Raw genomic sequence first — 121,896 nt, 5'->3', positions numbered from 1 at the left:
GGGAGCCAAGGCAGAGGGGCAGACAATGTGCCGGGGAAAGCACCCAAGGGGAGGGGGGCAGGCAAGGGGCCATTTAAGCAGATGTGTATGTCGGGACACAGCTCAGTTTTCCTGGGCAGGGACCGTGTGGGCAGCTCCGTCCTAGGAAGGCTGAGAAACAAGCACGCCTGGTTCCAAGGTCACTGGAAATTCCTCATCGACTTACTGAGCCTGACTGCGTGCCAGGCACTGTTTTCAAAGCCTTACGATGTCCTAACTCGTTTAATTTTCACAACTACATGATGCAGTGGTTACGAGGCATTCATAATAAGAAGAATTATTGTTATTATTCTACAGATGAGGACACTGAGGCAGAGAGGCCCAACAATTTGCCCTAGGTCACAGCTAGTGAGGACAACCCTGAGAGGACCCAGGCGCCAGCACCTGAGGTGGTGGCTGGGCGGCCACCTTGGCGTTGCACTGCCCTCAGCGTGGTTGGCCACCGACGGGGGCTGGGAAGACGCTGCCTGCAGGCCCGTCCTCCTGGGAGTTCATAGCTGTGAAGTAATCAGATTGTTTTTTATACAAAAATAGAACCATAGGTTCTCAAGTTTGAAAGGAGCTCAAAGGTTGCGGAGTGTAACAACCCAGCCGGGCTCTGGAACTTCACATCCAAATAAATGTTGCCCTTTTCCCCTTTGGAACGCTGAACAGCGATGCCGTTGTGACTCCAAACATTCTTGGCTCTCCAGTTGTGAAGCTGCTTCCAGAGACGGGTTTTGAGAACGACAAGAACCGGTCTCCAGAGAGTCACATTTTTTTCTTTCCTACCCACGATGTTATTGCCTCGCTTTACCGCACTAATTGTTTGCCAGACTTAACTCTAAATGCCTTTTAACTATTTCTGAGAGTCAGATCTGCTGCAAATCACTCACAGCTTTGCCAGCACCGAGTTATTCAGAAGAATACACCAGAGGCTCTTAAAAGCTATTTCATGAGAAAAGCGGAAAAAAAAAATAAAATAAAAAAATAAAAAAATAAAAACAGACACTACCTACTGAGCAGTGGCAGCTTTCTGAGAGGCAGCATGGGAGGGGGCCGTCTCCTGTTGTGACTTTTGGAGGGGAGGACTCATTTATTCGGATGTCTGCATGTTTGTTAGAAAACCGATGCCACGGCCTATGGTTGCCTTTGGCCCACTGGGCTGTACGCTCTGCAGGGCAGATGTCCATTTTGCCCACCATTGTATTCCCAGCACCTAGTACAAAGCCTGACTCACAGTAGGAGCTCAGTAAACGCTTGCTGAACGAATGAATGAAGTAAGACACCAAGTAACAATAGAAGCTATAACCAGTAAAGAAAGACTGGAAGTGGGCCCTGACCGGTGTGACTCATTGGTTGAATGTCGTCTTGCAAAGTGAAAGGTCACTGGTTCAATTCCCGGTCAGGGCACATACCCGGGTTGGGGGGTCGGTCCCCTGTCTCCCTCTCGTATCAGTGTTTCTCTCCCTCTCCTTCTCCTTCCCCTCTCTTTAAAAATAAATAAAATCTTTTTTTTAAAGACTGTAGGTGGTATATGCCCATGAGGCATCCTCAGAACTTAGAGATAAGTTCCCCAGCCTTCCCCAAGAAATAAAAATGAGCAATTCAGCCAGGTGCAAAGGTTTATAAATGTGCTGCTGCTAAAAACTTGGGGACACTCTCAAGACCATTCAAGGATGGACAATCAGATCAAGAATTAAAAGGGCTTCTAAGTGAATTCATGGTTTTGTAATTTGTCCAAAGACAGTGTCCTATCTGGGCGCGGGTGTGGGGCAATCATCCTGCAATTCGGAAAAAAGGAAGTTGAAGAGCAAACACTAGTCGGTGTGATCTCCGGTGGGCGATCCCAGGGAGAAGTGCCTTGAGGAGCACACCAGCCAGCAAAGGCCATCCCTGCCGAGGGGGACAGATCCCTGAGGGGCCAGTCCCCAGGGCCACCAGTGCTTAAAGTTTCCTGATGCTTGGCCTCTGTTTCCACCCACTAAGGAATTTTTAGACAATATTTTTTGCTTTTGCTTTTGTTTTTTAAGATTTTCTGAGAATGTGCATTTGGAGAGGGGCTTGGTCAGTTTCTAGGGAAATTAACTTGAACTAACCAATTCTCCCAGCCCGGTCAACTCCAGATGCACTGACATCATGCTTCTGGGTCTGTGTGGTCTGCCCTTGGACCACGCTGATTCCGAACCACTGCCACCTTCTCCTCCCTTTGACGTCATTCCGCTTTAACAAAGGCAGTCACATGAGAGATGACAGAAGTAGCTAATATTGAGTACTTACTACATGACGTATTGTCCTAAGCATTTGGGGGAGGGGCACTTAAATTGTGGTCAAACACATATAACATAAAACTTACCATTTTAACCATTAAAACAATGTTTTTTTTCTTTCTTTTTAAAAAAGATTTTATTTATTTATTTTTAGAGAGGGAAGGGAGAGAGAAAGAGAGAAAGAAACATCAATGTGCGGTTGCTGGGGGCCGTGGCCTGCAACCCAGGCATGTGCCCTGACTGGGAATCAAACCTGCGATGCTTTGGTTAGCAGCCCGCGCTCAATCCACTGAGCTACACCAGCCGGGGCTTAAAACAATGTTTTATGAGTTTATTTGAGGCTATCTGATAAATGCTGGGAAGCAGGATCTCAAATGCTCCTTGAACCATTTTTAGGTGTACATTTATAATGACATACAACCATCACCACCACTATTCATTTCCAGAAGTTTTTCATTATCCCAAATAGAAACTCAGTATCCATTGATCAGTTACTCCATTTCCTCTTCTCCCAGCCCCATGGTAACCTCTGTTCTACTTCCTGTCTCTATGAATTTGCTTATTCTAGGTACCTCATGTAAGAAGAGTCATACAATAGTTGTCCTTTTATGTCTGGCTTCTTTCTTTTCCTTTTTAAAAAGATTTTATTTATTTGCTCAAGCTGGTATGGCTCAGTGGATTGAGTGCCAGTCTGTGAATCAAAGGGTCGCTGGTTCGTTTCCTAGTCAGGGCATGTGCCTGGGTTGCAGGCCAGGTTCCTGGTAGGGGGTGCGTGAGAGGTAACCACACATTGATGGTTCTCTCTCTCTCTCTCTCTTCTTCCCTTCCCCTCTCTAAAATAAATAAATAAAATCTTTTTAAAAACCTGGTGAATTAAAAAAAAATATTTTATTTACTTTTAGAGAGAGGGTAAGGGAGGGAGAAAGAGGGGGAGAAACATCAATGTGTGAGAGATACAGTGATCAGTTGCCTCTCACATGCTCCTTAACTGGGGACCTGGCCCCGCAACCCAGGCACGTGCCCTGACTGGGAATCAAACCGGCAACACTGGTTTGCAGGCCGGTGCTCAATCCACTGAGCCATACCAGCCAGGGCTGGCTTCTTTTGCTTAGTAATAAGTTTTCAAGGTTCATACACATTAGAGCATGTTATAGTATGCATGTTCATCATCAGAATGCCATTCTTTTTTTAAGGCTGAGCAGTATTTCATTGTAGGAATGATACCCGGACAAGCTCTCGGTTTTCATTATAAAAAGATTTCTTCCATTTTTGTCCCCTAACCCAGACTTTTGGCCCAGCTCTTTGCCTACATTTACACAGCCTCCTATGTGTTTCCATTTGCATGTCCTGTTGTCACCTCGATTCAATACGACCAAAAGTCATTTCTCGTCGTCCATCAGTGTTATCACAGCTATCCCAGCCACTCATGCTGGAAACCTCCGAGTCGTCTTTAATGTTTCATGTCTCCTCCCTTGCCACCACCAGTGGGTCTTCAAACCCTGTCGCCTCTCTCCTCCTGCATCTCTCGTAGGAAATTACAAGGTATAATTTCCTCCCCCCTTGTGCCACCCTCCCCGGACCAGACCTCCCGGCATTTTATTTAAATTGCTGTGCCGGGCACTGTGGCGACTGCTGGGGACACAGTCCTGGGGGAGACCCACGAAGCGGAGGGCAGACGCAGCAGCTGAGAAGTTCTGAGAGGTCACAGGTGCTCGACACGTGATTTCACGTTTCCCTGTGCTCAGCTGCACGCGTCCTCTTATCTGTTCCTCGTGCCCTTATGGACGTGCCCTGATAAAACTCAGTCTGGAGATTTTCAGAGTGGGGGGAGCCATCAAAACCAGTTTCTCCTCGGAAAACTCACCCTGTCTACAGTGTCAGTATAGCCGAGAGCTCCCAGTTCCTTTGTTTCAGGAGAAAGCACTGAACTTGAACTTGTGGATATGGAAATGTAAAGGAACAGCTTTTGAAATGGAGATGTTGGATACGTCTTGGCTCCAAGAAGCTGCAGTGGCCTTAGGGTGCCAAAGGAAAAGGGCAGAGGGAGAATCTCAGTGGGGAGGAGGGCTGACCGAAAGGTGTCCTCTCCTCGGCAGATCCACGGTCAAGGTTCAGACCGCCACGCTTTGAGGGTAAGGGTCAGAAGCTAACCAAATGGTTCACACATGACTTTGGGAGACTTGGACCATGCCCTTCAACTTTGGGATGCACTAACAATGTGTAGTACTGACTTGGGAGGTGGTTGTCATCCCCATGTAGACAGAGAGCCTCAGCTTCTCAGGGTACCCCAAAGCACGGCGGCCTTGGCTCGCTCAAGTGGCTTAGGGGTGTGTGAAGACGGCCAGTGGGAGCTGAAGCCAGAGACAAAGAAGCTGCTGTAAAGGGCCCCGTGACAACCCTGGCTGGGCTGGGTGGTTCAGTTGGTTTGAGTGTCATCCCCTACACAGACCAAACCTTGCAGGTTCGATCCCTAGTCAGGGCACATACCTAGGTTGCGGGTTTGATCCCCAGTGGGGCACATATGGAAGGCAGCCCATCAATGTTTCTCTCTCCCTTCCTCTCTCTCTAAAATCGATTAATGTATCCTTAGGTGAGGATTAAAAAAAAAAAAATCCCCAGGATTGGTTTGTGAACTCTCCAAAAGATCTGGAGAGCCTGGACAGCCGGCCCTACTTTCCCTCTTGGGCAGTTGAGGGGCAAAAATCAGAATTCTCAAAGGCGTGTCTTACTTGCCTCGAATGGGCCAAAAGCCTGGCCGTGGTGACCGACCCGTTCCACAGTCCGTGGCGGTCCTGGCACCGCAGCAGTCTGCAGGCCTCTGCTGTTCGTTTCCCTCTCGGCGGGCAGCAGCTCAGAGACGGGGCACAGCCTGAGCCCACACGTCCTGCTTCTCAGTGGGCAGGCTGCGTATGGACCAGAGGCCCACGGGCAGCCCAGAAGGGGGAACCATCAGCCACCAAGGGGAAGAACGCCCTCTGCCCGGGTCACCACCTCACTCCCCTCGGTCTTCCAAACCACAGCCCTGGAGCGTGTCAGCCCGGTTTCTCAGGGTTTCCCCCTTGGCTTTCCACCCCCGTCTCTCACTTCTGTTCTTTCTGCTCTTGACGAAAATGCCACTGTCTCCTCCACCCCACCGCCACCCCATGGCAACCCCTCTGATCCCAACACTTAGTGTCTGTGTAACTGACTTGTCACTCCCCGTGTGCTGTGAGTGTGTGTGTGCCTGTGAGGGACTTTTGAGCTTCCTCCGGAGGCCGCCTGGCATCCCCAGTAAGTTGAGAGGCGTTACGTTACTGCTGTGACTGGACAGACACAGAGTGAAACCCAAACGGACTTGCCCAAGGTCACCAGGGTGACAGCCAGGGCCGGGGCATTTGGGGCAGCCAGGCTCGCTACCCCAGCTCAGGCGCCCCGATGCCTCCTGAGTGCTGAGTGCTGGGCACGTGGAGGTTGCATGTCCTGAGCTTTCTGGCCAAGTCCCGTTTCTAAATGGTTGTATCATTTTTTTCAGGACTCAGTCCTACTCGTTGGACCATGTGTCCCAATTTTCCCCTCAGAGTATGTGGTGATGCAGCAGAGTCTTCTGGAGTCACAGGGTCCAGGGTCTGTCCTGGGGGCTCCCGTCACGGGCCTTCTTTAGAGGGAGAAGGCGAGCGCTGGGACCACCCTGGCTCACCTTGAGGCTGGTGATTGCTCCTTGTCCACCGGGACCCCTGGTGCCCTTCAGAAGGCTGTAATGAAGGTCAGGGCGGGGAGTCACCCTAGGTTGGCAGGTTAACCAGAGAGTCAGTCATCAGAACACTGAGGTCATATACTTGTCAACAAGGCCAGAACTGGGTCTTCCTCCACCCTCCTGCCTCTCCCCTCCCTCAGGGCACAGGCTCTGTCAGCCTCACTTCCTGCCAAACTAGAAAGCAGGAGAGGCCGGCCCTGGGTGGCTACAGGAATGCTGAGGCTTTAATGGGGCACAGATTGCGTGGTAGGGGTGCCACCCCAAGCCTCCCATTACTTGGGGAGCTGCAGGGGCAGAGGGAGACGAGCAGCAGCACAGGCATGGGGAGGCAGGGCCTAACACCACCCCCTCAGGTTCCCTGGCCCCCAGGAGGTGCCCCTTGGCCAGTACTTGGTGTTATGGGGCTCTTTAGCTCTCTTCTTGAAGGAGAGAGCCACGTTCCTAAATGTACTGGGTCACTGCTTGAAAACAGTGCTTCCCGTGTCTCCCGTCCCACCCACAGGCGTCCCTGTTTGTCCTTCTTGGGTTTCCTTTTACCAGTGGGCCACTCGCATGTCTACGGTGGAGATCACCTCCACACGGCCGCCCCTTCCTCCGGGGCCCTCGGAGGGGCCGCATCCTCTCGTTCCCATCGAGCAGTGAGTCAGAGAGGGAGTGGGGGACTTTCTCATTTTTTATTCCCGTCAAAAAAGTATCTTTGATTCTATTGTAATTTTAAAACTCCTTTTTTTTTTTTTTTAATACAACATCAACTTTCTTCCTCATTTTACTTTGGAAAAACCCTGGGTTAGCCTAGTGGGTGTTGAGCCCAGGTTGCTGGTGACTTGCAAGGCTGGTTTGGGGAGAGCTCTGCGCAGAGAGGGGCGCGGGCACCAGCCCGGCAGTGGGTGTGCTGGGTGACACGGAGGCAGGGACCCAGCTGCGGCCCTGCCCCTCCTCTGTCTCTCGGTTTCATGTCTGATCCTTGGAAGTGCTTTTCCCAAGGCTCAGAGGCCTCAGCTCCAGCGTGCTCACCCAGAGAGGGCCCGGCAGCTTTGGCCTGTTTTGAGCCCCAGCCCGGCTTCGCTCATCCTGGAGCTCTGCCTCCGGAACCAAGCTGCCTCGACTTGCCTTGCGAGAGGACAACAAGCAGGAAGCGCTGGCGCTCACAGGTTCAGGCTGCAGAAGGTTCCAGACTCCCGGCAGCCTGCTGGTCCAGCTCCAGGCCCAGGTGGCTGCGGGCTACGAGATGGATGACTCAGGTAGGCTGTGCTGGACAAACAAGCTGGTAGTCTCATGCCAGCGGGGTGACGACTGTAATTAGCTCCTCCGTCATCGCTGCTCCGCCACCTTCTGAGGGTGGGCTTGCCAGGCCCAGAGCCAGGGCCCCAGGAGACGGGCAGGAATGTGGTTATCTTGGCCTGTGTTTTGTTGCCTAAGATGCTTCTACAGCTGGCCTTGGAGCCGAGCCCGTGGCACCTGCACTGTCGGACGGTGTCATGGAGGCTGTTGGGCTGAGGGAGCCCGACTCAGAGCAAGGACAATGGGATCGGAAAACCCCAGTGTGCCTCTCCGAAGGCCAGCACCTCCTGCGTCAGCGCCCTTTTGCCTCAGGAGACCAAGGGGACTGGGCAAATGGGAGAGACTCGGCCAGACAGACGACTGGGCTGAAACCAATAGGGTAGCTGAGTGGCCAGGTGTGCAGCTAAGGATTATCATACCTGCCTTGTTTAAATGATACTAAAACAACAACAATAAACCACCCCTGCTATTTACTGAGCACTTACTATGTGCCAGACGCTGTTCTAAGCACTTCGCATGTCTCGTTTACTTCTGGAAGCATCCCCGTGTCCAGCACTATCCCTCGCTTCACAGGGGAGAAACCGAGGCATGGGGTGACTGGCCAGAGCGCACAGCTGGTGACTGCGAGTCCCGGGCCTGAATGCGGCTACCAGAATGCTCACACATTAAGGCCTTTCTTCTGTGGTCATCGAGGCAGCATCGCGAGAAGGCTGAGCACCAACAGAACCTCAGGATTCCCTGTGGGCCCGGCCACAACAGCGCCTGCGGGATCCTGGCTGTCACTCCTGACTCTGGCCTTCAGTGGGAGCGGGAAGGGGTTGTTATGCCAAGTAGTCTTTGCAACAGGCAGTTTCTAGTTCAATGTCTCAGCCCAGCACGCAAAGAGCAGGGAAGAAAGGTCCCCCTCTCCTCCTCCTCTGGGCAGCCCTGCTGGAAGCGTTTACGCCTGAGTGTCGAGGGCAGCTTCATGGGCACTTGAGCAGGACAGCGAGAGACTCACGGCCTCGTGCCACTGACTAATAGAGCAAAGCTGCTTCCCCACTCCACGCCTCAGTTTCCCCACTCGATTCGGTGGAGAACCACCTCTTTGTGCTCAGTGCCAATTAGTCAGGGTTAATTAGCATTAGTCACAGACTTTGGAATCTGCACAAGGAAAGGGTCATCTGCTGGGCCTGGGCTGCACTGCGGCCATGATGACACACCACTCTGGCGTGCACCCTAGGAACGTCTTCAAAGCTTCATCAGCAGCGTGCGTGGGCTGCTGCTGCGACAGCAGGAGGAAGACACCTCAGGAGGGCTGCCGCGTGTGCGCCGGTGTGGCTGCCAACGGCTTCCTCCTCTGGGTTTCCTCCTGCAGCTGAATTTCCATTTAATCTGCTTCTTGACCTTGCTACCCTTGCCTCTCATCCTGAACATGGGGTTCTAACCCTGACCTTGTCTCTGTCTCAACAAACATCCATTCTCTCCATTCCTTTCCCTACCATTTATTTCTTTTTTTTAAAAGATTTTATTTTTATTTATTTTTAGAGAGGGAGGGGAGGGAGATAGAGAGAGAAACATCAATGTGCAGTTGCTGGGGGTCATGGCCTGCAACCCAGGCATGTGCCCTGACTGGGAATCGAACCTGCGACACTTTGGTTTACAGCCCGTGCTCAATCCACTGAGCTACGCCAGCCAGGGCCTTACCGTTTATTTCTTAATTTTTTTTTTTAATTTATTGCCCCGGGTTGCAGGTCAGGTCCCCAGTAGGGGTGCACAAGGGGCAACCACATGTTGATGTTTCTCTCCTTCCCCTCCCCTCTGCCAATAAATAAATAAATAAATAAATAGGAAAAAAAAAGAATCCTGATATTTAAAAAATGTTATTTTTTTATTTTAGAGAGAGGGAAAGAGAGGAACGTCTATTTGTTGTTCCACTTATTTATGCATTCATTCATTGGTTGATTCTTGTAAGTGCCCTGGCTGGTGATTGAACCCACAGCCTTGGGCTGTATCGGGATGACGCTCTAACCAGCTGAGCTACCCAGCCAAAGCCAACTGTTTTGGTAAGGGCTTTTGGTCTTGTCTCTGGGCCTACAGTGGACACAAAGCAGCTTTGGCCTTCAAGGAATGTAAGTTTCATTAGGAGGGAAGATCTGTAACAAAATGACAAAGTAAGAAGGATGCTGAAAATGAGAATGATTCATTTGGAAAAGCAGGGGTTGCTCTGCCCACCATCCAGGTCTGCTAGTGATTAGCAGTGGAAAGTGGGGAGGGGAGGTTTGTCTGGTGTCGCAATCCTGGCTGCAATCCCCGAGCGGCAGGAAGTCAGCCATGGAGCACGGGGACCCTCTAGTGGCTCTGGACGGTATAGCTGTGTGGCGGTGGGGCCCCAGGGCCCCGTGGCTTCAGCTCTCTGGAACCTAGCATGATGGTTAAGGTGGGGATATTTTCTGGTCACTTAATGTCTAACAAGTTGCCTTCTACTTGACATCTAATTTCTTTGGATCTACAGAAGAAAGGTCTTGTTTCTGGTTTCACAGCCACTTTCTTCCCATATTAGAGAAGCAGCGACCGAAGCCCATGGAAGACCAAGACCACAACGAGGCTGGAGGGCCTCCGCATGGGCGGCAGAAGGAAGGGGGGTGATGACTGAAGCTGTAGACACCTAATGGGAAGGATGGAGGGGACAAGATTCGAGACTGCTCTTGTTCTGTACATACACAATGTTGGTGTCAGAAGTCGTCATTTCTTTCTAATGTGGGGAAAAAAGAGAGATGACATAAAATGTATTATCTTAACCATTTCTGAGAGCACAGTAAGTCATGCTAACTCCACGCACACTGCTGTGCACAGCTCTCCGACTTTTTCATCTTGCAAAGCCGAGATCCGCACCCCCTCAGCGACGACTCCCTAGACCCCCCCCTCCCCCAGCACCTGGTGAGCACATTCTACTTTCTCGGAGTCCGACTTCTCTCAGTACAAGTGGGGCCATGTAGTAGTTATCTTTTTGCAACTGGCTTGCTCCACTTGACACAATGTCCTAGAGGTTCACCCACGCTGTAGCATACGACAGGATTTCCTTCTTTTTTTTTTAAGGCTGAGTAACATTCCATCATCTGTGCACACATTTCCTTTGTCCACTCATCTGCCCATGGGCGCTGAGGTTGCTTCCACCCCTTGACTGTTATGAATAACACAGCTGTGAACATGGATGTGCAGCCATTTCTTTTCAGCAGCTACAAAGAGGCTCAGCTCAGAAAAGGACGGGCTAGACCCCACACCGAGTGACGGTGGACTGAGGGTAAACGGTCGGAAGGGGGGAGGGGGTGGAGCTCCCTCTGTCCTCACTATATGATTTAGAACCGGACGTCTTCCCGCCCAGTCTATGAACTGGAAAAGCTCACAGTTTATCCAGCATGAGCTGCTAAGCTACAAAGAATGCTTTTTGTATATCTGTTTGCATATAAAATATTTACAAAAAGTAGGCAATATATTATTTGGCAACTGTCAAGATGAAACTTTATTATTATTCTGTCTTAATGTTGTCGCTTGTTGCTATTGCTTGGATTGTTTCTCACCTGCCTTAGGTGAAAGGCATACAAAAGGGTCGGAGAAACAATGAAGTACGAGATTTTTATATACTGGGGATCGGGGGAACGTGAAGTTGCCAGAAAGCTTTGCCAGGCCACAGATAACTGGGTATAGAATTTTAGAGAGTAATAGAACTTTTTAAAATTTATTGCACAAACAGTAGTATGACCAAAAAAACCTGAAGAAAATTATGCTTCCATTTTAATACAATGACTTTCCGCTTTCTTCTAGTCCTGGTTCCCTGAGTCCCGGTGGAGACGTGTGCCTGCACATTGTTTTTTGTGCACACGTGTCCTAAACAACTGTCCCCACTGCGACAGAACCATTGCAACAATCGTGTTAATAGTTTGAATCACATTCCACTGATTTACACTTTATGTCGTTAATCATTCTCCAACTGTCAGGTGTTTGGGTTATTTTCAGCTTACAAGTAGCCGTGTTCTGAACAACTTCATGCACATAACTTTTCCTCTTCCGAACTGTAGTTTTGGTCAGGAGGCTGCAAGCAGTGTGAGGAGCACTGACGGCCTGAGTTGGAATCCCGGGGCTCTAACTGCCCTGCGGTGTGACCTTCAATGTGACATTTAACTTAGGCTCTGGTTTCCTTGTTTGTCAACAGACGTGGTAACTGTCCCTACCTCACAGGCTTGTCACGAGGCTAGAGCGAGGTAACACGTGTTCAGAACAGGCAGGGCACACGTGCAGTGGTGGCAGCTGTTTGCAGTAGTGGTGAAATCGACTTCTGCTGTCCTCCTGCTCAAGGCCCCTCCTCTCCTCTCTCACGCCCCACTAAGTGGCGGACTCCCGCTGCGGTCCTTGCTTGACTGTCGCTGTAAAGCGGCTTGAAACCCACCTGGCCACCAGGAGCTCTCACGTGGGTTCCCTACTTCCCCTTTGGTGCTGGTTCCGGCTGGCAAGACTGGCTAGGAATTGGACAAGGAGCTACAAAATGATTTTCTTGCCTCCGTGACCTTGGTGTCCTCGTGAGGGCGGTGAGGGCCTTGTTGGTGAACCTGGAATTCCTTCCGGGTCTCACATTTTATGTTCCTACTTCCACCCTCTTCGGGGCTGTGACCGACCCGTGGTGGGAAGCAGTCTGTTTGTTCTGTACTTCCCTACTGGGAAAGAGTGGTAGGTAGCTGATGCAAGTGAGGACAGAAAGCTGAAAAGTGAGTTATTAAAATGGCCTGTCTCTCTGGGTCATTTCTGGACAAACTACCAGTCCTCCCCGGAGACCTTCGTACAGACTTTGCTCCTTTCCCCCTTTCTTCCTGACTGGCTTCAGCTGCATGACATTGGATGGGCCGAAAAGGCCCTGTGGAAAGAAACCCATCACCACCGCAGCCACTAAAAGAGAGTGGGGATACAGATGGAATGAATGGCCTTCAGTTAAAGGGCTCAGAGGCAGCCTTCACTTCTGAGAACATGGGTCAGCTGACCCAGATAACAGCTACATAAAGCCAACGAAAACCCAGAATAGAAATAAAACTAAAAATAGCAAGGCAAACTGAGGAGGAGGAAGTGTTTGTAACTTTTGCTGTCGGTCAAGCTGTACATGCAGCTGTTTGTGTTGCCAAAATGGAAGGCAGTGGAAGGATTTAAAAGCTGGCTTTGAGGGCAGCCACAACTGGTCTCTGAGTTTGATGACTAAATGAGGAAAGGCCCCCAAGAGAATGTTCCAGCTGCCAAGTTTATTCAAGTTGGCTACAACTTTTAAAGAGCCAGGTAAAAGACTCGTATCTGGATTAGAGCAGCCCATGAGCAGATGCAAGATCTATTTCCTGCTGCTGTGAGAAGCAGGATTCGACTTTGGGCCTGCAGAGGAAGATCACGGGATCACCGTGCTGGAAGAAATCCCAGCTCTGTTACAATGCACAGGGCAGAAGGCTGGGAAACATGGAGTAGGTGTGGCTCTGCCACGTCTAGCTGTATCACAGGGCTCGTTATTAAATGTCTGAGCTTTAGTCTTTCCCTCTGTGAAAACAGAATCTACTTTGGTGAGAAATGTAACCTTTGTTAAAACAAACACTGACTCCTGGAGGCTTTAGAATCCTGGAGAAAAACAGTAAGAGGAGAGTCTGAAGCCTGGTAGACTGGCCAGACTACGGAGTCAGGCCAGCCTCGAAGAGCAGGGGTCTCCAAGACACGGCCACTTGAAGACTTCCAGCCAAGATGGAGGTACAGGTAGACACACTGTGCCTCCTCGCACAACCAAAAGAAGGACAACAATTTAGAAACAAAAAACCAGAACTGACAGAATCGAACTGTATGGAAGTCTGATAATGAAGGAGTTAAAGACGACACATTCATCCAGACCAGTAGGAGGGGCAGAGACACACAGCCGGGTGGAGAGGACTTGCAGCAAGGCAGCGGCTGGAGGACCAAGATGCGCAGGGAGGCAGCTAGCGGACTGGGGGTCCCACATTCACATGCAGATAAACTGGGAGGAACAACTGGGGAGCGGGACAGACCGCACAACCCAGGGCCCCAGCACGGGGAAATAAAGCCTCAAAACACCGATTGAAAACACCTGTGGGGGTTGAGGCAGCAGGAGAAACTCCCAGCCTCACCGGAGAGTTTGTTGGAGAGACCCACAGGGTCCTAGAACATACACAGGCCCACCCACCTGGGAATCAGCAGCAGAAGGGCCCAGTTTACTTGGGGGAAGCAGGTGAAGTAACTGAAATCTGGCAGAGAGCAGAGCTATCGCCATTGTTCCCTCTCGGACCCCTTCCCCACATACAGCACCACAACCTAGCGACTGGCTTGCCCCACCCTGGTGAACACATAAGTCTCTGCCCCTCACTATGTAACAGGCGCATCAATACAAAAAAATAAAAATAAAAATAAAAATAAGGCCCAAATGAGAGAACACATGAAAGCTCCAGAAAAAATACAACTAAGTGACAAGGAGATAGCCAACCTATCAGATGCACAGTTCAAAACACTGGTAATCAGGATGCTCACAGAACTGGTTGAATTTGGCTGCAAATTAGATTAAAAAAATGAAGGTTACGCTAAGTGAAGTAAAGGAAATTGTACAGGGAACCAATAGTGATGGGAAGGAAACTGGGACTCAAATCAATGGTGTGAACCAGAGGGAAGAAACAAATATCCAACCAGAAAAAATGAAGAAACAAGAATTCCAAAAAACGAGGAGAGGCTTAGGAACCTCCAGGACATCTTTAAACATTCCAACATCCGAGTTATAGGGGTACCAGAAGGGGAAGAGGAAGAGCAACAAGTGGAAAACTTATCTGAACAAATGATAAAGGAGAACTTTTCCAAGCTAGCAAAGGAAATAGACTTCCAGGAAGTCCAGGAAGCTCAGAGAGCCCCAAAGAAGTTGGACCCAAGAAGGAACACACCAAGGCACATCATAATTACATTAGCCAAGGTAAAAATGAAGGAGAGAACCCTAGAAGCAGCAAGAGATAAGGGGATAGTCACCTACAAAGGAGTTCCCATCAGACTGTCAGCTGATTTCTCAAAAGAAACCCTGCAGGCAAGAAGGGGCTGGAAAGAAGTATTCCAAGTCATGAAAGGCAAGGACCTACATCCAAGATTGCTCTATCCAGCAAAGCTTTCAGTCTGAATGGAAGGGCAGATAAAGTGCTTCCCAGATAAGGTCAAGTTAAAGGAGTTCATCATCACCAAGCCCTTATTATATGAAATGTTAAAGGGACTTATCTAAGAAAAAGAAGATAAAAAAATATGAACAGTAAAATGACAGCAAACTCACAATTATTAACAACCACACCTAAGACAAAAACAAGAACTAAGCAAACAACTAGAACAGGAACAGAAACACAGAAATGGAGATCACATGGAAGGTTATCAACAGGGGAGTGGGAGGGGGAGAGAGGGGGAAAAAGTACAGAGACTAAGTAGTATAGATGGTAGGGAGAAAATAGACAGGGGGAGGGGAAGAATAGTATAGGAAATGTAGAAGCCAAAGAACTTGTATGTACGACCCTACATACAAGTGGACATGAACTAAAGGGGAGGAATGATGGTGGGAGGGGGAAGTACAGGGCAGAGGGGAATAAAGGGGAGAAAAAAATGGGACAACTGTAATGTCATAATCAATAAAATATATTAAAAAAAAAAAGATACGACCACCTGACGCTGGGACCAAGGCTGCAAAAGGCAGCTCTGACGTGGGAGGTAAAGGGGGAGGTGCTGCAAGTTCTATCTGCCAGCAGGAGATGCAAGCACATGGTACAGCACCCCCATAAGCTGTTTGCTACCTAGTGTGGCTATTGCAGGTGGGAAAATTCCTCAGGGTGCTGATATGTAACGCTCCCTTTGTAGATACTAAAGCAGCAAATATGAAATTTTAGGAAATTACCTTTTTAATCTTCCAAAAGAAAACTATTTTGGTCCCCCCGCAAATAATCAAATCAGGAAAAGTGGGTTCCTCAAAAAGCCGAAGAAGGAAGAATAGCCCGGGGCTGAAGTCATGCCAGTGTGGAAGACAACAGATGCTCAGGGAACAAAGCCACGAGCTCAGCCTCATCTGTATTAGTAAGGGTTCTCCGGAGAAATAGAACCAATCGGATGTGCAGAGGCTTTTAACGGGAACTGGCCAACATCACCTGCTGTCTGCAAGCCGGAGGCCAGGGAGAGCTCGTGGTGCGGGTCCAGTGCGAGCCCGAAGGCCGAGAACAGGGAGCTCTGATGTCCACGGGCAGAAGGCGGATGTGCCAGCTCCAATGGAGGGCGAATTCCCCCTCCTCTGTCCTGTTGTCCGGTTCAGGCCCCCATGGATTGGAGGATGCCCAAGGGCACCGGCGAGGGCAGTCTTCTCCACTCAGTCCACCAACTCCAACGCTAACCTCTTCCTGAAACACCCGCACAGACACATCCGGAAACAGTGTCTTCCCAGCTGCCTGGGCATCCCTCAGCCCAGTTAGGTTGACACACAGCAGGAACCATCACCCCGTCTGAGGACACCCATCACTAATCGAAAGTGCCCTCAGCCCAGACGAGCAGCGCATTCACTAGGAACTCAGGCGGGCAGCCCCGAGCCTTCAGGCACATGGTTAAACAGGCTGGTGTGGAGATCCTGTGAGGTGGCTGACGGGCTCACTTCACGTGTCTCTACAGATGCTGAGCATGTGAAACAATCCTCCTCTCCTGATCTCTGGCACATTCGTTCCTAGACAGATAATGAACTCAAAACGTTAAAAACGTAGCTACTGTCTTCCCTCTCCACCGGAGTTCTCTGTACTGACTGGCTAGGCCTCAAACCTCATGGTCATCCTTGATTCCACCCCCCTTCCTCACATCGCTAACATTTCTATCAATAGTCTATTTTCCCTGCCATCACACCTCTCAGGGCCTTCCTGTCCCTCTAGTGCATACTCTACAGACACCAGAAGTACCTTTCTAAGCACAAATATTTCCCTGCTCAAAAATTTAACAGCTTCTCTTTGCCCACAGAATCAAAGGGCAAACTCCCCTTCATATAACACACAAGATTCCCTTCTGGCCTGATTTCTATTCTCTTCTCCTCTCGAATGCAAAGGTCCAGCCACAAGAGAATTCCTGCCTTTCAGGAGCACATGAAATTCTGCTCACTTAATCAGTGTTCCTTCAGCCTCTCATGTCCTCCTTTTATTGTGTCTACCATGCGCCAGGCAGGTTTAAGTGCTGAGATTATCAGACAGACAAGGTCCCTGTCCTCATGGAGCCCTCATCTCCCACTCAGCTCCAAGGCCCAGCTCCAGTCCACACCTTCCTTGGAATTCTCTCCAGGTCCATCCTTGGGCCTGAGGATGAGGATGAATCTCTCATATACCGCTCCTAGAAGATTTAACCCTCGTTGTCTTGTGCGACATTTGTTGATAAAGGTGTCTCCCAGCTGGGACTACAAACTTCTTGAGGGAGGAGCCCAGGTGGTCTTTTATTTCTGCACTGTGTGAGCGCAATGCCCCATACATCGGGGAGACAATGTCTTTTGAATTATATCACGTCTATCCTTATCTGCTTCGTTATAGTTAAAAAAAAAGAAAGAAAACCACAAAAACGAAAAACTTACAAAGCTTTGCCAATTTTAAAGGAACATGAATACTATTTTTTTAGAGGGAGGTATAGATTAAAAGTTATTGTGGAAAAACTTTAAAAAATAAACACCCCCATTATTGTAACCTGAAAGTTAGGCTTGTAGTCCTTTTGAATACCTGTGTTAATAATTCTACACTGCTCCTTAAGAAATTGTGACCCGGAGGCCATGAGCTTCTAGAGGGCAGAGTTCAAATTCAGGCACCAGATGGCTTCCCACCCTGGAACAAAGGTCTCATCTCTGCAACAGCGGAGAGCTATCCTTAGCCAGGCCAGCTCCTGCTGCCAAAGGCAAAGGAGCATCTCTAAACGATAACCTGGAAGCGGCCTCTCTGGGCCTCACCCACTGAGAGAGGAGAGAGAGCAACACTATTTACCCTTTGAAAAATCCAAATTAGAAATGACAGACTTAAAATCTGATAGGTATGGAAAAAAAATCTCTTTAGACTAGAGAGATTTATGCAAAACATGATCTTGAAGATCTTGGACAGTGACCTTGAAGAACAAGATCTTGGACTTGATCTTGGACAAAGATCAAATGCAACGAACATTTTGGGAGCAATTAGGAATTTTGAGGATGGACTGGGTATTAGATGATATTAAGGGATTATCAATTTTTGTTGGGTCTAGTATGTGGAAAAATGTATCTTTTAGTGATACAAAGTTTAGCATGAATGGAATATTATGATACCTATTATTTTCTTTAAAACACTTCAGTACAAATGGAGTGAGTTATGAAATAAACCAACCAGTTGCTAGAGAAAAGGTGACATTTCAGGGAGTAACTACTTTCCATCTCCCCAGTCCCTTTACCAGCTGGCAGTCTTCCTGAGGTGGGGCGGGTCAACCTTCGCCATGGCGCCTGACGCTGCCCGCCAGCAGGGAAAGCTGTGGGAGCCCCACTCAGGGCAGCTGTGCATCAGAAGGCACATGGAGAGGGGAGAGGGGTCTCTTCTGAAGGGCCTTCCTGCCCTTGTGACAGTCTCCTATTCTGCTCTGATCGAAGTGAAGGGAGAAAACCATCGGCTTACTGCTCAACAACACATGGGGGGCGGGGGTCTTCCTGGTGACAGGGTGAACGCCATTTTGGTTCTGGCTTAGAAATCCCTTCTTTGACTAGAATCACAAATAAATTTTAGGCTTTGCAGCCAATCTGAAAACTAAAATTTTGACTTTTTTTTTACCGCTTCACTGAAATTTTCTCAGTCTCTGCTTCTTTTACATCAGCCCAGAAGGCAAGGAGGAAAACAGTTTTCCAGCAATGAGAATTTTAACAAAAATTTTATTAATACATTCTGGCATGTTCTTGGGATGGAAGAGTCCTTAAAGAACTACCCTACACTAAAGACACTAAAAGTGCTCAAGCCCTAGCTGGTGTGGCTCAGTTGATTGAAGTGTCATCCTGTAACTGAAAGGTTGCAGGTTCAATTCCCAGTCAGGACACATACCCAGGCTGCACATTCGATCCCAGTCCAGGTGCATGGGGGGCGGCAACCAACTGGTGTTTCTGTCTTTCCCATTCTCTCTCTCTAAAAGTAATAGCAAAATGTTCTTGGGTAAGGAGTAAAAAAAAATTCTTAAAAGTGCTCAAGTCCTGGGTCCTCCGTCTATTCTCACAATTCACGCTCCTCTCACAGAGCCGGGCTGGCTGTGCCTCCCCGGGCCCTTGGGTGGAAACAGGTCCCCGCAGTCAGATGCCGACGGTGATGGTGACACTCACTGCCACTGAAAGGGCAGGAGCTCCCACGCACTAAACCAGAACGGAGGAAAACAGCATCAGCTGATCAAACGGAATTCAGACTTTATTTGTCAGAGTCACTCGTTCCACTTCCCTCCAGGAAGGGCTGGGGGAGCTTCAGGATGAGCACGAGGATTCCCACTGCCGGAATATCCGGAACACTTTCCTTGATTTCTCAGAGAGACTCTATAGACAGAAAAGCTCATCATTAGAGATTAAATTCTTTCATAGAGATGAAGGATACATAGTAGCTTTAAGGCTCAGTCTGTAAATTTCTCCCACAGTGATGTAGGTATGACTAGGATTAAGTAAAACAAGTCAACTCCACACAGTGCATGCATAATATACTCCTAAAGCCAGACTAGAAATCAAGAAGCCTGTGTTCTCCTGCTAAGCCTCTTGCCAACACACTCTCAGCCTCTAAAATATGGCTCATGTCCTTCCTCCAAGTATTTGCCCTAATCTTTGCATTTGAGGATGACACTTCTGACCCACCACAGCACAGCACACATTTTGTACTAGCTTCTCATCCGTGATGCTTAATTGGCCCTATTTCATTATTTCTCGTGAAGTAGGGTTCACATTTATGTGATGCCCAGCTGGGGTTAATAGTATAATCCAAGGCCATGGAATAAAACAAAATTAAATGACCCTTAAGAGCTCAAACTATGACCTTGGTCTTCTCAGCTTCATGTTTTAGCCAGCAGAGCTAATAATAGGAAGACTCTCACTGCCATTTGATCATGCCTATGAAGTAACCTGATATTCTGAGAAACCGTGTTACAGGGAGACTAAACAATTCACTGAAACATGAAAAAGTCCTCAGTGATTTGGAACACTTGGTTTGCTGCCTTTGAGAGTCAGAAAGAGCATGCAGGGCCTCAGTGAGAGCACACACAGTCTCTCGCAAGGTAATCTGCAAAGTGACCTCCGGTTTCTGATGTGACATTCTCATTGCTTTTTTATCCTCCGAGGATGAGTGTCTCAATAAAATACAGTCCCAGGAGGGAGAAGTCTGAGCTCTTACCAGAGACCAAGGGGAATTTAGTTAATAAAGTGACAAAGCTGAAACACACTTGTTTCTCAAACAAAGTTGAGAAACTGTAAACTTTTTTCTAACATGTCTTGCTGCAGCCTCGTTAAGCTCTGTACTTCCCAGGCCGAGCAGCAGCCACGGGAGGGTTCAGGAGAAGCTGCCAGAAAGGATTTCAACAGTCCTGGGACCCAAGGCCAAATGTGAGGCCAATTTTTCCACTAAAAAAAAAAAAAAAAAAAAGGTCCTGTGGGATTTCTTGATGGTATGACATTGAGAGAAAAAAGTTAATAAAAACTGTCAGTACACTATTTCATGAGGCTATAGGCAGAGAGAATTTATGTGCAGAGACAGAATTAATCTCTCCAATCTGAGAGGTAAGTCAAACATTTGTCTTCGGATAGCTTTATGTATTTTCAAATTTTTAAATTGGAAAAATGCAGATTTTTTTTCCTGCAAAAAACTTGGAAAACCCTCATTTGTATATTTACTGAGGGCACAAATGTACATTCTTGGGCTTTCAGCATCACTTGAGTTCCTTCCAATGGAGTCCTGTGACCCTGTAAACATCTGCTGTTGAGAACGATTTCACTTTGTCTTTGGAGGGAACAGAGGTCAGAAATTATAATATTTATCCCAGGCGGGCTACAAAGCAACTTAGGGAATGAGCTAACAAAGGAAAGAGAACCCGATTTTTACGGTTCCTTAATGCCCACCTCCTATGCCTTCCAGCCTTTAGGCAGAGCAAACATGACTTGTTTTCTCAGCTGTCATGATGGACTGACACTTCCCCACATCTGTGACCAGTGGCAGTCATGACTGCGGCGCCAAGTCCAGGGCCGTGGCACAGAGCAAAGCGACCCGCCGCCGTGAGGAGGGAAACCGCAGCCCCGTGTCGGAGCACAGTGCCCCAGACGGCTAAATTAACTGGCCAGGCTCCGAAGGCAAGTGACAGCAACTGATGGAAAAAGCAGCTGTTCTGCAACCTGAGGCCGGAGCAGCTGCCTATTCATTGAATTCTATTTTTCTCCTCCTTCTCTCCTTGAGACATTTTAGTTGACAAAGAATTTCTCAGAACCTGACAGAATGCCATATGCTAAACTGCAGAAAGATTGAACCAGTTCCACACCTGTTCTCTGGGACAAAGCAGACTGAGTCTAACTTGATTTGTGGCAGCTGAGGGCAGGCAGCCGCTAATTATAGGACTGGGCTCCGCCCCTCACCCCCAAAGGGAAGGTGCCCCACACCGTCAGGACAAACAGTTCATCTCACCACGGAGTCCGTTTCAGCTGGCTGGCTAGACTGCTTGTGGGCCAGGAGGACGTTCAGCACTGCCTTCCAGCCGGGTTCTGCCGGGCTGCTGGCATCTGCCTCCGTTTCACCATTCTCCCTGGTCTCCTTGCCAAGCGTGATGTTCACCCAAGGGCACCAGTCTCTATGCTGAGAAGTGGGGTCAAAGAAGCTTCGGGGAGACGTGTCCTGAGGGAGGAGAAGAGAAACAGTGTTAACCAAGGGCAGATCTATGTAAATTCAGAGGCACTCCTGTTAGTGGGCAGGTCTGTCCCCGTCTCTCTGCTGTCCTATGCCTGACACACTTACTGCCTCTTCAGAATCCATCCCAAAGAAACAAAGGCAAATCCGTACAATTTTGTCCTCTTTGGGCCACCCCACTGTCCCATCTTTAAACTTAGTCACAGTGTCTACTCATAGCCGCAGGGCCAGGGCGGGCTCACGCCTGCCTCTCTGTGATGCGTGCTGAGGGTGGGCGTGCTCCTGGGGCTCCCCGACCCCCGCACGCACAGGGGCACTCACCGAGCTGCTGGAAGAGCAGAGGCGAGCTCGTTTGGCTCTCCGGACAGGACTGGATGGCACTTCCAGGCCAGAGCTGTCTCCTGTTCCCATGCTCCGGGTCACCGGGCGGGTCCTGGTGGTGGGGCTGGCAGCCTCGGGCTCAGTGCGGTCAACAGGACTGGAAGAGTCCCAGCTCCGAGTTCGGGAGAAGATGGGGCCTGGGCTGCGCTCGGCCTGAGGGACGGGAGATGATAACGGAAGTCTACCAATGCTATGCGTGACTGCGGTCAGGAGAGATATTTCTAGAAGCATGTAAAAGTTACTATTTTATAGTTTAAACCGTAAGAATTTAGTTTCTGAACTGTGTGCATAACCAAATTCTTCAAAGAACATTAGATTGCTACACAAAATAATGAATTTAGCAGTTCCAATGCAACCGCTAAATAAAACCAATGAGGTCAGAAGTGACTCCTAACTTAATTCCCAACTGTTCCACTAACACCACCTCTGGCAAGATTTCTGTTTTTAAAAAGTCCAACACTCAGTTGGTTGGAGCATCGACCCATATACTGTACACAGTACACCAAAAGGTTGTGGGTTTGATTCCCGGTCAGGGCACATACCCAGGCTGCGGGCTCAACTCCTGTTTGGGGTGCGTATGGAAGGCAACTGACTAACGTTTCTCTCTCACATCAGTGTTTCTCTGCCCGCCCTCACCTACCTCTCTCTCTAAAATCTCTCTAAAATCAGCAAACATATCCTCAGGTGAAGAATAAAATAGATAAGTAAATAAAACCAAAAGCCCACTCCAAGCAAGCCAATTAAGTCTATACCTGCTCCGAGCCTGGGGAGAACGTGGTGTCCTGGCTCCGAGTCATCATCCTCCGAGGAGACTCGGGCACTAGGAGCAGGCGCTCCGGGCGCCCCTCAGGGCCTGGGACGGGGGAACTGGTCAGGACAAAGGACGAGTCCAGGTCGTTTGCAGACGACTCGATCTGCTGGAAGCCCCAGAGCCCCACCTTCCTCATACAGTGCGAACACGTGATTAGGGAGAGCTGCGTGGGTTCCAAGGAAGAGCTAGGTGGGAACAGAGAACAAAGTGAGTTTTCACAAAGGATCACATTTCCAAGGGCTAAGTGTAACAATTTGTGAGTATGCTTTTTCTCCCTTAAATTTTGCAGCTTTGTGAGTATGCCTTTTCCCCCTAAATTTTGCAGACTTGTGAGTATGCTTTGTCTCGTCCAACCAACCTCTGGAACAGCCCAGGGATGGGGAGCCACGTCCCCACAGGGTTCTGGTCCCCTGCTCTCAGGACCCCAACTTCATCTTTCTCATTTGTTTCCCTAGAAATATCTAGGGGTCTTGGTGTGCTCTTCTGTGGCAAGACTATTTAAAAGTTACGTTTTATAAATTTCCCTGCCCTTCTTAAAGTGTTTTCCTTTTAAATGAAAATTACTCCTCATCTATTGAAGAAAGCATAGTAAAGCACATCGAGTTCAGCTCCGACAGTCTTCTGCCTCCGAGGGAATCTACACCACACGGAGCGGCCGGGACAGAAGCACCAACACGGGGCCTAGGAGACCCAGCTGGTGCTTCCCTGGTAGTTTTCAATCCATTTAACTCATTTTTCTTCCTTTCTGGGAGTATAAAGGAGGCACACTGTTTATAGGAACACAAATTCTCAGCTGAGACATGACAATGAAAGAAACAAATTTCAGGTATGTTCAGAACTTTCTGAGTTCTAATTCTGGTTTTGTTACTGATCTTACTGTCCCCTCATGTCCCATCCCTTCAATTTCTCTCTACCTCTGTTTTTCTTTTATGATTACCATTATTTAATTAATTGATTTTTAGAGAGAGAGAAGAAAGGGTGGGGAGGGAGAGAGGGGGAGGAAGAGAAAGAGAGAGAGAGAGGAACACCAGTTTGTTGTTTCACTTTTTATGCATTCACTGGTTGGTTCTTGTATGTGCCCTGACTAGGGATCGAACCTATAACCTTGGCATATGGGGACAACGCTTTAACCAACTGAGCTCCCTGGCCAGAACGGTCTCTGTTTTTCTTACAGGAAACACCATGTGATCTCCAAATACTACTGGTGACTGACATGTAAATGGGTGTACAATGTTGTCCCAGCTCAGGTGCCCAGCCAAACCTGACTGACCTGCATGCCCAGCCGCACACAGAGAGAATACAGGCAGTGACATGGACTTGGATGTCAGAGCCTAATTTGGTGGCAGTTTTTCTCTCGTCAGTTCGGTGATCAAGTTCATCTTCAAGCAGGTTCAGGAGAAGACTAATCTTGTCTTCTGTAAAGCACTACAAGGGAACCAAGGTAAAAAGCTTCAAGTTCCCACCACCATGAAAAGAAAATCCCATTTAATGATACAATCAGGGGTGTCCAACCTTTCGGCGTCTCTGCGCCACACACTGGAAGAGGCGGAGTCATCTTGGGCCACATGTTAAATACACGGTGACACATGATCACAAAGTAATCACAGAAAGTTTTAAGTAAATTTACGATTGTGTGTTGGGCCGCAGATACCCCCGGACTGCAGACGATACAAGGCAAAAATCACGGCCCAAATGACAAACACGTGGGGGCAGTTCTCATCATCAGAGAAGAAGTCCTACTAGGACAGGGCCATGGCCTCACTCAGCAGCTTTCCAGATGGCCCTAGGTCTGCTGATCAGGAAAGGTGGCGGCTGTCCTGGAAGGACCAAGTTTTTTCTTAGAACCAACCCGTTTTCAGCTTACCCACTGCAGGCTTTCTCTGCAGCCTACAAACCTCAAACCCGAATAATGAGAAAAGGTTACTGTTTGTATCTTGGCCTGACACTGCATTTACTTTTTGACAGAACAACAGAGCTTGCACAGTCTTTAACACCTCCTGTGGTGCTTCCTCTGGGAAATGGTGCTCAGGAAATCACATGCTGTGACATTTCAGTATCTTCTGTTAGACAGTTTAAGTAACAAAGCAAGATTAAATTGAATTCCTGCCACCTGAAGAACCACATCTCAAAATTTAAATGGAACGCGCCTACTTAAACCCCCACTAGTCACATTTCTGATGGAAACTGAAAATGCTCAGTCGAGTGACCAGCAAATGGTTCTCTTCACAGCAACCTGCACCCTCCCGTCATTAAAAGAAATGCGTCAGTCATGTACAAATGCTGGTGACATCTGGAGGCCACTGCAGGCTAGCCAGGAAAACTCACCATGGTCTTCAAGTCCTCTGGCCTCAGGCAAGGAAGCTGCAGGTCCAGGTGACACAGGCTCTGAAAGCGATCCAGGAACTCAGTAAGGACGACGGCGGGCTCGTTCAAGGGCAACATCCTGAATCGATCTGTGGGGAAGTCAGCTGAAGGGTTATGTGGGTACAAACTGTAGCCAAGCAAGTGTAAAACAATGGGGATATGTAAAATTGGTAAGATATTTGATGGTATTAACAATTACTGATTTTTTTGGGTGGGGCTGTGACGATACTTTTGTGACTGTCTTTAAAAAGCAGAGTCTCAGAAAAAGTTTCTCAGAAGCAGTCAGGTCTAAGCCGAGTGTGAAACACCAATAACAGTGTTAAAGCAAAGGTCCAAGAATGGCACGTGTGAGGGATTTTAAGTAGTTTCACAGGGTTGGAACACGGTATGCCTGTGGGGAGAGTAGCAGGAAATAGTTAGTACAGAGTGGCCAGACCATGGCTTGATTATGTATGTGATGAGAAATCACTGATTTTTTTTTAAAGGAGAAAGTGACAGCATAGATATCATGCATTAGTCTGGAGAGGAGATTATAAGGGGTCTCCGGATGCAAAGAAATAAACTTAGCAGACGTTAAAGTGATTTAAAGTAATAATTTCTGGCCCTGGCCAGGTAGCTCAGTTGGTTGAAGGATTGTCCTGATACACCAAGGTTATAGGTTCCTCAGTCAGGACACATACAAGAATCAACCAGTAAATGCACAAGTAAGTGGAACAACAAACTGATGTTTCTGACCCTGGCCGGTGGCTCAGCTGGTGGGAGCATTCTCCCATACACCAAAAGGTTGCAGGTTTAATTCTCTGTTGGGTGTGTTTAGGTGGCAACTGATCGATGTTTCTCTCCCCCCCGCCCCACTAAAATCAATAAACATGTCCTCAAGTGAAGATAAAAAAAAAAAAAACACAACTAACTAAAATCAGTGGGAAAGATATGGACTTTAGAAAAGCAAGTGAGATTTAGAAATAAAAGGAAACGTGTTCTAACGACCAGGGGCTCCAGTCTGACAAACACGGCAAACACGCGAGAAGAAACCCGGTCCCGACACCTTTCTGATTCTCCCCCTCTAATGCTGGGTGTGGTCTGATCGCTACACCTAGGGCAGTACCGACGAAAACTCACAAAGGCGAAAGAGAAGAAATTAAACCCATCATGCAAATGTTTTAACATAAATTTAATTATATGCTTTCTAATTAATGTATATGAATATCTGTCTATTTCAGTGTTTAAAATGTTCAAAACAATCAGTCGTAGGAAATTAGTAATTGTGATTTTACAATTTTAAAGGAATTTAATTTCGTTTGTAATTATTGATAAAAGTTGGAAGAATATACCTTCAAAATTCTATTTATTAGATGTGCTTAATAAATTTAAGCATTACAGTATAATACGTGTGGGTATTCCTTTCTTCACACAAAAGTCTCTGGAATGCTAAAGAACCAAACCTAGGGATGGTATAACTGGAGGGTCGTATGTGAGATCTACTTAGGGTGGAGCACAGATAGGAGCAGGTGGAGGTGGTAGGGAGAGGCACTGAAGGCAGCTTCCAGGAGTCCAGGTAGGACAACTGGAGAGGGGATGTCAGTATCGTCTACTGAGATGGAGAAAATATAAGAGATGCCAAGTACCAAGTGTCAGATGAAGAATTCAGTTTTTCGTTGAGTTCTAGGTACCTACAAAACATTAAGTAGAAATATTTAAGCCCTGGCTGGCATAGCTCAGTGGATTGAGTGCGGGCTGCGAACCAAAGTGTCACAGGTTTGATTCCCAGTCAGGGCACATGCCTGGCTTGCAGGCCATGGACCCCAGCAACCACACATTGGTGTTTCTCTCTCTCTCTCTCTCTCTCTCTCTTTCTCTCTCCCTTCCCTCTCTAAAAATAAATTAAAAATCTTAAAAAAAGAGAGAAAAATATTTAGAAGGTATAGGTCTAAATATAGGTCCCGCTCAAAAGAGGGGTCTGGGTAGGAGTCAGAGGTCTTTAAGTGGGTGGTGGCTGAAGTCAAGAACAGGGTCAGGAGAGTGAGAGAAGGGAAGCACCAATGGAGCTCGGAGCTTGAGGCAGACACCCCCAAACCCGGCCTGAGCGCACTGGCCCCAGGTGAATTACATCCTCACAGGACTGAGTCTCATGTGCTACCCGAAGAAACAGCTAGGCCAACAGTGGAAACCCTTGTTATACGGTCATCTTTACTTTTTTTTTTTTTTGGCAGCGAGGAACTTGAAACTTTAATCATTGAAGACCCTTTCCCCAAATCACATTAATTGGGAAACTTAAGTACAATTTACCCAGTAACATTCTCTTTTCATGTACCCTATTTCATAATATTAAAATAATTCATGTTGTATCGATTTCCAGGGGGTTAAGATCCTTAGGTATTTAATTAATACTAGTAACCATCTGTGCTCCTAACCCTACCGTAGACAAAATGAATGTTTAGAGACCAAAGCTGGCCGGGAGAAGCTGGCACTACCCACTTGGTGGGCTTCCGTGACCCCCTTCTTTACCCTTCCTTACATTATGAAGCAGTCAGAACAGCTGGAGGGACTTCCCGCGTGTAGCGTATCACTGATCTACTAACTTCAGACTTAACTTAAAACCAAAAATTTGGATCTTGGACTTAACTTAAAACCAAAAATTTGGATCTTGGAATTTCATTTTTTTTAATTTAAATTTCATTTTTTAATTACAGTTTATATTCAATATTATTTTGTATTAGTTTTAGGTGTATAACATGGTGATTAGACAATCATATAGTACTTTACAAAGTGTTGTCACCTTCACTTTAAAAATGTTACTTGTGCCCTGGCTGGTATGGCTCAGTGGACTGAGTGCCGGCCTGTGAACCAAAGGGTCACTGGTTCGATCTCCAGTCAGGGCACATGTTTGGGTAGCAGGCTGGGTTCCCGGTGGGGGCATGTGAGAAGCAACCACACACTGATGCTTCTCTCCCTCTCTTCCTCCCTCCCTTCCTCTCTCTCTAAAAATAAGTAAAATATTTTTAATAAATAAAGAGAAAGACCATTAAAAAAAAAGATTATTCACTTGTTCTACAGTGTTTTGCACACACAGCAGGGGTCCCTGCTTTGACAGAGTGCATCCTGCCACGGCCCTGCCACAGGGAGAACAACAGGGTGCCTGCCCCCAGCTGCGGACCCAGACCTCTGCGGGACAGTCTTCCACTGCGATGATACCCTGACTGCAAAGCTGTCATTGGAGTGTGCATTTTTACTGTCACAAACTGTAGATCTGCAATCACTCTTATTTGGGGTTCTGAGGGTCTTCTTTAGCAGCAGCCCTGTATGTTATTAGTGCTGTCTGTGCACCAAGGGAAGCCAAGGTAGAACACGGGGCTGCTTGCTGTCTTAGGGAAAGCAGAGGGTTTGAAAGTGGATACAACCCTAGCTACGGGTCCTCGCTAGGTGGTTTTAAGACTTCTGATTCTCAGTGTCCTCACCTAAAAAACCTGAGTTGATGATGTGTACATCCCAGCGCCCCTGCGAGGATTAAATAGGATAATACATGCGTGGCGAAGCTTTTGGCATGTCAAATGCACTTAATTAAGTTAAGCAGCAGTGTAATAAATAAATGAATATAAGGTACTTCTTCTTGAAAAGCATGAATATAAAGACAGACCAACAACTTCAAAGACTAGATTTTCACAAAATAAACTGACAATATCACAAGTGCAATGACCAAGGAGAGGAAGTTAGTGGGAAATCGTGGAAACGAGTACCTGGAGAGGGGCTGTCTGGCCAGAAACAGAACTTCTCGTGGGCTGTGCACAAGGCTCTCTTCAGCTCCGCACATCGGTCCTTGTCTGAAACCCACACGGGTAACAACACTTAAAAAAACACTGGGCAGATTCAAAATCCAATGGCCAAATGCCTTAAGAGTACAGACTCGACTAAATATAGAAATAACTAAGAAAATTTAAAAATATATGAAAATATTAGCAACTGCATCATCTTAATATCTTCTACAAAATAAGTTCTAAATCAAGATTCTAAGATTGATAACAAAGAAGGTACCATGTATCTTACAAGGCAGGGCATTCCAAAGTATGAGCCTGCACAAAAGTCCTATATCTCTTTGCCTAAGCATAAAATTTAGAACCACAGAGTAAACATACTACTGTTAGTTTCCCAGAATAAAGTCAAGTTCACTCTAAAGTAGTTTAGTTTTTTAATAAAGTTAATGACTGAAGTTTGTAATTAGAGTGAAGACAAGCACAAATTCACCTTGTTATATTTGAGGGGGGACCCAAAAAACTTGGAATTATCTTTTGGAGGGCGGGCCCCTTCTACCACAGGCTTCCCTTGCTAGATGAGTGTTCTAGGAACCCTTTTGTATCAGCAGACCAGTTGTCGTTGTTGTGAGAGGTTGTGTTCGGCCTCACTGAATTTTCTTGTGAAGACTCTTTCAATGAGTTTGCCCATTTCATGATGGGTGATTTAGGAGCACACCTGTCCACACCTGCAGAGTGTCCAGCAGTTTTTGACCCAAAACAGCAAGACCCCAGTGCCCCACCCTCTCTATTCATCTGATCTTGCCCCAGGTGACTTTCTGTTTCTCTGGATGAAAAAAGTCCTCAAAGGGAAACGTTTTTGCCAATGTGGAAGAGGTGAAACAAAAAATGGCAGAAGCACCAAAAGGCATCAAAATTGACTAGTTCAAAAACTGTTTTGAGCACTGGAAAAAACATCTCAACAGGGATTTTGCACCAAATGGAGAGTATTTCAGAGGTGACCGAAGTTTAAACGTGTAAGAATAAATACATAAGAATAAATACACAATTTTCTTATAAATAAGTTCCGGGGTTTTTTTGGGTCCCCCCTTGTATAGTAATACACATTCTTTGATCAAATAAGTGACTGGTCTTTTCAGAAAAACTAGCAGAGTGTATTTTGAGTATGGAGAAAAATGCAAGCTGCACTTTATACTCACATCTGTCGAAATCGAACGCTGGCTGCAAACTGGCACAGAGAAAAGCTTGACAGCTGGAGCACTTGAGCATGTCGCACTCCACGGTGACCCAGCCGTACTTCGCACAGACAAGTGGAGACAGCTCGGGGGGCTTGCCTGCCCATTTCAAAGAGTGCCCACGTTAAGAAAAAGAACACTGCAAGTGTATTGAAACGACTAAGTCAGAAATTGAAGTTTTCACTCATTCTTTATGTAAATAGAAACATATTAAAATGAGGGGAAAAGCAGTAGGAAAGAGCGTTAAAACGATTTTTAAAGAACAGGTACATAACTTCACATAATGATGAAGGTCGTTTGAGTAATAAGTAGGGCGAAAAAGTTATTAACCTTTTCTCTAGGAAGCCCTGTGTATTTTATATCTTTAAAATGTCTATTTTATTACTGGTGTGAGGTAGCACACAGAAGCCATTCACAGGCACCTAATGTGACACACTGGGGATGCAGAAACACTGGCGGAAGCACTGGGACATGCCTGAGCAAGAGAGAGCGTGGTGAAAGTCAAACAAGTGGAAATATTTTCCGCCACCTACCTATGCGCCCCTGTTGTGCCACATCCATTTTCACCTCCCAAGGAGCAGTTAGTCAAATTAATTGTGCTCTTCCTTATTTCCCCTGCCCCAAATCCGACGGTCATTACCGGTGTATGTATGTAGTCTGTGTAGTTTCAACAGGCTGGGAGCATCGACAGCACCTCCAAGTACGTGCTTGGGAAAATGTTCTCAAACATTCATTGATATTTAATATTCAGCACTTGGCTTTTTATATTTTACCTAAAGAATTCTGATTTTACACAATATAGGGAGGGAAAGGATAAAACATGGAAGAAGATGTAGGAAAGTTCTACATTTTTATAAGAAATGTGAGAATTTGTAAATATGCCAGTATCAGCAAAAGGAGGATTTGAGGCCAGAAAACAGAATTGAGATGTAAATGTTAAAAGAGCTGGGATTATCTAGAATAAAATAGAATCATTTAACTAGCTTAAGTTAGATAAATAACTATCATTTATATATTTATAATTGTATATACTTATAGTGATCAATTTGTATCCAATGACAACAAATAGAATAAAAAGAAAATGATTCTAAATACTATATTAAAATCACAAATTAGTCCAACAGACAACTAGAGCATCTAAATATATAATGACAGTAACGGATTATAACCCATTGACTAAAAAAAGGAAATTGTGAGACCATGCTGTTACTAATAAAGAAATTATAGAAAGTCTGATGGGGATATTAGCATAATCTCGAAGCATCTCCCCACAAAACACTTTAATTACAAAGGAGGAAAGAGTGACTTCACCATGGAAATGACTGACAGACACTCCCTCTTATCAAGTACCAAAGTGATGATCATTGCCGGTAAAGGGAAAAATCAAAATCCTGTGCCACTCAACAGGATGCAATGAGAACACACCACTTCTGAAACGCCCCTGCATTACCCGAATCTAATCACAAGGAAGTACCAGGCACATGTGAACTGAAGTATACCCTGCAAAATAAGTGGCCTCACCCCCCTCGCCTCTTTGCCTGCTCCAACAAGATCAGATGTTTTGTGGTCAAAAGGTCCCTGGCAAGTTGATGCAGGAAGACCTGGCCACCGATGATGTCATTCTCCTAGACATATGGGACCAGGTCCTTGTCTGGGTTGGAAGGGATTCTCAAGAAGAGGCAAAGACAGAAGCCTTGACCTTTGCTAAACAATATACATAAAGACAAACCCAGCTAATTGCAATATGCGGACCCCTGTCACTGTGGCCCAGCGAGGCTTCGAGCCTCCCTCTTTCGTGGGCTCGTCCTCGGGTGGGATGACAACTACTGGTCTGTGGAACCTTTGGACAGGGCCATTGCTGAGCTGGCTGCCTGAGGAAGGTAGGTCTCATCCGGGTTACTTGTCAGTGCCTTTTAGAACTGTCCATCCCTCAAAGAGACCTTGTAGCAGGGCCACTCAGGTACGTGTGTGTGTTTTTTACAGTAGCCAAAATCAGCCCTGCGAAAATTCAGGGTCCTGTCGAAATTGTCTCAGGTATCTGTGCTTTTGGGAATTAAAGTCAAGAAAAGCTTTTTTGAAGTGTGAAAAATAAATAACTGGCCTGTAATCTTAAAAAATATCAACATCATGAACTTCGAGGAAAAACTGGGATTCTCAACTGGATCCTTATGCTATAAAGAACATTACTGGACTTCCGGCAAGATGGAAGCATAGGTGGACGCACCGAACCTCACGCACAACCAAGATTAGAGCAACAACAATTTAGAGGCAGAATAACACCCAGAACTGATAGAGAATTTATCTGAATGGAAGTCGGACGGCCAAGAAGTTGAAGTAGACCCATTCTTCCAGACCGGTAGGAGGGGCGGAGACAAGCAGCCGGGCGCAGGTTGCGGCGCAGAGAGCAGTGGGTACATAAGGCAACCGGGAGCGCGTAAGGCATCTGGGGCGTGCAGGATCGCAGCGGATCAACCCTGAGTACGTGAGCTGCAGCTGGCGGACCCAGTGAGGTGGCAATTGTGGAGCAGGGCAGAGCGCGCAGCCCAGGATCCCAGGGAAGGAACTATGGTCTCAGGAGAGCGGAGGTACCGCCATTGTTCCCTCCCGCCCCTGCCCCCTCATACAACATCACAGTCTAGCGACTGGGGTGCCCAGCTCTGGTGAACACCTAAGGCTCCGCCCCTCACCGTAACAGGAGCGACCAGACCAAAAAAAAAAAAAAAAAAGAGAGAGAGAGAGAGAGAGATGTCTCAAACAGCAAAACAGATCAATGCTCCAGGGCTCATCCTTTTGAGCAACCAAGAGATAGCCAATCTATCAGATGCACAGTTTAAAACACTGGTGATCAGGAATCTCACAGAATTGGTTGATTTTGGGCGCTAATTAGATTAAAAAAATGCAGGTTACTATAAAAGAGATGAAGATGCACAGAGAACCAATAATGTTGGGAAGGAAACTGGGACTCAAAACAATATAGTGGACCAGAAGGAAGAAAAAAAGAACCAAACAGGAAAGAATGAAGAAATAAGAATTCAAAAAAACAAGGAGAGGCTTTGGAACCTCCAGGACATCTTTAAATGTTCCAACATCCGAATTATAGGGGTACCAGAAGGAGAAGAGGAAAAGCAACAGATTGAACACGTATTTGAACAAATAATAAAGATGGAGAACATCCCCATTCTGGCAAAGGAAATAGACTTCCAGGAAGTCCAGAAAGCTCAGAGAGCCCCAAAGAAGTTGGACCCAAGAAGAAACACACCAAGGCACATCATAATTACATTATCCAAGATTAAAATGAAGGAGAGAATCCTAGAAGCAGCAAGAGATAACGGGATAGTCACCTACAAAGGAGTTCCCATCAGACTCTCAGCTGATTTCTCAAAAGAGACCTTACAGGCAGGAAGGGGCTGGAAAGAAATATTCCAAGTCATGAAAGACAAGGACCTATATCCCAGAATACTTTATCCAGCAAAGCTTTCATTTAGAATGGGAGGGCAGATAAAGTGCTTCTCAGATAAGGTCAAGTTAAAGGAGTTCATCATCACCAAGCCCTTATTTTATGAAATGTTAAAGGGACTTATCTAAGAAAAGAAGATAAAAACATGTACAGTAAAAGGACAGCAAACTCACAATTATTAACAACCACACTTAAAATGAAAAGAAACTAAGTGAACAACTAGAACAGGAACAGAACCACAGAAATGGAGATCACATGGAGGGTTAGCAACAGGGGAGTGGGACGAGGAGAGAGGGGGAAAAGGTACAGAGAATAAGTAGCATAGATTGTAGGTTGAAAATAGATAGGGGGATGGTAAGAATAGTATGGGAAATGTAAGAGCTAAAGAACTTATAAGTATGACACATGGACATGACTAAAGGGGGGGATATGGGTGGGAGAGGGTGTACAGGGTGGAGGGGAGTGAAGGGGGGAAAATGGGACAACTGTAATAGCATAATCAATAAAATATATTTAAAAAAATAAGTAAGCTCTTCTACAAAAAAAAAAAGAAAGAACATTACTGAGTCTTAGCTGGGTAGCTCAGTTAGTTAGAACATCATCCTGATACACCAAGGTTGCAGGTTCATTCTCCCATCGGGGCACATACAAGAAGCAACCAATGAATGCATAAAATGCATAAATAAGTGGAATAACAAATCAATGTCTCTCTCTCTCTCTCTCACTCTAAAATTAATCAATTAAATTTTTTTAAAAAATTATTGGGACAATAGATGAAATAATTGGGGTCAGAGGGTTAGATGGTAGTAATTTATTATGTGAATTTCTTTTTTTTTTTAATTAAAGATTTTGTTTATTTTTAGAGAGAAGGAAAGAGAGAAGGAAACATCAATATGTGGTTGCCTCTCATGCACCCCCCACTGAGGACCTGGCCCTCAACCCAGACATGTGCCCTAAGAATCAAACCAGAGACTCCCTGGTTCACAGGCTGACACTCAATCCACTGAGCCATACCAGCCAGGGCTATTATGTGAATTTCTTGATTTTGATGATTGCATTTTGATTACCAAGGAAATATCCTTGTTTGCGGGAAATATTTGGGGACTTTGGCAACTTAACTTTCAGGTAGCCCAGGAAGAAAGTTCCTTTTAACCTGTGCAACTTTTCTGTAAGTCTATAACTATTTAAAAATCAGCAAAAGTGATGGGACGTCACTTCTGAGATTAGGTTACAAAGAGTCTAGCTTCTGTCTTGCTCTCAGCTTCCATGCTGTGGGCTTTCCATGGAAAGGCCCATGTGGAAGGAACATGGGGAAGTCTCCAGGCAACAGCCAGAACACCGCTGAAGCCCTCAATCCGACAGTCACTAGGAAACAAATCCTGTCAACGACCATGTTAGATCCCAAGTGGATTCTTTCCCAGTAGACCCCTAGGATGACTACAGCCACAGCGTATACTTCAGAGCAGTCCGTTGGAAACCCTGAGTCAGAGGGCTCAGTTAAGCTGTGCCTGGATTTCTGATCCTCAAAGACTGTGAGATAATGACAGTTTCTTGTTTGAAGCCACAGAATTTTAAGGTAATTTGTTTCACAACAATACATCTAACATACAGAAATCTACACAGAAAGAAAAAGCACAGTAGTTTCAAAAAAAAAATTAGGTTTGGTTGCCAAGAGCCTTACATTATATTCCTGCCTCTGCTACATGCTAGCAGGCTGACCTTTGTCAAGTCACATTGCCTGTGTGAACTGCTTCCTCTTCGGTAAAATGAGTATAATAATAGTGATACCTGTTTTCACAGGTTTAAGGTGAAGATCAAATGTGATAATATATGTGAAAACATGTAATGTACAAATGTTAGTTATTGTTCCTTCTCCTCTCAGGCTTAGTTTTTTCTTCTGTAAAAGGAGGTTAGATCATCTAAATGTTCCCTTGAGGACAGCATTTTTTTTTTAACCTTCACCCAAGGATATGTTTATTGATTTCAGAGAGGGGAGGTGAGAGAGAGAAACACTGATGTGAGAGAGAAACATTGACTGGCGATCTCCCGTATGTACCCCAACTGGGGATTGAACCTGCAACCTTTCGTGTACAGGTCTATGCTCCAACCCGAATGAACCACCCAGTCAGGGCTGAGAGATATATAGCTAATTTTTCTATAAAATTTCTTATCAAGTTTAATTCTTAAATTTAAGACATCAGAGTAAGTAATATTATTCCCAAGGGCACAATTCCAGCAGTAGGCAGAAAGTACAACTCACATGAACCAAAAAAGGATATAGAAAATGTTTCCACTCTGCTAAAGAAGGCTTCTTTGCTTGTAGATTCCAGTGGAGGTTGTTCTGCTTCAGGTGATCCATTAACTGACTGGAATGTGGCAGAGGTCTCCTTCCTAAATGAAGTGGCAGAACTGTCAGTAAGCCCTGGCATCACTTTGCTTAAACATTTCATTTCTAGCTTCTCTGCACTCCGTATCATCAATCACACCACACTGGATTTTAACCTTTCTAAAAATCATTTCAGTCATGTTATTCCTCTGCTTAGCATTTTCAATGATTGCACAATACAGTCGGCCCTCTGTATCCACAGGTTCCACATGTGCAGATTCAACCAACTGCCAACAGAAAATATTCGGGGAAAAAAATTATGTTTTTGCGCAAGTGAGCTATGTAGTTAGGCCTATGGTGGTTGCGTCCAAATGGAATAGCACTTTCTTTTCCTTGTTATTATTTCCTAAACAACTCAGTGTAACAACTATTTACACTGCATTAAGTATTATAAGGGATCTAGAGATGAGTTAAAGTATATGGGAGGATGAGCATAGGTTATATGCAAACACTATGTCATTCTATATAAAGGACTTTGGCATCTGAGGATTTTGTTATCTGAATGTGGTCCTGGATGATGGTACTTACTAAATAGAACCCAAATTCTTTAGTCTTGGCATTCAAATCTCTTTACAGTTCAGCCATACCTAAGTTTAAGCAAATTCTACCTGCACAGTGCTCCACTAATCCTACACTGGCAATCTGTTCATCTGGCTCACTCACTGTTCCCTAATAATATTTTGTGTAACTTCAGTAAACACAAAATAAGACTCTGGACTTCTCTGCATCATACAATTTGAACCACCTTAGAAATTAAATTCTTATAAGAGCAGAAAAACAATCTTGATACTCCTACCTGGATCAACCCTTGACATCCACTCCTCGCCAAAACACATGCATTTGAAAAGTCAAATAAAAGTAAAGACTTTTTGGCAATTTTGTGAAAAAAATTCAGGGAGAAAAAAATGGGCAAAAAGCAATTCTCTTATTTTCAGTGAATGGTATTTCAAGAGTGCCTGGGGAGGGGTATAGGGAGGAACTGCTGAAGAGAAAAGTCATTTTAATAAAATTGGTCTTACTCGAAAGAAAGACATTTATTATAAGAGTCCTCAGAAAGTCACAGAGAACCTCAAGGAGGTGTGGTTCTTGGAAAAAACTCAGGATTCATAAACTTGGAAGGGGAAAAAATGACATTTATTTTACTAACCTCTAACTGAAATTTAGCATTTCCTTCAATTATAAAGATAATATATAAAACCATAGTAGCAGCAGCAATACCTATGAATTTGTAGCAAACGGAAATTACAGATATTCTGTCACCACATTATGGTTGCTGCATGTATTTTGAAATACAGTTTATGCTTATCACTACAAAATTATATGGCTAAATATTATTTAAATCTTTAATAATCAAGCATGTTACTGAACCACTCCTTTTCTACTCCCTTGATTAACTCCATTCCAGCGTAAATGGTTTCCTTTATAATCCTATGTCCTTTACTTATACATAAAATATTGTTCAGAAGGGGTTCAAAAGCTTTACAAGGCTGCCAAAGGTGTCTACAGCTAAAAAATGGGGCTAAGAAGCCCGACTAAGAGATACCAGGTATGCGCAGTTAGCGGTCTTTTTTCCTTTCCTCCAAAACCTGACTTACGGCAATATTCTGTCCCTTAATGCCGAATCGTCTACATGCCGAAGAAATTAAAGCAGACTAAGCATAGCAACCCCAGTTTCTCTCCCGTCCCGGGACCAAGCTAACCTCACCACCCGAGTCGCCCACGCAGGGGATCCCCCAAGGCCTGACTCCTGCCAACCCGGTTCAATCAACCAGCACCAGACCAAGGTGGACTCTCGAACTCACGTTTCAGTGCCTCCCTCTTCCAGGGCAATCCCCTCATCTATCAGCTGCCGGACTTTCTGGGGAGTCCCTTCTGGGGAGCGAACAACCGCACCCCAATTCTTTTCAACCCCCACAGCAAATACTGGCCCCTCGCTGGGCGCCGCCATCTTGGTCCGTTGCCGAGTTGCTTCCCCGCGGGTTTGACGGCTGAGGAACTTCCGTTCTAGGGAGCTTAACATCCTCCCGCGCGTGCCGACGGGACCCGCTCGCAGAATGTGACCGCGGGGCTCAACCCTTCTTGGACCTGTTAGAACCATGCAAACCGCAGGAGGGCTCTGGTGTTTAGATTTCGATCACAATCGTTTCCTTTATGCAAGAGCATTTTGGGGCTGATGAAGGGGGTTTTAGAGAGCTGTCTCTCCAGATTAAGCAGGAAGGGGCCCAATTTAGTCTTCAAATAATTAACTTAAATGGCCCTCTTAAATTATCTTTTTACATGTGAGGAATTGGCGATTGTCACTTGGGAGTAAGTTATTTAGAATCCTTAGAAGCGATATTACGGGTGGGTGTAGAAGTCTGACATTTGGCATTGGTGAACACTCCCTCCTTTGTCCAACAAATACATTTATTTAATATGTCCTACTGACGCTGCCCTAGAGGCTGGCAATAACAGCAGTGAGCAAAGGAGATGTAGTTGTTAGTGGACTTAGACACCAAACATCTCTTCCTATAGTTTTGAAATTATATGCGTTCCAAAGAAGAGGGGTTTAAAAGGAGGACCCCACTTAATTTAGTTTGCAGAGTCTCCTGAGAGTATTAGGTGCTGGAACTAAAAATGCATGAGATTGTGGGAAAGAGATCTGTCCAGAATCGTACAACATCCCACACTGGAAAGAGTTTGTCTTATATAATCAACTGAAAAAGAAGACTGCCATGACTGAGCAGTGGGCAGACGAAAGCTTCCTATGGGCTCCTAACTTCAATTATCTTCCCACTCACCTTTAACCTGTTACCCTAACCACCTTTCCATTGCCCCAACTCTACTACCTTTCTTATTTCTTCTTTTCTTAGCCAGCTTAAGTTGATTGCCAAGCATTATCATTATTTCTTTGCAAAATTGAATATGGACTGAGAATTAGTTAATATTAAAGAAGTATTATTCACCGTAAAAGTCCTAGAGGAGAACATAGGCAGGAAATTTTCAGATATCGCACGCAGCAAATTTCACCGATATGTCTCCTAGAGCAAGGGATGTAAAGGAAAGAATAAACAAATGGTACTACATCAAATTAAAAAAATTCTGCACAACTAAATAATACATCAGCAAAATGAAAAGGGAACCAACTGTATGGGAAAACATATTAGCCAATGTTACCTTGGACAAGGGTTTGAGCTCCAAAATATATAAAGAACTCACATGACTCCCCTCAGGGAAGACAAACAATCCAATTAAAAAATTGGCAAAGGACCTGAACAGACACTTCTTCAAGGACATACAGAGGGCCCAGGGACATATGAAAGGATGCTTACTTAGCATCTCTAGCCATCAGAGAGATGCAAATTAAAACCACAATAAGATACCACCTCACACTGGCCAGAATGGCCATCATAAACAAATCAACAAACAAGTACTGGTGAGGATGTGGAGAAGTTTCCCATAGTACACTGTTGGTGGGAACGCAGACTGGTGCAGCCACTGTGGAAAACTGTATGGAATTTCCTAAGAAGACCAAAAATGGAGCTGTCTTTTGATCTACTGATTCCACTGCTGGGATTATACCCTAAGAATCCTGAAACACCAATTCAAAATAACCTAAGCACCCCAATGTTCATAGCAGCATTATTTATAATAGCCAAGTGTTGGAAACAGCCTAAATGCCCATCAGTAAATGAATGGATCAAAAAATTGTAGTACATTTACACAATGGAATACTATGCAGTGGAAAGAAAGAAGGGACTCCTACCCTTTGTGATAGCGTGGATGGAACTGGAGAGCATTATGTGAAGTGAATAAGACAGGAGATAAAAGATAAATACCATATGATTTCATCTATAAGTGGAAACTAATCAACAAAACAAGCAAGCAAGCAAAGTAGAACCAGAGACATGGAAATAAAGAACAATCTGACAGTGACCAGAGGGGAGGGGAAGGGAGATAACTGGGGAAAGATGGGGAAGGGTCAAGTGAAGGAACAGGTATAAAGGGTCCATGGACAAGGACAATGGGGCAGGGGGAGAATTGAATGTGGGAGGGTGTGGGCAGGGCAGGGGAGAGCAAGGTGGGGTGGGGGGAATGAGGACAACTGTAATTGAACAACAATAAAAAAATTGAAGAAATTATTGTTAGTTTTGTCATATGTGGTAATGATATTGTGATTATGGTTTTTTAAAGTCCTTACTTAGATATATCTTGAGGTATTTATGGGTGAAGCAATCTGGGAATGTTTTATTCTTATTTATTATACTGCAGTTGTCCCAATCTTTCCCCCTTTGTCCTCTTTTTCCCACCCCAGCTCCCAGTCCCACAGTCAATCCCCACACCATTGTTCATGTCAGTGGGTTATTCATAGAAGGCTTTTGACTAATCCTTTCTCCTTCTTTCCACCATCCCACCTCCATCCCCCCTTTTGGCAGCTGTCAGTCTGTTCCATGCTTCCACGTCTCTGGTTCTGTTTTGTTCATTAGTTTATTTTGTTTATTAGATTCCTCTTATAAGTGCGATTATATGGTATTTGTCTTTCACCAACTGGCTTATTTCACTTAGCATAATAGTCTCCAGTTCCATCTATGCTGTCTCGAAAGAGAGGAACTCCTTCTTTCTTTCTGCTGCATAGTGTTCCACTGTGTAAATTTACCACAGTTTTTAATTCATTCATCTATTGATGGGCACTTAGGCTGTTTCCAACACCTGGCTATTGTAAATAGTGCTGCTACAAACATAGGGGTGCATAAGTTCTTTTGAATTGGTGTTTCGGGAGTCTTACGGTAAGGATTTTTAAAAATACATATTTTATTCATTTATTTTTAGAGAGGGGGAGGGAGGGAGAAAGAGAGGGAGAGAAACCTCAATGTGAGAGAGAAACAGCGATCCTTAAGCCTTCCACACCTGCACCTGGCCATCTTCCCTGCCTGCTGAGGACTTTGCTTCCTATCTCACTTTAAAAATTAGAGCAATCAGAAGAGAACTTCCACAAATTTCCACCACCAGGTCTGTCCACTAGCATGTAGAGTACTGAGAATTTCTTGTTTCCACATTCCCGTGGTAACAGCCAGAAATCATAACCAGTTTTACTTTCAACGGATCTATAACTTACCTGAGAGAATAGGCTTTTGCAAGCCCAATCAACGACAACCATTTGATTTTGAAAATCAGCCAATCACAGAGACGCACTTCAGTAAACACACCGGAAGGCCAACTGGTCGACTGTAGTTTCACCCGCGTTGTCGCTTCTGCAGTGATGTCAACACAGTTCAACATCTGAAAGTTCACCAGTGCCTGGATTACCCACTTTCTCAAAATCCAGTATAAGATTAGCAGCCTGGTCTTCTCAAAGCCATGCCTGACCAGCATGGCTCTCACTGTCTCTAGTAAGCAATAAATTCAACATTGTCTTTTTATTTCATATTGAGCGGTTATCTTATCTTCTGATCGTGCTTCTTTCCTGTTACTGTAGATCAGTAGTTCTCAAGTGGGCACAATTTTGCCCCACAGGACATATTGGTATTTTCTGGAGACATTGTTGGTTGTTACATTCGTGGTGGTAGAAGTTGGTGATACTGCAAAACGTTGTAACAATGCACAGGATGGCCCTCCACAACAAAGAATTACCTCGCCCAAAAAGTGCAGAAATTGAGAAACCCTGCTGCAGTCTGTGCTTCTATCTAAGGCCAACTTTATACACTTGACCTAATAACCCGCTCTTGCCTACCCAAGGACCTTGCCCAACAGTTCTCCCTTCTTACTGAACCTTTCCATCAGCACCAAGATATTATTTCTCCCACCTTAAAAACAAAACAAAAACCTTCTCTGATTTCAGTTCCTCCTTCAGCCACCGCTCCATTTATCTGCTCTTCTTTACAATAAAAGTCCTTGAAAAATACATATCTGCCCTGATTCTACTAACTTCTATTTCCTCTCATTGTTTTTGCTGCACTGGCCTCCTTACTCCCAGTACCCTCTGCCTGGAAGGCTCTTCCAGATACCCACATGGCTCGCTCCCATCACATCCTTCAATTCTTTTGTGACTTCCTTATTCTAACGTCGCCTTCTCACCAGTGAGAACTATCCCGACCACTCTACACCAATTTGCAATCCCCATCCCCCAACACACATCTAGGATTCCTCTTCCACTTACCATGCTCTGTTGTTCTTGACGGTGCTTACCTTCTTCTACCATACTATATAATTCTCTAATGTTTATTTCTCTCTTTCCCTATCCTCATCAAAATATAATCTTTATAATCTCCATAAGAGTAGGAGTTTTAGCCCTGACTGGTGTGGCTTAGTGGATTGAGCACCGGCCTGCGAACCAAAGGGCTGCAGGTTTGATTCCCACCCAGTCAGGGTACATGCCAGGGTTGCAGGCCAGGTTCCCAGTGGGAGGTGTGTGAGAGGCAACTACACACTGATGTTTCTCTCTCTTTTTCCCTCTTTTCCTCTCTCTAAAAATAAATAAATAAAATCTTTAAAAGTAAGAGTAGGAGTTTTGAATTTTTGGTTAACTGCTGTGTACCCAGTATCTATAACAGTAGACACTCAAATAAATAGCTTTCAATGAATGTATACAAACCTTTTAAAGGATTTAGACTTTATCCCAATGCCCAAGACAGCCATCGAAAGACGTTAAACAGCACAGTAGCATGAACAGTTGTGATTTTGGGAAAGATCACTCAGAGAACTCTGTGAAGAGTGGATTGGAGCCAAGAGAGGATATAGAACGACCATTAGGAGCTTGCTAAGGAAGCCCCTGTGGAAGGTGATGATGGGCCAAGACCAGGGTAGGGATAGCTGGAGGTGGGAAGGTTCAAGATGTATTTTGGGTTACACATAGCAGGCGAGGGAACTGATTTCAAGGAGGACTGGACAATCTGTATGTATACACATATGTATATGTACATACATTATTTACACATTTCCATACATATAGGTGTACATTTGTGTGCATGGGTGTGTGACATCTTGTCTCTTTTCTATAATCCCCCAGTGCCTAGCACATAGATGTCCTATAGATCAGTTTTAAGACACGAGTCAATAAATACTTCTAAAATGACCAATTTTCAAAGAGTCACTTGGCAAATGTAATGGGGAGAAAAGAGATGTCCACTCCTCCCACTTCTGTCACTAACCATGTGGCCTTCTGGTCAAGTAACTTCTGATTATGAAATTAAGTGGGATAATGTCTATGAAAGTGGTAGGCACACAGCAGGTTTTGGTGGGTGGTAGTTTTTTCCTTACACATTTCACTATAGGTAGTGGGAAAATCAGTGATGAATCACCTGGGTCCTCCTTCAGGAATGAAGAATGAATTCCCACAGCCACCGGGATTACCATTAGAAGGAAGCCTTAGCTGTCAATTCCTTTAGGAGTTTCCTGACTGGAGAGAGCCATTTGCCTTTCCCAGGGCATCCTGCATCCAGAGACTAATCAAGATGCAGATATTAAAGGCCCAGACCCCTAGGCCCAACTCAGGACAATGCTGAAGAGCCATCTATCTTCAGAGTTTCCTGTAGAGACCCAGGGGTCGACCTTGAGACGTTGTCACTGTCCAGCTCCTCCCCCTGAGCACTCCTGCTTCCTTCCCTCCTTTCCATGTTGTCTGATCCCTAGTGCCTTCCTTCCAAACCTCTGGCATGCTAGTCTCCCTCTCTGGGTCGGTCATTCATCCCGGGGGAGCAGACAGCTCTGCTGACAACCCCAACTGTCAGACTGTCTTTATTGTATGTGTGGGTTTTTTGATGTGAGAATATATAACGATTTACGAAAATAAGCTTTTCATGCTATGTAGGGCCTTTCCTCTTAAGAATGAGTCAAACATACTGTGTTTTCTGGTATAATTCTTTCATGAAGTAGAAAAATGTGTCAGACAGTAAAATTTATATTTTTTAGTGAAAATTTAATGTCTATAAAACTTGATGCTTAATAGGTTTTTTAATTATTATTTTGTTGATTGGTTTGAGAGAGAGAGAGAGAAACTATTTTTTTTTGTTCCTCATATTTATGCATTCACTGGCTGTTTCTTGTATGTGCCCTGATTGAGGATCAAACCTACAACTTTGGTGTATTGGGATGATGCTCTAATGCTCTAACCAACTGAGCTACACAGCCAGGGTCAAGACTTAATAGAATTTTTAAGTGGGTACACAATTTTATTTTTATTTTTAAAGATTTTATTTATTTATTTTTAGAGAGAAGGGAAGGGAGGGAGAAAGAGAGGGAGAGAAACATCAACATGTGGTTGGCTCTCATGTGACCCCCACTGGGGACCTGGCTGGCAACCCAGGCATGTGCTCTGACTGGGAATTGAACTGGTGACTGTTTGGTTCACAGCCCGTGCTCAATCCACTGAGCTACACCAGCCAGGGCCACACTTTTATTTCTTATGGACTATTTTTTTATCGATGTGTAACTCACATAACATAAAATTTGCCATTTAATTAAATGACTGTTAGTATATTCACAGACTGTGCAACCATCAGCACCATCTAATCCCAGAACATTTGATCACTCCATAACAAAACCTCACACTCATTAGCAGTTATTCCTCGTTCCTCCTTGCCCTCAGCTTCTGGCAACTACTAATCTGGTTTTGGTCACAATGAATTTACCTGTTCTGGACATTTCATGTAAATGGAGTCACACAATACGTGGCATTTTGCATCTGGCTTATTTTACTCAGCATAAAGTTTTCAAGGCTCATCCATGTTGTTGCATATATTAGTACTTTATTTTTTTAAAAGAGTTTATTTATTTACTTTTTTTATTTCTAGAGAGGGGGAAGGTAGGAAGAAACAGAGGGAGAGAAATATCGATGTATAAAAGAAACATCAATTGGTTGCTTCTTTCTTGCACGCCCCCAACTGCGGACTTGACCCACAACCCAGGTATGTGCCCTGACTGGGAATCGAACCAGCCACCTTTCTGTTCACAGTCTGGTGCTCAATCCACTGAGCAGCACCAGTCAGGGCAGTACTTTATTTTTTATGGCTGAATAATATTCCATTGCATCGATACACCGTATTTTGTTTATCCACTTACCCACTGATGGACATTTGAGTTGTTTAAACTTTTTGGCTAGAACAATGCTGCTATGAATATCTTTGTAAAATATTTTTTTAGGTACATATGTTTTCAGTTCTCTTGGGTATATCGCAACGAGTAAAATTTCTCAGTCATCTAGAACTCTATGTTTAACATTTTGAGAAATTCTCAAATATTTTGCAAATATTTTCTCCTATTCTATAGGTTATATTTTCACTTTCTCAATATCCTTAGATACATAAAAGTTTTAAATTTTGATGACATCCAATTTATCTGTTTTTTTAAAGATTTTATTTATTTATTTTTAGAGAGGGAAGGGAGGGAGATAGAGAGAGAGAGAGAAACACCAATGTGCGGTTGCTGGGGGTTATGGCCTGCAACCCAGGCATGTGCCCTGGCTGGGAATTGAACCTGCGACACTTTGGTTCGCAGCCCACGCTCAATCCACTGAGCTCTGCCAGCCAGGGCTTGTTTTTCTCTTTTGTCGCTCATTCTTTTGGTGTCATATCTAATAATCTATTGTCAAATTCAAGGTTATGAAGATTTACTTCTGTTCTCTTCTAATAGCTCTATGGTTTTAGCACTTCCATTCAGGTCACTGATCCATTTGGGCTCAAGTTCTATATATGCTGTGAGGTAGAGCTCCAACCTGATTCTTTTGTGTGTGGAAATCCTGTTATCCCAGCACCATTTGTTGAAGAGACTATTATTTCCCCATTGAATGTACTTGACATTCTTGCCAAAAAAATTGGCCATAAATACATGGGTTCCTATCTCTTTTAAATGAGGTATACTGACTACTCTTTTTTAATTTTATTGTTATATGGTGTATGTGGTCTGTATTTGCCCAAAGATGCCTTAAGTCTTTGAGACTTTATCATGTTTCTCTGATACTGAAAGAATTAAACATGATTCTGCTTTCCCTTGAGAGAGATTTTGCAGGTTAACCTGCTCTTTGCGGATGTGTAAAACCAGGAGCCTGACCCTTTTACCTGCCGGGGTTCCTTTGCCTTTATGATGCTGAAAGTGTCTGAGGCCAAATTCAAAGGAAATTATTCTCTAAAAAGTTGCCAACAATTAAAATCAAGAGCATATCATCATTTCTTCATTATTTTATACTGTAAAAGTAATACAGTCATTTTCAGACCATGCTGAAAATAGAGATAAAAATGATCATTTCACTCTCCGACACAATAACAATTAGCATTTCTAATCATTTTTTATCATGATAAAAAAAGCCACCTGCAGAATACATTCTGTATAGTCCCATTTGTGTAACAGACTTAGATAGTACGGCTGCACCGGTCACCATGTATATGCGCGTGTGAACACACAGCAAAGGCTCTGGAAGGACAGACACCAAACTGACAACAGGCTTTGGGAGTGGGCATAGGACTGAGCGGAGAGTGGAGGGAAGAGCTTCACCTTTTCTATTTATTCTCCTATTTATGGATGATTACATAATGCAGACGTATTCGTTATTTTAAAAATTAAAATTATGGGGGGGAGTGGTGGGGGGAAATGGAGACAACTGTACTTGAACAACAATAAAAATGTGAAAATATTAAAATGAAAATTAAATTTAAAGATGCTATGTAGTTACCCATATGACTATTAGACCACTCTTGGGAGTATTACAACATTACCTATTATTATTTTATTTCACCTCTCCCAGCTGAGTAATTAAAAACCATTTCTTAAGAATCTACTTTGTGTAATAAATATCTCATACTAGAATCGTGCTTTATGGTTTGCATCAATTTTTTACAACTCTAGAATATTAATTAGAAATTTTATTGGCTTTACATAACAAAACCAATTTAAATTAAGCAAGAAGGAGAATTGAACAGAATAGTATTTCTTAAAATTGAGTAATGTTTATTTCACCTCTTTATTTTGTTCATCCTGTTTTAAACAGAAAAAGACTTCCTCAATGTTGACAAGTTCTTTTTAATCAAATGTTACTTACATGAATAAATATTATTTGTAAGTTTCTTTTGCTTACAGTGCTTATAAAACATAAAATCAGAATACACTTAAAATGGAATACCCATAAACTCAAAACATCACATTGGTGACATTAATTTACTCTGATGAATGATCTTGCTTTGCTGAACTACAATAACCAACGCTGGAGAAAAGTAGAAAAATGTGTTGTGGTTTAGTTTCTCTATTTAATCTGCTTGTGCAATTTAGTTTCAATAATATTAACACATGCAGAAAGTTCCTGTTCATCAAAGCTTGTTACACCAAAAATACAAAATGAGATTAATAATTTCAAGGCTTTGTTTACTTGTTTGGGATAATTGGATGTAATACTTCACAAATCTTTGCCAGAGAGCGTTCCTTTAATGTCAGTTTAATGAGATGTCACTTGATATCTTCATAAAACTGTCTTGTTCCCTTGGAGTTAAGTTAGTGTTACATAAATCTGCATCAAATGAGTTATAAGCCAATTATTGCTGGAATGGGGAACAGGAAATAATATCTGGACTTCAAGTTCAATACTGCAGATGTTGAAAAAAAGTGTCTAGGTTTAGCCCAGAACTTTCTAGTATTAGATTATTGGAGGAAATAAATAAACACTCAATGACTCATTCACATAATTTTAAAAATGTTTGACCATTATTCAGTTTTTTTTCTAACGAACTCCCACTTTTTATTGAACTTGGAGCATTTGGACCTCTGTGAAACTTGATTTGGATTTCCTGCTGCGACATCCTGCAGCCTTCATCTGGTGTGCGTGCGTGTCTGCGTGTCTGCGTGTCACACGGCAGCCTTTGTCCCCTTCTTGTTAGCCTGCAACAACTAATGCAATGTATTACTGCCACATGATGTCATTTTCCTGATGTCAAGTATAAAATGAAACTTATTAAATAACAATAAACTCAAGTTGACTTCCGCGTTAGTCTTTCAGTTATAAAACGCCACTACAAGAGTATTGTTATTGTAATTGATGGTTGTAAGACCATGTGGCTTAGTGCTGGAACAGAACTACATTTAAATCAGAGCCTAAACAAGAATATCAATCTTTTATTACATTGCTCTTAAACATGCATAATGTGACACGATAGATCTTCAGCGTGGCAGGTAGAAGATATCTGGGAGCAGAGGTCTTTTCCCCAAGGCCTCTGCCTATAGGCAGATTCCCCCAAGGGAGTGGGCAGCCTCCAGCATAAATCCTCAACCCAATCACTGCTGTGATCTTCGAAAACATAAATCTGATCATGACACCTCTCTGCTGCAAGACTTCAATGGCGCCTCGCTCCATTAGGATTCATTCTAAGCAACTTAATAAGGCTTACATTTCCAATGTCATTTCTTTTTTTCTTTTTTTAAAGATTTTATTCATTTATTTTAGAGATACAGGAAGGGAGGGAGAAAGAGAGGGAGAAAAACATCAATATGTGAGAGACACATCAATCACAGGCCCGCAACAGCCCCCAACCGGAGACCTGGCCTGCAACCCAGGCATGTGCCCTGAAAGGGAACAGAACCCGTGACCTTTCAGTCCACAAGCTGGTGCTCAATCCACTGAGCCACACCAGCCAGGGCTCCAATGTCACTTCAAGCAAAGTCATTTAACTCCTTCCCTATTTTGGAAGGAAATCTTGGTTTTGCCTTTGCAAAGCCCAAGGTCTTTGCTCAACGCCCCTAAATATCAAATGCAAATTCATACCTTTATGTCAAGAGTTACACAAAGAAACGTGGAAGCTTTGAAATTCATTTTTTAAAAGGGGGTTGGGAGGGAGCAAAGAATTGTCTTCAAAATTTCCATATCAATTTCTTAAGACTGGGCTTAAGATACCAGACTTCTGGGAACCTAACACTTTGCTAAATACATCAGTTGCCGGCTCTGATGTTGATCAGACACCTGCCTGAGAATCTTGAGAGTTTACATGCTATCTAGTTCATCCAGTCCTCCAGAACAGGGCCTTTTAACCTGAGCATCTACCGGCAAGGAATGTCAAGATAATCTTGGTTCCTTTGTACCAGTGCCCCCTCCCTTTTTTTTTTTCACATTAGAAGACTTATTTTTTAGAGCGATTTTCAGTTCACAGCAAAACTGTTTGGAAAGTGCAGAGTTCCCATCTAGTGGTTCTCCCCAGGCAGTCTCCCCACTGTCAATATCCTTCGAAGTGCAGCTTTATTACAACCGGTGAACCAACGTGGAGGCGTCACTGTCGACCAAAGTCATGGTTTACATTAGGCTTCACTCTTAGGGTTGTACGTTCAATGGGTTTGGACAAGTATATAATGACACATATCCATCCTTATAGTAACATACAGAATAGCTTCACTGCCCCCCAAATCCCCTGTGATCCACTAATTTACCCTCTTCCTCTTCCCACAAACTCCTGGCAACTACTGGTTTTATTACTGTCTCCATAGTTTTGCCTTTTCCAGAACATCATAGAGTTGGAATTATACAGTATGTAGCCTTTTCTGATTGGCTTCTTTCATTTAGTAATATGATTTTAAGTTTCCTTCATGACTTGCAGGAAACTTAAGCACTGAATAATCTTCTTTTTAACACCGAATAATCTTCTGTTGTATGGATATAACACAGTTTATTTATCCATTCATGTACTGATGGGCATCTTGGTTGCTTCCAAGTTTTGGCAATTATGAATAAAGCTGCTGTAAATATCTGTGCACAGGTTTTTGTGTGGACATAAGTTTTCAACTCCTTTGGGTAAATACCAAGGAGCATGATTGCTTTATTGTATAGTAAGAGTATATTTAGTTTTATAAGAAACTGTCAAACTGTCTCCCAAAGTGGAGGTAGCTTTTGCATTTCGGCCAGCGGTAAGTGACATTCTTGTTGCTCTACATCCTTGTCAGCACTTGGTGTTGTCAGTGTTTTGGATTTTAACCATTTTAATAGGTGTGTAGTGGTATTTTATTACTGCTTTAACTTTTAATTCCCTAGTGACATATGATATTGAACACCTTTTCATACACTTATTTGCTATCTGCATATCTTTCCTGGTGAGGTATATGTTAGTTCTTTTGTCCATTTTTAAATTGAATTATTACTTTTTTATTGTTGAGTTTTAAGAGATCTTTAAGTATTTTGGTTAACAGTCCTTAATCAGATAAGTCTTTTGCAAATATTTCCTTTCAGTCTGTGGCCGGTCTAAACACATCAGTTACCTGCCTGAACACTCTGAGGGGGGAACTTAGAGTTTCTATAGCCTGTGCAGTCCTCCAGAGCAAGCCCTTCCAACTAGAATGCCTAGAGGCAAAATGTTTCAAGAGCTTTCTGGTCCCTTTGTACTCCTGTTTTTTTCCTGCGCTCTTTTTTTAAAAAAGATTTTATTTATTTATTATTTATTATTTAGAGAGGGAAGGGAGGGAGAAAGAGAGAGAGAGAGAAACATCAATGTACGGTTGCTGGGGGTCATGGCCTGCGACCCAGGCACGTACCCTGACTGGGAATCAAACCCGCGACACTTTGGTTCGCAGCCTGCGCTCAGTCCACTGAGCTACGCCAGCCAGGCACTCTTTTTCTTTAAATTTTTAAAAATTGATTTTGAACGAGAGAGAGACTTTGTTGTTGTTCCACTTACTTATGCACTCATTGGTTGATTCTTGTATGTTCCCTCACTGGTGGTTGAACCTGCAACCTTGGTACCTTGGGACAACACTCTGACCAACTGAGATACCTGGCCAGGGATTCTTGCACCCTTATGTTTTTATTTTGATTTTCCTACTGTATTTCATTTTAACATTCTTAGTTATACCCACTAAACTGATTTCATGACTTAATGTTTCAAAAATACTATGGTAGGTTAACCTGTTCATTTTAAAAGACAATACACATAAAAATGTCTGGTTCACAAAAGGTGAGGCCTCATCTTTTTTTCGGTTGGGTAACCAAACTTAATCTTAGCTACAGCTTACATTTTGCATTTCTAGGACACCTATATGTGTAATGCTTATATGTGTAAATGCTTATAATTTTTGTAATTAAATAAACTAAAGAGTCATTATTTCAGGCTTCTCAATATCAATGCATATGGATCTGGGCTGATGACAAGCGGTTAATTACCTTTGATTCTTCATCAAGGAATTTATATGATGCTGGGCCATATTTTACCTACAACAAACTAACTTTTTTAAAGGATTGCTACACATTGCTTGCTAACATGTGAATATGACCTCATGTTTACATGAAACATTATACTTTTTCATGCATTTTTGCATATGCTATTTGACTGACCTCTCACAATCAATTTTCAGATGCGGCTGAAACAAGATATTCATATCAGCATGAAAGGGTTGTTGGGTCGAGAACCGAAGTTTTGTTCTACAACTGAGACATTTTTTCCGTCAACAACTTGGTTGAGAACCAAATTGTTCAAGATGGGACACGTTGGAGAACCGAGGTTTGACTGTACTTATGTTTTGCACGTGATAAAACTGGGGGCAGAGAGGACTACACTTGTGTTCCCCACCCTGGCTGAAGATGAGAATAACGCAGGGACTTTGAAAATGCGGCCAGTGCCTGTGCTCCAGAGATTCTGATCTACATGGCCTAGATGGAGCTGAATGTGAGTATTTTCCCAAGTGGCCTTGGGTTAGTCCAATGTGCGGCCAGAGCTGAGAGCCACTGGGTTACACAGTGCTGAGCTGAAGATGCCAATCTGACAAATAAAACAGGATTTCCTAACATAGTGAGTACTTTCCACCACTCCCCCAATCCACTACTTCTCCACTGCACCATAAGTTGTAATTATAGAATCCCTACTGGAAAACAATTCTGTAAAGTCATTTGAATCCCTGTATTTAACATTTATAAAATAGAATTTCCTGGAAAATATTCTCGATTTCAGACTTCTTGCTAATTCTGCAAGTCTAACTGACTTTTTTTCCTGCATTAGTGTAAACTGAGTTCTTACTGCTTGTCATGCTGTTTCACGGGTGAGCCTTGGGAGGGTAAAGGTGGTCCTGTGTTCTCAAGGCGCTATGATAGTCCATTCTGAAATATTTTATTATGTATCTTTAAAAAACCAGAGATTTTCTTATCCTTCTTATTATTATCACAGTTAATAAATATAACGTTAATTCCCTAAATCTCCCTAACAACCTTTCCAAAGTCAAATTTTTTCAATCGTCCTGAAATTGTCTTTTATGTTTGATATGTTCAAGAGGACTACATACATTTTGTTGTAAATTCCCTTTGATTTGGAATTGTTCTTTCAAGAACTATTACAAAACTTTTTGTGAAAGAAAATTTTAAATACATACAAAACAGAGAAAATAGCCCTGGCTGCTGTGGCTCATTGGATTGAGCGCTGGCCTGCAAACCAAAGCATCCCGGGCTGGATTCCATGTCGGGCACAGGCCTGGCTAGCGTGCCAGCTCCCCAGCAGGGGGCGTGCAAGAGGCAACCATACTTGCAGCTTTCCTCCCTCCCTTCCCCTCTCTCTAAAAATAAATAAATAAAGTCTTTACAAAACAGAGAAATTAGTGCAATGAACTGCAAGTACGCATCACCCAGCTACACTGACCATCAACTCACGGCTGTCCTTGTTTCATGGACACTCTCATTGTCTCCCACGGCCCCTTCCAGGAACACTTGGAAGCAAATCCTAGACATCATAGCATTTTTACCTGTAAGTATTTCAGCAAGCTTCTTAAAAAAATAAGAGCTCTTTAAAAATACATATCCACAATACTTAAAAAATGAATAATGATTCCTGAATATAAACCCAAATTTTCCCATTAAAAACATAGTTGGCTCATTCTAATCAAAACACAATCTAGGCCCAAACACTACATTCAACTGATACGTCTCTTAAAACTGTTAATCTGTAGGTCCCCTTTCCTCTTTCCTTCCCTTGAAATGTGTGCATATCAAATGTTAAAGAAAATAGGCTGTTTGTTTTATAGCTTTCCACATTATATATTTTGGAGGTTACATCCTTAAGATGTCATTTAACATATTTCCTGTCTCTTTTATTTCCTGTAAACTGGGAGTTAAAGCTAACAGACTGATTTTATTCAGATTCATTTCATTGATGAAGTCTTCACGGGCGACTATGTGCACTGCTGTCAGCAGGCACAGGTCTGCTTGTCTCTTTTCCTTATGCTCAGAGCCGTTGCCTACATCTGTGATTTCATTAGGGGTTACCACCTTCCCATTTTGTTTTTGTATTATTTCACTTTGTTTTTCATGCCATTGGCTTACATTGACGAGACCAGGCCAGATACTGTGGAGATTGGCCTCCCGGGTTTGATTGTTTCACATGTTATTTAATTTGTTTCTTTTTCTCCCTTGAAGTTCCCGTAACTGGACATTGCAGCTTAAATCTTGATTAGATTCAAGTTCATGTTGTCGGCATTATTACTTCTTAGGCAATATTGTGTACTTCCTATTACATTATGTGAGTGGGTACATATTATGTGCATACACTAAATTTAAAAATTTTTTATTTATTAATTTGAAAGCAAGAGAGAGACAGGCAGACAGGCAGACAGACAAACATGGATTTGTTGTTCCACTTATTTGTGTATTCATCGGTTGCTTCTTGCTTCTTGCATGTGCCCTGCCTGGAGCTCTAACCTGCAACCTTGGTGTATTGGAATGCTCTCTAACCGACTGAGCTACCCAGCCACGGCTGCACTTATTTTGAAGGTCCCTCTCCAAATCACATCAATACTCATCTAAGTGTACCCACATTCTACGTTAAAGATAATTGGCTCTAACCTTTAAAAAAGGTTTTAAAATAATGTAATACTTAAATTAATAATTTAGTTAAGAAGAAATCTTTTATTTTGTTTCTGAAATTTAAAATCGATTATATGTAAAAACTACGTGAGACAATTTTCAGTTGACTGGTTAATGCAATCATTTTTCTAAGCTCTTTTTTTCTTTTTATTATGAATAACTTCTAACACATATGAAATAGGCAGAACAATATAATATAATGACAGTTCTCATGGACTCATTACCCATCTTCAGCTTATGGTTACTGTTCTTTCATCTAGCTCCCCAACCACTTCTCCCGTCCTCTGTTATTAAATTTTAAAAAATGAGATATAATTCACATACCATAAAATTCGCCCTTTCAAACATACACCTCAGTGGTTTTAATATATTAACAAAGTTGTTCAACCGTTACTATTCAATGGTTATGCAACCTTCACAAGTCTCTTTTTAACCTATGGATCATTCCTTCTGAATCTCTCTTTTGCCTTTGCAATTTATTTATTGAAGAAACTTGTTTATCCTGTAGAATTTCCATAGTCTGGATTTTTTGTTTGCATCGGTGTAGCAGCATTTTAAAAAACGTTCCTCTGTCATATTTTTTCCTTTTGTCCTTTGTATTTTCTATAATTTGGTAGTTAGATGCAGATGTATGATGAAATTCAGGTTCATTTTTTCTCTACAAGACTACTGTATTGTCCTCTTTATGTTCTAGAGACACACGTGTCTCATCTTTCATTTTGTGATGCCAGCAGTGGTGGATGCTCAGATGGGTTGATTTCTGAATTCACTAGGGGTTGCAAAATGGTGATATTCTATCATTCGGTACTTATTACTTGGAACATGTACTTTCATAAAGAGAACATTTACTTTATCTGCTATTTGATTATTCACTGGTACAGCTTCTTTAGAAAATTAACATTATTTAGATTTTTATATTTTAGAGCCATAAGCCTTCTTTTCAGGTCTCAAATATTTTCCTAAGCAGTTACAGTGCTATAGTGCTTAATGGGTCAAATACCTGCCCACAGGGACTGAAACAGAAAAATGAGGTGGGGCTAGTGGCGACACGAAATTTGCACGAAGAGGTATGCACCCTCAACTCCAGCAGATTTTCTCTTTCTCCACATCATATGAGGCTCTCCTATATGAAGTACCAAACACACACAGCCACCAGATCTAAAACCTGGAAAACTTTGTTTTCCTTGCAGAATTTATATGCTTTCCCCTTATGATTGATAGACATCCGTGAACAATCTGTATTTTCCAACTTCGCGCCGCGCCCAGTAAGTTCAAAGCCATTTTTTTTGTTTAATTTTGGAACAATGGGAATTTTTGATGTGTACATTTACAATTTTCTTCGATCTTCCGTAATTGTTCCTGTCTTTAAGCTGATCAAAATTTTCCGCAAGAGGTTTGATTGAACAAAAACATTTACATAGCCATCAGTCCCCTATGAAAGTACCTTTTTTTCTTGGCACTCTATTCACTGCTGGTGTTATTTTAAAAATCTTTACTAACGTAAACGAGCCAGAAATGGTTTGTCAGGGCGAGGGCGGGGCGGGGGGGGGAGCTGTCTTAATTTGTGTTTCTCCGATTACTGGTGAGCTTGAACATTTCCCCATGTTTGGTAACCAGGTTTAACATTGTTTGGTTGCGACATGGCTTACACTCAATTAGGGACTTCAGTCAGTTCAGTCAGACTCAAAGACAAGAGAAATGAAACCCGGGTTTACCTCCTTCTTGAAGATTTGACCCCGCCCCTGCATTTCCCCCCGGCCGAGCGCCCTTTGTGTTTGCGGTCAGGAAAAGGAATCTCAGTCTGTAGGGCTGGAGGAACACTGTATTGCCTCCACCTATGCGTATTACGAGCATATGCTATTCCTGATTTCAGTGTTCTGGGCGCAGAAGAGCTCCCGGACCCTCAGCACGCCCAGCGTACCTGCCGCCGCCCAGGCTCCTTCTGCAGGCGTGGCCTCTCTCGCTCGGCCTTCGATTGGCCCGCCTGCTCCTGCAGGAGGCGTCGCGACGCCGGCTCGCTGAGCGCGGAGGATGCGAGTGAGGAGTGGCTGCTTTTGCCTTACTCTACCCCCACTTTTTTTAAAACCATAGCTATGGTTACCACGTCTCTCCCCGCCTCCCGCCACCTGCCAAGAAGGCAACTGGTTATTGGCTGTCTGTCACAAAGTCACCCAGTCATTGGTCGGTGGTGAAGACCGGGCGCTCCCCCTTCTCCTGTCTCCCGGGTCTCTAGAGGAGCCCAGGAAGGAGGCTCGGCTAGTGCGGCCGGGCCAGGGGCTACCGGGACCGGGCTGCGGCAGTCGTTAGCGGGTCATGTCGGCCGCCCAGGGCTGGGACAGGAACCGCCGGAGGGGAGGAGGCGCCGCGGGAAGTAGTGGTGGCGGCGGAGGTAGCGGGGCCGGCGGGGGCAGTGGGGGCAGCGGGGGTCGGGGGACTGGCCAGCTCAACCGCTTCGTGCAACTCTCCGGACGGCCGCACCTACCAGGTGAGTCGTGGGACGTAGTCCGGGGCTCCTGACAGCTTGCGGGCGCGGCGGGAAGGTGACTACTACCTTTTCTTTTCTCCCTGGCTTTCTTTTCCTTCGGAGGAGGAGAGGCAGGCCCCACATATCGCAAAAGGACTGGGGCTTAGAGAAAAGGAAAGGTGTCTTTTAGGTCAGGGAGTGAACAGGAACATAACGGAAAAGAAAGTATTTTTGCTCTGTTGCAATCTTTGTGGTGAGAGTTGTGTTTTCTCTTCAAAGGAGAGCCTCCGTCTCATTGACATTCCCAAATGTTTCGCTTACTCGGTTCCCAGTCTCTTCCTTTTCCGCAGTTTGATCTTGTTAAGAAAAAAAAAAAAAAAAAGACATTGGCGTCTAGCTGTGGAAATTGTTTTTCAAAGGGTACTCATTTAAGGAGAGAAGAGGGAAGAGCATTCCAGGAGAGCGATTTTGTAAAAACCACCTCGAGTGTGCAATAGTTAGGCATTCTGAAACAAAAAAAGGAGGATTGGGGGTGGGGGTTTGTAGGGAGGTGGATGGGAAAACAGAACCAAGAGAATTAGGGAAAACTAGTCGAATTATTCATATTTTGCAATGTCCAGAGACAGAATGGGTTGTGTGACTGCATTTTAAGGGGAGAAAACGAGTCAAGAATATACTGACAAAATTATACTGTGTCTACTCTAAAAAAAAAGAAAAGCTGGTTAAGAATTGGGAAAAAATGTAACCCATGTGACTATTTTACGTTTTGGCCTACAGTTCCCTATCCTCTGAGTTGCCTTAAAAAACAAAGACAAATCAAATGGAAATGTATGTGCAGACAATTGTAAAGATATACATTTGTAAGTGAATATTCAGTGTAGTAAAGAAGGTAGGGAAGTAAAACGCACAGAATGTCAAGTATTGGTTGGGTAAGCTTATTTTTACCATGAAGAGAACTATCAGGATGATGTGTTAATCATTCACCATGTTTTTTGTGAATAATGTTGAAGTTGATTTTATCAGTGACATATTTGTTTAGCTGATGAGTTTTGAGAACACAATGGTTTTTGAATTGTATTTATTACTGTGCCTTGTACTTCTAAGTAGTCAAAAATTGTTATTTGATTAATTTGAAGATAACAAAGGGAATTTTGCACAATCAATGAGACAATTGCTTATGTTTGTGACAAGGTTACTGATGTGTGCTAGAAATGCACACTAATCCATTTTTATATGCCATTGAAATTCACATTGAAGCAGTTTTAAGTAGTCAAATGTGTAATATACCAGGAGTTGGTTTTGAGAGGATAGTATCAGACTGGATATTTTACAATTGGAAAATAGTATGTGATCTGCAACGTGAAAAAGAAAAAAGTCTCTTTTCTTACCCCAAATTAATAGCAAAAGTGTATATTTTGGTGCACTGACAGATTAGAAGATAAATTTCTTACCAAAGGCTATCACCAGCTTGCCTTTTACTACTGCAGTCTTTAGGTCTTGGGTCTTAGATTCCTTACACCATGGGCTTCATAGAGGCATTTCCAGACTCCAAGAACCAGATTGGTGCATTTCCTCTCTGCCACCACCTGATGGCAGTGGAAGCCATGATTTCTGATCTGGGGCCTTGGTGTGGAGCTATTATTTCTTCATTCCCTTAGCACACTAGGCCAAGAACAGCCATTTGTCCAGAGGTTAAGATAAACGTGTTTAAACTGTGAGAATTCATGCTGTGGGGTCATCAACCTTTCCTTTCAGCTTTCTTTCTCTTCATTCTTCCTTCCCTAAGTAGGCAGCTTCTGTCTTTTCTTCATTCTCAGAATTGGGAACATCCGATATCTTCAATATATACTTTGAAATTCTTTCACACCAATGCTTTGTTTTCCTAAGTGTTGCATTTGGGCTTCTCTTCCCCCTTTACTGAAAGGTTTTATTTTGAGATGTTTAAAAAGATTTCAGGTGATGGAGAGAGAGAAATGTCTAGGCTGGTTTTATGGCTGACCCTGGAGGTAATACGTACATGCATGCATACATATTTAAGTTTTTGTAGTTAACATTCTCTTTCCTTTGAACTCCAATGCCATTTTCCATTTTTCATCCTTTTCTATCAGGGTTTCCAGATACTGAGTACCGATACCCCTTTCTTACTTTTTATACATCTACCTTCTTCTGCCCAGCCCACAGTGAAATAAAACAGCCTGGTCTTCCTGGAGCATTCTCTCTCTTTCCATGCAGTTATGGAAATTCATAACTTGGGTATCCTCCTTCACATGTTCTTTTCTCTTGCATTTCAGGTGTAACCAGTCGCCGAGAACTACTCATTTTATTTCTGCCCCAACTCCAGTCTGTGCTGCCATCACCCGTCACTTGCGTCTCCTACAGTAGCTTCCTAAAGCAGTCTTCCTGTTTCTCCTCTTGCCTGCAGTTCGTATAGCGTGCTGACCTTTTGCAGGCGCAGATTTGTTCCCATCTGGGTTAATAACCCTTTACTAGCTTTTCATTGCTTAGGATAAGGCAAAAATTCTTAACGTGGTCTACCAGGCACCACATGGTTAACCACATGGTAGTTAACTCGCTAGTTAATTCTGTGTCATATGGTCTTGCCCTTTGATCTTTTCTCACCTCTGTGGACATATCATGCTCCCGTCTGCCTCAGGGCCATTGCACCTGCCACCCCAACATCCAGGAACCCTCTTCCTCATAATTCTGTTCTCTCTTTTTTAAAGTTTTCTTCAGTTGGATCTCAGCTTGGTTACACTGTATTTTTCAGAGAAGCCTTCTCTGACCTTCTGATTTGTTCTCGTCTCCCTGTACACACTCATAGCACCATGTGGCTATCCTGGGCATTCTTACCATTTGTGTGTGAGTCCTTGATATGCATGAATTGGTATTCTTAAGAGAGAGATATATATATACACACACAACTACTTATATTCATATATATAATTCTTAAATTCTAAATTAATACACCGTCATTATGTGTAAGCAAGTCGTTTTTGGTGAATTTGATTTCATTGGTGCTGTTCATTCTCTTCATAGGCCCCACTGACCCTGGACAAATGGATAAAATCAAGTTCTTACACATAAAAGTAGTGGACTAGACCCTCCCTGGTGACAGCACAAATGACATTTTGTGAAACCTTGTTTGAACAGCTTCTTGCCTTTTTGCTGCCTCCTAAAATGCGGTAGTGACTGTTAGTCCCATAGGCCGAGAAATTCATGGCTTCTTGGTCCTGGATTTTTACTGTCATAATCTCCACACAAACAGTAAAGAATAGAGAACAGTGCTTTTTGTAGAGGAGGTGTGCAGAGGTAGAGCTCAGGGGCAAGGAGCTCATGGGGATAATGGAATCCAAGTTAAGGTTGTGATTAACTGTGAATTTTATTAAATATTGTGCATAGCATTAGCTGGGAAAACAAGACATTGTTGCTAATGTAGAAACTGGAAAACTGACGGGAAAAGAGAGAAATACTTGTAACAATTGGTAAAGCTGGGTAAAAATAATACTGAAATCTGAAAGTTTAAAAATGTTATACATGTTTATGATATAAAATCCAAATGGTACAAAACAGCATATGATAAAAAGCAAGTTTTCCTTCTACCTTTGACCTCAGCTAATTGACTTCCTTCCCTAGAAGCAACCAATGATACAATTTTTTTGTGTATCCTTTTCAGAAAGATGTAGGTAGGGGGTGAGAGGGAGGTACCATTTCTTTGTTTGGCTGGTCACTTAAAACGTGCACTAGTCGGGGTAATGCAAATGGTGACACAGTGTATATCCTTGTGCATCTGTAACTTTTCACATTGAGTGAGTCTGTCTTTAGGATACTTTCTGAGAAGTACAATTGCAGGTCAAAGGATACGTACTATTTAAATTTTGATAGATATTGTCAAATCGCCCTCCACAGCGGTTGTACCAGTTGATGTTCCACTATTGGAGTCAGATTGCTGGCTTCCCATACCCCTGATTAGCAGAGTGAGTTATCAGACTTTTAAACACACCCAATGCAGTAGGTATATTTTTCCACCTTTTCAGGAGGTATAAGAACCATATTTGTTTATTTATAGTATCTGATTATGTTTTTTATTCATGTGGTTATATATTTTTTGTTCATTTTTCTATTGGTATGTTTAATATTGTTTACAGAAACTCTGTTTTTAGGAAATTGGTGTTTTGTCTTTGATATATGTTGCCGATATTTTTCACAGTTTGTCATTTGGCTGTTGATTTTGTTTAATAGTATATGTTTTTAGCAGAAGGGAAAAATGTTACAGTTGTAATTATCAATCCATTTTGGATTTTTGTATCATAGAAAAGTCTTCCCAATCTCAACATTATTTTTGACTAAAATGAAAATGAAAATTCTTGTTTTTTTCCCCAGGTATTTGTATTAACTTTATTTTTAAGTTAAATGCACATATCCATACAAAATATAACTTGTGTCCGGTACTGAGATGTAGGAATCCAACTTTACTTTTCTTCTAGGCGGCTATCCAGTTGTCACTGTACTGAAATATTGTCTACAGGTCTGTTTAGTTCTTAAATCTGATTTGGGGTTCTATTGGACTTTTACTCTGTCTCATTGATTTCTTACTATTTATATCTAATGAGTTCATTATTCGATCAGAGTCCTCTCCCATGCTACTTCCTAGTGTTTTCCTGGATATTCTTGTTTATTTTTCCTTTTCTTTAAAGATTTCATTTTATTTATGTTTAGAGAGAGCTGAAGGAGGGAGAGAAACATGAGATGGCTGCTTCTCCCACACCCCCAACCAGGAACCCAGCCAACAACCCAGGCAGTTTCCCTGACTGGGAATCAAACCGGTGACCCTTTGGTTCACAGGCTGGAACTCATTCCACTGAGCCACACCAGCCAGGGCTCTTGCTTGTTTATTTTTCCATGAAACTTAAAATCTGCTTATCAAGCTACCCTTCCCCATCCTGTTGATATTTTCACTGACACTGGATTGTATTGACATCTACTTGAGGTTCAATCTTCTGCTTAAGAACAGGGTGTATGTTCATTTCTTGTTGTTCAAGTTTTCTCTTGCATCCCTCAGTAACATTTACACTTTTTTTTCATAATGTGCCTTTCACACTTATTATTATGTTTATTTCTCAGTATTTTCTATTTTTTGTTGCTATTTGTAAATGGGGTTCCTACTTCTATTATAACTTTTATCTTGAATACGGGAATGGTATTGATTTCTGAGTATTAAGTTTATACATAGCCACCTTTGGAATTTTAATACTCTCTGTAAATAGTCATAAAAAAGAGTTGTTTTTCTAGGGTTTTGCAGTTAAATATAAGATTACCAAATAAAGATAATTTTATCTTCTCCTTTCCAATTTTTATACTTATTTCTTTTATCAAGTTGATTTGTCTAGTACTTTCCAAAAATACTATAAGGTAGTAGTGTGTCTTTGTCTCATTCCTGAGTTCAGTGGCATGTTGTCAGTGCCTTCCTGTTACAGTTAGACCTGACTTTAGATTGAAGTGTGCATACTTTATCACGTGAGAGTAGTCAGCTGCTAACATTTAATTAAGATTTTTAAACATGAAAGTAAATTTTGTCAAATGCTTTTCAGCCCCTGTGGGAATTATGTAACTTTTCTCCTTTGATTACTATTGTGGTGAATTGTACTAATAGATTTACTATTGGGACCATCCATGCATTTCTTAGAGAGAGCTTAGAGTAAGTCCACTCACTCTGTCATTGTGTGTTATTTTAAATACGCCGCTGGGTTCTGTTTACTAAACTTTATTTGAAAATTTTGCATCACTCTTCATAAGCTAAATTGCTTTGCAGTTTTCTGTGTTTTATCTTTGTTGAATTATGCCACTTTCATAAAAATAACTTTGTCTATGCTTTTTTTTTTCCTTTTCTTTCCCTCTCCGGTTAAATGGCATTGAAGTTAAAAGATTGGTTGAATTGCCCATAAAAGCATTTGGACCTTGAGTATTTTGGGGAGATAGTAGCTCTTTGACAATTATCTCTACTTCTATGATAATTTAACTGCTTACAATTTATATCTTTTGAGGTAAGCTTTGATAATTTATATTATCCTGGAAAATAACACATGTTATCCAGGTTTTCAAAATTATCTGAGTGAAGTTGAGCAAGATATCCTTTGCAGGGGTGGCCAACCTTGGGCTGCATGCAGTCCAGGATGGCTATGAATACGGCCCAACACAAAATCACACATTTGCCTTTCTGTGCTGTGAGCGCTCTCGCAAACACAGTGAACGTCCCTAAAACCCGCCAGGCGGTCTGTAAGAAGTGTGGCAAGCATCAACGTCCCCCCACCCCAAAGTAACGCAGTACAAGGAGGGTAAGCATCCTCTGTACGCGCAGGGGAAGCAGGCTGGCTGGTGGGCAGACTAAGCTGATTTTCTGAAAAAAGGCTAAAACGGCAAAGAAGATTGTGCTGAGGCTTGAGTGTGTTGAGCCCAGCTGCAGATCTAAGAGAGCGCTGGCTGTTAGGAGATATCGGCATTCTGAACGGGGAGGAGGTGAGAGGAGAAAGGGCCAAGCGGTCCCGTTCGAAGCTTCATTTTTTTTGCTTTATTATGTGACAATAAAATCATGAGGATATGTTCACTTCAAAAAACAAAATCGTAAATTTAGTTCAAACCTTTTTTTTGTTCATCAGTTTTTGTTAGTGTTTGTGTATTTAATGTGTGGCCCAGGACAACCCCCTTCTTCCAGTGTGGCCAAGAGATGCTGAGAGGTTGGACACCCCTGTATGCTTTAAAAAATGTCCTGTGTCTCTGGCTACACTGTCACTTTACTCATTGTCACTTCTTATTTCGTACAAGTGAGGCCTTGCACCTTTTTCTTGTTTAGAACCAGTTCTTGGATTTTAAAAATTAGTTTTATTTTTTTATATTAATTTTTTCTTTTGTGTTTTTAAATCCTTCTTTTAGTATTTTTAGGTTTATTTTGTGGTTGTTTTTCTATCTTTTTTTTAACTCCTCACCTGAGAATGTTTATTGATTTGAGAGAGAGATGGGGGGGGAGAAATTGATTGGTTGCCTCCCATTTGCACTCAATTGGGGATTGAACCCACAACCTAGGTATGTGCCCTGACTGGGAATCAAAATTGCAGTCTTTTGGTGTGAGAGACAATGCTCCAACAACTAACTCACTTGGCTAAGGCTATTATTTTATCCTCTTATGTTGGATGCTTAATATTCTTTTCATTTTTTCTAAGTGTTTATATTAGTAAGACTTCAGCCCTGGCTGGTGTGGCTCAGTGGGTTGAATGCCAGCCTGTGAATCAAAAGGTAACTGATTCAATTCCTGGTTAGGGCACATGCCTGGGTTGCAGGCCAGGCACTCAGTTGAAGGTGTGCAAGAGGCAACTAAACTGATGATTCTCTTTTTCCCTGCCTTCTCTTCTCTCTAAAAAATAAAATATTAAAGAAAATTTCTTTCATATGTTGCTTTAATTGTGTCCTCTAGGTTATAGGCTACTTACTGTAGTTATTTTATAAATAGCTTACAGTTCCATTTTTTATTTATTTTTTCTAGCTCAAGAGAGGTTAATCCTTTTAAACTTTTTCTTAACATTTCCATTTATGTTTTAATAGCTTTATCAAGACATAATTCATATACTATACCATTTACCATTTAAAGTGTACAATTCAGTGGTTTTTAGTATATTCAGATATGTATAATTGTCACCACAGTCAATTTTAAAACATTTTCATCACCTCAAGAAGAGAGCCCATATCCTTTAGCTGTCACTCTCATCCCCTGCCCTTCCTCCCAGCCCTAAGCAGCCACTAGTCTACTCTTTGTTGCTCTAGATTTCCTTGTTACGAACTTTCTCATATTAATGGAATCATGTATTATGTGGTCTTTTGTGACTGCCTTTTTACACTTTGTATAATGTTTTCAAAGTTCATCTATGTTGAAGCACAGGTATCAGTATTCTACTCATTTCTTGGCTAAATAATATTCCATTGTATGGATGTGCTATATTTTATTTATCCATTATCCATTGATGGCTGTTTAGATTGTTTCCACTTTTGGGCTAATGTAAATAATGTTGATATAAACATTTGTGTACAGATTTCTGTGTGGACATATATTTTTATTTCTCTTAGATACATATACCTATGAGTAGAATTATTCAGTCATTTGGTAATTCTATGCTCTATACTTAATCAGTTGAGGAATTGCTAGACTATTTTCCCAAATAGCTGGAGTTTTACATCCCTACCAGCATTGTATGAGGGTTCCAATTTCTCCACATCATTGTTAACATTTGCTGTTATCTGACTTTTTGATTTTTAACCATCCCGGTGGTTATGAAGTGGCATCTTATTGTAGTTTTTGATTTTATTTATTCCTTTTTAGAGAGAGGGGAAGGAAGGGAGAAAGAGAGGGAGAGAGAAACATTGATCAGCTGTCTCTTGCATGGCCCCACCTGGGGACCTGGCCTGCAACCCAGGCATGTGCCCTGACAGGAATCAAACCAGAGATCTTTTACTTTGCTGGTCCGTGCTCAGTCCACTGAACCACACCAGCCAGAGCTTATTGTAATTTTTGATTTGCATTTACCTGATGACTAATAATGTTGATCAACTTTACTTTTCTTTCTTGCTTCCTTCCTTTTTCCCCTAGTTTTTTTTTTTTTTTGAGGTATAATTGACATTGAGCATCTTTTCTTGTGTTTATTGACTAATTCTGTGTCTTCTTTGGAGAAATGTCTATTAGATTCTTTGCCTAATTTTTAATTGGATTATTTGTCTTTTTGTTATTGAACTGTAAGTGCTCTTTATATATTCTAGATATAAGTCCCTTATGAGACCTCAGTGGTACCCAACCTTTTTGGTACCGGGGACCGGTTGATGGGGAGGGGAGCAGGAGGCCGAGCTCAGATGGGCTTTGCTTGAGTCCCGGGTTGGGCAACCCTGAGACATATGATTTATGACTGTATTTTCCATTCTGTGGTTGTCCTTCCACTTCTTAGTTGTGTCCCTTGAAGCACAAAAGTTTTCATTTTTGATGGAGTCTAGTTTATCTGTTTTTGTTGTTCTTGTTCTTGCTTTTGGTGTCAGATCTAAGAATCCCTTGCCAAATTTAAAGTCATGAAGACCTAAACATTTTTTATAGTTTTATAGTTTACTCTTACTCTTTATGTCTTTGATTTATTTTGAGTTAATTTTTATGTTTGGTGTGAGGTAAGGGTTATCTCAACCTGCTGTCCTATTGTCTCAACCCCATTTGTCAAAAATACTATTCTTTCCCCATTAAATAGTCTTGGCATTCCTGTCAAACATCAGTTGACCATAAACACATAGGTTTATTTCTGGACTCCCAATTTTATTTTATTGCTCTGTATGTCTATTCATGTATCAGTACTATACTGCCTCAGTTACCATTGTTTTGTAGTAAGTGTTGAAATCAGAAAGTGTGAGTCCTTCTGCTTTATTCTTTTTTTTTAAGATTTCATTTACTTATTTTTAGGCAGGGGATAGGGAGGTAGAAAGAGAGCCGAGAGAGAAACATCAATGTGTGGTTGTCTCTCATGTGCCCCCTACTGGAGACCGGCCTGCAATCTGAGCGTGTGTCCTAATTGAGGACCAACCAGTGACCCTTTGGTTCACAGTCTGTTGCTCCCTCACTGAGCCACACCAGCCAGGGCCACTTTATTCTTTTTCAGGGTTGTTTTGGCTCTCCTGGGTCCCTTGCAGTTCCATTTAAATTTGAGAATCAGCTTGTTGATTTGGAGAACTCAGGTGGGATTCAGTTTGGGGAGAAGAATAATGTTCAGTCTTCCAGTCCCTGAATATGGGATGTTTTTCCAGTTATTTAGATCTTCTTGAATCCTTTCAATAATGTTTTAAGGTTTTCAGAGTTCATTTATGTCTAGCTTGTCTTTCTTAGTCCTGTCGTCCCTTACTGCCTTGTCAGCCATGTTTGGCCTCCTTTGTATTACCTGCAATGAAGATTTCAGTTTTGTGTTGGTTTTAATTTGAACTTTACTTCTTTTCTGGATGGTTCTCTGGATGGTTTTCAATCTCCAACTTGATCTTTATTTTAAAACGTCCTTTTCTGGCATTGGGTCTGTTTTGCTTTTTATGTATCTGGCCTCTCATACTTAGTCTTTGTCAACTCTTCCTTGTCTCCCAGGCCTTAATGTGTCAGCATTCTCAAGTCTTAATCCTATGACTCTGCCCTTCTTTTTTTAGCTATTTTAGGTATTCTCTTCCAAATCCATGGTTTCCATTTTTCATTCACACACAAATAAGTAAGGCCACTTCATGACTTATGCCCAGATCTCTCTTGAAATCCATATACTTGCTTTCTCCATTGTCTCTACTAACATGCCTTATATCTCTCAAGTTCAGCAAGTCTAAAACTGACTCTGTGACCTTTCTTTATTCTAAAAATGAATGGGCACTCTTAGCAATTGTGAGCAGGGGGTGTGACTTGCTGTTTTTAAAGCTCCCTTGAGCTGTGGAATGGAAAATGGATCGTGGGCAATGGCAGAAGTGAAGTATAAAGGCCATTTAGACCACTGCTGCAGTCTCCTAAAAAGGTGATGATGGCTTGGACTAGGGTACAGTGGTGTGTGTGGTAAGAAGTGACTTACTATGAGATGTATTTTGAAAGTAGCATTACCAGGATTTACTGTGGGGTATGATGGAGAGGAATCAGTATGGCTCCTAAATTTTTGTTCTAAGCAACTGGATGAAGGATGGTGTCATTAAATGAGATGGAGTAGACTGGAAGAGGGAAGAGTTTGGGGGTCAGTCAGTAGTTCTGTTTTGGCTATGTTAAGTTTGAGATGCCTATTTGACCTCCAAGTAGAGGATATTGGGTAGGCAGTCTTTAGTGTAAATCAAACTCAAAGGAAAGGTGGAGGCTGAAGATAGAAATTTTGGAATTATTAGCATATGAATGGTATTTGAAGCCAGTGGACTAGATGAGGTCACCCGGGAAGGTTACATAAAAGTAAGGGCAGGAGACTATAATTCTTACAGGTGAGAAGGAAAGGACAAGCAAGTCAGTGAAATAGTAGGAAAACTAGAACTGCTTGGTTTCACAGAGGGAGGCCGAGAGAAGAAAATGTTTCGAGTTGGAGGGAGATCTTGGCCAATGTGCCTGAGACTTGAGTAAGTTACGGTTGCAAAGTGATGGACTCTGGACTACAGTTACAGTACTGAGAGCACAGCTTATCGTCATGCGTATAGTGGGCTTCTGTGGGCTGGCCTAGGGAGCTATTAACTATTTATAACATGGAAAAAATCAAACCACAAACTGACATAAATTTAGAATTTTGAAATGCAGCCTAGTTTTTAATTTTTAAGGTTCTCTTTGTTTATTCTCCCAAAAGTATTTTTGAGGCCATTCTTTGGTGTTTTTGAACCCCCAGGTCTTAGACTGTGACCAGTATCTATATGGGCAAGCTTATAAAACACATAACAGTTAGGCTCACCTAAATATGTGAATTTGATTTCTTTTATTGAACCCATTCTTTCCTACCTCTCATATTTTTTAAATTAATTTTTTAAACTGACAATTACCACATAAACATAGTAAAACGAAATAGTATAAGGGAGACAAAAATTTCTCTTATACCCCAGATTCCTGGTTCTGTATTCTCATCCTGGAGAGTTAGAGTCCTCTGTTAGACTTTCTGGTGTGTCTTTTAAGAAATAGGATGTGCATATACATGCATGTAGGCATATGTTATCTTTAATTTTAAATGAATTAGACCACAACATAAAGTATTCATTCTGCACTGGCCTTTTTTTTTTCCTTTTACTAAAAACATATTTGGGGATTGGTCTATATTAGCACAGTTAGATTGATCTGATGTTTCTTCATGGCTGACAGTATTGTGTTGTATGGATGCACAATAATTTATTTTTAAGATTTTATTTATTTTTAGACAGGGGAAGGGAGGGAGAAAAGAGGGAGAGAAACGTAGTTGTGAGACACAAACATCAATCAGTTGCCTCTCGTAAGAGCCCTGACCCAGGACCAAATCCACAACCCAGGCCTGTGCCCTGACCGTAAATCAAACCAGTGACCTTTCACTTCGTAGGACGATGCCCAGCCAACTGAGCCACACCAGTCAGGACATGGATATACAATAATTTACCAGCTACACAAATGATAGTTATTTATGTAGATTATTTCCAATCTTCTATTTAAAAACATTGTTGCAATGCATAGTGATTGAATATTGCCAACTTACTCTTTTAAAAAAATGTTTTATTATTTATCTTAGAGGGAGGTGAAGGGAGCGAGAAAGAGGGAGAGAAACATTGATGTGTGAGACAAACATTGATTGGTTGCCCCCAACCAGGGACCTGGCCCATAACCCAGGCATGTGCCCTGACTGGGAATTGAACCAGTGACCTTTCAGTTTGTGGGATGATGCCCAACCCACTGAGCCACACCAGTCAGGGCCTGCCAATTTATTCCTTAATATTTGTGTTTTTAAAGTTTTCTTCAAGTTATAAAACTCAAAAATTCACACTTTATCCTTTTATTTTACTCACCTTTCCCAACCATCCAGTCTTTTGAGTCCTTATGTTTTATCCCATTAACAATATTACTAGCCAGGCACTTTTTAAACCTGTAGTCATAACCCACTGAGGAGTAGGTACTGGTATTGCCCCTTTTTCATAGGGAAGGAAGCTAAGACTGAGAGGATAGACCTTGTCCAAGGCCACGTAGCTAGCAAGAGGCAGAACCCGAACGTGGACGTGGCCAGTGTGGTTCTGAAGTCCATGCTCCTCGCCACTGTGCTGTGCTCCTCTCTGCTGCCCAGCTTTCCCAGTTCTTTCTGTGATTCCTGTAATTCAGGCCTTCGCTGCCTTAAACCGGACTGTGCTAATAATGTTTTTGTCATTCTCAGTGTTCATTTCCTATTCCCAGTCTTCCTTTTCCTATGTCCTGAAACGAGATTAATCTTCCCAAAGCACAACTGAGATTATTGCTTCCCAGCACAAAAGTGGCTTCCTGTTGCATTTAGAGTCCAGTCTGATCCTATGCACTTCCCTTTTATATTTGTGTTTTTAGAGTTTTTGCTCCAAGCTTTATTTAAGATGTGATCATTGAATTGTCTCTAAGACTAGATAGTGACATTAGAAGTGTGATGACTAGCAAAAAAATGAGATAAATAGTTGCTGGAGTTAAATGGTGTTTTGCTTTTTTTTTTTTAGTTGTTTCCCTTTTTACCCTTAGTAGCTCCTGCCATATGGTTTCAACAAACTGTCAACTCAGTTAATTTAAATCAGATGTGTAATTGATTAAACGCTAACCACAAACATCTTGGTGTCACATAAAACAGATTCCTTAAAACATGCACAAACCTGATGGAGGAACATGAAGTTTCTAACATGCACTCCAAACTGGGTACTTGAGAAAGAGGTCATATATTTAGCTTTAAATTCATGTGTATATACAAAACAAAATGCTGAGAAAACCTTTCAAGAAGAGAAATAACTTCTTAAAGCTACATCAACATTTTTTTTCTGCTCCATTATAATTTGAAGTTTGAAACTGAACTCTGCATTTATAGAAAAAACACTTCAGTGCCAATGTTCTTGTAAAATGTTATCTTTGACATTTTTATTTCTGAATAAAGAACAGCTGTTCTTTCTGAATATAATGCTTCATGCAGGTGTCTTACTAGACACTGTGTCTACGTTGGCAGTCAGTGTTTGGATCTGACATCTTTTAGTTTCGTATTTAAGATATTCTTATTGACTCTTTGTTACATTAACAGTCATTTCAGTGTTTTAGAATACCTTGTTTTTAAATATTAGACCTTTTGAAACAGTTTTTAAAATGTCAGGCATCAAAACTTTACTATTTAGTGATGATCTTGTTGCCTTTTGCCAGATTTAGTCCAACACAAGCTTTTACTGCCTTCGGTCAAGTCCAGGTATCTCCTTGGAAGATGCTGCGTTTGCCAGCAGACAGTGCTGACCTGAGAGAAGTGAGTTCATGAAGAACCATTGTGTTTCCCCTTCAAAGTGATTGCTGTTTTAGTTTTAATCAAGGGACAGAATGGATAGTAAAAGAAATAAATGACATTTCTGGGTTTAACATTAGAATCTGTGGATGTCCTTCCACCTTAGTCCCTTAGTTTGACTTGAGGAAATACGGAGGGCTCTGTGTCTCCGTGGAGCTGCCCGTTTCTGGTGCTCCTTAGAGGAGGGGGGAGGTCGCAGAATTTCAGGTCATCAGGGGTTGTCAAAGCATATCAATTAAAAATCTGCTTTTCCTATTCAATGTTCTCTGTCTACATTGATCCAGTACACAGTCTTTTTTTCTCTTTCTCTCAAGGATATTTTTGAGGAGAGAGGTTATTCTCTGGATACTCACATTAGAGTGCAAGAAATCCAGAAGCAAGAAAAGACCAAATAATGTAGTCTGATTCTTGAGTGGATTATTACTATAAATTTTTATTTCTGTATAATTAGGATATAAAATTTACTTGTTAGGAAACTGATTTGATTGGGTTATATTTTAGGGTTGCAAGATGGTCTCTATTACTTATTCTTTTAAAATACAAAGTTTTTCTGGAGATAAAAAGGAAGGAGGCAATACTGAATTAAGAAAAACATCTTTTGACAATAGTTTACATTTCAAGATAAGCACATTGACACAGTTACACATAGAGTAACTTTTTCAAAATCTTAAACATAAAGCCTATAAGCAGTAAAAGAGAGATCTTACAATGAACTTTATATCTTTTTTCCCCTGCTTCCGAAACTCCTTAGAATCATAAAATATTAAAATGGAAAAGACCTTGGAAGTCATCTTGCCTTACTTCTACTCAGTGTGGAAATCCGTTCCATAAAAGCTCTAATCTTTTTGTTTTTAAACCTTTATTTGGAAGAGGTCTACTTATTTCACTGTCTTAGATTCATGGGCTGCCTATTGCTAAGAGAACTGTCAGATTATTTGTTGGCTCTAATTATTACAAGTAGTTGCCATACATTCAACCGCAACTTCTACGAGTTTCCCCTAGCTTTGTTTGCTGGTAGAATATGGAATAAATCTATTCCTTCTTGCATTTAACTACCCTTTTGAAAACAATCTGGGTCTAAATTATTATTATTATTTTTAGACTGGGGCCCATGAATTCATGAGTCTGTGGCTGGTCTTCAGGGGATTATGTCATATGTGAAATTGTGAGTATTTGTGCATTTTTCTGGAGAGAGAGCCAGTCATTTTTATTAGCTCGGTGGAGCCTGATTCCATCAAAGTTCATATGACATGCCTACTGGGATGGACCTGTACTCTGCTTTTTGTTTTGTTTTTATTGTTTTAATTATTATTGTTTTTAATAAACCTTTCCTAAGCCAGCTAGTCCAGCATCTCGTTAACTGTTGCACTAGGTAAGCCTGAGATTCTCGGGACGTTTCTGATTTCACTGGGAATTGCAGACTTTTCAGAGCTTTAGAGACCATCTGGTATCCATATAGTTTATGGCATATTTATAGTTAATGAGTCTATTAAGAGATTAAAATAGTCCATGGGTGGGGTTTTATTTAAAAATTATTTAGAAGTCTTGGCAGCCATCACAAACATTAAGAATGCGATGATGCTGTTTTAAAATCAAGAGTGTTCCCAGAATTTTTGTTTGTTAGATTCAGATTTAATATTTGACTCTAACATAGGTATATGAATTATACCACTTTTTGATTAATTTTAATCTGTAAAATTTTTAGCCGACTTAAAAAAATTATTTCTAAGGTAGGAGTATAGTTAGAATTCAGTCATTTATGAACCCTGGTTTCAAATACCACATCTGTGTTTTGAAACAGTTTGAGCCCGATATAAATGCCCCTGTGCCCTTGCTGTGCCCCGAGACAAAACTAACCAGCAAGGCTGTTTGTTCAGGAAAGTAATATTTGAATAATAATATAAACCAAATGACAAAGAGCAGTTTAAGGCTTGGAAATACTTCTCAATGGGCTGTGACTACTTCACTTTTATAGAAGGAAAGAAGTTTATGATAGGCCTGCTCTTTGCTACGAGTGTCAGAGGAATAATGTCAGAAGAAAACAGGAAAATGAAATATGGCAGTGGACATGAACAAGTTTTACTGAACAACAGAAATGGCAAGCAAAAAAAAAAAAAGAAGGGCAAGAACCAGCAATTTTCATTTATTTAATCCTCTCAGTGTCAAAATTATTTGAGTTGGCTTATAAACAGAGATCTATATGAAAATAGAATGCTTAAAACAAACAGATGCAGGGTGTGGTTGAAAACAGAAAATATAACGTATCCAATGTCTGGGGCTCGAAAAGCTACTTTCCCCTCAGTATTGTAAGTCCCTAAAGATGCATTTCCTGTGTGTGTGTTAGGGAGGTACAGAAGCAGTCAGTCGGCAGCCCATAGCTGCGCACAGCCTCTCCTGAAGGCCCTTAAAAGAATCAGAGCCCACGTTCCCATTGCGGCTCCATGGTTGTTAACTGTTTTTTGACTCCTAAAAACCCAAGGGATGGGAAGTAATAGTTATTCCACTAGTTACAGTAATTTTTAACTCTAGTTTTTATTCTTAATAAAGTGGCAATATGATGGTGTATTGGGGGTAAGACTAGAATCTCGGGAGAGGAAGCAACTTCTTTGTGGGGCTGGGAGAGTGTATCATTGGTTGAGTTTCACTATGTTTGTATTTATTCATTCGACAAGTATGTAACAGGTGCCTCTACTGGATACAGTGTTTCAGGTACCACCTTGAATTGTGACTAAGAGCGTTATTGCAGAGAGGTTAAGAGTGATTTGGATCCAAACCGCATGTTTGAATACCAGATTTTTCATTTTGTTAAGTGACCTTTGGCAAATTACTTAACCTCTCTGTGTCTTAGTTTCCTGATCTGTAGATTGGGAATCATCCTAGTTTGTATCTCGCAGAGTAGTGGTGGCAAGGAGTACCTGAGCTCTTTGATGAGCGCTGTTGTTAAGGAATGCAGTTCTTGTACACCCACAGAATGCCATGACTACCATACAGGTACAGCATAGCGCTGTAACTCATCTCTTAGTTCGTATTGATTTATACTTCGTTTTAGAAAGGATTTGAGACAGAACTGAGGCCTCCTCAGGAATATGCTAGACCCAAAGCAGCACAGCAGAACTAAGATGTGGGTCCAGATCTTCTTGTTTTGAAAGGCAAAGTCAGAAATTTAAAAATGGGTATAATCATGCCTTAGTACTCATTGGCTTCAGAACTCATCAAACCCTCAGCTCATCACATTTTGACGAGAAACAAAAGTTTTAGCACCTGGTGCTTGCTCAGGACTCATGGCACTTGCTAGAACTTATATGAGTCACAACACTGCCCCACAAGAGAAAATGCTTCATTGTCAGTACCCACTGGTTTCTGCACTTGTCACGAGTTCCAGGACAAATGAACAAGTACTGAGGTACCACTGTATGTACAAGTACCAGGAACAGGTGCACAGTAAACGTTATTTCTGTTATGCTAAAAAAAAAAAAAGACATTTACTTAACAAGTGGGTCACTGTTAGCCCAAACTGTGCCATTTTGCAAAATTTTTAAAAATGCCTTTTAGATAGTTATAATTCTCTGGGTGCTGGGAGGAGTAGAGTGCAGACTGGATTTTATCTCCTACCCCTGTTTAGCCACTTGGCATGGAGCTCATATGCAGTAAACAATCTACCAACCATGTAATGATTCTAAATTCAGTATTAATTTGCTTCTCTTTTGAAATTTTTTATAGATACTAAATTGTATAAAATGTTAGGACTATACCGCATGGCATAGCCATCTAAATCAGAATTCTTAGATCATGTTCTCTATTAATAGTTCTCATTATTAAAATATTATTTAGCCCTGGCTGGTGTGGTTCAGTGTACTGAATGCTGGCCTGTGAACCGAAAGGTCACCAGTTCGATTCCCAGTCAGAGCACATGCCTGGGTTGTGGGTCAGGTCTCCAGTAGAGGGTGTGTGAGAGGCAACTGCACATTGATATATCTCTCTTTCTCTTTCTCTCTCCCTTCCCCTAGCTCTAAAAATGTAAATAAATAAAATCTTTAAGAAAAATAAAATATTTATTGTTTCAGATATATAATTTTAAATGCAGTCTGCCTTATGTCAGCGTAAATTTTTTTCTACATTTTGGTTTTTATTTAATTTTTTATACTTTTTACTTTGAGATATTAGATTCACATGCAATTGTAACAAATAATACAGAACCCTGGCTGGCATGGCTCAGTGGATTGAGTGCTGGTCTGAGAGCCAAAGGGTCACCAGTTCGATTCCCAGTCAGGTCACATGCCTGGGTTGCCGGCCAGGCCCCCAGTTGGGGGCATATGAGAGGCAACCACACATTGATGTTTCTCTCCTTCTCTTCCCCTCTCTCTAAAAATAAATAAAAAAATAAAATCTAAAAAAAAAATACCAAGAGATCTATATAATCTTCATTCAGTTTCCCCGAATAACATCGTTACTATTGTACAATAAACACAACCAGGAAATCAACTTTGATACCAAACACTGACCTTACTCAGAATTCAGGAGGCTTATAAGTATTCAGTTGTGTGTTTATATTGAGTTCCAAACAATTTTATCATATGTGTAGATTTGTGTGTTTAAGATATAGATAAGATACAGAACAGATCCATCACAAAGCTCCCTCCTGTTACCTGTTCATAGCTACAGCCACCTCCCCTGGAAAGCCCCTGGCAACCACTCATCTGTTCTCCATCTCTCTAATTTTGTCATTTCAAGAATGTTATATACATTGAATTATATAATATGTAACATTTGATATTGACTTCTTTCATTCAGTATAATTCCCTTGAGAACCATCCAAGTTGTTGCACATATAGTAACAACTATATTCATTGATACTAAACAGTAATGCCATGGTATAGATGTGCCGGGGATTTGTTTAACCATTCATCCATTGGAAAGTTGTTTCGAGATTTGGCTATTATGAATGAAGCTTCTATGAACATTTGTATACAAATTTTTCTTTGAGCCTAAGTTTCTTTTTTTGCCAGTTTGCTTGGTTTTAAATTTTATCAAATGCTTTTTCTGCCATTTATTGAGATGATCATATGTTTCTTTTTCCTATTCTGTTAAAGTGGTGAATTATACTGATTTTTGAATGTTAAATTAGCCTTATATTCTTGGGATAATTTAACTTGGCCATGATGTATTCTCCTTTTTAATGTATCTTTGATTTGATTTGGTAGTATTTTGTTTAGAATTTTTATGCATGTGTCTGTCTATAAAGGATGTTGACCTAAAATTATTAGTCTTCTAATAATTACCAGTCTTCTTTAATGTGAGTGTCCACCCTTCTGCCTGGAAGTTAAAATCCACCCAGAGCTCTGTCCTGTCTCTCTCATCCAAGACTTTATAACTCATTGTTTTTTCCTGGCAGAGTGACACCTTTATACCTCTATTCCATAACGCTTGACCCAAAGAGGTAAACAGGTTGGAGAAGTTGACCTGCTTCATAGCTTCTTGCTACCCTCCAATCAGTTATGCTGTGAATTCTGTAAATTGTTTTCGTTCTTCCTGCTGTTTTCCACCTCTGGGCTAAGTTTATTCTGAAGGCTGCTCTGACCATTTGCAGTAGCCCTATACTCTGGTCATGTAGGGTTATGGTCTCCTCTTCTAAACTGACTCTATCATCTTGCAGTGATTCCTCATAGTTTTAGTCCTAAGGACATTTCTTTTTTTTATTATGGATTTTTAAAAAATGGCATTTTTGTTCTTTGCAGGGCTTTGGGGAAAGGAGAGCTTGCTCAGCCAGCCATCTTGATTGAGTCAACGATTACGTTTATAATGACATAAATTTAATAAAAAGAAAAAATTCAAACATGTAGCAAAAATGAAATATTGATGAAAAGATTGAAGAAATTATGTTTTTTCTTTTGAAGAGTAGATGCAATCACAAATGAAGATTGGCAGTTTAAATACATAAAAATTAAAGCTTCAATAAACAAAACTTCAGACCAGGAATATATGTACATGAAGTGGTAAAGGCATATGTTCGTGATGTTGCTGGTTTCTCTTTTTTCTGCTCTTTGGGAGAAGAAAGAACACGTGGGTTCTGAAGGCAGTGTCTGCCTTGTGTGCATAAGCTCCATTGAGTCCGCATTAGCCTGTGGCTGCAACAGACGCGGCGTTGGCCGCTGAGGGAGAAGCAGGCCGAGGATGTCTGACGGAGCTCTGAGAAAGCATCCGAAAGGATTTTTTATTGCAACTTTGGCTCAGTGATTTTCATTGTTATTCTAAATTTGTTTTGTATTTTTCCAATGTACAATAATGTGTCACAGAATTTTTGGATAATATAAAAGAAGTGATAACCCTCAACCCCAGTCCTAACCACTGCTAAGACTTTGGTATATTTCTTATAGTATTTTTAAATCATAGCTTTAAAGCAAAATTAAAGTAACATGGTATTGTTTTTCTTCCAGTCCAAAAGTAATCCCTACTCAAGGAGAAAATTTTGAAAGTAAAGACCAGCACTAAGGAGAAAAAAAAACAAAAATCACTCATAATAACCACCCAAATATAACCACAATTAAATTTGATATATATCCTTCCTGTATTTTTTATGAATATATACAGGCACTTTTTTTGCTTTTAATATGGTGTCATAATCTAGTACTATTTTGTACCTTGCTTTTTTTCATTTGCAGTATATTGTGAATGTTTTTGTATGTCAGTAAATATTCTTGTATATACTTTTTAGTGTTACATAGAATATGAACACATTTAAATTAAGTATGTTCATGGAGCATACTTAACCATTCCCCTCTCATTGAACATTGAAAGTGTTTCTGATTTTTTGCCATCATAAATAATATAATGAGTATCTTTGTCCTACATTCCCCATACATCTATGATTGTTTCTTTAGGAATAAGTTCCTAGAAGTGGAATAGCTGGGTAAAAGGGTAGGTACATTTTAATGCTTTTGGTACATAATAATGTCAAATTTTAAGCTAATCGCTTGTTATATTCTGTCTTGTATTGGTATATAATTGTTTTATATGTCTGTCTTGTCTCCCTAATTAGAATATAAGCTTCTTGAGGGCAAGGGAAGTTTCCCACACATCCTGCGTATCCTTTGACTGTGTGGTTCATGGTGCTGGACTCATGAGTGATCAACAAATACTGTGTTGATTTGAAGCTGTGGTTTTATGGGCTTTTGAATGTCATAAACCTGTAAATTGAAAAATATATGTATTTTGGGGACACAATAGGCTTACAAATTTTCTGGTTTTCTAAGAAAGAATATTAAAAAACAAAATTTCCTACCTTCATTTCCTCAACCCTCATCTCATAAAATAAAGAATGTTTAATAACAAAAAGTTTATAATCTCTGAAAAAAGGACAGGCTTTTAAATGGACCATTTTAGTGTTAAAAGAAAAACTCACTGCCTTATCATAGTTTTCTCATTTTGTGTTAGACTGGTGAATCTTCACCTCAGCCAATTTGTGGTCTGTAGACCAACATTTGGGAACTACTGATTTAAAATTTTAAAAAAATTATTGATTTTTTGAGAGAGAGAAGAAGGGAAACAGAAAGAGAAACACCAATTTGTTGTTCCACTTACTCGTGCATTCAGTGTTGTCTCTTGAATGCGCCCTGACTGGAGATCAAAGCCGTCGTTTTGGCAGGTCAGGGTGCTGCTCTAACCACCTGAGCTACCCAGCTAGGGCCTGGGAACTACTGATTTAGAAGACTTAAAGGATTAAAACCCTTTTGCAAAATAAATCATTCTTCTCTTTGCCCACAAGTCTGTCACCTTCACAATATCAAGTACACATGTGCAGGTAATGCCATTTTTAATTACACAGTGTACAAGTACTACAGGAAACAAACCCAGACTTTGCTGATGAACATCGAAACATATTTCCAATTGCCAACACCAGAAAATGCATTGGAGACAGGTTAAGTGTGATGTGGAAAGAAGGCAGGTTTTAGAGTCACAGGGCCTGGGCTCGAATCCTGACTCGGGCATTGTCACGTATTTCCCTTTAGCTTTCTTATTTTACATAAGATAAATCTTCCTCAAAGAGTTTTTATAGCTCCAGCTATAGCAATTATTCACTGTAATGAAATGATTTGTTTAGACATCTGCCTTCCTCATGGGGAGTCATAGCTTGCTTTCCCTGCTCTAGAGCCTGGCCCAGGGCTCAGGGCAGAGCGGGCCAATGGAAAGGCTGCGGGGTGGATGGATACAGGATTGTTGGGAGGGTCAGAAGAGGCGAGGTGTGAAAGCTCATCCTGAACTTTAAACTCTCTGCAAATGTGAATTGTTTTTACAGCTAATAAGAGCTGTCTTTGGGGGCAATCAAAACTTTGGGAAGAAACAGAATTACCTATTTCACATAGTGTCTCACATTTCTATTTTATAAGAAAACAAGTTTTAATTGGGTTAATTTGGAGCTAATTTGCTCCCTGGGAAGGCAGATGAACCCCCCAACTCCTGGCCAATGGAAGTACCAAGAGATTACTTCATATTTAAAGAATGGTGCCCGTTGTGTTATCCTCTTAACCGTGTGGTGTACAGAAGTATACCAAACCTGAAAGAGCAGGAAACTCCATCATGCCGAATTCATTTTAATCAGAGCTATTTTTTTTACATTCACTGACTAAAAATGTCTTGGGTGCTGTTTGTAAAGCTCGTGGTGAATTTTTGCCACAAGATGGCATTGGTGATTATTGAATGCATGTTGAATTGACCCAGAATTCCAAAAAATGGTGCATATAATTGTATTCTTTTGGGGATGAGTTGAAAACTTTCATCACTGCTTATATATTAATTTTGTTTTGGCTACTAAAACAGGGTTAAATGCTACTTTACATCACTTCTTTCTGTATTCAAGTATTGTTTTGTTTCCTGTTTTTCTGTCTTTATAACTACAGTAACTATGTATTATTTGCTCTGTGTTGTATGTGTCTGACTTATTGCTGATAATTGTGGTAACAGGTAAGAAGAAAATACGATGGGACCCAGTTAGGAGGCGCTTCATTCAGTCCTGTCCCATCATAAGGATCCCTAACAGGTTTTTGAGAGGTGGGTGATAACTAGCAAGAGATCTGTGCTTCATTTGGGTTAAAGGGAACTTTGAATGAACTTTCTAAACTTGAAACTCTGGTTTTTAAAAATTGTCTAAACAGCTAAAATTGGAGTAAGAAAAGTCTCAAACTTAATTTTAAGACCATGTTTCATATTGACTACTGTTGAAATTGTAATCATAAATTTTAGGGAGTTAGAATCCCTTTGTACGCATTTGAGAGTAGAAGTAAATCATCCCACTGATATCACTGTTATTCCACTATAACCATATTAAAAAGAACTTTGAGTAATTTATCCAATATGGGTATAGGAAAGAGTTTCCTAAATATGATTCTAAGGAAGAGATAAAGATTAATTAATGTGGCTGTATAAAATTAAAATCCTCTTATTTAAAAAACCATAAATAAGAAGATATAAAGTGGGACTATATGTAACAAATGGTTAATATTATGAATATATAAAAAGCTCTTATAAATTAATAGTTTAAAAGCAAATGCCCACTAGAAAAATAGGTGAAACAATATGAATAGGTAAGAAAATATGTATCAGTTTATAAAAAGAAACTTCAGTAAAGATGAACAAATATTTATTTCCCCTATTGTTATAAACATGATGATTAAAATAATAGATATCATTTGCACCTATTAGATTCACAAAGACTAAAAATAAGTATACCCAGTGTGGCGAGGTTATGGGAAATGAAGCTCATATGTTGAAGGAGGTGTAAATTTAACAGCCCTTTGGATCAAATTTGTCACTTGTGTATCAAAAGCCTTAAAAATCTTCACATCCTTTGACCTTGCAATTCTTACTTTTAGAAATGTTACATTCCTTCTATTTTTGAATTTTTTCCACAAAAATGTACTCCTTAGTGACAAAAGAAAATCTCAGAGGAGAGTTACACTATTTCTAGATTTATAAATTATCAGACAAGCAAACTTAATGTTGTAATGTAGACTTTACTAAATGATTTTAACTGAAGAGATTATTAAAAAAAAAAACCCTAGAAAAAAATCTTGTAGCTGCTATAGATGTTTCCATATCTAGTACCTAACTTATTTTTAGCAGCCAAACTCCAGAACATGAAAAGAATAAAATCTATCTTAAGTGGGTCAAGATAAGATACTTAGGATGGTGTGCTACCTTTTAGCATCAATAAATTATTTTATTGGTACAAATTAAGGTGTGATGTTAGTGTTATGTGACAGAAGGACCACTGGGCAAACACGTGACCAAGCAGGCACATTTAAGTCTGTAACTTCTTTTCCTTTTTTTCAATTTATAAATTAGAATGTTAATTTATTGATTTACAATGAGAAAGCTAACTTGGACTAAATTTAAGTGTAATTAAGAAAATCGTTTAATTAGGATATACTATTTAATATAATATAAATTTTGTACAAATATAAACATAAAAACCAAAAGAAATAGTGAAATAATTGTATACCTGATGGTAGGATTTTCTTTTCTTTTGTGTATTCTTTGTTTTTCAACTTTTTAATTATGGAAAAAAGAGATTAGCACAGGTAAGTGTTCTACCTTTGATTTTTCTGCAAGCCCTGAATGGCCTCAAACAGTGGCTGAGGAGGGTGGTCTCGATGCCGAGGGGAGGGGGGCGGGAGCAGACTCAGGAGCCGACATCAAGGTCCCCGTGACGGCCTCGGCATCAGTGGCCTGTCTTAGTTCACACCTTCTTTGACCTGCTCGTGGTGTTTGATGCTGTTGACCCCCTGCACCTTCTCAGAGTTTTCTCTTCTTTTGGGTTACTTCACTGTAAAATCCTGGATGTTTTCTTCCTACTTCTTTGATTGTTCATTCTGTTTTCTTCACTGGCTTCTTCCTTCCTGCCCACGAAAGCTGGGCGTTGCTTCAGTGTTCTGTCCTCTCCATCATCCCCTTTGGTTATCTCATCAGCTTTCACAGCCTCAACTATCTTCGTTCGTTCGTTCGTTTGCTCATTCTTTCATTCTTTCGGTATTTCTTGATTGCCTGTCAAGTAACAGGCACTGTGCTAGCTCAGTGATCTAGATAATAGAGAATCAGGTAAAGAAAGAGTTGTAGAATACCTTTAGTGTGATTCTTTGTGATAAGTGTCCTGATGAGGTAGTATGGTATGGGAACATACAGAAGAGGTACCCAGCTCAGCTTGTGGGAGGGTGGAGAGAGAGGGGTGGTCATTAGGATGATTTTTCAGAAGAGATGTACTTAAAGACCGAGTGGGTGTTGGCAAGGGGAGGTAGGAACATCCCAAAACCATGCGACCAACTAGCTGGAGTAATGGCAACGGGCAAAACAGCATGGCCTTTCAGAGAACCGTCAAGTTCAGCTCAGTGGGAAAGTACATGGAGAGGAGCTAGAGAGGGCCCGCATCAAGTGGGGCACCGCCCAAGGGGAGTTTTGAGGACCTGCTTGTTTTTTAATTAGTGAAGAGGTTTAACTGAAAGTCTAGTTACAAGGTCATTACAGTTATCAAGGTAAGAAATGATGGCAGCTACAAATAAGGCAGCTGTAGTAGGAACAGAGAGCAGGGAATTGATCTGAAGTCTAAGGAAGTGGGGTTAGATGAGACTTAACTGACTGAAGAGGAGGGAAAAGTCGGGAGAGCTCCCAGCTCCCTGCATGGGTCATTGTGCTTGTTACCAGGTGCTCCGTAAATGAAAGGAGGAGCAGACTGAGGGGGAAGGGGGCAAACTCAGTTTCATCCCCTGAAACCAAAATAGTGTATCTTTGAACACTCACTCTAAGAGTTATTTCCTGGGAAACCTCTTTTGAAGATGATTTTTTGTTCTCATGGCACCCTGTGTACCCGCCTGTATCATACACTTATCACACTGAATTATACTCGTATATGCCTGCTGTAGACTGTAAGCTCTGTAAGGGCAGGGACAGTGGGACAGTGCCTTTGAGTGGAGTTGAATTATTTGTAAGGCCACTGTCAGGGAATAGGGTGGGACTAAAAATTTAGTACATTCTCAACTTCTCTCCGGTGGTGGTGACAGCAAACGGATGAGTTGCTGAGAACATGAAGATGCTGTGGTTTAGTGTTTACTTACATTAAAACAATACTTACCTAGCCCTGGCTGGTATGGCTCAGTGGTTGAGTGCTGGCCTGCGAATCAAAGGGTCACTGGTTCGATTCCCAGTCTAGGGTACATGCCTGGGTTGCGGGCCAGGTCCCCAGTAGGGGGTGCACAACAGGCCACTACACATTGATGTTTCTTTCCCTCACTTCCTCCCTCCCTTCCCCATCTCTAAAAATAAATACATAAAATCTTAAAAAAAACAAAACAAAAAACAAACAAAAAAACCAATACTTACCTATACTCTTGAAATTTCCCCTTTTGAGACTCTCATTTTGGGAATCCTCTACATTACCTCTGTTGATACTGATTGAACACAGTTGCATGGGGCTTGTTTTCTGCCACTGGATTATTTTACTCAATCCTGTATCTTCTCTAAAAGATATTTCTAGCAATTAAAATTGTGTGGTATGAAAACAATACTGGGGTAGTGAAAACAATGAGTTTCCACTGATGGACCTAACACACCCATTTACTTTTCCATACTTCTCAGATATCACTGAAAATGACAACACAGACACATGAAAAAGAATAAATCCTAATTGTATTGAAAAACGGAAAAGGGAGGCTTTGAAGCCAGATTACCTAGGTCTGAATCCAGGCTCTGCCATTTACCAACTGAGACTTTGGGCAACCTACTTACTCGTTTTTTGGTCTCAATTTCCTCATTTGTAAAATTAGGATGATGATATAATAGTATCTACTTCCTAGGGTTGTTTTGAGGCTCAAGAGAGATAATATGAGCAAAGCATATTAGAAGAGGGTTTTTTTAAAAAAAGAGTTTTTCCATTTAGTCAATGTTTTACATTTAGGCAATTCATGTTAGCTATCATTCTTATTATTGCTATTATACCAGAAAATTGGTAGAATTTAGGATAATAGAAAGCAGTTGGAATTATAAAGATTGAAAAATGAGAACAGAATAAAATGCAAGCTCAAATAGGTGCTTCTGCTGCATGCTGGAAGTCAGGAGAATTTCTTAGTGAGGCCCCTTTTCTGAAACTCTAAGCTTAAAGTCAGTAAATGTAGAAGGGAGGAGAAGGCTGGGGGAAGATGAAACATCAGAGCAAATAATTAAGAGACTGTCTCTAAAACAGTTATTTCCCCTACTCCCTCTCTCTCTCCATATGAAGAGCTCTGGCAATGGCATTAGTACCCAGGGCAAAGCTAGAAAACAGCTCTTTATGCAAAGGATGGCATTTGCTTTGGGGAGGGTTGGTAAACAGTGCTCTTATGAATTGGGGCTGGAGAGCGGGTACAAGCACAAACCAGAGCTTTAGGTAATGGATCTCCACAATAGTGGTGGGTGAGGGGGGGTCCAATGGGAGAGGAAAAGAAAGAGCTCCATCAAGGATTAGGACCATACCATTAAAGGACCAAAGGACCATCTAAATGCAGCCCACCTTTGTTGGCAATAGTAAGGGAAACTGCTTTTTCTCCACGTCTGAAGAGAAGCCTGTCTGTCAGTGCACCGCTTCCCTGCAGAGACCCACAGTCAGACCGGGCTCCCGTTGGAGGACTGGAGATGGAGCCACACAGCTGTTGAGGAAATTCATACCTCCGACAGTTGCCAATCAACGTAGCCCTGTATTTATTAATATGAATAAGTGATCAAAGCCCACTGGACAGTTGCGGGAAGCTGGACTTGAAAGACTAAGCTGAATGAATAAAACAGCTGACTGCGGTAGAAACAGGTAATGAGGAAGCAGATTGGAGCTTTAGGAAGTTCTGATAATGGGAGGTTTCCTCAGAGTCAAGAGTAAAGTGGGTCCATAGATAAAACAGTTGCTATGGAGAAAAAGGAATAATTAAAGAATTAGTTCTATATTGAAGACTTGATTGCTGAAATAAAAATGCAGTTGAAGGCTTAAATATATAGGTTTAAGGTCAATCTTTATGAAAATAAAATAAAGGAAATATGCAGTCCATAAAGCAAGAAGACCAAAAAACGAAAGTACATGAGAAAAATTACACTTTGAGGATCATTTCATGTGATCCAGTACCCATTTTATAGTTACAGGAGGAAAGACAGCAGAAGGGAGAAAATAAATAAATAAACAATGTTTCCCTATGTTGAAAAAAGACTATGAGTTTTCAAGTATAAAGAGCCCACTAAGGAACAAGCTGGAAAATGAAAAAACAAACAAAAAGCATCTGTCCATACATTGCTGAGCTATTACGATTCCAGAGATAAAATACAGGTTACGCGGAAGGACTCAAGACTAAGAAGCAGATTAGTGTTGCATTTCTCACCTGCAAACTGGTCTACTTTCTGTGTTCTAAGGGAAAATTATTTTGAAGACAGAACTGTGCCCAGCCTCACTAATGTTGAAATAGGAGTCAAAGTAAATAAGAACTCTGAACGTTTATGACACACACCCTTTTTGAGAAAATTACTCAAAGAGGTACTCCTGGTAAAATGAAAAATAAATCTAAGAAAGAGGAAGGTTGTGGATATAAGAAGCAGTAGTGTGCAGAGAAACAAACAGTAAACTTAAGAGTTAACATCTAAATAAAGGGATCGTGAAGCCTAGTGTAATTGTTAAGAAAAGATTTCTGAATATGTAGAAGAATATTATAAATATGTGTACGTATGTATGCATCTAACATTCTGGAACTAACATTTCAGGTGATTTAAACAAATTGGGGGAAGGGAGAAAGTAAAACTGCTAAAGATCTTTTAAATTTTTGTTTTGGAATTTATAGGTTTAGTATGTGCTTATTAAAATTCAAATAATATGGAAATACATAGGGTGAAAAGTGAATATACTCAAGCATGTATACAAATTTGTGCAATTTAGTAAGAAAAAGATGGACATCTCAATAGGAGAATGTACAATATAAAAAAGGCTTGAGCAGGCACTTCCCAAAAGGAACAATTCATTTGGCCAGTAAACAGGAAAAGGTGCTCAATCTCTTTTGTAATGAGAGAAATGCATATTAAAACCACAACAAGCCCTGGCTGGTGAGGGTCAGTGGATTGAGCACTGGCCTGTGAACCAAAGGGTCGCGGGTTCAATTCCCAGATTAGGGCACTGCCTGGGTTGCTGGCCAGGCCTCTAGTAGGGCGCATGTGAGAGGCAACAACACGTGCATGTTTCCCTCTCTCTCCCTCCCTCCTCCTTTGTCTAAAAAAAAAATCTTAAAAAAAAAAACCCACAATGAGAAAGGTCTACAAACCCACAGGAATTGCTAAATTAAAAATGCAATACCAATACTAAGTATTTTGTAAACAAAAGTTAAGCATTACCTAGTAAAGATTTCCATGTATTTTGACTCAGAAATTCCATTTCTAGATTTCTAGCCAACAAATGTGGTCCCCTCTGCATCTGAAAACATGTACAGAAATGTTTATGGCAGCATTAGGAGCCACTAATTTGAAATAACCAAAATGCCCATTTGTACAGCATAGACTGGATACCTTGTGATATATATTTATACAAGGAAATACTATTTGGAAATGGAAGTTAATAGGCTACCTCTACCCCTAGCAAAGTGGATGGATCTCAAAAATACCAAATTGTGAATGAAAGAGCCTAGAAAGAGAACATACTGTATCTTTCTGTACAAATACATTTCAAAACTAGGCCAAAATAAACAGTATTGTTTAGGAATGCAGACTTAGGTATGATAAAGCTCTTAAGAGAAAGCAGGCTGTGTGGTTACCGTGGAAATCAGGGAGCAGGTTTCCTCTGGACATGAAGGAGGTGGGGTGGGGGGGCTGGGGTCGAAAGGAGCGGGTAAGAGGTCAGTTGGGTGCCGGTAGCACTCTTGTTTTTTGGCCTTGGTGATGATCATGTTACCTTTTAAATAATTCATTAAAATACACAGTTATAAGTATGTGTGCTTTTATCCATGTGTTATACTTCATGGTAAAAGAATTAAAAATGCAGAGGTCCTACTTCACATCTTTACTCCTCACCTTATTCCCCTTTCCAGAGGTAACCACCATTAATAGTCAAGTTTATTTTCAGATGTGGTTTATTTCTTAATAATGTTAGAAAAATAAAAGTTTTTGTTTTTATGGGTTTAAAAAAATTATTAGGGGTAGTGGGATGTAGATCTTCTTAGGAAAAAAAGAGAAAAAAGCTTGATTATTTCAGTAAAATCAATGGAGTGGAAAAATGAAACAAAAAGAAAATGATTTATATATATATATATGAAGGCAGGGGTAAATCTAAATAAAAATAAATCAAGATCAAATGGGTTTATCTGTGGAATGTATGTAGTTTACTACTGTATTAGGTTGAAGGAAAAAGTGTGATTTTTTAAGTCCTGATATCAAAGAGAGCATTTAATAAAATTTGATACTCAGTGAGTTCATTTTGGTTAAAATGCATGAAGCTGTACTCTTATGATATATGCATTTTTCTGTACATTATGTTTCAATAAAATTTTATTTTAAAAAATGATAACATTCTTAGTAAGAAAAATTGTAGGCATCCAGGAATAAAATAAAATTTATTTTATTGATAGACTATCTACAAGAAATCAATAGCCAATACCATACATAATGGTGAAATATTACCAATATCCTCATTAAACTTAGAAACGAGGGAGTGATGTCCATTGTCATTGCCATTGTTCAGCCTTGTCTGGAGGCGTCAGTCAATGCAGCAGAAGTTGAGGAAGAAAATGAAAGGTTGGAAAGAGCTGAAAGCTGTCATTAACAACAGATGACATGATCATCTGCTGTAAAATTCAAGGTACTTAACTAATGGTAAATTAGCTGGAAAAAATTTAAACTTGCAAAAATAAATTACTTTTTTTATATTAACAACAACCAATTAAAAATAAATTCACAATTGTATGGAGACTAATAAAATACTTAGAAATAAAAAACAACATAATGAAACTATACCGATGAATATAAAAAGGAAAGGTGAGGTAAATGGCTAGAGATTATGTTTCTTCATGGGTTGTTCCAAATGAAATCCCTAAGGAACTTCTTTAAAATTTAATTTTTATTTCGACATGATTCCAGACTTACAGAGAATTTGCAAGAATGGTAAAAGATTCTCCTATAGCCTCCTTCCTCCAGATTCCCCAAATGTTAACATTTGATCACGTTTGCTTTATCCTGCTCCCTCTTCTCTCCTCCGCCTCCCCTCTCCTCTGCCTGCCCTCCCCGCGTTGTGTGCATAGTACGAATACACACATGCACACACACAGCGTCTTCTGTTTGAACTATTTGACAGTAAGCTGCAGACACGGTGCCTCTTTACCCTTAAATACTTTAGCATCCATATCTGAAAAACAAAGATATTCTCTTGGGAATTAATACTATAAATAATGGATATATTAACCCTAGTGTCTAATTTATAGACCTTATTCCAGATTTTGCAATTGTTCCAATACTGCCCTTAATAATAAAAGAAAATCCCAGATCATGTATGGCATTCATTTCTCATGTATCTATAGCTTTGACACTGATATTTTTGAACAGTAAGACTAGTTACATTGTAAAATGTCCCTTAGTTTGTCTCATGTTTTCTCACGATTACACTCAGCTTATGCATTTTGGGTAGGAACACTACTGAAATAATATGTGCATCTCATTGCACATGAGGCGTATGTGTCCCATTACTGGTGATGTCAACTTTGATCACTGGGATAAGATGGTGTCTGCTCAGGGGACTTTTTATAGATTTTAACAAACTGACTCTAAAACTCATTGCAAGATGAATGGAGCAAAATACAAAGTTTTTGAAAAAGAATAGCAGCCCTGGCCAGGTAGCTCAGTTGGTTAGAGTGTCATCCTGGTACCCCAAGGTTGTGGGTTGGATCCCCAGTCAGGTCAAGTGTGAGAATCAACCAATGAATGCATCAGTAAGTGGAACAACACATCCATGTTTCTCTGTCTCTCTCTCCCTCCACTCCTCCCACCTGCCTTTCCTCTCTAAAAATTTTTAATATATAAAAAAGAAAAAGAATAACACAAAGGGGAATTTGTCCCACTAGATCTCGGTAGGTAATTCAGAGCCATCTTGGCTAGAACCCTGTGGAATGGCGTAGGGATCAGTGAACAGGCAGTGGAGGTGAAGACAGCACAAGCCCACCCCGTGTAATCGGGCAGAGTGACCCCCGTCTCAAGTGTGCTTCGCTCAGCACTTGGAAGGAACTCAGGATAACACCAGAGTCTTTCAAAGTAAGTTTCTTTCATTGCTGCTATCTTAGAAATAAGACTGCTCTGCCCTGAGAAGTAAAATCTTTACAAGCACCTCCTGCAGGTCAGGAGATACTTAATCAGGAAGTAATGTGGGTGCTGGTATGAGTGGATTGCTTTTGCCTGAGCCGTTTGGGCTCTGGGAGCAGTGGAAAGGTCTGCCTGCTGCTGGTCCGGGTGGAAGCCAGCTGGTTCCGTTTCCCTTGGCTTTCCCGTCCAGGCCTCCAGGTGTACAATGGAAGATCTGCCTTCTCAGGGGGAGGCCATGGTGGGTTTTATGTTTAGAAGGAAGTGACCAGTTTAAATTAAACTGGATTTATCCTTCAGGCTATTTGATATTTATAACTAGTTAATACTTTTAGTGATGAAGGTTTTAGTTTTTTAAATGGCCTCCACAAATGTTTGATAGCACAGTCTAGAGGTGGCTACATCTTGTCTGTAAGAGACAAGGCAAAAATGTTATGTGCTACTTTATCTGTAAGCTTTTACGTTGAAGATTCCATGATGTTGCTTTGTATTGACTGTGTGCATCCTTAAAGAGCAATAGATTTTGTGTAAAAGGTGATTAGATCCGGATATTGGAATTTTCCTAATTCTACTCTAGGACATGTCCATTTAGTGTATGATAAAGGTGCCATTTCAATTCAGTGGAGAAAGGGTGGCTTTCTGTAAGTGGTTCGGGACAACTGTGCATCCTTTGTTGTTGTTAATTAGAGACCTACCTCATACAATATACAAAAAGAAATTCTAGATGTAGTCAGGTTCTGGGTTTAAAATTCAAGACTATAACATTACTGGAAATAAGTAAGAATATCTTTATAATTTTATAATGATGCAGAGATAAATAAGATATAGAACAAGGGAGCCTCCCCCCCCCCCCTTTGCCTTGGAGCCTTAAAAGAAAAGATTGAAAAATTCAATTACATAAAAATTTCCAAATGTTAAAAGATGCCATAAATAAAATTAAAGGAAAGGAATACAATAAATAATTTCTACAAATCTGGGAGAAGACAACCCAAAGATAGAAAAGTGGGCAAGGGATATGATCAGGCAATTTCTTGAAGAATGCAATGGGCCAATAAATGTGTAAACTAGTAAAAACAAGGGAAGTGCAAATTAGCCCAACACCCGTTTAAACCCAGTGGCTGGCACAAAGTTAAAAGGCTGAAGAGGGCGTGAAGACACGCGTACTTCCATGCACCATTGCTGGGGGTGTAAACTGCCCCAGTCTTTTTGGACAAGAGTGTGGTCTAAAACATGGCATCTGTAACAATTTAAGTGCATATCCCTTTGACCCAGAAATCCTACTTCCAAAAATACACACTTGCATATGAGCCATGTGAAGGAATCTTCGTTACACTATTGTAGTAGTGAAGACACTGGCAGCAACCTAATCCTTGGTCCCCTTACCTCAGACATGTAGCTTCTCCTTGTGGGCCAGAAACTAGAGCCCTTTTCCCTGGTTACTGTGAGTTCCTGCTCACTCCCAGGGTACCGAGCAGAGTGTTTGTGACTGGTGAGCACCTGGAGAGAAGGTGGCTCAGCCCTCCATCGCCGGGGCGCTTTCCCTCAGCTGGCCGTTCCCTTCTGTCAGTTCAGCTTTAATTTTCGACTTTGCATTTTCTAATGGGAATCCCTGAATCAGGTAACCTAATTCTATGGGTGATTTTATTAGTAGCAAGTACTTTTTAGGGAAGTGAAATCTGCACATGGAGAATTTAGGGGAGGGTTCAGAGAACTACTTAAAGTAGATAAGCCCAATTTCATTTTGGTCAAGGTTGATGAGCCTATACCCCACATAATGAAAATTCTTAGTCTCCATGGCATTAGTCATGACAAATTCCCATGATTTATTCAAAAGAAAATTTAACTTTCTAATATATTAGTCTCTCTTGGGCTATAAATATGTACAAAAATATCTCTAGTTACTGACTAAAGAGAAAGAAGAGTTACCTCTTTACCCCCAACTATAAGATTCCTTGATAGGATGTTTAATATTTATCAAACATTGATTAGATGCTCTTTACCCAGCATTTTAATTTGCATAGATAATGAAATTATTTACAGAAGCCAGCAATTGAGCCAAACAATCACAAATATTATATGATCTGCAAATTTAAATTTTTTGTAGCTATATTTAAAAAGTAAAAGACAGGTGACATTAATTTTAATATTTTTATCTCACCCAGGATATAAAAAAACCCACTTCAACATATATTCAATATAAAAATTGTAATTTTACATTCATTTTTGGATGCTAAGTCTTTGAAATCCAGTGAGTATTTTACATTCAAAGCTTACCTGAGTTTGCACCAGCCTCATTTCAAGTACTTGGTAGTGCTATGTGGCTAGTGACTGCTGCATTGGACTGGACTGTAAGTCCCAGAAATAGTAATAATGGTCTCATTATTGTATCCCCGACACCTGTCACAGCACCTGGTACATAGCAGGTGTCCAGTAAGAATTTTGGCTTAATGAATGAATGGATAAATACAAGACTGTCTTCACTGATTCTTCATCCTTCAATCCATGTGAGTTATATGTGTCACAAAAAAATGGCAATAAACTTACAATAGACTATCTTCTCTGCTGTATTACCACTTAGAGAAAATCCTAGAATATACTGTGCCTTTTCATATTTGCCCAAAAGCAATTTTTAAAACTATCTGTTGGCTCCAGATAATAAAGTAAAGGGCATTATAGAGATCCTTACCAGAGTTCCCATCTGTTGACCGTAGCAACTCTGTGATGTTTTTTTATTTAAATTTGTCTTGCTAATTCTTAGAAACACATGTGTTTTGAGAAGACCATTACCTAATCCAGCCCCTCCCCAAAACTGTATATCTCATAAGCACAATAATACCGAAGTCCACCAAGGGCTATGCATTGTTTTGATTATACCTGTCACTGTCTACTTTGACTTAAGTTAAAATCAACAAAACTTCTGGAATTTGTCATATATATTATATATTCCAACTGTTTAGGCATTGTGGGTAATACAGGATAATTATTATGCATGATCTTTGCCATTAGAAGCATAGTCTATTTGGAGAAGAAAAACATTAATGAAATGAGTAGAGAAAAATTAAATTTGTAAATTTGTTTAGTGTTTCTGTGTGCTTTAAGCTTGGTGGTTGAAAAAGGGAATACAAATACATTCGTCTTTCCTCAAATAACCAAAGAGCCACCTGAAAAGATACATATATAAGCCAGTGAACACTTGAACATAACAGCAAGTGCCGTAACTCTGTGATGAGGAAGCTGAGACCCAGTGGGGTCAGTGACTTGCTCTAGCAGCAGTTAAAAAGAACCTGGATTCAAACCTGGTCATTGGTAGGAGCCCCTTGCTCTTTCTTCTACACCACACTTTCTGCGTTTCAAGATTCCTGAAAGGAGAAATTGAGTTCTTTACTGGAGGTAAATCATAGCTCAAGAGTAAGTTTTCCGATTATAGATGCCTAATATTTTATTTATGTATTTACATAATTATGGTATAATCATTAATAGTATACTATATCCTAATATTTGACTAGTAGGGTACTGAACTATAAAAGCTGTAGGTTTTTGCCCCCTCAGTACAATTAAAGGCATTTACTCAGTGAGTGAGTGAGCAGTGGGAATATTCAGGTAGGGCCAGGCTGACCATTTCGGAGGTATGCTGTGGAGGCACGTAAGCAGTGTAAATAGACCTGCGTTTATTTTCACCTATTTGATGATGATTATTTTTTTAAACGAGGAAGAGCTGTATGGGTTGGACTTGGAGGCGTTTTCCCACTAGGAATGGAAGGGTAGGTAGACCAGGCCAGGGTCTGAGGGAAGGACTTGGCTTCCCAGGCAGAGACAGACTTAGACAGGCAGGAGTGTGAGAGGTCAGGACAAGACTGTCTTGAAAGGCTCTAAATTGCTGGTTGAGGACTTTGTACTTGGGCAATAAGGAACCATTAAAGACTCTCAGACAGAACAGATAGGTTGGACTTGAGTGATGCAGTGATTCATGGTTTGTTCGTATTTTAGTTTCTCCAGATCTGTGTGATTGCTTTTCAGTGCTAGTTTAAAAGCACACCCTAGGAAGTGGAATTATGATTTAGGTTAGGTTGGCAATAGGTGTTTATTTATATATAGATGTTTATTAGGTGCCCAGCATTGTGCTAAATATTAATTATCAATATGTTAGTATCTACTCTTAACATACGAATGCAGATAAGTCTTTAGGGTAACAGTCAACTGGAGCAGCACCTTACTCCACATAGTTTACATTTAAGCACTTTTCGTTTTGCAGTTATGTAAGGGTTTGTGTAGACTGGCATTAAAAGTTATGAGGGTAATAGAAATAATGTAAAGTTTAGGTATTTTTTTACTCTAAAATAACCCTAAAATAACTTTTAGTGCACTGGTTGACATAATTTAAACTTTAGAAAGCTTTCAAATATAAATTGTAGAAACAGCTTTTCTGAGTGGAGAGCTCTCACTCAGCTCTCTGAGATAAATATAGGAATGTCTTTTGTTAACTGACATAATGTCTGGAGCATATTTAAATTCTACATTTTTCTGTAACTCTTTGAAAACCAGTTTTTTTAATTAAGTTATAGATTATGGAAAAATCATAGGTTTTATGTGTTTGTATTTTTATTTATACATGACTCATTCACATTTGTGATTATATTTATGTAGTTTTCTAATATTTTCAGTTTAATTTAGTTGGCCTGTGTTTTTTCCTCCTCTAAGGAAACAAGAAAATTTGTTCTTTTAGCTTTTGGATTATTAAACCCCTTCTCCTTCTTTTCTTGAAAATTCTAAGTTATCAGCCATTTTCCTGAGTTGATAATGCTATTTTGCCTCCCTTGGGAAAAATCTTTTTACAGTTGTCAAAATCTGAAAGTAGTCATATGAAATAGAAATGGAGACCAGCTCCTTAAAATCTTAAGTAGTGTGCGTGAATGTATAAAATAACCTAAGCAAATAAATAATACATCCATGTTATAAATCTTCCCTAATCCCCTTTTTAAAGCTAAAAAGATTGTTACCGAATTTTGTTTGTGCTTTCAGTCTGCTGGGCCAGCTGTGGGAAACTGTGCTCTTCTCTCCTAGGCCACAGACCGCCACCAGCACGAAGTGGACACCGCTGTGTGGCAGATAACACCAATCTGTACGTGTTCGGAGGTTATAACCCAGATTATGATGAGTCAGGAGGGCCCGACAACGAAGACTATCCGCTCTTCAGGGAGCTCTGGCGGTACCATTTTGCTACAGGAGTATGGCACCAGATGGGCACAGATGGGTACATGCCCCGGGAACTGGCATCCATGTCACGTGAGTGCAGGCACTTCTGAACTTTTGACTTTTTGAAATGTCTGAGAGGTCCAGTTCAGTGTCACATGTTCTTTGTTAATAGTTTATAATAACACCAACATGATCAACCCTGTTAGTGGAGATAGACTTTCTACTCTGGCAATAATGCAGCATGGTGATTCAAAATCGCTTGAGAGTCACACCGTCCTAAATTTGAATTTGCTGTATATCGTTAGATGATTTTTAGCTTCAAGTTCCTTAGCTGTAAAATGGGATTAATGGTATCTCAGAAGGTTCAACATGAACTATCATATATATGCTCGGCAAAGTGCAGAGGGTTAGAAACTGGGGTTCTGATGATAATAGTTACTGAGTGAAGTACTTCACACGTGGTACCAGTTTAATTCTCAGCATTCCTGCAGGGCAGCTGCTGGCGCTGTGGCCATGGCACAGATGCAGAAACCGAGGCTTCAGAGACACCCCGTGGGCAGTGGCTAAGAGTGCAGGCTCAGGAGCCAAACTGCCTGGGGCTGAATCCCAGTGTGGCAGGGTTCCTTTGAGGAAACCTTCAACAAATAGATTAAACCACTCACCACTTCTGTTTCATTGTCTATAAAAATGGGGACAATAATAATAACTCCTATCTCACAGGGTTACTGTGGAGATTAGTTTAGAGAGATTTGATAACTCTCCTGGGGTCACACGGGAATTTACACCTAGCTCTCTCTGGCTCCAGAGCCCGTGCTGTCCACTTGTACACTGTATCAATTGAAGGCTGGGTAAAAAAATGCCATGGGAATAATACAGGAGCACTAGTTTGAGAGTATTCACCATTAGAGAAGGCAAGAAGACATGTGTGGCCACGTGTGTGCGTGTGCACGTGGTGGCAGGACCAGAAGAAGAACACCGAAGTCTCCAGCAGGGTGTTGGTGTTTCTTTTTACCTGGGGGAAGATGTAGACAACCGAAGCCATCATTTAAAATGTAGAGATCGTCCGCCTGGCAGAAAGAGTGATTCTCTTGCCCCTTGGTCCTGAGTCCCACTGGGTCTTCATTGAGGCGAAGATGACACTTCGTTTTCCTCTGCTTTGCTGCACACTGGACTGTCTCGAACTGTGGGGGTGCGCTCTAGCTCGTCACTCAGTGTTGCTACACAGAGTGTTTCGTGAGTTCCGCAAACGTGTGCTGAGTGCTTGTCACACACCACGGTGAGCTCCCTGACACTGTGCATGCGAGGGCGTCAGACCTTCTTCTGCAGAACTCTGTAGCAGGTGGATGTTGGTGGTTTGTGCTGTCTTCTGAAAGCAGTTAAGCAGACGTTTTCGAGTTTCTCAGATACCCTGTGTTTACGTGGGAATGCATTCGGGCAGCCAGTGCATAAACGGAGCTTGTGCTTCTCCTCCCCCAGTCGTGCTGCACGGAAACAACCTGCTAGTGTTCGGAGGCACAGGCATCCCCTTCGGCGAGAGCAACGGCAACGACGTGCACGTCTGCAACGTGAAGTACAAGCGGTGGGCCCTGCTCAGCTGCCGCGGGAAGAAGCCCAGCCGCATATACGGACAGGTACCGGTCCGCGGCCGGTCGGGCGGGGGCGTGTGTTCTGGGGGCAAACAATGCCAGAATCTTTTTATTACTACCGGATTTTAAAATGGAGAGTAAGTTTACTGTGGTTAATATTTGATTTTTTAGTTCTGATATGAAATTTTAATTTGTAAATCTGGTATCTTGCCGCCTTCTGTCCCCCCCCACCCTGCTTTATTTCTAATCCTCTTTAGGATTATGATCTAGACTTGTGTGGAAGTTTCTAAAATGGCAGGACCGCACCCCACTTCCACTCCCACCTCCAGCAAGAGCCTGGGCTCCGCCCGGCCTGGGCTCTGGCGTCTTTAGAGTGGAAGGATCTCTGAAGCGCTTTCTGACCCAAGGAGCAGAGTAGGCGATCCCTGCGCCTAAGGTCTGAGCTAAAACAGGTTATGTGGAGATTAGTTTCCAGTTAGGTTCCCGCACTTCAGACCTGGGTTTGGAAGGTTGTATCCAAAAAGACAGGGTGCAGCTCACCGTATGTCAGAGACCCTTCGAGAATAATGGGCTAAACTTAAAGCAGCCAATCTGTGGTTTCTCACCAACTGGCTGGCGTGGGCACTGAAGGAGCGCTGTGGAGCTCACTGCGGAGAGGCAGCCGGGGAACTGTCCGCCAACCGCAGGAGGCACGGAGCCCCTAAGGAGTGAGTGTAGCAGCAGCCAGACTTACGGCGAAGGAGAGTCTCCTGGAAAACGCCAAGTTTTGGGGACTGACTCCCAACTCTAGATCTTACCTAAGGGGTTCTGGTGGCTTCCTTTCATGTCTCCTCCTTCTTCTTGGGCACATTTTTCCTCATACTGCTTAGAAAGACAAGCAGCTTTCAATGGAAATGCTCATGTCCATGATCTACAAATTCTTTGGTTGCCTAGAAGCCCTACGGATTAGCAGACCACCTCGCCAAGGTAGAACTTGCTTTCCAGCTGAGCACAGGTTTACCTGTCTAAACATAATCTCTGCATTCTCTAAAATCTGCAGTCCTTTACCTTAAAGGGCTGGTATTTTTGAAGGTTAAAAAATACAAGAAAATTTCATAAAACTTGATTTGGGGATATCTAATAAGTTTATATTCTTTAGTCAAGCGCTAACGAGTCGGTCCTGCTCACTTGTCCTCACTTCCCAGGCCATGGCTATCATCAACGGCTCCCTCTATGTCTTCGGAGGGACAACCGGGTACATTTACAGCACAGACCTGCACAAATTAGATCTGAACACCAGGGAGTGGACACAGCTGAAACCAAACAACCTCTCCTGTGATCTGCCAGAAGAGAGGTGAGGTTCTGGGATTAAAGCATATGTATTCTTTCTTCCTAAGATTTGACTTTTTTCAGAATATTGGTGATGTGGTTTGAAAAAACCCTTTGCCCTGGTTGAAATAGCCGCTGGTTGTTAGATCCCCATTTAGCATTAAAGCAGGGTCTCCTGGTCAAGGATTGATATTTCCCTCTAAACTATATAATTTTTTTTCACGTTATGTCCTCATATATTTCAGTTTTTCTCCATTAGAAAGATAGTAACACTTTGAAGAGGAAACCAATAGCAGCAATTGTAAATAAGTTTCATATCACAGGCAAAACAATTACTTTCTGGTTATTTTTTTAATTTCCCTTCTTAGCTTGCATACCAGGAGTCTTCGGCTCATTTGCGCACCGCTGTACCCCCAGTGCAGGGCTTGGTGCCGTGCCTGCAGTAGTCCTCAGTGAAAACTGACTGGGGGTGGATGCCTGGGAAGGAGGGAGGGATGGCAGGCGGGGGAGGCTGGTGGCTGGAGGGTTTTTCACTTTAGTTGCTTTGTAAAACACTCAAACATCACGTGATTCTCTCTAGCTGCCTTCTGGTAGGTCCTAGCCTTTTCACTTTTCTTTCCTAATAGCAGTTGCCTCTTAGGATTCAACTCACTGGAAAACTTGGTGAGATCTTTTGTCCTCTAGTTTAAAGGCAAAGATAGTAAACAATTTTTTAAATCTTTCTGATAGACTAATCCAAGATCTCTTTGTTGTCTTTCAAGAAAATGGTATGCAGTGCTAAGGAAGAATTATCCTCATTGTAGGATGTTAGAAGGCTGACCATTGCAGGTCACCATGAGAGGCCTTGGGAGATGGACTAATAACTGGAATGATTTGGATATAATTTATTTTGTTAGCACCATGGCCTTCAGGAAAAGGAGGAAATAAATTAAGTTTTCAAAGCATTTTTTAAAATTATATTTATTGATTATGCTATTACAGTTGTCCGGATTTTTTCCCTTCGCCCCCCTCCATCCAGCACCCATACTCCCTCAGGCAACCCCCACACCATTGTTCAGGTCCATGGGTCATGCGTGTAGGTTCTTTGGCTGCTCCCTTTCCTACACTATACTTTACATCCCCATGAATATTCTGTAACTACCAGTTTGTACTTCTTAATCCCCCTACCTCTTCACCCATTCCCCCAAGCTCTCCCATCTGGCGATTATCAACACGCCCTCTGCATCCCTGATTCTAGCTCCGTTCTTGTTTGCTTAGTTTGTTTTTTAGATGTAATTGTTGATAGATATGTATTTATTGCCATTTTATTGTTTATAGATTTCATCTTCTTTTTCTTAAATAAGTCCCTTTAACATTTCATATAATAATGGTTTGGTGACAGTGAACTCCTTTAGTTTTTTTTGTCTGGGAAGCTCTTTATCTGCTTTTCTATTCTAAATGATAGCGTTACTGGTTAGAGCAATCTTGACTGTAGGTCCCTGCTTTTCATGACTTTGAATATTTCTTGCCAATCTCTTCTAACCTGCAAAGTGTCTTTTGAGAAATCAGCTGACAGGTCTTATGGGTGCACTTTATAGGTGACTAACTTTTTTTCTCTTGCTGTTTTTAAGATTCTCTTGTTATCTTTAATTGTGGATAATTTAGTTATAATGTGTCTTGGAGTGGGCCTCTTTGCATCCATCTTATTTGGGACTCTGTGCTTCCTGGACTTGCATGTCTATTTCCTTCACCAAATTAGGGATGTTTTCTTTTATTATTTAATCAAATAGGTTTCCAATTTCTTGCTCTTTCTCTTCTCCTTCTGGCACCCCTATGATGCAAAAGTTGGAATGCTTGAAGTTGTCCTGGAGGCTGCTTACACTGTCCTTAGTTTTTGGATTCTTTTTTCTTCTTGTAGTTTTGATAGGTTGTTTTTTTCTTCCTTGTGTTTCAAATCATTGATTCGATTTTGGGCTTCATCCACTCTACTGTTATTTCCCTGTAAATTGTTCTTTAATTCAACTAGTGTATCCTTCATTTCTGAATAGATCTTTTTTATGCTGCTGAGGTCCTCACTAAGTTCCTTGAACATCCTTATAACCACTGTTTTGAACTCTGCGTCTCATAGATTGCTTATCTCCATTTTGTTTAGCTCTTTTTCTGGAGTTTGGATCTGTTCTTTCATTTGGACCATGTTTCTTTGTCTCCTCATTTTGGGAGCCTCCCTGTGTTTGTTTCTATGGATTAGGTAGGGTTGCTTTGATTCCATGTCTTGGTAGTGTGGCCTAATATAATATAGTGAGTGCCCTGTAGGGTCCAGTGTCACAGCCTCCGCTTTCACCCAAGCTGGGTGCATGAGGTGTGCCCTTTGTGGGGGCTGAGTACAGACTCCTCTTGTAGTCGAGCCTTAGGTGCTGTTGGCAGATCAATGGGAGAGATTTACCCAGGCCAGTCAGCTGCAAGGACTGGCTGTGATCACTGACTACCAACCTCTGCTCTCTGTGGAAGATCAGCTATGCAAAGACAGGGTGGTGGCCCTGGGGTTTCCCTAGTGGTGTAGGCCAAGGTCAGCCCCCACCTGTGTTTTGCCCTGGGCCACCCTGCCTGAGCTGTAAAGCAATCTGAGATGGCTGCTATTTGTGCTGGGCTTGGAGATTCCCAGGTGAAGCTAAGCTGTGAATCTGGCTGGCTGCTCCTAGTGCCCAACCTGGGGCTCACTGAGACTGGTTGTTGCTTGTTTTAGAGGATATAGGAAGTTGTGAAGCTGTGGGCCAAGACCAGCCATTCACATGGAAAAGCAGCTTGGGTGGGCCTGTAAGCTGGGTGGGGTGGGGTGTCAGGGGATCTCCAGGGTGGGGAAAACAGTGTTTGGCAGCTTGATGGAGTCTCAGATGTGGCACCAGCTTGCCAGCTCTGTGGGGAGAGGGTTTAGAAAAGGGGCAATGGCCTCAGCTCACCTTGATGACAGATATTTCAGTTCCTCCCTGTATGCCACTGGTGCCTTTCAAGCTGCTAGCATGCTGTTGGAGCTCAGAGGGAGTGAGTCTGAGTAGGTGAGTCTGTGTGTGGGTTCTTTAAGAGGAGCTGCCTGGGGCTTCAGAAGTTTCTTCCACTGACTCAATCCCCACTGGTTTTTGTAGCCAGAAATTGTGGGGACTTATTTTCCTGGCATTGGAACCCTGGGCTGGGGGTCTGGTGTGGGGCTGGGACTCCTCATTCCTAACATATCTCTCCTGAATTTTTATCTACTACACGTGTATGTGGGACCAGTCTGTTCAGCGTCCGTGCCCCTCCTACCAGTCTGGATGGATATGGTTTCTTTAATTCCAAAATTGTCAGACTTACATTCAACTTGATTTCTGATGGTTCTGAGTTCTATATTTTAGTTGTAAAAATTCTGACGTGGTTGTGAGAGGAGTCATGCCGTGTCTGCCTATGATGCCGTCCTGACTGGAAGCCTTCAAAGCCTTTTAACATGGTTGCCTTCTTTGAATCATATATGGACGAATACATTGTTTCAGCTTGTAGCTAGACTGCTTGCATGAAAGTTCTAGTAGGCATTCCACATTACATCCATAGTTGTACGTAGCATATTTTTTCTGGTATCTTTGTATCTGTTAAATAAATATTTTTGTTTAAAAGCCCAAAGTCTAGGGTTTCTAATTAAATGTAGGCAAATCACATTTCAAATCTCTATAATAGCTTCCCTCCTATGCAAAGTTATCACAGAAAGATTATAGAAAATCTAGAAAATACAAATAAACAAAATGAAGAAATAAAAAACAAAACCTAAACTCAGATAACCAGGGTTAACATTTTTTATATAACCTTATAATAATTTTCTTTGCATATTTACTTATCTATAAAATTTTAATGGAATTATCACCTGTCTGCTCTTATATACCATTAAAACAACTTCTCAATATATTAATCATTTTGTATGCTGACATTCTTACTGTTTATATACTAATCTATATTATTTATATTTTATAATTTAACCAATTCACTGTTATTAAACACTTAGGTTATGTCTAATAATTTATTATTATAAATAGTGATCCAGTAAAAACCTTTATGGCTAAATCTTAGGTAGATCATTTTTCACTTAATTATAAACATTTCATTGTGTATTTCAGATACAGACATGAAATTGCACATGATGGGCAGAGAATTTACATCTTGGGAGGTGGTACTTCCTGGACAGCTTACTCCTTAAACAAGGTATTATTAAAAAGAAAAAGAGAGAGAGAGAAGTATAGAGGGAGGCATGTGCTATGCTCAATAAGCAAGATAATTCTGTCACTGTAGATATTTTAATTTTTGAAAAGATTCTTCATCAGCATCTATTTTATGTTCCATGCTCTTTGTCATGTGAGGCTGAACTCTGTGCCCCTGATGTGCTCTCCAGTTGACAGCTGCCTTATCACACACTGAATGTGCTTCATGAAAATTATCCCCTTATGCTGGATGAGGAAAGTGACTAGAAGGAAGATGTAGTAGCTTGAATGGAGCAACTAATTAGAGTTGGAACCAGGATTCTCAGAATGTCACATCCCTCTCATTGTCAATGCCCTGTATCTAAAAGAACAGGTATTTTTAGGGCTATGTGTCACTAACTTTAGAAAGCTGAGCTCTGAAGGGCTTTTATTCATCCATCCCTGTGGCATTTGTGAACGCACATGTCCCGGGGGAAACTAGAGTAGGCCGCAGAGAGAGCGAGCTCCTGGTCTGCTTTGGAACCTTAATGGTCTTTTTTGAGTTTGGTCCAAACTGTATTTCCCGTGTTTTCTTACCAACACTTGCTTTTGTTTTCTGTTATAAAAATGATGCATTTGGCCCTGGCCAGGTAGCTCAGTTGGTTAGAGTGTCGTCTGACGCCCAGGGCTGCAGGTGTGATCCCCATCAGGGCACACACAAGAGCCAACCAGTGAACGCATAAATGAGTGAAACGGCGAGTCGGTGTCTCTCTCTCTGCCTCTCTCGCCCCTCCTCTTCCCTCTCTGCTTCCTCCTTCCCTCCCTTTCTCTAAAGTCAATTTAAAGATGATAAAATTCATTGTAGAAAATGTGAAAACTTCAGAATTCCACTATTTCACTTCATTTTTTAATGATTTTAAAATATTGAGATCATATCCATGCTTAATTTTTACTTGTTTCATTTAATGTTTTAGCTTATATTAGAATTAGCAAAGAGCAGATAAAAATAAAGGCAAAGGAGACTTTTCAACCAAGAAATATGTTTGCACTGGCTGTTAAAAGTTTAGTTTTTGGTCTAGCTAAAATTGTTTGTGTGTCTTTTTTTTTTCTTGCCAAGATCCATGCATACAACCTTGAAACAAATGCGTGGGAGGAAATTGCAACAAAACCCCATGAAAAAATAGGTAAATGTATAATACTTATTCTTCTATCTTTAACAAATGTGTTTTAAGATGTTTTGGAAGGGGAAATTAATTTTATTGAGTTAATGACAAGTAAAATATCTATTGAACTAGTATTAGAAATCACTTATATTCCTTAGCCGAGTTATTCCTTTTCTTCAGCAATCGAGCAGAGACTTTTACATTTTTTTAAATTTTTTAATTTTTTAATTGTTATTCTGTAACAGTTGTCCCAAATTTCCCCCCTTTGCCCTCTTCCACCCAGCCCACCCCCCGCTCCCACAGTCAGTCCCCACACCGTTGTCCATGTCCACCGGTCACTCATCCATGTTTTCTGACTAGTCCCTTCCCCTGCTTTCCACCATTGTCCCCACCCTCCTCTCCTCTGGCAGAGGATTGCAGAATTCTGTGGAAGTTGGGAAGTGTGGGTGGGATAAGAAATAGGTACTTAAATCAAGATCCTCCTGTCTGTGGATAAAAGGGCTTGGGAAAGCCACTTCTAACCCCTGACCCTGCCACCCCACTCGGTTTCCCTGGCACCTTGACATTGTACCGCTGCGAGACTTCCGATCGATGGCTTTATGTCAGTGTGGAATTCGGAGGGAATGGAAGGGCCAGCCACTGTCTACTGAGTGCAGCAAAGGGCTTGTTTTAGGTGAGTGCTCATTCCCAGTCTTTCTGTGAATAAGGAATTCCTGTGTTTATGTGTTGGCAGGTTTTCCTGCAGCCCGGAGATGTCACAGTTGTGTTCAAATAAAAAATGGTAAGAAGTTCCAAATAATGTCTTATTCCTTAATGATAGCTCCTTAAAAGAGGCTATCATTTGGGAAGAATATATTTCTTGTAGTTTCAACTTAAAGGGAAATCCATAAAACTATGCCTCTCTCAGCAATTTTTATTAAGTAAACTAGTATGTTTGGGTTCCTTCAGTTATCAGAGAAGTTGAAAATTGATGGTAAGTAAGCTTTTATTACACCACCTGATTTTCAGCACTCCACTGCAGCCGATGTTGGTGGCTGTGGTGGGGAATACGAATAATCTTGACAAGCAGTAGAGGCCTCGGTGAATGTTGTATTAAAATTGTAATAACATCTTCAGCCCTGGCTGGTGTGGCTCAGTGGACTGACCGCTGGCCTGTGAACCAAGGGGTTGCTGGTTCGATTCCCTGTCAGGGCACATGGCTGGGTTTTGGATCAGGTCCCTGGTTGGGGGCGTGGGAGAGGCAGCCATACATTGATGTTTCTTTCTTTCTCTTCCTCCCTTTCTCTAAAAATAAATAAATAAATAAAACCTTTTTAAAAAATTGTAATAACATCTTCAGAATGTTATTTCATAAAGTTTGTTCTGTTCTCTGTCTGATGCTAAATAGAATTCTTAGCTCATTCTTTGGCCGTACTACAACAAAGGCATTGTCTGGCTTCAGAAGGCAGCTGCAGCTGCTTTATCTAAGTGTGATAAATGACTCCTCTTTGGATAACCTTTCTGTCTTTTAATTTACAGCTTATTTTATCATTTGATGTAGCACCTAAAATTTTTTTCTGGGAGGAAGCTGTGTGTAACCGAGTTTGATGCCCGTGTCCTTTCAGCAGCCCAGGCTGGACCGTGCTAGGCGCGTGCTGCCGTCTCCAGCACAGAGGTCCTTTGTGTCGCGCTCCTGCCTCTGGATAAGATTTATCGGTGGTGGCGTGGTTCAGCTTTGCCTCTCGAAGAATGGAGCTGTGCTTTTCTTGAATCCTAGCCAAAAAGGTTTCCAGTGTATTTAATAGTGTAATTAAGTATTGGCTTAAACTTGATCTAGACCTGAATTAAGACATCTATTCACTTGATTCTTTGAGACCAGGCACCACACAAACAGAATTCAGCTTTAGTTCTGGGCATTTAGTTTGAAGGTACACATACCCTTCGTTACAGGTTGGCTAATTAGTTATAACTAACTGAATTGACGAAAGCAAAACAAGAAAAAACTCTGATTTTGGGAAGGTCTTTTTTCTGGTGTAAATAACCACTTATATCAAACAGGCTCCAGACTGTCCTCCTTGGGCTGCAGAAAGCTGGGAAGGCCTCCTGGGCCCCACGCTGGGCGTTCCCCACACGCCTCTCCTCAGGTCACACGTCCGTCCGTGTGGGGCACGTCCGTCTCCTTGGACAGACCCGTGTCGATCCTTTCCGGGGCGTCACTGGAAGGGAGAGTTCACACGCTGGTGGTCTGCAGATGTGTTTTATTTGGCTCACATGTGTATTAAAATTTTTTGAGTTAATAGATAACTCTTAAACATCGAAATATTTCACTTTTAAAGAAATCCAGATTTCCAGGTTCTCTTGAAAAAATGGGAGGATCTGGCCATTGCCGACCTTAAGTCCTGCGCGGTGCGAGCAGCCGTCGCCGCCTGCCCTCTCCCCCTGTGGCGCACGTGCACTCCTGCTCGTGTCTTTTCCCCGATCTCCTTGCTCACTCCCTTTCTATGCCTGGCACCTAGACGTGGAGCCAGACACGCACCCTCCTTAGAGGTCTGCACCCTTAGTCCTAGCACAGATCCCAGCATCATGTGCGAACTCTGCCGAGGGACCAGGTGGCCGCAGGAGAGGCCTGCCCAGCTGACGTCCTCTGCGGCCTGGGGACTCGGCTGAACTGGGCCCAGGCCAACCAGCCACGTGCTCCAGTTACAGAACACGCAGTAGCTGTGGCTCATTTTCTTTGTGTGATCTTGGCTTTCTCTTTTTTTGATAGATGTGTTTATTTGTGGGGGCTACAATGGAGAAGTGATCCTGGGGGATATCTGGAAATTGAATCTGCAGACTTTTCAATGGGTGAAGCTCCCAGCTACCATGCCAGAACCCGTTTATTTTCACTGCGCAGCTGTTACTCCGGTGAGCTTTTATTTTCCTATCTTCCCCATGCAGGTGCAGATGCTAGGGACATCTTTTTATGGATATTAGCAAGAAAAAGAAATTCTGATATTAGCAAACCTTGGATTAAGAATGTGTTTTTAGCCCAGGCTGATGTGGCTCAGTGACAGCCTGCAAATCGAAAGGTCACTGGTTCGATTCTCAGTGAGGGCACAGGCCTGGGTTGCAGGTTGGGTCTCTAGTTGGGGGTGTGTGAAACACAACCGATAGATAAGCTAGATACATGTTTCTCTCCCTCTCTTTCTCACTCCCTTCCCCTCTTTCTAAGAGTAAATACATTAAATCTTTTTTAAAAAATGTGTTTTTAAAACGTTCTTCCAGAGCTAGCTCTTCTTCTGAAACAGGGAGAAAACCCAGCATCTACAAATTTAAGAGAGCGGCACAAATGTGAGGGAGATGCTGCGTGTGGCGTCCAGGCTGTCAGTGGGGGCAGAAGGGTTTCCCGGGAGGGCAGAGTAGGTTCACCCCGAGATGCCATGTTATTGGAGGTTCTGCTAGTTTTTTGAATGCAGAGACCTTCATTTTCATTTCTGTATTCCCTATGTGGAGTACAATGTATACTTTAATGTTTGTTGAAGTAAAAAAAAAATCTATAGTTTTTCCCTTACGAGCTCATTCATTATTTAAACCGACCTTTATCCCTGAACTATGTTGGGATCAGTGAGAAATATTTTGTTTCATTTCACCTCAGTTCAGCCTACGATGACTGACGTTGCTTGAATCTCCAGCCTTAGTGTCTGTTTCTCTCCATGTGAACCTGTCCTCTCTGACTGCCGTTTGCTCGCAGGCTGGCTGCATGTACATCCACGGAGGAGTGGTGAACATCCACGAGAACAAACGGACAGGCTCCCTGTTTAAGATCTGGCTGGTGGTGCCCAGCCTGCTGGAACTGGCCTGGGAGAGGCTGCTCGCAGCCTTCCCTAACCTGGCCAGCCTCTCCCGAACACAGCTTCTGCACCTCGGACTCACACAGGGACTCATCGAGCGCTTGAAATGAGGATTTCTGGACTGTTCATTGATACTGGAAATGTTAATTTAAAGAGACTCCTTTATTTATGGGCAGTGTAGAATGTGCTACAAAGAGGATTGGTTACCCTGATCAAGGCCTTATTCAGAAAATACATCAGATGCCTTTCTGTACATTGGTTTTAAGTTTATGGAATCTCACTTTCCCTTGTGCTCCTTTCTTTGGTTCTCTCCCTCCCGCCCCAGTGCACACACTCATACACACACTCACACACTGTACTCCCTCTTCCTTGATGGGGCTGAGGGAGAGTCTGAAAATACCTAATGATGTTATGAATTAAGATAAGAATTTTTTAGACGAACTTTCAACGTACGACCATGTCAGCCAGGCTCTATAAATTACAGCAACATCATCAATGAAAACAAAGATAAAATTAAAAAAATTAAAATCTTGCAACAGCAGCAAGATGTTTGGGGGGGCTAGAACAAGAAGGCTAACCTTGAGAATCTCGCAGGCTGCATGGAAAGCTAGATGTTTGACTTACTGTTTTCCAAGATACATCTGAGGAGCTGGTTCTAATGGTAGCAGTGGTTGACATCTTGCTGCAGAGATACCCAAACCTCGTTTTTTGACTTTGGGGGAAATTTAAGCAGCTCAGCAGCTCTTGGTTAGCGATATCTTTTCTCATCCTTATGGTGCCAGCAATGCTTAGAGTTGACAATGGCTTTGTCAAAAAACTTATGTGTGTGTCGTAGTTGTGCTGTTTGTTGTTGCTCTTAGAAATTATGACACCAAGCTCGTTTCAAATCAAGAAACTTATGGTGGCCAAAGTTCTTTGTTTGCGCGGTTTTGAAATTCTATGCTTATTAATGGTTTCAAGTATCTCTTTGACTTCTTACTTCTTCATGGGGAATCGCAGACCCAAAATATGCGGCACAAACGCTGTGTGATGTACATGTGAGCCCGTGAGAGGCCAGAGAAGAGCCGGGCAGGGGCTTCGCTCTGGGCTGTGGGCTTTGACCGTCACACTGACCGTTTCCTTTTAGAGCTTGTTTCTTCTCTAACTCTGGGCCATGCACCTGCCGTTTTCGTAGGCAGTGGGGTGTATCTCTAGAAAGCCAGTTGGCCCTTGATTTTTCTTGTAGCTTATTGCTTCCTTTCTGTCTGCTTTAATGTGCACGGTGCTGTAATTGTCTAGTAAATTGGATCAAAGGTCTTAGGAGAAAAAACACAGGTCATCCTTCCCAAAGAGCTAAGCATCATTTTAAAAACTTGCATGAGGAAGGAATGGAATCAAGGATCATTCACTTTTCAGTTGAAATTCTAGCTCTGGTTTGTTTTGTGTTGACTTTTAATTCTGAAGAAGAAATGACCTAAATTTTCCCTCGCTTTGCCATCAGGCTGCGGGAGTAGTTCAGCAGGTCAGTGAGAGGTGAGCACGCGGCAGGCCTCAGGTGCATGGCAGGTGCTAAAGGCACGCGGTGCTGATCATCCCGTTGCTAACCTCACAGCAGGAGACTCAGATGGGAGATGTGGGACTCATTTTTCCTTTAAGTGCCTCTTTTTCACTTAGCTTTTAAAGTTTTTCTTTTTCCTTCATCCCAGAAGGGATATCTTTAGCTCATGTGTGGATTTAAAATCACCTTTGAGTCATGGCTAAAAAGTTCCCATCTAATGTTCAGTTCTGGGGTAGAGAAAAGTGTGGCCTCTAGACTTGAACTCCTGACTTGGCCTTGTTATAACATCCCATCCATGTTGGGTTGAGTTCATGGAGCCTGCATCTGGCAAGGTCTTGCACTAACCATTCATCTGTGAATGTGGGTCCCTCCGTGGGGAGTGAGGGCTGTGGAGGAGAGGCAGGAGGAGGAGGAACTCCTCTAGAGGCCCTACCCCCATCTTGCCACACCCAGTCTGTTTGGCACCGAACTCACCACCCGCTGCTGGGCTTGTTCCGATGAGGAGTTCTGTCCAGAGCAAGTCAGTCTGAGCAGCCCCGTGAGGTCTAACCAGGCTCTGCTGCCTGGCTCCAGCCTGGTCTCTGGAGCACCGGGGGAGATACGGCCAGAATGAAACAAGTCATGCTGTCTAGGGTGATGAAAGGCTTTTTTCATGGATTTACATAGGGACCAAAGACTAGAATGCTCATCCTCTGTGCTTTTCTCCTTCCATGGTTCTTGGGATATAAGTGGGTGCCTAGCTGCTCCTACACCATGGAGCTAGAAAGACAGTCCGGTTCAATCCATACTTGCCAGCATCCTTTTTAAAGCCTTCTAGGGGCTGACTCCTTTGAGGTAGACTTTGGGGGCCTGACACCCAAGACCTTGTGTGTGACATTTTCATAAAAGTGTACATCTTTGGTCTAAAGTGTCTTCTTTTAACGCAACACTAGTGACAGTGACGGAGTGTGACCGGCTCCGAGTGCTGTAGAACCGCACATTGTGCACATGTCCTGGGTGCCAAATGTGACCGTGTGTGGGACGACCTAACCATCGGTGTCTGGGGGTCACCAGGCATTGTAGTGTCCCTATAATCAGCTTTTAAAGTTACTTTAATTCCGAACTCCTGGCACTGTTACTTGATTTAGGAAGTTTATGCCTGCTGCTTCTCTGCCTCTCCGAGGTGCTCCCAGCCATCTACTGCAGTCCTGTAACTTAAGTGCAATATAGAGAAACGCGTGTGGGTATATACAGATTCTATGTGGGGTGTGACTGTAAAGCAGGTAGGCACTTTCTTGTCTCTGTCTTGGGGAAGTCAGCTCATTACGTTAGAGTCAGGCTGCACCCAGAATTTGAGATGTGGTTGGCTGGCTTAAGCCAATTCTTGGCCAAGCTGGATGTTCAAGTCTGCGTTCTCTTACTCCCACCCTCGGGTTCGTTAGCGCTGAGACTTCCCCCGTCTTCTCTGCTTTCTCATGTGGGCATGTCTGCCTGCGTTTCTTTGCCCAGGAACAAGGAAGTCTATCTGTGAGAGTGTCCTAAATGGAGAGTTAAAACCTAATATTTAATACTAGCAGTTCTCCTGTGTATATAATAATTTATCTGTGAATGTCATACTTTAAGTAAAGAAAATCATGCTTTCATAATTTAATAAAGTGTTTTCCACATCCTGGAAAAATCTATAAAACAGTATAGAGTAGATTGAGATTTTAACTATTCTTCAGGGGCCAAACTGAAACCCTTTCCACTGACATGATGTAAAACTTTGCGCTAAACTATTCATGCCTGTTACATAGCTAGATTTAAAAATATAATAAACACATTTCTAAGCAAAAGGTATATTAACAACGATCTTTGGTTATCCAGTGTAGCAAGTGTAAAGCACAGTTCATTGAAATCCACAGATAATCAATTTCAACTTTTCTACCAAACAGTGACTCATATATAGTTTTCCCTTCCTATTCTTTTCCCATAACCACTTCCTTTTCAATGGGTGGGGCTAATGAGTAGTTAGAAATGGAAAAGAATCATGGGAGGGGTTAGAAACCAGCAGACACATCAGCAGCCTAATCAGCTGTAATTGGTCAATCTGCCGACAGCTGTTGAATGCTGAATTAGGACCCACTGGTGGTAGTCCTGAGTTTGGATGTTACTCTTCACTCCTCTGCTTTGGCATAGCTTCCTGCCCTGAGTTCTAGGCTATCTGTCCTCTAACCCCAAAGAACCCTTAGCACCTGTGGGAAGAAAAAGCAGTGTGTGATGCAGAGGAAAGCCCATTGTTCAAACACATTACTTTGGCTCTTGACATACTCGTTTCCCGCTGTTCTTGCAGGAGCCTACTTTTCCCCTTGGAAATACCTTTTCCAGCCATATCGCTTGGCATGTAGGAAAGGCTGAATTATCTCGAAGACTATGTTGTCTCAATGCTGTAAAACCACTTTGCCTCTTGGTGGTCTTACAGATGTGTAGAACGTGGTGCGGGTTACCGATTGCCTACCTGTCAGCACTCTGATGTAGCACAAAAAGCCATTTTCCTTTTCTTCATTTGTCTGGCATTGAGCTCCAGGATGGATGAGGGTTTATGGTGTCGTGACCATAAGCTCCAAAAACTGTCCCCGTTAGCTTAAACCGGTTTGGTTCCCCAATCACCGAGGGGCTCTGGGAGCGCTGGCGGGGCCCAGGAGGTCTCATGGGGTTCTACGGCCTCCGTGCGCGCCGCCACCAGGCCACGCCCAGCGGTGGTGTTTCCCTTCTAAGGCCGTTAGATTCGGTGGAAAGCAACTCCTCTTGTCTGGTGTCATGAAAAGAAGTTCTGAGTTGTGCTTCAAAAGTGGTGCCATCTTTTTAGTATAATTTTCATATTTTTAAATTTTTTTTTCACTTTTTAGAAGTCTCTTTTAAAGGCTCTGCTTAGTGTACAGGGTGAGTCAGAGGCAGTCGCGCCGCGCGTAGTCTTTGCTGTTGTACTAGTCGCACATTTAGAATACAAAGGGGGCATCAGAAACACACTGACCTATAAAGCCACTTCCTTGTACGGAGTCTGAGCAGGGACAGCGCCAGGTATCTCCCTGTCAAGGCACCTGCCAAGGAGGACTTTCTGGAAGAACCTAGGCAAGAAGGGGAAACCCCTCTTACACGCCGTCTCTGAGGGGGAGCCTGGGCTCGGCTCCTCGTACAGGGTATGCTTAGGCCACACACGATGCTTGCCTTACTATAAAGCTATTGCCACAGTCCTGTTCAATAGTGTGGAAGTCCTTTTGCAGTTTGGTGTGCATGCTGTATGATCAGGACAGCTTTCCCACCTTACCTGGTTTCCTACAAGCAGGTAGGAAATATAGTGAATTTACCCTAAAATGTCCAATCTGTATTTATGTACCTTGTCAGTGTTTTGCTGTTGGTTTTCTAAAACAATCTGATCAATAAATCTTATCCAAATCTATTTGGCTCAAGGCTGCCTTCATTGTCTGATGGTACTTTCTGTGTATGTGAGCTCACCTGTGTGACCTGAGTACCAGCCCCACCTGTCTCTGCCACCCCCTTCGTCACCCCACCGGGCCCACCTTTCTCTGTAATATCTGCGGATCACCCACTTGCCACCCTCACCCGCCGTGGGCTCCTTCTCGCTGCTTGTCATCTGGAACTCCCGGACACACAGCAGTCCCCTCAGCAGAACTCCGCTCCCTCCAGGACACAGCAGCTGTGCGACTGTGGGACACAGGTCACACTCCCTCTCACTGCCTCATTCCATCCAGTCCCCAGTCCACTGCTGGCCAAGTCTGGATGGACGTCGTGACCCTTTTCTGAAGGGCTGGAGGAGCCACAGGGAACTGAAAGGGGAAACGTGAGCCTTTATACAGAGTCACGACTGTCTTTGTGATCCAAGAGAAAAGCTCCAGGAGGAGCTGAGCCCTTCGCAGGGGCCCTTGGGGGGACAACACCGCAGTTCCCAGTTCTGGCTTTGGTCTTTCACATGCATCCCCCTGCAAAACCTCTGCTTTGTGTCACTTCACCCTCTGATAGGATCCCTCCTCCCAGCAGCGCTTTCCCCAGTCTCTCATGTCCGGAGCAGGCATCCTTTCAGGTCTAACATTCTGTGATTGTGACCAAAGGCTTGGAGCATAAGGGGGAGCCTCGTGCGTGAGTAGCCGCGCTGAGATGGAACCTCAGTTAGCACCTCACCTTGATCTTGGTATTAAGATCATTGATCCTGCTGCAGTGGGAGGTCTGCTACAAAAGCCGGCCGTTCCTTAGTGAGTGCCACAGCAGTGCAGGCTCTGAGGAAGAGCGCTGAAACCTGAGTGTGTGATGGAGCGAGACCAGCTGCGGGGCCCACCCGTGACCCAGTGGCTTCCACACCGTGAGGCATGCTTGCTAAAAATACAGGGTCCTGGGCCCAAGTCCCAGTGATTCTGTTTCAGTAGGTGAACAGTTTAACAAACTCCTCTGTTGATTCCGATTTAGCTGATTTCTGGCAGGTGGGAATCCACAGCCCACAGCCGAGTAACTGCCTGGCGCTGGCCGAGGTGACTGAGACACCTTGCCATCTTCCTGGTCACTGTCGTACTAACTGCTCAGCGGGGAACCAGAGCAAAGGCCAGAGTGGACGCTGCCCGGTCTGTTAGAACTCTGTAGAGATGGCAGACTGGGCCCCCACGTCCACCTCCTCTCCCTCTTGGTAAACCACTGAAAGAACAGTCCAAAGGCCTCACTTTTCTTTTCCCTAAAACGGGGCCAGTGATAGTAACCTGTGTCTTAACACCGTTGTGTGGCTTCCACGAGTAGATACGTGTCAAGTACTCAGAATGCTGGCTGGCGTGCAGTAAGCGTTATTAGGTATTGACTATCATTGTTCTCGATAGTTGATAGAACAAGAAATAAAGGTAAAATATTTACTCAAAATTACAGAGTGAACCAATCAAGAAATTAAATACAAGACGACGATGAGGCAGGGAAGGCAGAATGATGTAAATGAGCTAACCCCTCGTCTTCCACAGCAGGAAGGTAGCCTGTGGAACGTCTCAGACTGAAGCAATAACTCGTAGAGCGTATTCATCACAGATGGAAAGGTAGGAGCCAAAAACCAGCCCAGGCAGCTGGCAGCAGTGACAGGTGAGGAAGTAGGAAGGGCTGTGGCAGGGACTGCTGTTTGTTTGTTTGTTTGTTTTTCCCTCTTTCCTTGATAAAGCAGAACCCTTCACAGGTCTTTCAATTTAGCTCTTCTTCAGGATACTGTAAATCTGGGTCCTTTCCAAAAAGATTGTAAATGGGTGATTCAAAGGTCGGGCTAGAGTAATAGTATTTTTAATTTCTTCACTGATTCAGCTGTAGCCTGGCTGGTATCTGGGAATCTTTGATTTAAAAGCCAATCTTGGAAGCTAGTAGAAAGAAAAAAAGTACAGGGAGGGAGGGAATTTTTAAAAATACAGTGCCCTCCCCCAAGAAAAGAGAGAAACAAACAAAAAATAAATGGACGGCGGTGGTGGGGAAAATAAAACATACACAGTCTCTCAAGGAGTAAGTGTGGCTTTACCCTGCCATCCAGAGCCTGTTCCCCATTGTCCAGTCCATTCATGAAATCAAGCAAGAACATTATCCCTAAGTAGAAGCTGTTTATGTCGTAAACATAGCAAGGGGCGAGGGGGCGAGGGTTTCGGAGGGACACACAAAGCCCACCCAGCACATCCATCCCACACAGGTGTTGGGGTCTGGCCTCCAAGCTGCACATGCAGAAGTGAGACACGTTTCCCAGATTCTCAGACACAGAGTGCGTCCGAGCTCCCCTGTGGCGGTCAGCCCCACAGGAAGGCCTCAGCGGCTCCCACCGGAAGGAAGACGCCAGGCCCTGCTTGGTCACCAGCCAGGCCCACACCAGGGCTACAGAGAAGGACAGAGACAGGTGGGAGCTCTGGCCACTTACTATTTCAGGACCTCACACCACACTGGGAGCTTTAGAGCAGTACTGCAAAAGGCAACTGTGAAAAGAAGAGAGAGCAGCTGTCTTTCCAGTCTGTCACCTTTGAGGGGACAGATTGGTCAGTTCATCTTTCTTGAACCTTTCACCTAAAGCCATCTGGCTATTGGAGCTAAGGTGGCTGTCCCTGTGACTGCCAAGGGTGTTTTCCAAACTCTTCCCCATTCCACTATAAGGAAGCACACTCCCTTGCTCTGACAACCGAATAGGAATACATCAGGCATCTGGGAGCCTTTTTCTCCCTGAGCCTCGCCCTGGAGAAGATCGGACCACTGTTCAGGATGACAGCATCTTCCCCTTGCTCCCCCTGCACTGCCCAGACTCTCTCCAAAGCAAGAGGCCAGACCTGCCATCCACAAAGAAAGATTATGACCCCTAAGAGTGCCAACCCTGAAGGTTGCTCAGAGGGGCATGTACCCGAGGGGTACCCTGGGGCATCGGGACTGGAACCCCAGTCCTGCCTGGTCTCACCAGGATCACGGAGCCCAGCCCCTGCCTCCCTCCATGTCAGCCAAACATTTTCACGGTTCATCTTCTCCTCAGCACACCGGTGTTGGAGTGTGAACTTGGAGCTCTTACCCCCACGTCGTAGATCGGAAGGCCAAGACAAGCCAAGTTAAGTGGTTTGCCAAGGGGGTTACCCAGATGTGCACAGCTCAGAAATGTGGCCCTGCCTGCAATTCTGAGAGGTCTCCTTCTTAAGAAATGTCACCCCTGGGAGGGGCCTGGCTGCAGGGAGACCGTGGTTGATGAGAAGATGCAGAAGGCCCTGAAGGATGTCTGGAGAACCGCATCCCCCTTGGCTAGAAGTATCTGATGGAGGTGGAGGGGGGTGATGATTAAGGCTGCAAAGACAGGGGGTTCCTCGAAGTGCCACCTCCCCTCCGAGAGTGAGACCTCCGCCCGCCTCTGTCCCTTTGGGCCGCGGCGGAACGCCCGCTGCATACAGGGCTTGGCCACCTAAGTGGAGTTTCTCCCAACGCAGCAAGATGGCCTGGAGCTTCCATCAGGGTGTCACCTAGGTGTGCCAGGTGGCTTCTCTGCCTCCCCCTAGCGGGGAACAAGGCTGATCGAACTCTGCCAGGAGGGGGCGACCGCGTCCGACTCCTGGGTTCCGGACCGCCGGCCAGGCAACAACTGCCCCTGGGAAGAGAGTGGGGCGCCGGTGGGAAAGGCTGGGGTTGGCGCTCGCCGCTCTGGGGCAGTGGCGGAGCGTGCCCACGCCACGCAGGGGATTCGGCAGGTTACGGCCTTGCCCTCAGGGAGCTTCCACGTGATGGGGTGCAGGCCCGCCAACTCACGGGGAGGGCTGCCAGAGGCTGGGGTTAGGGGTCGCCTTTCTGAGAACCCAGTCAATGTGCACAAGGAGCTAGGAGGGGCACGAGGGAAAATGTTATTACACCAGGGGCCACAGCCTTCCAGAAACTCCTGTTATCTTCTGCAAGGGGAAGGAGCCGTGCAGCAGGAGTGAGGGACACCCGGGGGAGGGGGAGGAGGCCGGCCGCGCCGACCTCAGGCAGCTGGCGGCAACTGGCTCTACCCTAAGGGCCGGGGAGAGCTGGACACCCCAGAGAACGCCGGGCGATCCCTGCGGCGGAGGCCTCGGCGGTGCCCAGGGCGCACAGCGAAGCTGTGCTTCAGCAGCCATTGCTCCTGCTCCCGCCCCCAGCAGAGCACCCTTGGGGAGCGAGCGGCTGCCCTGCTCCGAGCAGAGGCCTGGCACCCGGGGTGGCACCGCAGAGGCTTTGCTAACCCCAGCACCTCTGGGAGGAAGACGGCGGGGGTAGAACTGGGGTGGGGGGAGGCACGGGAGACCCTGACTAAGGCGGCCCCAGGGCCCAGAGCCTCCGCCCGCAGCCCACCCCACGTGGCTGTAGAGCCCTCCAGAGGGAGGGGGACGCTCCACTCTGAGCCGGAATGAGCTGGTTTGGAGCGGCTGGTTCCCTCCTCTTCTCCCCCGCCCACCGGCCTCCCCCCTTCGGTGCCGGCTGGCTTGTGCCGCAGTCCTGACCAAGGTAAACGGAGAAGGGGACGGAAAGAACGCTCCGTTTCCATGGCAACCGGGAGGGCAGCCGCGGTGCTCTGGGAAGTCAGTGTGGCTTCCAGGGAAGGAAAGGCTCACTAGAAAAACAACAGGGGCGAGGCCCCCCGCCCAGTGCACGCGGAGGGGGTTGTTCTGGGGCTGGACACGGGCCTGGCTGGGGGGCGGGGAGGGCAGGAGTCAGGCCCCCACCGCGGAATGGCAGATGAGCAGGGCAGCTGGGCAAACACCAGAAATGCCCCTCTGCAGCCATGGACTGGTCGCTCAATCCTCACACCCAGGGAGCCGAAAACAGATGCCAGAGCTCTCAGCGCCCCCCCACCCCCCAAACTCACACCTGGTTGTCCCTTTCCGGCAAATCCCATGGGGCAGCTGGGCAGAGGGACCGCCACCGAGGTCGGATCCCGAGCCCCAGGGTCCAAGACGGGTTTTGTCCAAACAGAGGCCCACACTGGTCTCCAGTGGCGGGGTGAGCTGAGGGGTACTGCTGCCTCGCTTCTGTGCCCCTCTTAGCCTCCTGGGCTCTCCCTGTCTCTCCTTTAGAACCCCGGAAGGCTGACACTTTTAGTGTGGCTTCATGACTATGATAAAATCATCCTGTTGCTGAAGTGACAGAGTGTGATGGGAAAACAGAATAACTTCTGCCCAGGATTATGGGTGTGCGGTCACAGAGGGGTGCCCCCTCACCCCTCCAGAAGAGGACGACATGTTTTTCCGCATGTCACTCTCCAGTTGCTGACCTGGGCTCTCTCTCAGTAGCAATGTGAGGTCACCAGAATCCTCTTCTGGGTTCACGGCCCCTACTGGTCAAACCACCAAACTGGCCCAGCAGCTCCCAGGAGGAGTCTTCCTCTCGCCGTTTAGCTCTCACCTGTGCGGGCAGCCTTGGGAGAAAACCCAGGGCAGAGGGGCTGTAGGTGGTAAGCTTCTGCCCAGTAGAACCTGGACTTCTTCACCCCAGAGAAGCAGCAGCAGCAACGCTAAGCAGGAAGCTGAAGGGAGGTGCCCTTGGACCTCAGTTTCCCCAGACCCTAGAGTGGGGAAAAGAGAACCCTAGCAGTGGGCTTCAGGGCCCAGGAAACTCTGGCTGGCGTCCTCTTCGGCCCACACCTATGGTTTAGCACTGGCCCTCCGATGCTGCGGCCTGCCTGGAGGCCCCTGCAGGAGGGAACCCGAAGGGGTGGCAGGGAACGCCAGGGGAAGGCAGGAACAAGGCAGACAAAGCAGACCCACTTTTCTATTGCAGAACACCCAGAAATACCAAGGTGATGGCCCCTGGATTCCAAACGTCTCTGACCTTAACTCCTGTCACTTGTCCTTGGGCTCACTCTGCTCCATCCACAGCACGTCTTTGCTGTTCCTTCAGCAGGCAGTTGGGGGCGCTCCCATGTCCGGGCCCTGGCGCTGTCAGAAGGCTCTTCCTCCAGCACTCACATGGCTGTCTCTCACTGCCTTTTATTTCTTTACTCAAGTGTCATCTTTCCAATGAGTCAGAGCCAGGGCAAGGGTGAGGGGTCAACGTGGCCTTCTCTGATCCCTCTGTATAAATTGTCGACTTCCCCTCACTCAGTACTCCCACCCTCCCCCTAAAGAATGGAACACCATCTCAGTATTTATCTTATTGTCCAACCTCCTCAATTAGAATGAAAGTGCCGTGAGGGCAAGAATTGTCTCTGTCCTGTGGGAGGGTGTGTGGGCGGATGGATGGGCAGATGGGTTGGTGGAGGGGTGAAGGTGTAGAGGGATGGGGGATGGATGGATGGGGGGATGGATAAGTGAGACCACAAGTTCAACAGGTTTCGCCTTTTACCTGTTCTCAGAATAGGTGAGAAGTGTGTTGCAGCCTTAGAAGAGGCCGTCAGAGCGACCTAACACCATCCTGGTAACACATGAGCTGCACAGATAGGACACACGATTAAAAAGAAGAGGAAAAACTAGCTTAAATAAAAAAGAGTGAAGATGGATGTTGCTGTTCTGACCAGGCCTGGTAGCCCCAGCAGGCTTTATTTAAGATGCCTTCTGTGAAACAGCATTGGAGAGACTGAAGTCATCCTGAGGTCCAGGAGCCGGCCACTGGGAAGGGCAGGGTTGGGGGGCAATAGCTAAGGTGTGTCCCTGCCCCATCCCATGCTGAGGGCTTCGGATGGGGTGGGTGATCACAAGGCAGCACTCTGGGCTTTGGACCCAAATAGGACTCCCTGGTAGGTCTCCGCCATGCAGACACTCAGCTGGCGCCTGGGGAGGAGGGGTGAGGGTGGTGGTGGGACGGGCCCCTCTCTCAGACAGGGAGCCTTGACCCCTGCAGCAGGGGCTCCGCATGTCCCTCTGCCTCAGGAGCGACCATGTTGCTCTCATCCGAGTAAAGGCCCGGTAGGTAATCAGCAACAGCAGGTTCTAGCACTTCATCAGTCAGTCAAAACTCCCACTTGCAGCGTGAGTCACCTTCAATTTCCTGCCTGCCTGCCTCTTTCCTGATGGACCTGATACATTCGGGACCGCTTTATTGCTTTTGGCAAAAACAAAAACAAAAACAAAACAAACAAACAAAAAAAAAACTGCCATTAAGATTTACAGAGCCCAAAGCTGGTACAGAGTAATCTTCGTAGTAATTCACACAGTGAATTTCAAAAGATGAAAAGTTAGCATTTCAGAGGTAATTTCACAAAAAGGATTATCAGATTAATCACTGCGTCAATTTAATAGTAGTGTCTAAAATAATTAATTAGCTTTCTTGGAGTCAGCAGTGCAAAAAGGGGCTCTGAAAGGTATAAAAATGGCTGTGTCAGACGGTATGTTTTGGGCAATAGATCTTGGGAGAATTCTTGTTGGAATTACCCCGTGCGTGGAATGTCTGTCGTGGGCTCTGTGGCACAGACACAATAATAAGGGGGGTAGGGGGAAGACAGCGGAACGCTCTGGGAGCGCCGGCGGCTCTCGGAGGCTCTTTGGATGTGACTGGCAGAGGCTTGTCTGCCTGCTGAACAGGGCTGACCTGCCACATGTTGAATTGTCCTGCAGCCCCTGGAAAATGTGTCTGGCCACACTGCATGTTGACAGGCTGCTCCAAGGAGAGGCAGGTGTGAGTTGCAGCCCACTTGTGAAATTACCTGTGCGAACTCTGAGATGGAATAAGATCAGCTGGGCCAGGGCTGCAAACAGTCTGAAGGTTTCCATAGCAACACAGCACTCAATCAGCCGCCACATGTCGGGGCAAGGCTGTGTCCTCGGTGGGAGTTACGGATTGTCTTGTAACCCCTGCAAGAAAAAAAACACACACGCTATGCTGCAGTCCTCATCCTTAGGTCCCTCAGAATGTGACCTTATTCAGAGGTAAGGTCTTTGCAGAGGGAATCAAATTAAAATGAGGTTATTAGGGTGGTTCCTAATGCAATATAACTGGTATCCTATTAAAATGGGAAAATTTGAAAAAAAAAACCCCACATACAAAATAAAGGAAAATTCGAACCCTACCCGCCTGCACAGAACTGCATGGAACATGGAGGCAGAGATCAGCCAAGGAAGGCCAGCTTGTCACCAGCTCTAGGAGAGAGGCCTGGAGCAGATTCTCCATCAGAATCCTCAGAAGGAACCCGCACTGCCTACCCTACCCCTTGGCCTTGGACTTCTAGCCTCCTGAACTGTGTGACAATAAATTTCTGTTGCTTAAGCCACCTAGTCTGTAGTACTTCCTTATGGCTGACCTGGGAAACTAATTTAGTGGGGCATTGTGGAGACTTGGGTGTCATTGTTTTTAATGTTACTGTATTTTTTTTAAAGGCTATTTTTTAGAGCAGTTTTAGGTTCCCAGCAAAATTGAGAAGGTACCGTGATTTCCCATCTACTCCCGGCTGTGACACAGGCACAGCCTTCCTGACTGTGAACATCAGGCACCAGCGCGGTCCCTCTGCTACAAGTGACGAACCTGCACTGACTCAGCGCTCTCACCCGGAGTCCGAGGTTCTCATTACAGTCCGCTCTCGGTGGTGGCCATTCTGTGGGTCTGGATAAATGTATGACATTTGTCCACCATTATGGTATTTTATGGAATAGTTTCACTGTCTTAAAAATCCTCCCTATTCATCCCCCCTTTTTCTAACCCTGGCACCCACTGATTTTTTTACAGTCTCCATAGTTTTGCCTTTTCCAGAATGTCATATAGTTGGGATCATATAGTATGTTGCCTTTTCAGGTTTCCTCTTGCACTTAATATTCATTTAAAGTTTCTCCATGCCTTTCACAGCTTCATAGCTCACTTCTTTTTAGCACCAATTAACATTCCATAGTTCAGAGGTACTAGTTTACCCATTTCTATATTATTTAAAAAAAAAACATTTAAAAAAACCCCACCAGCTCAGGACAGAATGAAAAGATAGGAAAAATCTGGACTTCCGGCCAAGATGTAAGCATAGGTAGATACACTTTACCTCGCACAACCAAAAGGAAAAAACAACAAATTTTAAAACAAAAAACAACCAGAGCTGACAGGAAATCAAACTGTATGGAGGTCCCACAACCAAGGAGTTATAGTAGAAACCTGTAGGAGGGGTGGGGACAGGCAGCCGGGCAGAGAGGACTCACAGCGAGACGGCGGCTGGCAGACCAAGTGGTCCCACGTTCTCATTCTTGCAGATAAACCAGGAGGAATAACTTGGGAGAGAGACAGACCGCACAACCCAGGGCCCCAGCTCGGGGAAATAAAGCCTCAAAACACTGATTGAAAACACCTGTGGGGGTTGAGGTGTCAGGAGAAACTCCCAGCCTCACAGGAGAGTTCATTAGAGAGACCCACGGGGTCCTAGAATGTACACAAGCCCACCCACCTGGGAATCAGCACCAGAAGGACCCAATTTACTTGTGGGAAGCAGGGGAAGGGACTGAAATCCCACAAGAGAGTGGAGCAAGTGCCATTGTTCCCTCTCGGACCCCTGCCCCACTTACAGCCTCACAATTCAGCGACTGGGTTGCCCCACCTGGTAAACAAGAATTAAAAAAAAACAAGGAGAGGCTGAGGAACCTCTGAGACTTTAAACATTCCAACATCCAAATCATAGGGGTGCTAGAAGGAGAACAGGAAGACCAAGAAACTGAAAACTTATTTGAAAACATAATGAAGGAGAACTTCCCCAATCTGGCAAAGGAAACAGACTTCCAGGAGGTCCAGGAAGCTCAGAGAGTCCCAAACAAGTAGGACCCAAGGAAGCACATACCAAGGCACATCATAATTACATTATCTAAGAATAAAGCTAAGGAGAGAATCTTAAAAGAAGCCCTGGAAAGGAGAGAGTTATTTACAAAGGAGTTCTCATAAAACTATCAGCTAATTTCTCAAAAAACAAAACAAAACAAACCTTACAGGCAAGAAGTAAGGGGCTGGAAAGAAGTATTCAAAGTCATGAAAGGCAAAGACCTACATCCAAGAATACTCTACCCAGAAAAGCTATCATTCAGAATGGAAGGGCAGATAAAGTGCTTCCCAGATAAAGTCAGGTTCAAGGAGTTCATCATCACCAAGCCCTTCTTAATGAAATGCTAAAGGGACTTATCTGAGAAAAAGGTAAAAAGTATGAACAGTAAAATGACAACGAACTCACAGCTATCAACAACTGAACCTAAAAAAACAAAAACAAATTAAGTAAACAACTAGAACAGGAACAGAATCACAGAAATAGACATCACATGGAGAGTTATCAGCAGGGAGCGAGATGGGGGAAAAGGTACAGGGAATAAGAAGCATTAAATGGTAGGTACAGAATAGATAGGCGAGGTTAAGAATAGTATAGGAAATGTAGAAGCCAAAGAACTTATATGTATGACCCATGGACATGAACTAAGGTAGGGGAATGCTGGTGGGGGTGGGAGGACAGCATAGAGAGGAATAAAAGGGAGAAAAAAAATGGGACGACTGTAATAGTATAATCAATAAAATATATTAAAAAAGATATGACAAATGTGGATGGTAGAGAAAAGTATTCTCAATACTTTCTCACAAAGAATGAAAGAGACTCAGCTTCTTCCTCCTGGGGTTGCTGACCGGGCAGGCTCTAAGCTGGAGCTTCTGGGCCTGTGGCCTCCGCGTGGGGGGAGCCTGCTGGAAGAGAACAAGCCGAGGGCCGAGGGGACACCAAGGCTGTATGTGCACCTGGACCCAGCTGGACAGGTGTTTTGGTTACACAAGCTTAAACAATACATGGCTTTGGGTCCCAGCAATTCTACTTGAATGTGATTTTTCTGGGCAGTGACTTCCTCCCCTATAAATTAAGAAAATTCATCCCTGGCCAGTGTGGTTCAATTGGTTGGAGTGTCATACTGTAACCGAAAGGTTGAGGGTTCGATCCCCGGTCAGGACACACACCTAGGTTGTGGGTTCGATCTCTGGTCTGGGTCATATGGGAGGCAATCAATTGATGTTTCTCTCTCACACTAATGTTTCTCTTTCTTCCTTCTCTCTCTTACTCTTTCTCTAAGAGCAATTAAAAAAATGTCCTCAAATGAGTATAAAAAAAAAGAAAACCCAGCTTTGAAAGGTTGTGAGGATCAAGCACAAGAAGATTGAAGTGACCTGCAAAGTGCCAGAACATCAGTAGGTATCTGGCTAGATGCTTCGTAGGCCATGTTGAACTTCTGGGAGAAGTTCTGGTCCCAGCAATGGAGTGGCACCAACAACCAGCCCTATTCTCACCTCAAGCCCTTGTTGACCTTATGAGGGTTGGGGTCGGCTTCTGCCAGCTTTTGTAGCCTGGGCTGCTCCCTGGGAGAATGATGGACAGTTCCTTCAGAAAGGGCATGGTCATGGTTTTAGAGATATACTTGCCATCAGGGGTTGTTCTGTTTCTACTCCTGAAGGGAGCTCACTGGGCTGAATTTTCACAGGTTGGTCCATGTTCAGCTATTATCCAATCTTTAAGAAGGACTTGGTTTTCTTTTTCTTTGAAAGATTTTATTTATTTATTTTTAAAGAGAGGGGCAGGCAGAGAGAAAGAG

At 42.9% G+C, this 121,896-nt stretch overlaps 2 protein-coding genes across 3 annotated transcripts; one reads left to right on the top strand and one right to left on the bottom strand.

The window, feature by feature from the left end:
• Positions 1-18,209: 18,209 nt before the first annotated feature.
• On the bottom strand, positions 18,210-37,552 carry ZC3HC1 (zinc finger C3HC-type containing 1). Of its 2 annotated transcripts, none has more exons than XM_045855669.1 (10): positions 37,386-37,552; positions 35,477-35,588; positions 29,705-29,855; positions 28,494-28,577; positions 24,721-24,863; positions 23,666-23,820; positions 22,337-22,580; positions 21,525-21,737; positions 20,985-21,191; positions 18,210-18,865 (listed from the first exon to the last, which is right to left on the bottom strand). In XM_045855669.1, exons 1-10 carry the CDS (start codon positions 37,529-37,531, stop codon positions 18,797-18,799), a joined length of 1,524 nt encoding a protein of 507 aa, XP_045711625.1. In that variant the 5' UTR covers positions 37,532-37,552; the 3' UTR covers positions 18,210-18,796. The 2 variants fall into 2 exon arrangements, with proteins under 2 accessions (XP_045711625.1, XP_045711626.1); XM_045855670.1 differs by having other exon boundaries at positions 24,721-24,848.
• Positions 37,553-55,579: 18,027 nt separating this feature from the next.
• KLHDC10 (kelch domain containing 10) lies at positions 55,580-107,569 on the top strand. The gene is made up of 10 exons (XM_045855623.1): positions 55,580-55,844; positions 78,788-78,874; positions 93,212-93,433; positions 94,820-94,974; positions 96,114-96,262; positions 100,353-100,437; positions 101,530-101,596; positions 102,309-102,356; positions 104,322-104,461; positions 105,288-107,569. Exons 1-10 carry the CDS (start codon positions 55,673-55,675, stop codon positions 105,495-105,497), a joined length of 1,335 nt encoding a protein of 444 aa, XP_045711579.1. The 5' UTR covers positions 55,580-55,672; the 3' UTR covers positions 105,498-107,569.
• Positions 107,570-121,896: the final 14,327 nt, after the last annotated feature.

This window comes from Phyllostomus hastatus, unplaced genomic scaffold (genome assembly GCF_019186645.2).
Source record: "Phyllostomus hastatus isolate PE091 unplaced genomic scaffold, TTU_PhHast_1.1 phas_scaffold_114, whole genome shotgun sequence".
Lineage (NCBI taxonomy): Eukaryota > Metazoa > Chordata > Mammalia > Chiroptera > Phyllostomidae > Phyllostomus > Phyllostomus hastatus.
The sequence above is the reverse complement of the archived record's forward strand: the minus strand, read 5'-3'. Positions and strand labels throughout refer to the sequence as shown.

Coding starts and splice junctions, on each gene's coding strand:
- ZC3HC1 (XM_045855669.1), bottom strand. CDS start 37,531: ATGGCGGCGCCCAGCGAGGGGCCAGTATTTGCTGTGGGGGTTGAAAAG. Junction 35,589..37,385: donor GAAGAGGGAGGCACTGAAAC/GTGAGTTCGAGA, acceptor CACTTCATTTAG/GAAGGAGACCTCTGCCACAT. Junction 24,864..28,493: donor GCCAGACAGCCCCTCTCCAG/GTACTCGTTTCC, acceptor ATAACCCTTCAG/CTGACTTCCCCACAGATCGA.
- KLHDC10 (XM_045855623.1), top strand. CDS start 55,673: ATGTCGGCCGCCCAGGGCTGGGACAGGAACCGCCGGAGGGGAGGAGGC. Junction 78,875..93,211: donor CCCTAACAGGTTTTTGAGAG/GTGGGTGATAAC, acceptor CTTCTCTCCTAG/GCCACAGACCGCCACCAGCA. Junction 100,438..101,529: donor CAGCTTACTCCTTAAACAAG/GTATTATTAAAA, acceptor TTTCTTGCCAAG/ATCCATGCATACAACCTTGA.